A 144,179-nucleotide genomic window follows, 5' to 3' on the forward strand; every position below is an offset into this window, starting at 1 on the left:
CGGTGTATTCCTCTCACGATGGAACACGCGGCCACGGGTTACTTCGAGCACTGATCTTCCCGTTGTGCTGTGTTCTTTCCCGGTGTTACACCAATGCTCGCTCCATCAACAGAGTCAACAGAGAATTCCGAACTCTCCAGTTCTCTGTCTGTCGGGTAAATCAACATGTGGTCACTTCAAAATAAAACTCGTTTTATCATCAAACTATGTTACGTCGTCAAATACTACGCTGAGGTTATTTTTACTGGCATGCAGAGTACAACAGAGAAATGCAACTGAAACGTTGAAGAAATATGAAATATCTGAGGGTATGCAAATAACCAATGTGCAATAGATGACAAACTGAGCAATGAAGACATAAATAAATTAATGAATAAAGAATGAATGAATGGATAAATGCGGAGAAGGCTGATGAATAAATAAATAAATTAGCACCGAGAGCGCGTTGCAGATTCTTTGAAAGTGAGACCCTAGCATGTGGAATCATTTCAGATTTGAGGTTAGTGAGGTGATCCAGGCTGGTACATGAGACCCGTGGTTGCAGTCTAACAACTGTTCGTGAAGCCGGTATGTGGGAAATACGGCTGCCTTCCCTCAGTCCCGATGGCAGCAGCGAGAAGAGCGCATGTCCTGGATGGTGGAGGTCCTTGATGATCGATGCTGCGTCCTTCAGTTTGAAGATGTGCTCAGTGGTGGGGAAGCTGCTCCTGAGGTGGACCGGGCCCGAGGAGTTTCTGTTCCTGTGCACTGGTTTATCGAAAACAGGGCGTGACGTAACCAGTCATGGACCTCTCCACAGTGCATGAAAGAGGTTTGTCAAAGTTTTACATGCCATTACGGTTTTTTGCAAACTTCTGATCATTCAGTTGTGGGCTGAGCTAACAAAATGGGTAACTAATCTTTTCTACTTGTATGACGTGCGTAACCTTCCATTTTCCTCATAGGCACATGTCTGTCTCATCTTCCCTTCAAGGCCACTAATCCTTGACCCCTACCACCACGCAAGGAAGTCAATCGCATGCACTCTCTGTTTAAAGGTCTTGCCCGTTAATGCTTATTTGAAATTACCACCTGCAAATACCCCGTCGCTTTGTGCAGGGTCCTAAATCAATGATTCTGGTGTTATCTGCAAGATTATTAGTCAGCTCATTTTCATACATCCGATTTTTGGTTGTTTATGTACTAAACACCGGAACAACTCACTATCGACTAGTGCCTATGAATTGTTCTTTATGCGTTGTGATTAAACTGCGATTCCTGGGTTACAACGTTGTAATCTCTGCATTACTGTCTGCCACCTGCTGGCGGCAGTATGACAAAACTGTCATTTCACTGGCCACCTTTCCCACACATCTGGACTTTCACGAATCTCCGTCAACAGGCACAACTCCATCACGTTGTGTGTCGTGTCCAAACACATTTATGAATAATCCCTATTTTCTTCCAAGTCAAACGTCAGATAATCTCCAGCACTTGTCAGGTGCAGTATCGCTGCCCTCCACCACTGCCTTCTGTCCTCTATGTTCAGAACATATTTGAATCCATGCTATCCTCTGCAGCTCGGTCTTATGGGTCCCCCTCCCGGAAAGGGTCCTTCTCAAGTGTCTTATTTCCAGTCTGTAACTATTGCTAACAGAATGCTTCCCGTTTCCAGTGGCCTTAACCATGGGTCAATTTTCAAACACTGATTAAGCTATCAGCATATAAGCATGAGTATTTGGACTGTATGAGGAAACCAGAACACCCCGAGGAAACCCACGCCGTAACAGACAACGGCGGGAAATCAGCAGAACGCCGGAAGATTAAACAGAGAAGGAGAAAAGGACAAACTCCGAGGGATCGGAAAAAAAATGTCGGTCAACGTTTCGGAGAGGTTACGTTCCAATCAGTATCTCAGGTGGAATACTCCAGTGCCAACCACTATTCCTGAACAACAGCGGGGGTGGGGGGAAACTCTGATGCATCCATACCGATCGAAGGTGTTTGTGCGAGAGCAATACTTCTGACAGTATTTCACATTTGGTGCTGAATCTCAATATATAAATAGACACCCGGTGACCTTTTCTCAGCAATCACGCTCCCCACATTCCCAATGCACTCAATCCGATTCGACAGATACGATCACCACGGCACAAAGTGTCCGAGCGTTCCTTTATTTCCCAGAAGGCACCGTGATGACAATTGTTACTTCGGAAGAATAAACGGCGATTGAATGAGTGCTTTTACGTGTGCGTGGTAGTGAATTATTTTCGAGCTGGCAGGCATATCTTCAAAGATTAAAGGTGCGAGCGGAGATCACGGTCAGTTTGGCAAGTTACCTGCCTGAAACAAGAAATCGCAGGGACTCTTTGAACCAATGGGCCCTCGTCGGAGGAAAGAGATGGAGCTATACTGGGAACATTAGGGCCTCATTAGGGCCGCATGGGAGCAGCAGGGAACAACGTCGTATTGCGATTGTGATCTCCAAGAATGGTAGAATCACCCACTTGGTGGAACTCAGAAAGACATTACAGGGATCTGGTGAAGAAAGTAAACTGGAAGTCGCTCTGTTGAAAGCAGATTGCGGACAGCTTCTCATTCATATTAGTGCCTCAAGGTGTGAAGGGCAAAAGATTTCCACGGCCGTTCAGAGTCCCTATGGAACAGGACATGCCAGTGAATAAATGGTATATTTTGGGGAGGTATTCGAGAAAGGTTACTGAGGATTAATATGGCCCTGACAAAGCCGAATGCACTTTGCCATGAGACAGAAGGGCGATTTCACCGTCTCCTTCAGCTGCACCCTGAACCTGTCCTGGACCACGGCGTAAAGGGCCGTGTTGGAGCAGCAGCTGAGGAGCTGCAGCATGTAGCCCAGTTCCCGCAGAGAATCCGGGGGAATTGAGTATAAATAAAGATAGAAGCTCTCCCATACGGAATACACCGTCAACAGCGCCCATAGCAGGATGAAATTCCCCGACATCACCAGCAGTAACTGGAGGGATTGCCTGCGGTTCTTCATCTCCGGGTCGACGGGCGTCTCGCCATCGCGCGAACCACGGAGTCTCCTCCGGGCTCGGCTGGCCACTAGGACGTGCCTGATGGTTAAACTGTTCAACAGGAGAATCAGGACAAAGGGGAGTATTGGGGTGAGGAGGGAATGAAACAGTAGAAATATTGCCAACTGCATTGGGGAAAATAAACGGTTAAAAGTCATACACAACACCGTCGTAATTTTTATCGAATAGAACCGATTGAGCATAAAGTACCAGAATATGTTCTTTACGCAGCTCAGCACAATTACTGTCCCCAGAACCAGAGCCGCCGATCTCCCGGTGCAGTATTTTCGTTTCAGCTTCTGAAAACAAATGGCGACAAATCGATCAAAGGTGAAAGTGACGGTGAACCAGACAGAACAGTCCGTGACGCCGTACAACACGACGGCGTGGATATTACACACGGGAACACGAGCTGACCAGTAGAAAACCTTCATTGGCATGTAAGTCATCGGAATCTTGTTCAATATCACATCCGAGAGAACGACGAGCTGATCCGCTGCTACCATGGCAACCAGGTAGCTTGTGACGCCTTTGGAGAGACCGCACTTTCCCCGAGACAGGATGACGATTGTCACCACGTTCACTGTGCGGAGGGAAATAAAGACCATTAACACACATTTGGATGGAAGCGTTCTCTGAAAACAATTATTTTAATCTACAGCACTTCCGAGAGCAGAGATGAACATGGAATTAATGTATCTGCTGAGGAGATTATTGGGAGCTGTTATTAAATCGGTAGTGATTATAATGTACCTGCTGAAGTTCAGGAGAATGAGGGGAACCTCAATGAAACCTATCGAACATTGAATGGCCCTGATATCGTGGACGTGGGGAGGGTTGCTTCTGTAGTGGGGGAGTCTACAACCTGAAGACGAGGCTTCACAATATAAAGACATCTATTTAGAACGGAGATGGGTAGTAACTTCTTCAGACCGAGACAGACGAGTGCGTGGAATCCATCGCCGCAGACGGCTGTGGGAAGCAGGTCATTTGAACCTTTGTTGAGGAGAGAGATAGGCTCTTGATTCATCGGGTCGTCGACGGCTACAGGATGGGCGCCAGAATGTGGTTGAGAGCGATAATGAATCAGTTACAGTCGAATGGCGGGGAAGGCTCGGTGCTCGAATGACCGAATTTAGGTCCCGAGCCTTGTGGGCGAAGCAGTCATAGCAACCGATGGCTGGAATGTATTCTGATCTTTGGCACCCCAAAAACGAGGTGCAAACGGGAATTGTTGAGAGAGTAATGAACTAATTAATGTACTAAATATCAAGGTGACAGAAATTCAACTTATTTCAACTGTATACACGAGAGAAAACGAGAACATAAGAAGATTAATAATTGGAGCAGGAACAGTCCAAGTTTTCGATCAGGCATGATCTGACAATGAAGAAGATCATGGCTGATCTGACCATGGACTCATCGCCGCATACCTACCTTTTCCTCATGACTATTAATTCAACTACTATGCAAAAATTATGCCAGCCAGTCTTAAATATATTTATTGAGGTAGCCTCCACTGCTTCACTGAGCAGAGAATTCCACAGATTCACCCCCCTCTGAGAGAAGAAGTTCCCTCCTAATCACAGTCCTAAATTTACTCCGCAGAATCCTCAGGCTATGTCCCGTAGTTCCAGTCTCACTTACCACTGGAAACAACTTTCCTGCCACTATCTTATCTATGCATTCCATAATTTTATATGTTTCTAGAATATTTCCTCTCATTCTTCTGAGTTCCATCTAGTACGATTCCAGTCGACTCGATTTCCATTCATAGTCCAACCACCTCATCTCTGGAATCAACTGGAGATCCGCCTGCACAGCCAGTTAATCCATCTTCAAGTCGGGAGACCGGAACAGCACAGTACTCCAAATATCCGCCTCACCAGTACCTTGTGCAGTTGTCACATAACCTCCATAAACATGGTATTTGTATTCTTGGTAGCCCGCTGGTCCTGCAAACTAACCTTCTGTGATTCAAGCACATGCACTCCAAAGTCCCTCCACAGAGCAGCATACCGCAATCGTTCACCACTTCATTAATATTCTGTTCTTACATCTGCCTTTCCCCAAGTGGATAACCTCACAGTTACCAAATTTTCACTCCACGGCCAGACGCTGGTACATTCGCTGAATATACTAATATCCTACTGCATGCCGTCAGTTTCCTCTGCATTCTTCGTGTCGGCGAGAGATCACGGCAGTGATGATCACGTGACTTTTTGCTTGTTTAACTGGTGAGACGTTGGAGCTACTTATTCATTCATTTAATTGCGTTCATACCATATACTTCCATCATATTTAATCTGCCAGAATGAATGGCCTCACACTTATCTGTGTTGAACTCCATCTGCCTCTTCTTACAGCAGTTTTCCATCCCATCAACACTATCCAAAACACCCCAATTTTGGGTGTTGAGCAAATTTACTGACCCATTGCTGCACTTCTTTCTCCAGGTCATTTATAAAAATGACGAAGAGTACGGGTTCCAGAATAAATCTCTGAGGCATATCCCTGGTCAACGCCCTCAATGCAGAATATGACTGTCTGCAACAACGCTTTGCCTTCTGTGGGCAAGCCATTTCTGTATATACATAGCAATATGCCCTTGGATCACATTCCTGATTACTTTCACCATAAGCCTTGCATGGTATATCTTATCAAATACACTCAGCCGATGTTTGCTGAAACTATACCAGTTGGAAAGACCTGCCTTTCAATTAGCGAGTCGTATAAGCTGACTTATATTTTTCAATGTTAATCATGAGGAAGAGACGAGACACTTACCAGGAAGAACTACAATGGCGAGTACAGGGTAGTAAACCAGTCTGAATGTTTGAAGCGCATAAAAGATACGTGAGTCCAACGTCAGCCATTCATAATTTTCAACAAGATATTGATACGCCCAGAGAATATTAATCGCAACTCCGGGAGCGTTCCGCGATATATTTCGCAGATTATGATCCATGGCTGGGGCAGTCAGATTCCTGTTCCCGATCCAGCCTCTGTCTTCTCTCTGTCTGCAGCGCTTGTCTCTGACAGCATAGACTGGCGGCTCTAACTGAAACTGTCCTTGTAAGGTATGCCGTACATATTAATAGACCAGGCAACCAGCAGCCACACCTCCGTGGTGACGTCGAAAATCCCCACGGACACACCCTTAATGAGGTTCTACGGAATGACAGGTGCAGTTAACCCTTTGTTTGCAGACAATAATTATTGCATAGATTGTTCTCAAATATTGTGGATGTTGTAGCAGAGTTTTGGTGGGGTGGGGGGGAGGGGCGCACTGAAGAATTACCTGACAGTGTTCAGTCACAGTGTCCAGGTCTCAGGCTCTTGATTTGCCTCTGTGCCTCAGAAGGGAAGTGGACGTTGTGCGGTGTTTCTCTGTGTGTGAGGTGGTGGGTGGGTGGTGCAGCAGGGTGAAAGTCACGGTGTTGTGATAGGATATTCGTCAGTGGTGCTGACAGCTGGTTCTGTCGGCGACAACGTAATGGATATCTCGGAATAGTCCTCAGGATTCTTAACTGGGAGTGTGAAAAGCTGGAATTGGCGGCCCATTGAGTTACCAATAACATGGGTACGATGAGCGATGAAGTTCTGCACTGCCAGTTAAGAGCTAATTTAGAAGTCATGATTTGCTGCCCATGCTACGTGCTTGTGAGGCGGAAACTAGGAAGATTATACAGATTAATAGGTTGCGAAAGATTCGCTTTTATATCCCAGACCTCTGGAAATGAATGCTAACATTGCATTTGGCTTCTTCGCATTTCTGCAAATTATCTTGCAGGGAATTTTCCCAAAAGGCTCTGCACCTCTGCTTGTTTCAATATTCCCCCCATTGTTAAAATAGTCCAGGCCAATACCGAGAGTGTACAGTTTATTGCATGGTGAAGGAGTTGCTTTTATATACCAATCCTCTGAAAATGAATTAGAACATGCATTTGTCTCCCTCGCTACTGACTCAATCTGCAGACTGTCTGGTAACTCAGCAACTCTGCTTTTTGCTTTCATAAGATCTTCCCATTTACGAAATATTTCACGCCTTTATTCCCTCTGCCAAAGAGTCAGTCTGGGCACTTCCGTACAAAATATTCCTTCATAATTCTTTGCCTCTTCTCCAGTCTGTCTAATTCTTACTGCAAGCACCGTTCTTCCTCAACGCTACCTGCCTTTCCATCAACCTCCACATGGGTCTGAAACCCTGTCACAAAGCCATCAAATCCTTCATCCAAATCATTGACGGACAACACGATAAGAAGCGGTCCCAACACCGATTGCTGCGGAACTCCACTGATTACCGCTGTCCGATCAGAAAATGACCTACGCCGTAATGTTTATGGACATCTCCAGAAGGCCACAATATTAAATACCACGAAGATAGTCTGAAAGTTCCCAGCAAATGAGAAATGAGCGTGCTTGGCTATGTCTGGCCATCAGGTTTCACCAGCTGCTGAGGAACTGAAAAGACACAACAACTTACTATAAATACAAGAGTCAGATGGCAACGAATTATACAACTACCGAGCAGTAATTATAGGTGGGCCAATCCATAATAACCGTCCGGATATAGTAACACAGGATAGACAAAGAACAACAGCTTATTCAATGTATAAAGCCATTGCATGCGCACTAAAGATACATAAATCAGTGCTTGAAAAACACAGCAATCTGCTGAATTCACCCTTACACACTGTTCATATTCTATACATTCACAGTATGATCCGAGACAAGATTGACCCGACCCAAGAATCCTCTCATAACAAGTTCCTGTACCAACTTTTGAACGACAGATTGTTTTACAATGTACAGATACACCATTGGACATGAATAACTGGGTGATTCATCCTTTATTAATGTTTTAGAGGGCAAACAGAGTGTAGTTTACAGAGAAAAAATGGTTTATGGGGAAAAAGCATCTACTATCACAACATCCTGTCCTATTTTACCTGAGACATGAAAGGATAATAGCCATTGTGATTTAAATATATTTGCTGAAACTGAAATGGAAAGAACATTCTGGAACTTTGGGGTTTACTATATAGCTATTTATAACCATTACTACCATCAAACACTGTCCTCACAGCTATATCATAAAATATCCTCATAACGGATATGTAATTATAATTATAATTGTATTATGTAATTATTAATTCAACAATATTAAGCACAACCAGTAGAGTCTGAAAATTCCCAGCAACTGAGAAATGTATGTGCTGGCCATGTCCGGACCAGCTGCTGAGAAACAGAAAAGACACAACAATTTACTATCAATACAAGTTAGATTCCTACAAATTACATGCCAATTGGTCAGTTACTACAGATGTGAAAATCCTTAATAACTGTCCGGATAAAATGACTTATATTTTTCAACGTAAATCATGAGGAAGAGACGAGACACTTACCAGGAAGAGCTACAGTGGCGAGTACAGGGTAGTAAACCAGTCTGAATGTCATAAGCGCATAAAAGATACGTGAGTCCAACGTTAGCCATTCATAATTTTCAACAAGATATTGATACGCCCAGGAAATATTCTGCTCAACTCCAGGAGCATTCCGCGATACATTTCGCAGATTATGATCCATTGCTGGGATAGTCAGTTCCTGTTCCCGATCCAGCCTCTGTCTTCTCTTGGTCTACAGCCGTTGGTCTCTGACAGCGTAGACTGGTGGCTGTCACTGAAACTGTCGTTGTGAGGTATACCGTACATATTAATAGACCAGGTAACCAGCAGCCACACCTCCGCGGTGACGTTGACAATCCCCACGGACACACTCTTAATTAGGTTCTACGGAATGACAGGTACGCTTAACCCTTTGTCTGCAGACCGTCAGAGAAGCGATACAACAGCAGATTGGAACTGTATCTAATAATCCCAGCAGTCGACTCTCCACGGATGCCTGCCGTGTTTGTAAAAGGACACACAATTGTGAAACGTACTGACGCACAGCCAGACACTGATATACAACCAGTCTGGAAAGGAAGGTGCACGCAAAAAAAAAAAAAAAAGCAATAATGATGATATAAAGAGATTAAAATAATTATTGCATAGATTGTTCTTTAATATTTTGGATGCCGTCGCGGAGTATTGGGATGGGGCGCGCACGGGAAGAATCAACTGACAGTGTTCAGTCACAGTGTTCGGGTCTCAGGCACTTGGATTGCCTCTGTGACTCAGAAAGGAAGTGGACGTTGAGCGGTGTCTAAGTGTGTGCGAGGTGGCGGGGGCGTGGGGGGGGGGGGGTCCGGTAGGGTGAAATTCACGGTGTTGTGAAAGGATATTTGTTAGTGGTGCTGACAGGTAGTTCTATCGGCGACAACGTCAGGGATATCTCGGAATCGAGTCGTCAGTATTCTTAACTGAGAGTGTGGAAAGCTGGAAATCGTGGCCCATTGAGTTACCAATAACAAGGGTACGATGAGTGACGAAGTTCTGCACTGCCAGTTCCAGGAGTTAAGAGCTAATTTAGAAGTCAGGACCTCCAGGATTTGCTGCCCGTGCTACGTGCTTGTGAGGTGGAAACTAGGAAGATTATGCACATTAATAGGTTGCGAAAGATTCGCTTTTATGTCCCAGTCCTCTGGAAATGGATGCTAGCACTGCATTTGGCTTCTTCGCATTTCTGCAAATTATCCTGCAGGGAATTTTCCCAAAATGCTCTGCACCTCTGCTTGTTTCAATATTCTCCCCATTGTTAAAATAGTCCAGGCCAATACAGAGAGTATACAGTTTATGGCATGGCGAAGGAGTTCTCTTTATATACCAATCCTCTGAAAATGAATTAGAACATGCATTTGTCTCCCTCGCTACTGACTCAATCTGCAGAATGTCTGGTAGCTCTGCAACTCTGCTTTTTGAATTCATGTGATCTTCCCATTTACGAAATATTTCACGCATTCATTCCCTCTGCCAAAGAGTAAGTCTGGGCACTTCCCCACAAAATATTCCTTCATAATTCTTTGCCTCTTCTCCAGTCTGTCTAATTCTTACTGCAAGCACCGTTCTTCCTCAACTCTACCTGCCTTTCCATTTACCTTCACATGGGTCTGAAACCCTGTCACAAAGCCATAAAATCCTTCATCCAAATCATTGACGGACAACACGATAAGAAGGGGTCCCAACACCGATTGCTGCGGAACTCCACTGATTACCGCTGTCCGATCAGAAAATGACCTACGCCGTAATGTTTATGGACATCTCTAGAAGGCCGCAATATTAAACACACCAAGATAGTCTGAAAGTTCCCGGCAAATGAGAAATGAGCGTGCTTGGCTATGTCCGGACATGAGGTTTCACCAGCTGCTGAGATGCTGAAAAGACAGAACAACTTACTATAAATACAAAAGTCAGATGGCAACGAACTATATAACTACCGAACAGTAATTATAGGTGGGCCAATCCACAGTAACCGTCCGGATATAGTAACACAGGATAGACAAAGAACAACAGCTTATTCAACAGATAAAGCCATTGCATGCGCACTAAAGATACATAAATCAGTGCTTGAAAAACACAGCAATCTGCTGAATTCACCCTTACACACTGTTCATATTCTATAACTTCACAGTATGGTCCGAGACAAGATTGACCCGGCCCAAGAATCCCCTCATAACAAGTTCCTGTACCAGCTTCTGAACCACAGATCGTTTTACAATGTACAGATACACCATTGGACATGAATAACTGGGTGATTCATCCTTTATTAATGTTTTAGAGGGCAAGCAGAGTGTAGTTTACAGAGAAAAAATCGTTTATGGGGAAAAAGCATCTACTATCACAACATCCTGTCCTGTTTTACCTCAGACATGAAAACATAATAGCCATTGTGATTTAAATATATTTGCTGAAACTGAAAATGGAAAGAACATTCTGGAACTTTGGGGTTTATTATATAGCTATTTATAACCATTACTACCATCAAACACTGACCTCACTGCTATATCATAAAATATCCTCATAACTGATATGTAATTATAATTATAATTGTAATATGTAATTATTAATTCAACAATATTAAGCACAACCAATATAGTCAGAAAGTTCCAGCAACTGAGAAATGTATGTGCTGGCCATGTCCGGACCAGCTGCTGAGAAACAGAAAAGACACAACAATTTACTATCAATACAAGAGTTAGATTCCTACAAATTACATGCCAATTGGTCAGTTACTACAGATGTGAAAATCCTTAATAACTGTCCGGATAAAATAACACAGGATAGACAAAGAACAACAACTTATTTAATAGATATAGTCATTCGGAACATATTAGGTGTTCTGCACGAGGACTCCCAATTTTCTTTGCAGCGCAGTCAGGTCTGCACGATTAGCAATTCGTCTGCACATTTAATTCTGCTACCAAAGTGCATGACCATGCATTATCCAACATTGTATTTCACATTACAATTTCGTCCCAATTCTACTAACCTGTGTAAAGTACTCTGCAAACGACGACTTTCCTCAACAGTACCTGCCCCTCCACCAATATTCGTACTGTCTTCAAAATTCGCAGAAAAAAAAAGCGGTTCCATCATCTATATCATTAACATAGAACACAAAAAAGTGTTCCCTGCACCGACACCTGCGGAACACCGTTTGTCACTGGCAAACAGCCAGCAACGGATCCTTTTTTTCCCACTCGCTGCCTCCGACCATTCACCCAATGCTCCTCGTATTTCTTGTAATACAATGGACTCTTAATTTGCTAAGCAGCCTCATGCGTGGCACCTTGTCAAAGGTCTTTTGAGAGTTCCAATAGACAACATCTGTGCACCCTCCTTATCTATCTACATGGATTCTCCTCAACCAAATCCAGCAGATCAGTCAGGATTTTATCACAATTTCTGAGATATGTATGTCCCTTCGGCCTGATGATATCTGCGTAGGATACCGAGCGAGACAGCAGAGGAACGTGCTGACTTTGTCCTCCTTTGTCCTCATGCTTAACAATTGAATCCAATATCTTCCCAACCACTAAGGTCAGGCTATCTGATACATATTTCCCTTTCTGCTACCTTCCTCCTTTCCTAAAGAATCTGGTGGCAGTTACATTCTTTCAGTCCTCTGACACTGTGCCAGAATCCAATGGTTTTCAGGAAGATCATTAAAAATGCCTCAGCATCTCCATCGCTCATTCTTTTCCAACCCAAAGGTGTAGTTCATCAGGCCCGGGTGACTTATGTACCCTTAGGTCTTTCAGGTGATTGAGCACCTTCTCTCTTGTAACAGAAAGCGAGCCCACCTCTCTTCCTTCACACACGACAACATCAGGCAAACTGCTGGAGTCTCTCACAGTGAAGACTGATGCTACATACTCATATAGCTCAACTGCCATCTCATTGTTCCCCGTTGTTTTTTCTCTTGCCTCATTTTCTAGCGGTCCTATATCCCCTTTCATTCCTCATTTAATTTTATGTACTTGAAAATGCTGTTACTATCCACTTAGAAATTTTTTTGTCATCTTGCTTCGAATTTCATCTTTTCCTTCTAATGGATCGTTCAGTTGCTCTCCGTATGTTTAATCTTCATCTTTGCGCTGTTCTATGCTCTCTCCTTAGTGTAAGGGGGTTTCGTCTTTTATGTTACTGCGGAGGCTACATTTACTTTGGCGTTCGGTTTGACTTCCCTTGTCAGCCACGATTGTACTATTTTGCTTTTTGCCTCTTTCCTTGTTTTTACAATAGACCTATTCTGCACGTTCCCCGGTTTTACCAGAACTCACTCCATTTCTGCACTGCAAACAACGCTGAAAGCATGTCCTTTAAATTCCTTCGGCCGAGACTTTCACATACCACTGTAATCTCGTTTACTGCACTGAAATACTACTGCGTCAGACTTTAAATAATCCTGTCGCATGTCAATTTGAAGTCAATCATAGTGTGATCACTGCCTTTGATTTCAACGCTGTGACTCAGAATGGAAGGGAGAGAGCAAGAGTTACAGGGGATTAAATAGTTGGAGGAGCAGACAGGAGGTTCAGTGGAGACACCTAGATGGAGGGGAAAAAAGGCCGTGATATGGGGGCAGCGGGATACTGATCCAATGCAGAGTTGGGTTCACTAAAATGTCTCAACACTTTTGACACAATATCATCATTCCCTGCAATAATATCGTTAGCCTCATGATCTTGTATATTGTATATCCGTTTCCGTGGTGAATGCCGGTTTGAGGTAATCATGAAGGATTTTCAGCACTTCCTGTCTCCAGATACCGTGCTTTCTTCATTAAAAGGCCCACCATTCTCCTCGCTCCCCATTTGCTATTGATTTTCCTTTTGGATATCCCTTGTTGCAACAATCGCGTTTTGTTTAATAACCTCCGCATTTCTGGCTCGAATTAAGACGGCGAAACATTAAACTTCATTTATTTTCTCCTGCTGATATTTGCAATGCTTCGCTTCATATATATTTCCGAGCCTCGCCTTGTCCTGCTTCATACTTAGCTTCACCCTCAGATAAAAAAGAAACATGCTGATACTGAGATCCAAACGATAAAATATCCACCTCTGAAATGTGGACTTAGCCCCGGCGGGGATTCATAATAAAAGTTTCCCAGTTCCAGCCCAATGCATTTATATTCGGAGCTCCCTCCGTGAAGACCAGTCTGATCATAACCTATAACGACCTTTACACATCTGCGATTATGGGCACTGTACCCAAAATGTTCCCCATCGAATAATTGGTAATGTGGTCGGTATAACTCCATATTCTCTTTTCTAATCCACTTGGGGCCACAAGGAATGGAACAGTTGAAAACTAATGTTCCTTATTTATGACCAGAGGCAGCAGTTGGGGCTAAGAAATTACCTATTAACTTAAAGGGTTCTTTGCTTCTGTGTTTGCTGTGGAAGGCGCGATCAGTGTGCCAGAGTCCCGAGAGTGCCAGGCATCGGGATTGAGTGACATTGTTATTACAAATGAAGACGTGCTCGGCAAACACAAAAGTCTTCAGGTGAAAATGTTAACTGGGCCAGGTGGACTACACCTAGAGTTCTGAGAGGGTTTGCAGAAGAGATAATGGATATAATGGTCATCTCCTTTCAAAAATGACTTGATTCTGGCATGTCCCGCAGGACTGGAAGATTACAAACGTCACACCGCTCTTTACAAAGGGAGGAAGGCAAAATCGTCCGGGATTTGGATTATGTGTAAGCTGTGTAAACCGCCCGTTAAGTCAGTGCGGAGATGGATCTGGAGATGATTCCAACTGGTGTGAGTCCGAGGAAGTACCGGTTAATCATGTGCAGGAGTTAAGTTGGGTGAATTTTCGCACTTCGGAATAAGTGCTAGTGCGAGTGGTCGGGTTCAAATCCCGAACGAGCCCCACAAATGTAACGCTGATTGCTAACCTCTCGTGTTTATCGAGGGGAAACCACGTCCGCCCACCAAACCTCACGATTGCGTAGTTGCTGTGTAATACACCCTGGTTTAAACTCACACATGAAATATCAGGCATCACGATTTGCAGATTACACATTATAGAACTTACTGGAACTATGGAATTAATAGAGATATAATATAAAAGAAAGTAAATGGCGCCAAACTTATCAGAGTTCAACCACTTCACGCACAACCGTTGGAGCTCAATTAACGGTGTCTTCTTTTCACCGCGCGATCTCCTCCGACCTTCTCCACCCGCCCCTGGGACCAAAGACAGTGGTCGACCACAGCGCGTACAGCACGTCCTTCCTCTTCGGTTCTCCTCCCGAAAAACCCGGGAACTCACCCAGGTTCCCACACATACAGATAGAATAGCATTGGCACTCATGGGTTCGTTCGTCTCCTTTTGAATAATATTAACCCAAACAAGCAGGGGATAGAGAACTCTTTATTTCGCAGTTATTATTACAGGAAGCCATTTTATATGACATACAAAGAAGACATTTTAGACACCTCAGCAGCCAGTGCAACCAAGACCCAGTTACAATTGCAAGAGGGAAGACGTAATATTACTAGGGCCTTAATGGACTTGCTCATGTCCACTCCAGCTGCAGGCGAAGTCCCGCAGGACTGGCCAGTGATAATGTTTTATCTCTTTTTAAAACTATGGGTAAATGAGACTCATTTCAGTTATATGGAGATAGGAGGTAAAAATTCGTATGTACAGGATTTACGAGATTAAAAAAACCCAGCCAGGTTAGGGAGAACTAGCATGGCTCTGTTCGGGGCAGGTCTGGTCTTACAACTTGAAAGAGTATTTAAACAAGGTGACGACAGGGATTGATGAGCGTAGAGCAGTGGATGCTGTCTACATGCTTTCAGTCAGGCGTTTGACATACTCGCTCAAGAGGAGAAACAAAGGGATGGGCGGCCAATTGCCTCCCTGGACTCAGAACATATTTGCGCATAGACGGCAGAGTAAGGTGACCGAAGCGACTTATCCGAGATGGAGATCTGCAATTAGTGATGCTCGGCAGTGATCTGTGCTGAGATGCCTGATGCTTGTGATTTATATAAATGACCTGGATGAACGACTAGATGGGTGGGCTGGTAGGTTTGCGGATGATGCCAAGGTTGATGGAGTTGTGGCCACTGTAGAAGTCTGGCAAAGAATACAATGAGACACAGATGAGTTGCAGATATTAACAGCGACAGGACAGATGGAAATTAATCCAGATAAGTCCGCGATGCAGCACGCTGATAACAAGTAAATTTAAAGAAACAGTACAGTGTTTGGGCAAGCTCCTGAAGAGAGTTGCTGAACAGAGCTACCCTGGGATCTAAGGTCCCAGCCTCTTGAAAGTGGCTACGCAGGTCAACAAGGTGATTAAGAGACTTTTAGAATGCCTAATATTATCAGTCAATGCAGGGATCTTAAATCAAGACATTATGTTGCAAATTATGAAAACTCTAGTCAGGGCACGTCGGAACACTGCTCGGATTAGACAACATGTCTTATGCGTCCGGTGCTCCCGATGTGGCCTTTTATATATTGGCGAGACCCGACGCAGACTGGGACACCGCTTTGCTGAACACCTGCACTCTGTCCGCCAGAGAAAGCAGGATATCCCAGTGGCGACACATTTTAATTCTACATCCTCAGGTTGGAGGAACAACACCTTATATTCCGTCTGGGTAGCCTCCAACCTGATGGCATGAAAATCGACTTCTCTAACTTCCGCTAATGTCCCACCTCCCCCTCGTACCTCATCTGTTACATTTTTTATACACACATTCTTTCTCTCACTCTCCTTTTTCTCCGTCTGTCCCTCTGAATATACCCCTTGCCCATCCTCTGGGTCCCCCCCCGCCCACCTCATCTTTCTTCCCGGACCTCCTGTCCCATGATCCTCTCGTATCCCTTTTGCCTATCACCTGTCCAGCTCTTGGCTCCATCCCTCCCCCTCCTGTCTTCTCCTATCATTTTGGATCTCCCCCCCTCACCTCCAACTTTCAAATCCCTTACTCACTCTTCCTTCAGTTAGTCCTGACGAAGGGTCTTGGCCTGAAACGTCGACTGCGCCTCTTCCTAGAGATGCTACCTGGCCTGCTGCGTTCACCAGCAACTGTTATGTGTGTTGCTTGTCTTATGACGAGAGGCTGGAGAAACGGGTCGTTTTCTCTGAAGCGCCTGAGTCTCAGGGGAGATTTGGCAGATGTTTATAAGCTTATTAGAGGCATAGATAGAGAAATAGGGAGTATTTGTACCCCAGTGTTCAAATATGTAAGAGCAGAGGCTATGCGTCGAAAATGAGAGGAAGTAGTTTCAAGCTGGATGTGAGGAATAGTTGTTTTTTTTTTTTTCCCCACTCTGAGACCGTGGATGCCTGGAATGCGCTGCCTGGTATTGACGTGGAGGCAAATACGTTAGAAGATTTTAAGAGACGCCTGGATAGTCATAAGAATGTAAGACGGTGGAGGATATTGAGATTGCCGAGGTAGGACTGATGAGTGCTTGGGTATTTTTCATTTAATTTATAGCTGGTTCCGAACTTCTATGTTCCAAGTAATTGACAAATGACTCCCTCAGCGGACATTTTTAAAACATCTATACACACGCGCCCACACACACACACACACACACACACACACACACGTATATGTATAAACAAGCAATGACTGTCGAGGCCATCCGATGAGGAGCCCTTGAAAATCAATCCATACGTCATGGTGCAGGGCAACGTCGGGATTAGAATTTTTCAGGTGTATTAATTGCTTTGATCGCGGTCCTGTGAGTGCTAACGCCCCTGTATCACCTTCCAGAGAATGAAGAGAGCATGGCCTGGGTGATGGAGATCACTGATGATCGATTTTGCTTTTCTGCAACTGCGTTCCTTGTAGAAGCAGTCAATAATGAGAAGGGTTTTACCCCTGATGGACTGGGCTGTATTCATATTACTTTAAAAGAATATTTTCTTTACAGCTGGTACAGGAACCCATACAATGGTTGCATAACCGTGACCTCAGTACGCGTTCCGCTGCCGCTTCAGCAGCTTAAAATGACTTCTCACTGATCTCCTCCTGCCGCTGAACCCTGCATGCGGGACCTGTGCTGCGCCGGCCCGCACAGCGTCTCCCGCACCCACGTTCAGGTGCCTCTCTGATGAGGTGACACACCATCTGTTTCGCCTGATGTACCCGGTTTCGCCTGCTGTACCCGGTGTTGCCAGTGCAGTGAGGCCTCCACCTCTTCGGTGAGATCCGAATGATTATAGGGGAACGTTTCTGCGAGTCCCTCGGCACCGTCGTGCGCAATAGTTAGAACTGCCTCTGGTCAGCAAATCTACTCCATCTTCCTATTCCCATACTGAGAGTTTATTCCTTAAATATTTATTATACTTACAAATCGAGCGCCGCCCCAACAAATATCAGAGAATGCGCTTTAACCGTAAATTAATCAAGGAACAATTTACAAAAAGTAATTAACCAGCCGGACAGCTCTTTTAAGTGTGGAAAGACAGATGGTGAATACGAGCGCATTGAACGAGTGGGACACACAGATTGTCCTTACCGAGAACACTGCAATTGATCTCAGAACTCCGACCCTAACCGTTAGGTTAAGAGCCTGACCACGGTCTTTGCTGCTGGAATGATATTTTTAGGGGAAACAGTTCGTATTCTGTCTGGGTAGTTTACTACCAACGGGTATGAACAGCGATTTCTCCAGCACCAACTCCTTTGTCCTCACTCACTACTCTCTCCTGTTCCATCAACGTTCCTGGTTCCTCTCTCGTTTCTTGTTCTCAGCTCACTTACCCATCTTCTCCCCCGGTGAACCCCCTTCCTCGCTTTCGTGTACTAGCCAGTGTCCTCAGGTTCCCACATCTATGTTCTCGTACAGTTTCCGCCGATCACCGCTCAGTTTCCTACATCACCCCGCCCGATCCTACACTGTCCATCACTTATTTTCACACCGCGCCGCCCCCCCGTCAGTTGTTAATCCACCTCATCGTACCCTGAGCCGGCCCCTTGACCTTTCCAATCCAGAAAAAGTCTCTCCAAAGTGTCAGCTGTTCATTCTCTTCATTGGAACATGACAGCACCAGAGCAGTCCCGTCGCCCCACAAAGTCGCACTGTACCAGTTAGATAAGTAACCTAATGACTAACCAATCTTATCTGCTTGAATTATCAGCATGTCCTTCCATTTTCCTCAGAGGCACATGTCTGTATCAGCAGCTCCTCAATGTCTCCCCTCCTTGTGTCCCCACCACCACACCAGGAAGTGCATCCCATGCACCCAATACTCTCTGTGTAAAGGTCTTGCTCTTTCGAGTTCATTTGAAATTACCGCCCGAAGATCCTCCGGCGCCTTGCGTAAGTTAAATTGTTTGTGTCGTCCGCAAGATTATTAGTCAACTCATTCACATGCATCCAAGTTATTTATATGTGTCACAAATCCCGGAACAACTCACTGTCGAACTTATTCTACAGACTGTTATTTCTCCTTTGTAATTAAAATGCGATTCCCGGGTGACAACATTGAAATCTCGGCATTGTCGACTGCCATCTTCTGCTGGCACACGAATCTACTTTTCTTTTATGTTTGCATAGTGTTATCAAAAACCAGAGGCGTCATAGTCATAGACTTACCTGCCTGGGAGATATTCCCCTATTTCTCAACCGTTTCGAAGCAACAGACACTGAACTACCGTATTACTTTGACACAGTTATGATTTCTGTGACCACAGTTTCAACCCATCTGCACTTTTACCAGCCTCCTTCAAAATCTCCAACTCCATCACGTCCCATTCGCCCTTCAATTTATAATAACCAGTGGTCCCAGTAGCCCTTCAATTTATAATAACCTACCAGATAAAATGATACATATTGGGCGGTATGGGAGAAGTGTCACCGAGGATTAATGCAATCCTGACAACGCCAAATGAACTTTGCCATGAGGCGTAAGGGCGATTTCACAGTCTCCTTCAGCTGCACCCTAAACCTGGCCTGGACCACAGCGTAAAGGGCCGTGTTGGTGCAGCAGCTGAGGAGCTGCAGCATGTAGCCCAGCTCCCGCAGAGAACTCGGGGGAATCGAATCAAAGCTCTCCCATATGGAATACACCGTCAGCAGCGCCCACAGCAGGATGAAATTCCCGGACATAACCAGCAGTAAGAGGAGGGCTTGCCTCCGGTTCTTCAACTCCGTATCGGCGGGCGTTTCGCCATTCTGCGAACCACGGAGTCTCCTCCGGGCTCGGCTGGCGAGGAAGACGTGTCTGATGGTTAAACAATTTAGCAGGAGTATCAGGACAAAGGGGAATATTGGGGTGAGGAGGGAATGAATCAGTCGAAATGTTGCCAGCTGAGATCGGGAAAATGAACGGCTACTAGTAAGGCAGAGCAAGGAACTATCTAATGCGGAATATGACTCATCGAGCATAAAGTACCAGAATATGTTCTTTACGCAGCTCAGCACAGTCACTGTCCCCAGAACCAGAGCCGCCGCTCTCCCGGTGCAGTATCTTCGTTTCAGCTCCTGAAAACAAATGGCGACAAATCGATCAAAGGTGAAAGTGACGGTGAACCAGACAGAACAGTCTGTGGCGGCGTAGAACACAATGGCGTGGATATTACACACGGGAGCACGATGTGACCAGTAGAGAAACTCCATTGGCACGTTAGTCATCGGAATCTTGTTCAATACCAGATCGAAGAGAACGACGAGCTGATCCGCTGCTACCATGGCAACCAGGTACCTTGTGACGCCTTTGGAGAGACCGCACTTTCCCCGAGACAGGATGACGATTGTCACCAGGTTCACTGTGCGGACGGAAATGTAGAAGATTAATACACTTTCGGATGGACACTTTCTCTGAAAGCAATTATTTTAATCGATAGCCCTCCCAAGAGCAGAGATGAACATGGAATTAATGTAACTATGAAGGAGATTATCAGGATCATTATTAAATTGGCAGTGAGTACAATGCACCTGCTGAAGTTCAGAAGGATGAGAGGAGTCTCATTGAAACTTATTGAACTTTGAAAGGCAGAGATATCGTGGACGCGGAGAGGGTTGCTTCTGTCGTGGGGGAGTCTACAACCTGAAGACGAGGCTTCACAATAAAAAGACATCCCTTTAGAACGGAGATGGGTCCTAATTTCTTCAGACCGAGACAGGTGAATGTGTGTAATTCAGCGGCACAGACGGTTCATTGGAACCATTGGCAGAGGAGAGTGTTGGGTGCTTTATTCATCAGGCTGCCGATGGCTACGGGGCTGGGCGCCAGAATGTGGTTGAGTGCGATAATGAATCAGCTACACGGAATGGCGGCGAAAGCACGTGCTCGGCTGGTCGAATTTAGCTTCTGAGCTTTATGGGCAAAGCAGTGATAGCAATCGATGCCTGAAACGTATTCTGATCTTTAGCACCAGGAGAACGAGTTGCAAACGGGAAGTGTTAGGAGAGTAATGAACGAATTAATGTACCAAGTACCACGGTGACAGAAATTCAACTCCCCTCAGCTGTAAACATGAGAGAAAGTGAGAATATAAGAACATTAATAGTAGGATCAGGAATAGTCCATCTGTTCGGACTGGCATGATCTGACAATGAAGAAGATCATGGCTGATCTGACCATGGACTGATCGCCGCATACCTACCTTTTCCTCATAGCCCTTAATTCGTCTACTATGCAAAATCAGTGGCAGCCGGTCTGAAATATATTTATTGAAGTTGCCTCCAGTGCTGCACTGAGCAGAGAATTCCACAATTCACCGGCCTCTGAGAGAAGAAATTCCTCCTCAACACGGTCCTAAGTTCAGTCCGCAGAATCTTCAGGCTATGTCCCGTAGTTCTAACCTCGCCTACCAGTGGAAACAACTTTCCGACGGCTATCTTATCTATCCATTCCATAATTTTAGATGTTTCTAGCGACTTCCTTTCATTCTTCTGAGTTCCAGCGAGTACGATGCCAATCGAAACAATTTCCCCACATAGCCGAACCACCTCAGCTCTGCAATCAACTGGTGAACCGCCTGCACAGCCAGCTTACCCATCCTCAAGTCGGGAGACCAGAACTGCACAGTACTCCAAATGCCTCCTCAATAGTTCCTTGTCCAGCTGCAGCACATCCTCCCTACTCTTAAACTCAATTCCTCTGACAACAAAGGCTAACATCCTATTTACTTTCTTGACAGTCTGCTGCACCTGCAAACCAAACTTTTGTGATTCAAGCACAAGTACTCCAAAGCCCCTCCGCACAGCAGCATACTGCAATCGTTTACCACGTAAATAATATTCTGTTCTTACAATTGTCCTTCCCATTCGATAACCTCGCATTTCCCAACTTTGCACTCCATCTGCCAGACGCTGCTACATTCGCTGAACATATTAATATCCCTCTGCATGTTGTCAGTTTCCTCTGCACTCTTTGTGGCGTCGATAGATCATGGCAGTGATGATGCCCACGTACCCTTATGCTTTTTAACTGGTGAGACGTTGGAGTATTACATAACTGGTGGGTATCTTGTGACAGTCTTGTGACCATGATGTCGTTCAGTACCTTGTAAGATTAGGAAGGTTTGTGCAATGTTCATTCGCCAGGACAAGGTCAGTTTATTTAAACCATTTGATTTCCTTCGCTGTGAATCTATTGGACAGAATCAGAAGTAACGTCACGTCTCGAAGACAGCCGTTTCCAGAGATGTCTCTCCGTATTGACTGTGTAAATCACTTGGGCTTTCGAAGTTACCATTTTAATACTGTGTTCGAATTTACCACTTTAAGAACTGTTCCAGGGTTGCCGCATAGCAGTTAACTTCTGGTTAAGTTAGTCGTTTGAATATTTTTCGCTATTACAGAGCAGAATGTAATAAACGTTTGTTTGTTTGTTTATAAAAACTGACACAATTATATATTTGTGTTGCGGGTCACATGACATAAGCTATTTGATGTTTATATATTTTCAAATTAATTCCGCTGATACTATATTCTGCCAACATATTTACCCTATCTAAAAGAACGACTCTCATTTACCTATGTTGAATTCCAACTGCCTCTTCTTAACGCAGTTTTGTATCCTCTCAAAGTCCAGCTGTAACCTCTGACAGCCCTCCACACTATCTACAACGCCCCCAAACTTCTTTCATCACCAAATTTACTAACCCATCGCTCCACATCCTCATCCAGGTGATTTATAAAAATCAGGAAGAGTAGGAGTGTCAGAACAGATTCCTGAACCACACCACTGGTCAACAACCTCAATGCGGAATATGACAGTCTACAACAACACTTTGCCTTCTGTGGGTAAGCCATTTCTGTATCGGCATAGCAATGTCCCCTTGGATGACGTGCCTCCTAAATTTCACAATAAGACTTGCATGGGGTACCTTATCAAATACACTCAGCCGATGTTTGCTGAAGCGATACCGGTTGGAAACACCTGTCTTGCAATTAGCAAGTCGTTAGAATACAGGATGAATGAGAAGCTAAATTCTATTTTTCAACATAATCATGAGGAAGAGACGAAACACTTACCAAGAGCAGCTACAATTGCGAGTGCAGGGTAGTAAAACTCTTGGACTCTCCGAAGCAGGCGACTGATTCGAGTGTCCAAAATCAGCCATTGGTAGTCATCAGCAAGATGTGGATACAGCAAGAAAACGTACTTCGCAATTCCCGTAGCATTGGGCGATGCAGTTCCAGGATTATAATCCATTGCTGGGATTCGTGTTCCCGATCCAGCCTCTGTCTTCTCTCTGCCTGCAGCCGCTGGTCTCTGATAGCGTAGACTGGTGGCTCTCTCTGAAACTGTGGTTGTGAGGGAGACATATTAATAGAAAAGGGAACCAGCAGCCACACCTCCGCCGTGACGACGACAATCCCTACGGACACTCCCTTCATTAAACTCTCCGGAATGACAGGTGCAATTAACCCTTTATTTGCTTCAGAGAAGCGATATCAAAGCAGATTGCAAGTGTATACAATAATCCCACCAGTTGGCTGTCCACAGATGCGTGCCCTGTCTGTTAATGGACACAAAACTGAGAAACTTTTTGACACACAGCTGGACACTGATATACAACCAGTCTGAAAAGGAAGGTACACGCAGCAAATAAAAAGAAAACTATAATGATATACACAGCTTAAAATAATTATTGCATAGATAGTTCTTAAAATTTATAGTTGTATACCGTGGCATGCAGTGGTTTGGGCACCCTAGTCAACATTTGTGTACCTGTAATAGCTAAGCGAGTAAAAGGTGACCTGATTTCCAAAAAAAGCATGAAGTTAAAGATGACAGATTTCTTCAATAACTGAAGCAGGATTACTTTATATTTTTCCCATCCTTTACTGTTACAAAATAACAAACATGGAATAGGTTCTGAAGCAAAAGTTTGCGCACCCTGCATGGTCAGTACTTGGTACTCCCCCTTTGGCAAGTATCAAAACTTGTGAACGCTTTTCGTAGCCGGACAAGTGTCTTTCAATGATGTTTGGGGATTTTCGTCTACTCTCCCTTGTAAAAGGCTTCTAGTTCTGTGCGATTCTTGCGCCGTCTTCTATGCACTGTTTTTTTGAGGTTTCTCTAAAGATTTTCGATGATATTGTGGTCGGCGTACTGAAAGGGGCATGGTAAAACCTTCAGCTTGCGCCTCTTGAGGTAGTCTATTGTGGAGTTTGAGGTGTGTTTCGGATCATTATCGTGTTGCAGAAGTCATCCTTTTTTGATATGCAGCTTTTGAATAGACGGTGTGATGTTTGCTTCCAGAATTTGCTGGTATTTAATTGAATTAATTCCTCCCTCTACCAGTGAAATGTTGCCCGTGCTATTGCTGCAACAAAATCCCAAATCATGATTGACTCACCCCCGTGCTTAACGGTTGCAGTGGTGTTATTTTCATGAAATTCCTCACTCTCTTTTTCTCCAAACATACCTTTGCTCATTGCGACCGGTAAGTTAAATTTTAACATCATCAGTCCAAATGACTTGTTTCCAAAATGCATCAGGATTGTTTAGATGTGCCTTTACAAACTTCTCACGCTGAGTTTCGTGGTGAGGACGCAGGAAAGTTTTTTTTTCTTCTGCTGACTCTTCCATGAAGGTCACATGTGTGGATGTGTTGCTGCACAGAAGAGCAGTGCACCCCCACTGCAGAGTCTGCGAAATCTTCCTGAAGGTCTTTTGCAGTCAACTGGGGAATTTAATTTGTTTTTTTTTCGCAATCCTACGAGCAGTCTCTGACATAGTTATCTTGTTCTTCCAGACCTCAACTTGACCTCCACCGTTTCTGTTAACTGCCATTTCTTAATTGCATTACGAACTGAGGAAACGGCTACATGAACATGCTTTGCTATCTTCTTTTAGCCTTCTCCTGCTTTGAGGGCATCATTTAATTTCATTTTCGGAGGGCTTGGCAGCTGCTTAGAGGAGCCCATGCCTGCTGATTGTTTGGACAATGTTTGAGGAGTCGGGTTATTTCAAAAACTTTGAAATTTGCATTCCCTGGCCTTTCCTAACGATGACCGTGAACAAACCAGAGCCCTAACAAGATAATTACGGTCTGAGACCTTGGTAAAAGTGTTCAAAGAGCTCAAATCTCTAGGTGTACCCAAACTTCTGCATGGTGCTCTTTTCCTTTATCTTCACTCGAAAATTGATCAAAGCAAAAAATACACGAACCTTGCTTCAAATGTTGAAAAGAATGATTCATCTGTAACTTTATAAATTCTGGAGATCAGTTCATCTTCGACTCACTGAAAGTTTCACTGCAGCAGAAATTTTTACCGGGGTCCTCAAATATTTGCATACCAGTGTAGGTAGATTGAAAATGATATCGAGTTTGATAATTTCAAAATAATGATTTTTTAGAAAAAAGAGTTTTTACCAGCGGCCAATCGGGTCTCCCTGTGATTTAGGAGGAGGGGACAGCACAGGTATAAAAGGCAACAGCGGGTCCTTAGATTGAGAAGCAGCTTTGACTTGCGACCAGGAGGCGTTTGTGGTTGACCTGCAAGAGGAAGGCAGGGTCATATGCAGTGGCCATCGTCTGAATGGGCCGTGAAGCAGGTGATCTTCAGGCTTCTGCTCGCCGAGGCGTCAGCTCAGGATGCAAAGCAGGCAAAGAAAAGAAAAGCACTTGGTTAGGTCTTTTGTTCCTTCCCTTCTATATATCTGATCAGATAGGATAACAGAGAAGCCAGGCAGGATAGTTAAATGCCCTTCTTGCGGAATCTGGGGAGCCATAGAGAACTCCAGTAACCCTGACAACGACAGCTTCGAGAGCTGCGTTCAGCTGCAGCTTCTGACAATCCGCGTTAACATAGAACATAGAACATAGAACGTAGTATAGTACAGTACAGTACAGGCCCTTCGGCACACAATGTTGTGCCGACCCTCAAACCCTGCCTCCCATATAACCCCCCACCTTAAATTCCTCCATATACCTGTCTGGACGTCTCTTAAACTTCACTAGTGCATCTGCCTCCACCACTGACTCAGGCAGTGCATTCTGCGCACCAAAATCTCTCTGAGCTAAACACCTTCCTATAATATCGCTCTTGAACTTCCCACCCCTTACCTAAAAGCCATGTCCTCTTGTATTGAGCAGTGGTGCCCTGGGGAAGAAGCGCTGGCTATCCACTCTATCTATTCCTCTTATTTCCTTGTACAGCTCTATCATGTCTCCCCTCACCCTCCTTCTCTCCAAGGAGTAAAGCCCTAGCTCCCTTAATCTCTGATCATAATGCGTACTTTCTAAACCAGCCAGCATCCTGGCAAATCTCCTCAGTACCCTTTCCAATGCTTCCACATCCTTCCTATAGTGAGACGACCAGAACTAAACACAGTACTCCAAGTGTGGACTAACCAGAGATTTATAGAGCTGCATCGTTACATCACGACTCTTAAACTCCATCCCCCGACTTATGAAAGATAACACCCCATAAGCTTTCTTAACTACCCTTTCTACCTGTGAGGCAGCTTTCAGGGATCTGCGTACATGTACCCCCAGATCGCTCTGCCCCTCTACACTACCATGTATCCTGCTATTTACTTTGTTCTGTGCCTTGGAGTTTCTCCTTCCAGAGTGAACCACCTCACACTTGCCGTATTGAACTCCATTTGCCATTCAGGAGGTGGAGCTAGAACTGGACGAGCCGCAGATCACTCGAGAGGCTGAAGTGGTGATGGAGAAGACAAATAGAGAGGCAGTTACATCCAGGGTGCAGGGCACAGGAGACTGTCTGACAGTCATGAAGGAAAAATGACTGAAGGGGACAGGGCAGAGTTTTCTTCTCGACAACTCGCTCAACATTTTGGATACCGTCGCGGAGTTTGTGGGGCGAGAGAATCAACTAACAGTGTTCAGTCACAGTGGTCGGTCGCAGGCGCTTAGTTTGCCTCTGTGACTCAGAAGGGAAGTGTGCGTTGAGCGGTGACTGTCTGTGTGTGTGGGGTTGCGGAGGGTGGAAGCGTAGAAGTCACGATGTGGTGATAGGATATTCGATAGTGGTGCGGACAGGTGGTTCTGTCGCGACAACATCAGGGATATCTCGGATCGAGCCCTCACCACTCTTAAGTGGGAGTGTGAACTGCTCGAAATCGTAGCCTATTTAGTTACCAATGACATGTATATGGTGAACGATGCTGTTCTGCACTGCCGGTACGGGAGTTCAGAGCGAATTTAAAAGGGAGAACCACCAGGATCTGCTGCCCGTTCCACGTGCTTGTGAGGCCGGAAGCAGGAAAGTTTTCCAGATTAATATGTTTCTAAAGAGTTGCTTTTACATCCTAGTCCTCTGGAAATGGATGCTAAACTTGCATTTGGCTTCCTCACCTTTCTGCAAATTTTCCTGTAGGGAATCCTTGCAAAAGGCTTTGCACCTCTGCTTGTTTCTCCATTGTTAAAATAGAACAGGCATAAACAGAGAATATACAGTTTATGGTATGGGGAAGGAGCTGTTTACAGACACCAGTCCTCTGAAAGTGGATTGGAACATGAGTTTGGCTCACTTACCACTGACTCAAACTGCAGATTTTCCTCTGGCTCTGCACTCTTATTTTCAATTCAAATATTCTTCCCAATTACGAAATAGTCCACGACTTTATTCCCTCTGCCAAAGAGTAAGACTGGGCCCTATCCTGCATCATATTCCTGCTGCCAATTCTTTGCCTGTGGTCCTGTTTGTTAATTCCTTTTGCAAGCACCATGCTTCCTAATCTCTACCTGCCCTTCCATCTACCTTTGCATGTGTCTCCAACCCTGCCACAAACCAATCAAATCCTTCATCCAAATCATTGACGTACAGCGCCAGTTATACGACGACTGATCGATGACTATACATGGGAAAATCCATAATAACCTTCCGGATATGGTAACACAGGATAGACAAAGTATAACAACATATTCCATGGATAAAGCCGTTGCGAACACAGATAACATACAGAAATCATAGTTGAAAAACACCACAATATGCTGAATCAAAAGAGGAAAGTGAAAGAGTATAGAACACGAGTAGGGAATATATTATCCCAGTAATAATATTTGCAACTAGTATCATCACTTTCGTTGCAAAACAGCATTACAATTAGCGCTGAGATCAAATATTTATATAAATTTCAAGAAGGCTGTAACACCAAGCACCTCTAAATATTCCGAAAGCTCCGAGCATTTGAGAAATGGGCGTGTTTGCTTCAGGATTTACCAGTGGGGCGGTGAGTGTTGTTATCCACTTTCGCTCAGGAACCTGATTTTTGCGAAGTCACGACTGCTCGTAAACCTGAATTAGGAATCCTGAAGCCTGACTCAGGTCCCTGCTTCAAGGGGGTTAAAAAAAAAAAAAAAAACACAGCCAAGTCTCGCTTCGCCGTTGTCAAGAAAACACCCTTACTTCTTCAGTTCCTGAAAGGAAAAGGAAATTCGCTCGGTTCCCTTTGACTCTCCCCAATATTTAAACCATCCTGTCCTTTCATAACCAGCGGGTAGTCTGGCCACCCAGCCAGAATAGTAATGATAATGAGGTCGCAGAAAATAAATCTAGATCGCATACTATGCTGTTACATAGAATATAAGCACCTGATGAAATCGATTGAAATCAGTCTGCATGTCCTCTTGTTTAAAGCGGAGCTTACGAGGCTGTTGATCACAAAGGGTTTCAAAAGTTACGGCGGGATTCAGGCAGAATATTGGGAAATGCCACCTGCACCCTCTCTGAAGCTTCTGTGTGTTGTGTATAATAAACCGACAGGAAATGAACACAATGCTCCAAGTATAGTCTACTGAGAGTGTTATAGCGTTGTAACATTACCCTCTGTTCCGAGCTGGAATGGTGTCACACTAACCGCTACACAACATACTGTTCCAACTTGTAACTCAACAATCCACCTTTACACTGTCTCTTTCAGGTCATTTACGAACATCAGAAAGAGCAGGATCCCGAGCAGATCTCTTGGATATGCTCCATCGCCTGCAGTTCCTTACTCTCTGAGCAAGATGATTCCAAATTCAGGAAGCAAAGTTTCTATCGATCTTATGCCTTCAAAGTTTCTGGGTGTGTCTAATAATGGTAATCATGACGAACGGTCCACTCAGTTCCATATACAGAGCATCCGCCACTCTACCGTCATGAATTTCTTCTGTCACCTCCTCAAAAAGTCATTCAGGGCGTATGACATGACCCGCCCCTCATATAGCTGTCCTTAATTCAATTTCTCCAAATAGTCATGCAACCCTGCATTTGATCTGCTATTGGGAAATGAATCAGATCAGCTTTCAGATTTCTCGGTGGGGGAGCATTTTAGAGATACTGACCACAACTCTATCTCCTTCACCAGAGCGCTGGAGAGGGATAGGAGCGGACAATTTTGGAAAGTATTTAATTGGGCTATGGGAAATATGATGCTATTAGGCAGGACTTTTGGAGCAGATGTTCTCAGAGAAATGCACAGCAGAACTGTGGCAAAAGTTCAGAGAACACTTGAATGGAGTTTTACATAGGCATGTTCCATTCAGGTAGGGAAAATGTTGGTACTATAGACAACCATGTAAAACCATGGTGTATAAGATCTGTAGAAAATCTAGTTAAGAAGAACGGAAAAGCTTACGAACAGATCAAGAAAATAAGTACAGTTAAAGCTCCAGAAAATTGCAAGGTTGCTAGGATGGAGCCTAATAATGGAATTAGGAGAGCCAGAAGGGGCCATGAGAGGAGCCCGGTGTGCAGGATAAAGGAAAACCCCGAGTCATGTGAAAAGCAAGAGGATGAGCCGCGAGAGAATAGGGCCAATCAAGTGTGTCAGCGGAAAAGTGTGTATGGAGTCGGAGGAGGTACTTAGTAAATAATTTGTTTCAGTATTCAACAGAAAAAATGATTTTTGCCATTTTTGGGACGACTTACAGTAGACTGAAACCTTTGACCATATAGACATTAAGAAAGAGGATGTGCTGGAGTTTTTGAAAAGCATTAAGTTAGAAAATTCACCGAGACCCGATGAGATATACCCCAGCCTGTTAGCCTCATGTCCCTCCTTACTCCAAGCAAACGTTACCCTAAATTGTCTATTCCTATCCATCTCCAATGGTTGTGGATAAGGAGATAGAATTGTGATCACTATCTCAAAAATACTCTCCCACTGAGAAACCTGACACCTGACTCGGTTCATTTCCCAATACCAGGTCAAGTACAGCCTCTACTCCTGTACGCTTATATGCATATTGTGTCAAGAAACCTTCCTGAGCACACCTAACCATCTCCATCCCATCTAAATCAGTTACTCAAGGAAGATGCAAAACAAATTAAAATTAAAATCTCCCACCACAACAACCCTGTTATTATTCCACCTTTGCCGAATCTGTTTCGCTATCGGCTCCCAGATTTCCCTGTTGCTATTGGCTTTTCTATAAAAACACCCACTAGAGTCATTGACCCCTTCCTATTCCTAAATCCTCTCACAGAGACTCCGTTGACAACTCCTCCATGTCTTGCTGCTTTCCTGCAGCCGTGACACTATCCTTGATCAACAGTACCATGTCTCCAGCTTATTTGCCTCCCTCCCTGTCCTTTCTGAATCAGCTAAAACCTGGCACTTGAAGTAACCATTCCTGCCCCTGAACCATCCAAGTCTCTGTAATGGCCAGAACATCATAGCTCCATTCACCAAGTCTGTGTCAGTTTAGCAAATGCTGGATGAGGACTCTCATGTCCCTTTGCAGTTCTGACTTCTGCCGTTTTTTTTTTTTTCCCCTGGTCTGTAACATAGTCCACATCTTTATCAGTTCTATCAAAATGCATGTCCGTTCAATTCCCGGAGCTCGACTGAACTGACTTTATTTCTCACATCGCCCACATACATGAGGACGAAAAATCTTAACGTCTCCGTCTAAATGTGATATGTGTAATCATAGTCATTTATAATAATGTTGAACTTAAAATAGACTCAAATCAGTGTGAGCATATCTGTCTGAGGGCCTGGGGGCAGAAGTTGTCCCGGAGCCGATTGGACTTGGGTTTTATGCTGCGGGATTGTTGCCCGGATGGCAGCAGCTGGAAGAGATTGTGGCTGAGGTCACTTGGGGTCCCACTGATGCAGCGGGCCCTTTTTACACAACTGTCTTCGTAAATGTCTTATATAATGCGAAGTTCACAACTACAAATGTGCTGGGCTGTCCGCACCACTTTCTGCAGAGTTTTCCATCTGTCAGTTACTTCCCCATTCTCCCAGTCTCTCTTCGTCCTTCTGTAGTCTCTCCACTTTCTGAAAACTACTTGACTCTTCACCTATCTCCGTATCGTCTGCAATCTTTGCAACAAGACCATTAATTCCGTCATCCAAATCAAAGACATATAACGTAAAAATAATCAGTGCCAACACAGAAACCTGTGGAATACTACTCGACACCAGCAGCCAACCAGGAAAGGCTCCTTTTATTTCTTTTCTTTGTCTCCTGGCAATCAGCCACTGCTTTATCCATTGTCTCCATTGCAGACCCTGATTGGATTCTTGTCTCTTCTCTCGTTTAGCGACATTTACTTTATTTCCCTTCATCTCCCAAAATTGGTTTCGCTTGCCAGCAATTGGTAACGAACTCCAATTATTGCAGTCATAGTCACGGAGCACGAGTTACAGCCCGTCGGATCAACCAAGTAATGCCGAGGTCATATCGCTGTGATTTCCATCCCTCCAAGTACCTCCCCACTTGTTTCTTGAATGATACAATCGTCTCTTTCTCAACCACTCTCACTGGTATAATTACACATCCTCTCAAATCCATTTATTTTAAAAATTTGCCCTTCCGGTCCCTACTGAAACTTTTTTCTCTTATCTCTTGATCGTATTGTACCTGATTTTGCCTCTTGCTGTTTCAGCTTGTTCCCATAACACGGTCTTCGCAAGAAATCTTCCAGTAATCTGTCCTCCCCCATCACCTGAACGCATGTCCACAAGATTTAGACTCCCCTATCCAGGGTCTCAAAAGACTCTTATCATCCACCTCGTCTACGTCTGTTGACATTTAAAATAAAGTTCTGCAACTCCGTCCCTCATTCTATTAAGTTCCAAGTATAAAAGACCCAACATGGCCTACCAGTCTCCATACCCCAAATCCTCTCGAGCTGGGTACATGCCCGTAAATCTTTCCTACCCTTATTCCTGACCAACGGCACTTTTGCATGATGACCAAATACAGTACTCAGTTTTACAACTGAGCCCTGATCAACGACTTACAGAACTGGAACATGATCTCAAAACCACTCTCCTGAAATCCCTGTGTGAGCAAGTTTTTCGGACTGTACGCTACTTTTCTATTGCTGGCATGTAATAGCTTTCTGAATAGTTATCGAGAACCTCTGCTTGGTGTCCGAGTCTAAGGACACTCAAAGCTGCTACGCAGGTTGACTCTGTGGTGAAGAAGGTAGAAATTTGAACTACCACCTGTCAGTTTTCTATCTAGCACCGAACCAATCATTTTTGTTTGTGGAATGAGAGTATCCTTCCATTTTCTTCACAGGCTCATGTCTGTCTCAGCTTCCACAGGCAGCTGTGCAGACTAAGCTGCTGGGTAGATTCAAGGCAGAGGTTGATAGTTTCTTGGTAGATCAGGGGAATAAGAGATACGGGGCAAGGCAGAAGATTTTGGCTGTGAGGAAAATTGGATCAGACATGATAAAATTGCAGAGCAGAACGATGGGCAAAAGTGGCCTCATTCCACTCCAACATCTGATGGTCTGATGGTCCGAATGCAGGATTATTCGCAGGGACAGAGATTTTGGTGGGGCCCACATCCAGGTTTTCGTGCGATTTGATCGTGGGTGGGAGGTTTTGAAATTCAAAGACGCGTTATCCTTCATTGAGGAGAGGTGGACACAACTGGACTATTTTCCCCAGAGCGGCGGACCGCAGAAGCAAAATTCGGCCGTTGCCTCATCACATCTACAAAAGAAAATCGCATAGATGCTGCTTGACCAGCTGCGTTTCCCCAAGATTTTGTGTGTGTTGATTTAGCTTTCCACCATCAGTAGAGCTGTTGTGTTCATGATTTGCTGCTGCATTACAAAGTGCCCTCGGAGCAGGCCTACCTTGAAGAAATCTAAAACCTCATTTCAACAGGAGTTCAGTGAGAGCCTCTCTGACTGCTCCCGATCTGTACTATCAGATTAATTCCTCTCCCACCCTTTTCCTTTCCCAATCATCTGGCTTCACCTTTCATCTTCTAACTATCTTTCTTATCACCCTTACTCCCACTTTTAATTCTGGTGTCTTTCCCCATTCTTCCCAGTCCTGTTGATAGGTCCTGGTGCACAACATTGACTGTTCATTCTTTTCCATATATGTTGAGTTCCTCCAGCAATTTGAAGGAAGAAATGCACTTTCTATTTTTATTCTTCAAACGAAAATGGAATCTACCGGCCATTCTGCTTGGCTGATTTACCATCCCTCCCAAACCCATTCCGCTACCTTCTACCGTAACCTTTGATGTTCGTAATAATTATAAACATTTCAAACTCCGCCTTAAAGATGCCCAACAACTCCACCTCTCGTCTCTTCTGTTCAGCTGACTTACCGTTATACTCCAGCTGGAGAACCTCCGTCTACCCTTTCGTCCATTGCCAACTCCTCACTTTCCCTCTTCTTTATTCCCTTCCCTCTTCCACCTATCTCTTCAGGGGGTTTTAATTCACCCCCATCGGCCCACTCCCGTCACCTTATTTGCCTTACCACGAGTCAGATTGTAATCCATCCTCTCATCCCGCTGAACCCACACGGCCCCTTACCATTCCCAATCCCTATGAAGGATCTCGCTCCGAATTGTCAATTGTTCATTCCCTGCTTTAGAATCCAAACGTGGGAGAATGCAGACACAGGAATAGACGCTTCGCCCAAAATTATCGTGCTGAAGGAGTTAAATTAGTAACCAAGTGGCTAACTGATCTTTTCAGCTTACATAATGTGCATATATTATCCATTTATTTTCCTCATGTTCACATGCCTATCTGAGCTTGTCTAAAAAGTCACTAATCATTGCACCTCTGCCACCACACCAGGAAGAGCATCCCAATCACCCACTATTCTCTGCGTGAATGTCTTGCCCATTGTAGGTCATTTGAATTTTCCACCTTCTTAACTTTAATTTCTCCGGCACTTTGTGTATGTCTCGAAATATATATATATTTTTTTGTGTTGTTGTTAAGATCATTAATCAGCCTCTCTGTATTCATTCGAGACTATTGTGTATGTACACAAACCCCGGAACAACTCCCTGTTAAACACTGCCTATGGTTTGCTCTTTGTACGATATTTATTTTTTTCTAATGCGATACACGGGTTACCACATTGAAATGCCTGAATTGTTCTTTGTCACCTTCGAAGCGGCATACCTATCGCCGTTCTTTCTGTTTTTTTTTTTTTGTCTATGAGTGTGTCAGACAGCGGAGTTACTGAATTACCTGTGCACGAATGGGTGTTTCCGTTCAAGCCGATCAAGCTGAAGTTTTTTCTTACACTTCAGCCGGTCCAGTCTTGGTGTTCTCTCCTGTGTCTCTATATTAATAAAAATACCTCCTTTTCCTGAATTCCCTATCTTATCGAAGCAACGTGGACACCGAACTGATGTGTTAGTTTGACAAAGTTGTTAGTTCTGGACCGAATTTTCCAACCCAACCAACCTTCCTCAACATCCGCAACTCCATCACGTTGTGGGTCCTCTGCTAGCGTATGTATGTGTTGTCTGCATTTTCATCCAAGTAAAACGCCAGAACTTCTCCAACACATGTCAAGTGTGTTTTACCTGTACCACTACCCTCTGTCCACAGTCTCTGGACCAAATTAGAATGGATGCTGTGCCATGAATCTTCGTGTTCTGGATCACCCTACCTGGTAAGTGTCCTTCTCAAAAGTCTGACTTACAGTCCCTTCCACCTGGTCGGGACTCAGGTGGCACAATGCCTCAGCGACATTACTCATGGGACAATTTACAATGATCAATTAACCGAACTCTGTGTTTGGTTTGTGTGAGGAAACAGGGGCACCCCGAGGAAACCCACGCGGCCACGCTTTACAGGCAGCGGCCGGAACTGAGCACAACAGTGAATAATCAAACGGAAAAAGGAACGGGCCAATGTCCGAGGGACTGAGTGAAGGAGCGCATCGCCGTTTCAGAGAGTTCCAGTCACTATCTCACGTGGAATATTGCAGTGCAGGACAGAATTCCTGAAGGCTCAGCGGGAAAAAGCTCTGATGTATCCATACCAATTGAAGGAGTTTCTGCTAGAGCCATACTTCTGGGAGCATCTCACATTTCGTGCTGAATCTCAATAAATAAATAGACATCCGGTGTCTTTTCCTCAGCAATCACCTTCCCCACATACCCAATATACTCAGCCCAATTCGACAGTTCGGACTACCACTGCACAAAGTGGCCAAGATTTTATTTTTATTTTCCAGAAGGGATTGCGGTAGCAATTGCTGCTTGAGACGTACGAAGGACGATTGGACGAGTGGTTTTACGAGTTCGAGTTACTCAATTAGCCTTGACGTGACAGACAGATTCCAAAGGACTCAGGATCAAGTGCAGATTTGCAAACTAGCTGCGGTAACTAGTCTTCCCGAAACAGATCAACGGTTGCGGATCTTGGAAGCAAAATCTCTCGCCATAGGAAAGATATGGAGCTGCATCGGGCGTACCTGATGGTGCTCGTGAATGGAAAGAGGGAGGGCGGGATCTAATCGGGACTGCCAACAGGCCCAATGGAACTGCACATGTCACTGAAGATACGGGATATGTTGTAGAGGTAGGGGTGAAGCGTCACCAAGGATTAACGCGGTCCTGACAACGCCGAGTGAACTTTGCCATGAGAATTAAGGGCGATTTCACCGTCTCCTTCAGCTGAACCCTGAACCTGGCCTGGATCACGGCGTAAAGAGCCGTGTTGGTGCAGCAGCTCAGCAGTTGCAGCATGTAGCCCAGTTCCCGCAGAGAATTCGGAGGTATCACGCATAAGTAATAAATCAAGCTATCCCATACGGAATACACCGTCAGCAGCACCCACAGCAGGATGAAATTCCCCGACATCACAAGCAGTAACAGGAGGGATTGCCTGCGGTTCTTCATTTCCAGGTCGGCGGGAGTCTCGCCATCAGCGAACCACGGAGTCTCCTCCGGGCTCTGCTCGCTACTAAGACGTGCCTGATGGTTAAGCTGTTGAGCAGGAGAATCAAGACAAAGGGCAATGTAGGGGTGAGGAGGAAATGAATCAGTTCAAATGTTTCCTCCTGAGATAGGGAAAAGAAACCATGTCCACTCAGACAGAGCAAGGACGTAATTGACATCGAATATGTCCCTTCGAGCATAAAGTACCAGAATATGTTCTTTACGCAGCTCAGCACAGTCACGGTCCAGAGAACCAGAGCAGCCGCCCTGCCGGTGCAGTATTTTCGTTTCAGCTTCTGAAAACAAATGGCGACAAACCGATCAAAGGTGTAAGTGACGGTGAACCAGACAGAACAGTCCGTGGCGGCGTAGAACAGGGCGGCGTGGATATTACACACCGGAAAGCGATTCGACCAAAAGAAAACCTCCAATGGCATGTAAGTCATCGGGATTTTGCTCAATACCAGATCGAAGAGAACGACGAGCTGATCCGCTGCTACCATGGCAACCAGGTACCTTGTGACGCCTTCGGAGAGACCGCACTTTCCCCGAGACAGGATGACTATTGTCATTAGGTTAACTGTGCGGAGGGCAATAAAGACCAGGAACACACATTTGGATGGAAACATTCTCTGAAAATAATATTTAAATCGATAGCACTTCCGAGAGCACAGATGGGTTGGAATTTATGAATCCACTAAGGAGAATATCGGGAGCTATTATTAAATTGGAAGACATCCCCTTGGAACAGAGATGGGGAGAAATTTCTCGACCCAGAAGCTGGTGAATGTGGGGAGTTCACCGCGACAGACGACTATGGGGGCCAGTTAATTAGAACCATTTGCAGAGGGGAGGATGGGTTATTGATTCATCGGGGCGCCGATGACGGCGGAACAGGGCGCCAGAATGTGGTTGCGAGAGATAATAAATCAGATATATTGGAATGGGGGAGAAGGCTCGGTGCTCGAATGACCGAATTCAGCTCCCAAGCCTTCTGGACTAATCAGTGATATCAACTGATGTCTGGAATGTATTCTGAATTTTGGCATCAGAAGAAGGAGTCAAAGATGGGAGGTGTTAAGAGAATAATGAACTGATTAATGTACCAGGGATCACGGTGACAGAAATTCAACTCCCCCCACTTGTTTACACGGGAGAAAATGAGAGCATAAGAACATTAGTAATAGGAGCAGGAATAGTCCATCTATTCGTACTGGCATGATCCGGCAGTGATGCTGATCATGGCTGATCTGACCATGGATTCATCGCCGCTGAACTAACTATTCCTCATAACGCTTAATTCGTCTCCTATGCAAAAGCTATGACAGCCAGTCTAAAGTATGTTTATTGATGTAGCCTCCCCTACTTCACTGAGCAGCGAATTCCACAGATTCACCGGTATCTGACAGAAGAAGTTCCTCCTCATCATGCTCCTAAATTTACTCCCCAGAATCCTCATGCTATGTCCCGTAGTTGTAGCCTCACCTTCCGGTGGAAACAACTTTCCCGCCACCATCATATCTATCCCTTCCAGAATTTTATATGTTTCTGGAAGATTTCCTCTCATCCTTCTGTGTTCCAGCCAGTATGATCCCTGTCGACTCTGTTTCCCCTCATAGTTGAATCAACTGATCTCCGCCTACACAGCCGGTTTTCCTTCCTCAAGTCGGGAGACCAGAGCTGCACAGTATCCCAGATGCCATCTCAGCAGTACCTTGTGTAGTTGCAGCATAACGGCCGTGCTCTTAAATTCAATCCCTCTGGCAACAAAGGCGAACATCCTATTTGCCTCCTTGATAGCCTGCTGCACCTGTAAGCCAACCTTTTGTGAATCCATCACAAGCACTCCAAAGTCCCTCTGCAATCAGTTACCACTTAAATAATATTCGGTTCTTCTATCTGCCCTCCCGAAGTGGATGACCTCGCATTTCCGAACTTTACACTGCATCTGCCAGGCGCTGGTCTGTGCACTAAACACATTAATATCTCTCTGCAGGCTGTCAGTTTCCTCTGCACTCTTTGAGTCATCGATAAATCAAGGCAGTGATGATTCCCACGTGACCCCGGGTTTTTTTTAACCCTTAAGTCATAGGAGCTACTTACTTATTACTTTAATTCCGTTAATCCTATATTCTGCCATCATATTTGACCTACTGAAATGAACGACCTTACCCTTATCTGTGTTGAACTCCATCTTCCTCGTCTAAGCGTAGTTTTGCATCCTATCAATATCCCGCTGTTACCTCTGACACCCCTTCACACGATCCAGAACACCCCGAACCTTTGTATCATCAGCAAATTTACTAACCCATCGCTCCACTTCCTCATCCAGGTCATTTATAAACATCACGAAGAGTAGGGGTGCCAGAACAGATCCCCGAGGCAAACCACTGGTCACCGACCGCAATGCAGAACATGACCGTCTGCAACAACACTTTGCCCTCAATGGGCAAGCCATTTCTGGATCCACACAGCAACGTCCCCTTGGATCACATGCCTCCTTGCTTTCACAATAAGCCTCGCATTATCAAATACACTCAGCCGATGTTTGCTGAAGCGACACCGGTTGGAAAGACCGGCCTTGCAATTAACGAGTCGTTAGAGGACAGGTATGAAAGAGGAGCTGACTTATATTTTTCAACGTTAATCATGAGGACGAGACCGGACACTTACGAAGAAGTGCTACAATTGCGAGTGCCGGGTCATAAACCACTTGGAATGTCACAAGCGCAAGTTCGATTCGAGAGTCCAACGTCAGCCGTTCGTAATTTTGAAGAAGATATTGATACGCCCAGAACATATTCTTCGCGATTCCCGTAGCACTGGGCATAGCATTTCGGAGATTATAATCCATTCCTACGATCGTCTAGATTCCTGTTCGCGACCCAGCCTCCGTCTTCTCTCGCTCAGCAGCCGCCTGTCTCTGATAGCGCAGACTGCTGTTCTCACTGACACTGTCGTTATGAGGGCGACATTTTAAGAGAACAGGCAACCAGCAGCCACATCTCCGCGGTGACGTCGACGACCCCCCCATAGGCACTCCCTTCATTAGGTTCTACGGAATGACAGGTGCAATTAAACCTTTACTTGCAGGCCGTCAAAGAAGCGATACAAAAGGATAGTGGAGTTGTAAATAATAATCCCAGCAGTCGGCTATCCACGGATGCGTGCCGTGTCTGTAAAAGGACACAAAATCGAGACATTTACTGACACAGAGCAAAACACTGATATACAACCAGTCTGGAAATAAAGGTACACGCTGCAAACAAAAATTAATACACAAACTCTAACAATAATAGAAACAGATTACAAATAATTATTGCATTGTTAGTTCTTAAAGTATAGTTGCACATGTAGATTGAAAATGATATCGAATTAGATAATTCCAAGATAATGATTTTTAGAAACAGAGTTTTTACCAGCGGCCAATCGGGTCTTCGGGTGATTTGGGAAGAGATGACTTCAGTCAGCACAGGTATAAAAGTCGACGAAAACACGAGGAATTCTGCAGATGCTGGGAATTCAAGCAACACGCATCGAAGTTGCTGGTGAACGCAGCAGGCCAGGCAGCATCTCTAGGAAGAGCAACAGTCGACGTTTCGGACCGATGCAGTCTGGCCTGCGGCGTTCACCAGCAACTTTGATGTGTGTTGTTTATAAAAGTCGACAGCGGGTCCTTACACTCAAAAGTTGCTTTGGCCAACAGGTAGGCGGCGTTTGCGGTTGATCTGCAGGAGAAAGGCAGGGGCAAATGTCGTAGCCGTCGTATGAATGGACCGTCAAGCTGCTGCTCGCCGAGGCGTCAGCTCAGGAAGGCTTCAGGAAAAGTAGGCAAAGAAGAGAAAATCACTTTGCTAAGAATTTTTTTCTTTCCTTTCCTTCTTTCCATCTCATCAGATGGGAAAATCAGCTGCCAAGCCGGATAGTTAAATGCTCCTCTTGCGGAATCTGGGATGGCATAGAGAATTCTAGTAACCGAGTGGACGGCGTGAGCTGCGAGAGCTGCGTTCAGCTGCACCTTCTGACAATCCGCTTTAAAGAGCTGGAGGTGGAACTGGACGAGCTCCAGAGCAATCGGGAGGCTGAAGTTGTGATGGGCAGGACACATAGAGAGGGAGTTATACTCTGGGCGAGGGCACAGGGCACAGGAGACTGTGGCCATCTCCTTCAACATTTCGGATATTGTCACGGAGTTTAGCGAGCGGGAGAATCGTCTGACAGTGTTCAGTCTCAGTGTTCGTCTATCCTGCACTTAGTTTGCCTCTGTGATTCAGAGGGGAAGTGGGCGTTGAGCGGTGTCTGTGTGTGGGGGGTCAGGGTGGGGGTTGGGTGGGGCGGCAGCGTAAAGGTCATGATGTGGTGCTAGGATACTCGATAGTGGTACGGACAGGTGCTCTGTCGGCGACAACATCAGCGATATATCGGATCCACTCCTCAGCGTTCTTAACTGGGTGTGTGAGCAGCTAGAAATCGTGACCAATTGAGTATTCAATGACATGGGTACGATGAGCGACGAAGTATTGTACGGCCAGTTCCGGGAGCTAAGAGCTAAGTAAAAAGGCAGGACCCGTCTGGATTTACTGCCCGTGCTCCGGTGCTCCGGGCTTGTGAGGCCGGAAGATGGTAGACTATACAGATTAATAAGTTATTGAAGATTTGCTTTTATATCGCATTTTTCTGGAAATGGATGATAACTGTGCATTTGACTTCCCCACCGTTGTGTAAATTTTCCTGCCAGAAATCTACCCAAACGGCTCTGCACCTCTGCTTGTTTCAATATTCTCTCCAGTGTTAAAACAGTCCAGGCCAATATAGAGTTTGTACAGTTTATTACATGGCGTAGGAGTTGTTTTTATATACCAGTTCTCTGAAAATGGATTGGTACATGCATTTGGCTCCGTCACTACTGACTCAATCTGCAGATTTTCCTGTGTCCCTGCAGCACTGATTTTTTCGATTCAAGTGTTCCTCCCATTTAAGAAATAGTCCAGGCCTTTATTACCTCTGCCAAAGTGTAAGACTGGGCACTTTCCTACATTATATTGCTTCATAGTTATTTGTCTCTTCTCCAGTCCGTCTAGTGCCTTCTGCCATGCTTCCTTAACCCTAGCTACCCTTCCATCTACCCTCGCATGGCTCACAAACCCTGCCACAAATCAATCAAATTCTTCATTCAAATCATTGACGAACAACGGGAAAAGAAGCGGTCCCAACACCGATTGCTGCGAAACTCCACCGCTAACCGCCGTCCAATCAGCAAAGGGCCGACGCAGTGATTGGCTGAGTCTGGACATGAGGTTTCACCAGCTGCTGAGAAACAGAAAAGACAGAACAATTTACAATAAATACAAGAGTCATATTGGAACAAATTATATGACTACTGAGCGGTATTTACAGATGGGTTAATCCGTAATAACAGTCCGGATTTAGTAACACAGGATAGATAAAGAACAGCAACTTATTCAATAGATAAAGCCATTGCAGGCATACAAAACCTACATAACTCAATGCTTGACAAACACTGAAATCTGCTGAATTAACCCGTGCATACTGTTCATATTGTATGCCTTCACAGTATTGTCTGGGTTAGGTTTGATCCGCCGCAAGAATCCCCTCATAGCAAGTGTCTATAACAAATTTTGAAGCAAAAAAATCTTCTTTGAATGCATAAATAGCCTATGTGCCATTAATAAATGGGTGATTCATTCTTAATGAATGTTTCGGAGAGCAGGGAAAGTGTATTTTTTTAGAGAAGAACGATTCGTTTATGGAGAATAAAACATCTACTAGCACACAATATCATGTCCTATTTTACCTAAGACATGAAAACATAAAAGCCATAATGATTTCAATATATTTATTGAAGTTGAAAACGGCAAGAGCATTCTGTAACTGTAGGGTTTATTTTATAAACATTTACAACAATTGCAACTATCAAACACTGTCCTCACTGCTATATCATATAATATCCTCATAACGACTGGGTAGTTATAACTATTAACTGTTAATGCAACATTAGCTAACCTTTAACCAACAAACATGGCATGTACAATTTCACCGTTTTAAGATTCCCTAAAACCGCAATTTCCCTTGATTTGACCCAGACCACTGGATCTAAAATCCATTACAATTGCTACGGTTAAAATTTGACCCGGATTAGACTCAATGTACAGAATTTTGTAGCACCGGTACAAAAGTATATATTTCTTTTCAATATTTTCATTTTGGCGCACTTTTGGTCACTATACATAAAGTCATCAAACTTCGGCTAAAAATTTAATGTGTTTTTACTACTGTCAAATATCAAACCGGGTTCAATTTGACCAGAACAGTAAGTATGGGTTAAAAGAGGAATGTAAAAGAGGATGGAACATGAATAGGATAAATATTGTTCTATTAATAATATTTATAACACGTATTATTTCAATCACGACAAAACTGCATTCAAATTAGCCCTGTAGATAAAATGCTTTGGTAATTTTCAAGAACGCTGCAACAGTAGTCACCTGTAAATGTTCCGAAAGCTCCGAGCAACCGAGAAATGGCCGTGTTTGGTTCAGGATTTATCAGAGGTGCGGTGAGTGCTGTTATCTGCTCTCGTTCAAGAACCTGATGTTTCCGATGTCACAACTGCTCCTAATCCTGAATTAGGAATCCTGTACCCTGATTCAAGTCCCTGGTTGTAGAGAGAAAAAAATCAGCAAAGTCCTGCTGCGCCCTTGTTAATAAGGCACACTTATTTCTTCACATAGAACATAGAACATAGAATAGTACAGCCCAGCCGAATATCAAACCATGCCTCAATATAACCCCCCACCGAATTGAAATTCCTCCATATACCTGTCTAGTAGTCTATTAAACTTCACTAATGTATCTGCCTCCACCACTGACTCAGGCTGTGCATTCCACGCACCAACCACTCTCTGAGTAAAAAACCTTCCTCTAATAACCCCCTTGAACTTCCCACCCCTTACCTTAAAGCCATGTCCGCTTGTACTGAGCAGTGGTGCCCTGGGGAAGAGGCGCTGGCTATCCACTCTATCTATTCCTCTTATTATCTTGTACACCTCTATCACGTCTCCTCTCATCCCCCTTCTCTCCAAAGAGTAAACCCCTAGCTCCCTTAATCTCTGATCATAATGCATACTCTCTAAACCAGGCAGCATCCTGGTAAATCTCCCCTGTACCTTTTCCAATGCTTCCACATCTTCCCAATAGTGAGGCGACCAGAACTGGACACAGTACTCCAAGTGTGGCCTAACCAGGGTTTTAGAGAGCTGCATCATTTACTTCCTGAGAAGGACACGTACATTCGCGAGGTGCCCATTGACTCTCCCCAATATTTATAACTTCTTGTCCTTCCATAACCAGCGGCTAATAATTGATTCGGCCGTTTATCATGTCGCAGACACTTTCTCTGGGTAATTGGCAATCGGTTCATTGGTGTGGAGGCAGAGTGTAACTGTATGCTGTTTTTTTTTTTTTTTTTCTCTCTCTCTGTTCTGCAGGCCAGAAGGCCAGGATTGTACGTTTTTTTAAAGATATTGAGTTCGCAGAAAATAAATCTAGATTGCATACTACACTGTTACATAGAAAATAACCAGGTGATGAAACAGATTGAAACCAGTCTGCTTGTCCTGATGTTTTAAGCGGAGGTTGCAAGGTTGTTGATGAGAAAGGGTTATAAACATTTCGGGTAGAAGGAAGAGAATGGGGTTCAGAAAGGATAATAGATCAGTCATGATGCCAGGAAAAACTTCCAGTGTCCGTTATTTCAATCTGGAAAGCGTCTTATTAACGAGAGAGCTCAGACAAGAGTTGTCTTCTTACTCTTAACGATTAAGCGCCAATGTGTGCACGGTGTTTCATCAATTCTGTCATAGGTATTTTCCGATAAGAATTTATTGAGTATCCAAGCAAGAAAATGCATCCCGTGGCATATAGAAACGTATATGTAGTGATTCCACCCCATTTGGTTTTGCTGCTGTGTAATTCGCAACCCTGTTACAAATTAGTGCCATGAAATAACAGACAGAATACGACTCAAGGGATTATATTTATGAATCTTAACTGAACTAAGGGGTTAGTGAGGAGGAACAAAACGAAGAAAGCTCATTCTAATTAAAGAGTCAAATACGCACAAGTTGGAGTTAATCTTGAATTTCTATGCTAGTCGTTTGCTGGTCACTCGGTCAAGGTGAAGCACACACCACCTTCAGAACATCGCTCGCCATCCATCTCGAACAAACGAGTCTCCCACCCGATTAAATCCTCCGATCTGTTCTCACGGCGTCTTCTTTCCTAACCTCCCGCCGAACCAAAAGTAAAGCAAGACCAACCTTAGAGTCTCTCGCCAGAAAATCTCCCCCTAAATCTACCATTCCAATTCGATAGCACTCATTCGTTATCTTCAACTGTATCCCAAACAGTTTGCCAGCAGAACAGACTGCTCTTACCGAACTGCTAAATGAAATACATAGAACATGTATGAGGCAGGGAATTAGAGCACTTTGATCATCATTGTTCTTTGAAGTTTGAACTTAGAGCAGATTCCTACACAAAATGCCGCCGAAAGTCATCAGGTCAGACAGCATCTCTTGTCATGAATAAGCGCTCGACGTCGCGGGCCGACAGCATTCATTCGGACTTGACAGCAGCAATGTACGTTTACTCTCTACATAGTTTTGATCAGTTCCCTGCACGTCACCGATATTTGCAACTGATCAACGGGGCGCCGAGCCGAAGCAAAAACTGATTAAAAAAATAGTTCTGTAGCTCTCATCGACTTTACATCACAGAAACATAAGACTATGAAATATAGGAACAGAATTAGGCCATTTGGCCCAACGTGTCTGCTCAATCATGGCTGATATTTTGCTTCCCTTCCTCACCCCCAATCCCCGGCGTTCTTCCCGAAACGTTCATTGCTGCGTCCAATGAACAACCAATAAATCTCTGTCTTAAATAGACCCAAGGATACGGCCTCCACAGTTGAATGTGGGAACAAATTCACCATCATCTGGCGAAAGATAGCTCTCTGCTTCTCTGTTTTAAATTGACGCCTCTGTGTTCTGAGGCTGCACCCTCTTGTCTCAGACACCCCAGCCTTGGGAAACATCCTTTCCACACCCATCTGCCTTGGCTGTTGAATATCCGAAAGGTTGAAATGAGATCCCACCTCATTCTTCTGACGTTGCTGAGAGTACAGAGTTTTCTATAGGTCCCCTGGGAGCAGCAGAGATACCGAGGAGCAGATTGGGAGCAACACACAGAAAATTTGCTGGTGAACGCAGCAGGCCAGGCAGCATCTCTAGGAAGAGGTACAAACGTCGTTTCGGGTCGAGACCCTTCGTCAGAACTTCTTCGTCAGCAGATTGGGAGGCATTTTTTGGAAAGGTGGGAAAATAACTGGGTTGTTATCATGGGTGAATCACAAAATATGTACAGGGCGAACAGGCGGAATACGATACTAAATCTCGTAATAGGTAACGAACTGCGTCTGGTCACAGGTCTCTCACTGGGTGAGTTGCTGGTGGACTGTGAGCACCGCTCCCTGGCCTGTAATATTATCATGAAAAAGGATAGAATCAGACAGGACAGGAATAAATAGTTGGGGGAGGGGGAATGATGAGGATTTAAGGCCAGAACCTGCGGTGTGAATTGGAGTGATGTTTTTGCAGGGAAATATACTGTGGACATGTGGCCGATGTTTAGGGATCTCTTGCTGGATGTTCGGGATTAACTTTTCCCGAGGAGGAAGATAAAGAAAGGTAGGGTGAAGGAACCATGGGTGACAAGTGAGGTGGAAAATCTAGTCAGGTGGAAGAAGGCAGCTTCCCTGAGGTTTAGGAAGAAAGGATCAGATGGGTCTTTTGAGGAATGTAGGGCAGCAAGAAAGGAGCTTAGGAAGGGGCTGAGGACAGCAAGATGGGGGCATGAGAAGACCTTGGCGAGTAGGGTAAAGGAAAACACCAAGGCATTCTTCAATTAGGTGAATAACAAAATGATGGCAGGAGTGAAGATTGGATCATTTAGAGATACAGGTGTGAAGATTTGCCTGGAGGCTGTGGAAGTAAGCGAGGTCCTCAATGAATTCTTCTCTCCGGTATTCACCAATGAGAGGGAACCTGATGAAGCTGGGGACAATATGAGTGAGGATTATGTTCTGGAGCACGCCGGTATTAAGGGAGAAGAAGTGTTGGAGCTGTTAAAATACATTAGGACGGATAAATTCCCGGGCCATGACGGAATATTACCCAGGCTTCTCCAGGAGACGAGGGAAGAGATTGCTGAGCCTTTGGCTAGGATATTCATGTCCTTGTTGTCCAAGGGAATGGTACCGGAGGATTGGAGGGAGGCGAATGTTAACCCCTTGCTCAAAAAAGATATTAGGGATAGTCCGAGTAATGATAGACCAGTGAGCCTTACGTCTGTGGTTGGAAATCTGTTGGAAAAGATTCTTAGTGATAGGATCTATGGTCATTTAGCGAATCATGATCTGATCAGTGACGGTCAGCATTTCTTCGTGAAAGGAAGACCGTCTCTAACAAGCTTGATAGACTTTTTGAGGAGGTGATCAGGCATATAGATGAGGGTAGTGCAGTGTTTGTGACCTGCATGGAAGTAAGTAAGGCATTGGACAATGTTCCACAGGGTAGGTTTATTCAGAAAGTCAGAAGGCATGGGATCCAGTAAAGTTTGGCAAGGCGATCTCCGAATTAGCTCGCCTGAAGAAAGCAGAGGCTCGTGGTGTAGGGAGTACATTCGGGTTGGAGGGTTCTGTCTAGTTGTGTCCCACAAGGATCTGTTCTGGGACCTCTGCTTTTCGTGATTTTTATTAATGACCTGGATGTGGGGGTTGAAGGGTGGGTCGGCAAGTTTGCAGAAAACACAAAGGTTGGTGATGTAGAGGACAGTGCGGAGAAGCGTCGGAAAGACATTGATAGGATGCAGAAGCGGGCTGAGAAGTGACAGATCGAGCTCAATCCCGGGAAGTATGAGGTTGTATACTTTGGAAAGACAAACTCCATGGCAGAGTACAAAGTAAATGTGGGATACTTGGTAGTGTGGACGAGCAGAGGGATCTTGGGTACATGTCCATATATCCCTGAAAGTTGCCTGATAGGTAGGTAGGGTAGTTTTGAAATCTTATGGGGTGTCAGATTTCATTAGTCGAGGGACAGAGTTTAACAGTCGCGGGTAAATGATGCCGCTCCGCAAAGCTCTGGTTAGGCCACACTTGGAGTACTGTGTCCAGTTCTGGTCACCTCACTATGGGATGGATGTGGAAGCATTGGAAAGGGTACAGACGAGATTTACCAGCATGCTGCCTCGTTTAGAGAGTATGCCTTATGATCAGAGATTAAGGGAGCTAGGGATTTAGTCTTTGGAGAGAAGGAGGATGAGAGGAGATATGATAGAGTTATACAAGGTATTAAGAGGAATAGATAGAGTGGACAGCCAGCGCCTCTTCCCCACGGCACCACTGCTCAGTCCAAGAGGACATGGCCTGGATGAAAGTGGTGGGAATTTCAAGGGGGATATTAGAGGAAGGTATTTTATTGAGAGCGTGGCTGGTGCGTGGAATTCACTTTCTGAGTCACTGGTGGAGGTAGATACACTAGTGAAAATTAAGAGACTACTTGACTGGTATATGGAGGAATTTAATGTGGATGGTTATCTGGGAGGTAATGGTCACCACAACATTGAGGGCCGAAGGGCCTGTACTGTGCTATACTACTCGATGTTACATGTTGTATGTACAAGAAAAGATGCGGCGACATTTTATCTAACTCGCCAGGCTTGTCAGGTTGTGGGGAAACCTAATCAATTTACTCCAGTAGCTCCACTGCAACCGATTCCCTCATTTGTTGAACTGTTCTCCAAACTGATTGTAGATTGTGTCGGCCCATTGTAAAACACTAAAGCTTGCCTCCAGTATTTGCAGAATATCATGTGAAACGCATTTAGGTTTCCAGAGGCAATACCTCTTGGGAATATAACGGCGAAAACTGTAACAATTACGCGAATAAAATTCTTTACTTATCTTGGATTGCCTAAAGAGATCCAATATGATCAAGGTAGTAACTCTATGCGTGGATTGTTCCAGCAGATAGATTATACTCTGGGAGCCAAACAGATTACGTCGTCTGCGTTATCATCCCGATTCACAGGGGGCTTGGAAACGTTCCATTCTACCCTCAAATACCTGACTGGGACGGTCTGTGTTAAAAATGAGAAGGATTTGGATAAGGACGTTCATTTACTTCTGTTTGCAGTAGGGGAGTCAGTACAGGAATCCCTAAATTTTGACCTTTTGTCCTGCTGTTTGGGCACAGAGGTCAAGGACCTTTGGCATTCTGAAAGGAACAATGGGTTAACAAAGAATTACATACTAATTTGCCGGATTATGTTTCAAAATTTAAGGAAATATTACAAAAAGCTTGTGACTTAACAAGAGAAAAACTAAAATCTGCTCAGGAGAAAATGAAAACTTGGTCGGACAACGAAGCCAGAATGAGGTCACTTAAGCCTTGAAGTGAAGTGATGGTTCTTTTCACTGTGCAAACGGACCCATTAAAAGCTAAATTTCCTGGTCCTTATGAGATGATATCTAAGGTCAGTGATATAGGTTATGTGGTTAAAACACCAGATCGAATAGGCGAAAGCAGCTTTGTCATGTAAAGATAACAAAATCATATTAAAAGAAACAGTCCGCTAATATGCCTGTTGTGGTCAATAATAATGAGTCTTATCCCTCTAGGAATTTATCGGATCCATCTGAGTCTCATTTAAACCCAACATTATTTCTGCCAGCTTACTAAACTGGAAAATTGTGGAAAATATTGAAAAGAAATTGGCTCATTTTCAGCCAGAGCAGATGCGGTAGCTATGGCAGTTAAGTTTTCAAAATAGGGATTTATTTCCAGACGTTCCTCAAAGAACCACAGTAGCTTCACATGATTTAGATGTTGGAGATGCCAAACTCATAAAGCAACATCCATATCGGATGAACATGGAAAAATGCGTACTGGGTGAACAAGAAATTAAGTATATATTGGAACATAATATTATTAGACCTTCTACATCGAATTGGAGTTGGTCTTGTGTTATGGTATGTAACCAGGTGGTATATTCGGTTTTCTACTCAATACAGGAAGGTGAATGCTGTAAGAAAAACAGATGCGTATCTAATCCCTAGGGTAGATAATTGTGTGGAGAAAGTTGGAAAAACAAAGTTCCTTACAAAGATTGATTTGTTAAAAGGCTATTAGTTTGTTCCACTAACGGATAGAGGTAGAGAAATTTCTGCATTTGTAACACCATGTGGGATATAAGAATATAATGTTCTGGCGCTAGGAATGAAGAATGCACCAGGAACTTTTCAGAGAATGATTAATTCTGTGATTTATGGGTTAAAAGATACAGATGCCTATATTGATGATTTCGTAACAGGAAATGGTACTGGGAAGCACATATTACTGCAGTGGAGCCACTATCTGAAAGGCTTTCAATTGCTAACCTAACTATTATCTTAGCTAAAGGTGAATTTGGTCATGCTACTGTGATCTACCTTGGTTATGTTATGTGTCATGGTAGATTAGATCCTATTCAGGCAATTTTAGAGGTACCCACTCCAACTGTTAAAAAAGGCTCTCAGAAGAATCTTGGGAATGTTGGGATCTTACAGAATATTTTGTAAGAATTTTGCTGACATTGCCCTTCCATGTACTAAGCTCTTGAAGAAAGTTGAAAAGGTTGTGTAGACAGTGCTTTTTCAGGAGGCATTTAATAAATTGAAAACTATGCTATGTCATGACCCTGTGCTCAAGTCAACTGACTTTGAAAAACCATTTTCATTAGCTGTGAGCGCCAGTGATGAGGCTGCAGGAGCCGTGTTACTCCAAAGGCATGAGGGTGATGAGGTTGATCGTCCGGTAGCTTACTTTTCTAAGAAATTTCATGAGAATCAAAAAATTATTCAACCATACAAAAGGAAATACTATCTCTTGTTTTGGCTTTACAACACTTTCAAATGTATGTTGGTGCAACTCAGAACCTACTCAGAGCTCACATTCATAATCCACGAGTATTTTTGAGTAAGATGAGAAACAAAACATAGAAGCTTACTGAATTGGTGTTTGATGTTGCAGGAGTATAATATTTTTGATAACTCATGTTAAGGGCAAAGATAATGTGATTGCCGACTGTCTGTCCCAATGTTGAATTTACAATGGTGTTTTTGAGTGGAATTTTAAGATTTTTTAACTGTATATTAGTTTGTAAGGTGATGTATGATTATTGTATGCAGATTATGCATGTTGTAGATTGTATACATTTGTATACTTTTTTTGTAAATAGTTGTTAAAATTTTGCTCATGATATACCAACATTTTCCCTTTTTGGGGAGAGGTGTTACATGCCCACAGTATGACCATGGAACAGTGGGGTGATGTAATTGTCTCATGACCCTGGGGTGATGTTATGTCACGTGATGGCATCTTTCCTCCGGTACTTAAGGAAGGCGCCAAAGTTTGACGCAGTTTCTACGTTATATTTTATGGTGCAAACACGTTGTTGCCGGCAGTTTCGGCAATCGCTGCCAGTTTTTGTTTGCTGCACATTTGTATTACTTTTGCAGTATAGTATTGGAGAGTGAAGACATTACCGAAGAACCAGAACCCAAAGATTGGGTAAAGTTAATGACATTCGCTGTTTTGGAAGTGATCGACTGTTTGGAATCGGAATCGTCTGGGGAACTGTGGCATGAACGCTTCAGTTACACCCCTGCAAGTTCAGGACGGTTTGTGCGGTGTCCACCCTCCCGAGAGAAAAGGTCAATTACTTTATGACTTTATATTCGATGTGAGACCTTTGGACAAGGCATCGCTCGACTGTGATCGACAGATTTGTCATTTTCTTCGGAGGAACTGTTGCTGCATTAAGGTCTGTCCTTAAGGACTGTAAAAATCACTTGGACTTTTGAATTTACCACTTGAAACGGTGTCTCAATTTACCCCTTTTAGAAGTATTTTTTATTTCGACTGTTTTTTCGAGACATCCACGTAACGGTTAACTTCCGGTTAAGCCAGTGTTTACTTTTCTATGTTTTGGAGTAGAGGCTAATAAATGCCGTTGTTTGTTTGTAAAACCTGACTTAATTCTATATTTATTTTGTCATCGATGACATAACAATATTTGCAATGCTTCATACTTAGCTTCACCCTCAGAAAAGACATGCTGATACTGAGATACAAATGACAAAATATCCAACTCTGAGGTGTGGAGTAACCCCAGCGGCGATTCTTATTAAAAGTAACACATCTGCGATTATAGGCAATATTCCCAAAATGCTCCCCATCGAATTATTGACAATTTGGTCGGTCTACCTCCTTATATTTTTCCTATCCTACGTTTGGTCGGTCTTGGAGACGAATGATAAAATAAGTCAGTCAGCATGGTTGTCCATTGGAAATATGAAATATTTCGTTCCGAAAGTTGCTTACAGGGCGGAAAGAGGCGGCGCATTGGATTTTACTTGGATTTTCAGAAGCCATTTGAAGCCACACATGAGGCAGCTTAACAAAATTAAATCCTATGGTGTTACAGGAAGGATACTGGCATGGATGGAAGAATAGCTGAGAGGCAGGAGGCACTGAGCGAGAATAAAAGGGGTCTTTTCCGGTTGACGGCTAGTGACCAGTGGTGTTCTTCAAGGGTTAAAATTTGACAGGTGGCTTTTCATATTGTTTATCAATGATTTCGATAATGGAATTAATGCTTTGTCGCACATCTTGTGGATGATGCGAAAATGGACGGAAGGGTAGGTAGGGCTGAGGAAGCAATGCGATTGCAACACGACATGGACAAATTGGAGGAATGTTCCAGAATGGCAGACGGAAAGCAATGTTGGGATATTATGATACTGCATTTTCGTAAAAGAAACAATTACATAGACTGTTATCTGAACAGGAATGAGGTTCAAAGATCAATGGTACAGAGAGACTTTGCAGTCCTCGTGAAGAATCACATTAATTTACAGTTAAGTCTGTGGTGAAGAAGACAAACGGAATGCTGGCATTTATTTCAAGGGAGTAAAATACAAAAGCAAGCAGATAATGAAGAGCCTTCATAAGACACTAGTCAGGCCGCACTTTGAGTAGTTAAAACAAGCGGTTCATATCTCAGAAAGAGTGCGTTGTCATTGGAGAGGATCGAGAGGAGGATTCGGGAATGAAAGATTTAACGTGTGAGTGTCGTTTGGCGATTTTAGGCCTGATCTCACTGGAATTTAGACGAATGCTGGAGGATCTCATTGAAACCTACAGGGTGTTCAAAGGACTAGATAGGGTGGATATAAAGAGAATGTTTCCTATGGGTAGGGTATACAGCACTCGAGGATACAACATCACAAAAGAGGCGCGACCCTACAGAAAAGACTGCTGCGCACTTCAAATCCGTGCTGATAGTTAAGGCGGAAATCGATCGGTCTCTGATCGTTCAGGCCATCAAAAATATGGCGTGATGGTAGGATTATGTAGTTGAGTGGGTTCGATCACAGCCATTATAGGAAGCCGGAGCAAACTCGACAGCACAATGGCCCATTTCTGCTCCTATCTCTGATGTTGTTATGGACTATCTAAATATTTTATTAGCCTGTCCCATTTTTAGTGTTGTTATCATTCTCGCAAACTTCTGATCATTCAATTATGGGCTGATCCAGCACAATGGGAAACTAATCTTTCCCACTTTGTATAATGAGTGCAAACTTCCATTTTCCTCATAGGCACATGTCTGTCTCAGCTTCCCTTCAAGGTCACGAATCCTTTACCTCTACCACCATACTAGAAGTGAATCCCATGGACTCTCTGCTTAAAGGTCTAGCCCTTTAATGTTTATTTGAAATTGCCACCGAGAAGTTCCCCGTCACGTTATGCATGCTTCTAAATCAATGATTCTGGTGTAATCTGCAAGATTATTAGTCAGCACATTTTCATACATCCGATTTTTGGTTGTGTATATCTGAAACCCCGGAACAACTCACTGTCGATCAGTGTCTATGAACTCTTCTTTATGCATTGTGATTAACATGCGATTACTGGGTTACAACGTTGTAATTTCTGCATTAATGTCTGTCACCTGCTGGCGGCATTAAGAACAGACCTATCATTTCACTGGCTACCTTTCCAACCCATCTGCACTTTCACCAAGCTCCGTCAACAACCACAACTCCATCACGTTTTGTGCCGTCTGCAAGCACGTTTATGCATAATCCCTATTTTATTCCAGAACATCTCCAAATTGTCACGTGCAGAATCGCTGCGCTCCACCACTGCCTTCTGCCCTCTATGTTCAGAACATATTTGAATCCACGCTTTCCTCTGCAGCTCCGTCTTACGGATCCCCCTCCCGGAAAAGGTCCTTCTCAAATGTCTTACTTCCAGTCTGTTCCCATGGCTAACAGAATGCCTGACGTTTCCAGTGGCTTAATCAGCATATAAGTATTAGCATTAGGATTGTATGAGGCAACAAGAGCCCCCCGAGGAAACCAACGCCGTAACAGACAACGGCGGGAAAGGAGCAGATCACCGGATGGTCAAACAGGGAAGGAGAAAAGGACAGACTCCGAGGGATCGAAAAAGATGACGGTCGACGTTTCGGAGAGTATACGTTCCAATCAGTATCTCACGTGGAATACTCCAGTGCCAAACACTATTCCTGAAATGTTAGCGGGAAAAACAAAAAAAAAAACTCTGATGTATCCAAACCAATCGAAGGTGTTTGTGCGAGAGCAATACTTCTGACAGTATTTCACATTTCGTGCCGAATCTCAATATATAAATAGACACTCGGTACCCTTTCCTCAACAATCACGTTCCCCACATGCCCAATGTACTCAATCCGATCCGACTGATACGATCACCACGGCACAAAGTGATTGTGATGTGAAAGATTTGTGGAATCACCCACTTGGTGGAACTCAGAGAGACATTACAGGGAACTGGTGAAGAAGGTAAACTGGAAGGAGCTCTGTGGAAAGCAGATTGTTGACACTCCTCAATCATATTAGTGCCTCAAGGTGTGAAGGGCAAAAGATTTCCACGGCCGTTCAGAGTCCCTATGGAACAGGACATGCCAGTGAATAAATGGTATATTTTGGGGAGGTATTCGAGAAAGGTTACTGAGGATTAATATGGCCCTGACAAAGCCGAATGCACTTTGCCATGAGACAGAAGGGCGATTTCACCGTCTCCTTCAGCTGCACCCTGAACCTGGCCTGGACCACGGCGTAAAGGGCCGTGTTGGAGCAGCAGCTGAGGAGCTGCAGCATGTAGCCCAGTTCCCGCAGAGAATCCGGGGGAACCAAGTAAAAATAAAGATAGAAGCTCTCCCATACGGAATACACCGTCAACAGCGCCCATAGCAGGATGAAATTCCCCGACATCACCAGCAGTAACTGGAGGGATTGCCTGCGGTTCTTCATCTCCGGGTCGACGGGCGTCTCGCCATCGCGCGAACCACGGAGTCTCCTCCGGGCTCGGCTGGCCACTAGGACGTGCCTGATGGTTAAACTGTTCAACAGCAGAATCAGGACAAAGGGGAGTATTGGGGTGAGGAGGGAATGAAACAGTAGAAATATTGCCAACTGCATTGGGGAAAATAAACGGTTAAAAGTCATACACAACACCGTCGTAATTTTTATCGAATAGAACCGATTGAGCATAAAGTACCAGAATATGTTCTTTACGCAGCTCAGCACAATTACTGTCCCCAGAACCAGAGCCGCCGCTCGCCCGGTGCAGTATTTTCATTTCAGCTTCTGAAAACAAATGGCGACAAACCGATCAAAGGTGAAAGTGACGGTGAACCAGACAGAACAGTCCGTGACGCCGTACAACACGACGGCGTGGATATTACACACGGGAACACGAGCTGACCAGTAGAAAACCTTCATTGGCATGTAAGTCATCGGAATCTTGCTCAATACCAGATCGAAGAGAACGACGAGCTGATCCGCTGCTACCATGGCAACCAGGTACCTGGTGACGCCTTTGGAGAGACCGCACTTTCCCCGAGACAGGATGACGATTGTCACCACGTTCACTGTGCGGAGGGAAATAAAGACCATTAACACACATTTGGATGGAAGCGTTCTCTGAAAACAATTATTTTAATCTACAGCACTTCCGAGAGCAGAGATGAACATGGAATTAATGTATCTGCTGAGGAGATTATTGGGAGCTGTTATTAAATCGGTAGTGATTATAATGTACCTGCTGAAGTTCAGGAGAATGAGGGGAACCTCAATGAAACCTATCGAACATTGAATGGCCCTGACATCGTGGACGTGGGGAGGGTTGCTTCTGTAGTGGGGGAGTCTACAACCTGAAGGCGAGGCTTCACAATATAAAGACATCTATTTAGAACGGAGATGGGTAGTAACTTCTTCAGACCGAGACAGACGAGTGTGTGGAATCCATCGCCGCAGACGGCTGTGGGAAGCAGGTCATTTGAACCTTTGTTGAGAAGAGAGATAGGCTCTTGATTCATCGGGTCGTCGACGGCTACAGGATGGGCGCCAGAATGTGGTTGAGAGCGATAATGAATCAGTTACGGTCGAATGGCGGGGAAGGCTCGGTGCTCGAATGACCGAATTTAGGTCCCGAGCCTTGTGGGCGAAGCAGTCATAGCAACCGATGGCTGGAATGTATTCTGATCTTTGGCACCCCAAAAACGAGGTGCAAACGGGAATTGTTGAGAGAGTAATGAACTAATTAATGTACTAAATATCAAGGTGTCAGAAATTCAACTTATTTCAACTGTATACACGAGAGAAAACGAGAACATAAGAAGATTAATAATTGGAGCAGGAACAGTCCAAGTTTTCGATCAGGCATGATCTGACAATGAAGAAGATCATGGCTGATCTGACCATGGACTCATCGCCGCATACCTACCTTTTCCTCATGACTATTAATTCAACTACTATGCAAAAATTATGCCAGCCAGTCTTAAATATATTTATTGAGGTAGCCTCCACTGCTTCACTGAGCAGAGAATTCCACAGATTCACCCCCCTCTGAGAGAAGAAGTTCCCTCCTAATCACAGTCTTAAATTTACTCCGCAGAATCCTCAGGCTATGTCCCGTAGTTCCAGTCTCACTTACCACTGGAAACAACTTTCCTGCCACTATCTTATCTATGCATTCCATAATTTTATTTGTTTCTAGAATATTTCCTCTCATTCTTCTGAGTTCCATCTAGTACGATTCCAGTCGACTCGATTTCCATTCATAGTCCAACCACCTCATCTCTGGAATCAACTGGAGATCCGCCTGCACAGCCAGTTAATCCATCTTCAAGTCGGGAGACCGGAACAGCACAGTACTCCAAATATCCGCCTCACCAGTACCTTGTGCAGTTGTCACATAACCTCCATAAACATGGTATTTGTATTCTTGATAGCCCGCTGGTCCTGCAAACTAACCTTCTGTGATTCAAGCACATGCACTCCAAAGTTCCTCCACAGAGCAGCATACCGCAATCGTTCACCACTTCATTAATATTCTGTTCTTACATTTGCCTTTCCCCAAGTGGATAACCTCACAGTTACCAAATTTTCACTCCACGGCCAGACGCTGGTACATTCGCTGAATATACTAATATCCTACTGCATGCCGTCAGTTTCCTCTGCATACTTCGTGTCGGCGAGAGATCACGGCAGTGATGATCACGTGACTTTTTGCTTGTTTAACTGGTGAGACGTTGGAGCTACTTATTCATTCATTTAATTGCGTTCATACCATATACTTCCATCATATTTAATCTGCCAGAATGAATGGCCTCACACTTATCTGTGTTGAACTCCATCTGCCTCTTCTTACAGCAGTTTTCCATCCCATCAACACTATCCAAAACACCCCAATTTTGGGTGTTGAGCAAATTTACTGACCCATTGCTGCACTTCTTTCCCCAGGTCATTTATAAAAATGACGAAGAGTACGGGTTCCAGAATAAATCTCTGAGGCATATCCCTGGTCAACGCCCTCAATGCAGAATATGACTGTCTGCAACAACACGTGCCTTCTGTTGGCAAGCCATTTCTGTATATACATAGCAATATGCCCTTGGATCACATTCCTGATTACTTTCACCATAAGCCTTGCATGGTATATCTTATCAAATACACTCAGCCGATGTTTGCTGAAACTATACCAGTTGGAAAGACCTGCCTTTCAATTAGCGAGTCGTATAAGCTGACTTATATTTTTCAATGTTAATCATGAGGAAGAGACGAGACACTTACCAGGAAGAGCTACAATGGCGAGTACAGGGTAGTAAACCAGTCTGAATGTTTGAAGCGCATAAAAGATACGTGAGTCCAACGTCAGCCATTCATAATTTTCAACAAGATATTGATACGCCCAGAGAATATTAATCGCAACTCCAGGAGCGTTCCGCGATATATTTCGCAGATTATGATCCATGGCTGGGGCAGTCAGATTCCTGTTCCCGATCCAGCCTCTGTCTTCTCTCTGTCTGCAGCCGCTGGTCTCTGACAGCATAGACTGGCGGCTCTAACTGAAACTGTCCTTGTAAGGTATGCAGTACATATTAATAGACCAGGCAACCAGCAGCCACACCTCCGTGGTGACGTCGAAAATCCCCACGGACACACCCTTAATGAGGTTCTACGGAATGACAGGTGCAGTTAACCCTTTGTTTGCAGACAATAATTATTGCATAGATTGTTCTCAAATATTGTGGATGTTGTAGCAGAGTTTTGGTGGGGTGGGGGGGAGGGGCGCACTGAAGAATCACCTGACAGTGTTCAGTCACAGTGTCCAGGTCTCAGGCTCTTGATTTGCCTCTGTGCCTCAGAAGGGAAGTGGACGTTGTGCGGTGTTTCTCTGTGTGTGAGGTGGTGGGTGGGTGGTGCGGCAGGGTGAAAGTCACGGTGTTGTGATAGGATATTCGTCAGTGGTGCTGACAGCTGGTTCTGTCGGCGACAACGTAATGGATATCTCGGAATAGTCCTCAGGATTCTTAACTGGGAGTGTGAACAGCTGGAATTGGCGGCCCATTGAGTTACCAATAACATGGGTACGATGAGCGATGAAGTTCTGCACTGCCAGTTAAGAGCTAATTTAGAAGTCATGATTTGCTGCCCATGCTACGTGCTTGTGAGGCGGAAACTAGGAAGATTATACAGATTAATAGGTTGCGAAAGATTCGCTTTTATATCCCAGACCTCTGGAAATGAATGCTAACATTGCATTTGGCTTCTTCGCATTTCTGCAAATTATCTTGCAGGGAATTTTCCCAAAAGGGTCTGCACCTCTGCTTGTTTCAATATTCCCCCCATTGTTAAAATAGTCCAGGCCAATACCGAGAGTGTACAGTTTATTGCATGGTGAAGGAGTTGCTTTTATATACCAATCCTCTGAAAATGAATTAGAACATGCATTTGTCTCCCTCGCTACTGACTCAATCTGCAGACTGTCTGGTAGCTCAGCAACTCTGCTTTTTGCTTTCATAAGATCTTCCCATTTACGAAATATTTCACGCCTTTATTCCCTCTGCCAAAGAGTCAGTCTGGGCACTTCCGTACAAAATATTCCTTCATAATTCTTTGCCTCTTCTCCAGTCTGTCTAATTCTTACTGCAAGCACCGTTCTTCCTCAACGCTACCTGCCTTTCCATCAACCTCCACATGGGTCTGAAACCCTGTCACAAAGCCATCAAATCCTTCATCCAAATCATTGACGGACAACACGATAAGAAGGGGTCCCAACACCGATTGCTGCGGAACTCCACTGATTACCGCTGTCCGATCAGAAAATGACCTACGCCGTAATGTTTATGGACATCTCCAGGAGGCCACAATATTACACACCACCAAGATAGTCTGAAAGTTCCCAGCAAATGAGAAATGAGCGTGCTTGGCTATGTCTGGCCATCAGGTTTCACCAGCTGCTGAGGAACTGAAAAGACACAACAACTTACTATAAATACAAGAGTCAGATAGCAACGAATTATACAACTACCGAGCAGTAATTATAGGTGGGCCAATCCATAATAACCGTCCGGATATAGTAACACAGGATAGACAAAGAACAACAGCTTATTCAATGTATAAAGCCATTGCATGCGCACTAAAGATACATAAATCAGTGCTTGAAAAACACAGCAATCTGCTGAATTCACCCTTACACACTGTTCATATTCTATACATTCACAGTATGATCCGAGACAAGATTGACCCGACCCAAGAATCCTCTCATAACAAGTTCCTGTACCAACTTTTGAACGACAGATTGTTTTACAATGTACAGATACACCATTGGACATGAATAACTGGGTGATTCATCCTTTATTAATGTTTTAGAGGGCAAACAGAGTGTAGTTTACAGAGAAAAAATGGTTTATGGGGAAAAAGCATCTACTATCACAACATCCTGTCCTATTTTACCTGAGACATGAAAGGATAATAGCCATTGTGATTTAAATATATTTGCTGAAACTGAAAATGGAAAGAACATTCTGGAACTTTGGGGTTTACTATATAGCTATTTATAACCATTACTACCATCAAACACTGTCCTCACAGCTATATCATAAAATATCCTCATAACGGATATGTAATTATAATTATAATTGTATTATGTAATTATTAATTCAACAATATTAAGCACAACCAGTAGAGTCTGAAAATTCCCAGCAACTGAGAAATGTATGTGCTGGCCATGTCCGGACCAGCTGCTGAGAAACAGAAAAGACACAACAATTTACTATCAATACAAGTTAGATTCCTACAAATTACATGCCAATTGGTCAGTTACTACAGATGTGAAAATCCTTAATAACTGTCCGGATAAAATGACTTATATTTTTCAACGTAAATCATGAGGAAGAGACGAGACACTTACCAGGAAGAGCTACAGTGGCGAGTACAGGGTAGTAAACCAGTCTGAATGTCATAAGCGCATAAAAGATACGTGAGTCCAACGTTAGCCATTCATAATTTTCAACAAGATATTGATACGCCCAGGAAATATTCTGCTCAACTCCAGGAGCATTCCGCGATACATTTCGCAGATTATGATCCATTGCTGGGATAGTCAGTTCCTGTTCCCGATCCAGCCTCTGTCTTCTCTTGGTCTACAGCCGCTGGTCTCTGACAGCGTAGACTGGTGGCTGTCACTGAAACTGTCGTTGTGAGGTATACCGTACATATTAATAGACCAGGTAACCAGCAGCCACACCTCCGCGGTGACGTTGACAATCCCCACGGACACACTCTTAATTAGGTTCTACGGAATGACAGGTACGCTTAACCCTTTGTCTGCAGACCGTCAGAGAAGCGATACAACAGCAGATTGGAACTGTATCTAATAATCCCAGCAGTCGACTCTCCACGGATGCCTGCCGTGTTTGTAAAAGGACACACAATTGTGAAACGTACTGACGCACAGCCAGACACTGATATACAACCAGTCTGGAAAGGAAGGTGCACGCAAAAAAAAAAAAAGCAATAATGATGATATAAAGAGATTAAAATAATTATTGCATAGATTGTTCTTTAATATTTTGGATGCCGTCGCGGAGTATTGGGATGGGGCGCGCACGGGAAGAATCAACTGACAGTGTTCAGTCACAGTGTTCGGGTCTCAGGCACTTGGATTGCCTCTGTGACTCAGAAAGGAAGTGGACGTTGAGCGGTGTCTAAGTGTGTGCGAGGTGGCGGGGGCGTGGGGGGGGGGGGGGTCCGGTAGGGTGAAATTCACGGTGTTGTGAAAGGATATTTGTTAGTGGTGCTGACAGGTAGTTCTATCGGCGACAACGTCAGGGATATCTCGGAATCGAGTCGTCAGTATTCTTAACTGAGAGTGTGGAAAGCTGGAAATCGTGGCCCATTGAGTTACCAATAACAAGGGTACGATGAGTGACGAAGTTCTGCACTGCCAGTTCCAGGAGTTAAGAGCTAATTTAGAAGTCAGGACCTCCAGGATTTGCTGCCCGTGCTACGTGCTTGTGAGGTGGAAACTAGGAAGATTATGCACATTAATAGGTTGCGAAAGATTCGCTTTTATGTCCCAGTCCTCTGGAAATGGATGCTAACACTGCATTTGGCTTCTTCGCATTTCTGCAAATTATCCTGCAGGGAATTTTCCCAAAATGCTCTGCACCTCTGCTTGTTTCAATATTCTCCCCATTGTTAAAATAGTCCAGGCCAATACAGTTTATGGCATGGCGAAGGAGTTCTCTTTATATACCAATCCTCTGAAAATGAATTAGAACATGCATTTGTCTCCCTCGCTACTGACTCAATCTGCAGAATGTCTGGTAGCTCTGCAACTCTGCTTTTTGAATTCATGTGATCTTCCCATTTACGAAATATTTCACGCATTCATTCCCTCTGCCAAAGAGTAAGTCTGGGCACTTCCCTACAAAATATTCCTTCATAATTCTTTGCCTCTTCTCCAGTCTGTCTAATTCTTACTGCAAGCACCGTTCTTCCTCAACTCTACCTGCCTTTCCATTTACCTTCAAATGGGTCTGAAACCCTGTCACAAAGCCATAAAATCCTTCATCCAAATCATTGACGGACAACACGATAAGAAGGGGTCCCAACACCGATTGCTGCGGAACTCCACTGATTACCGCTGTCCGATCAGAAAATGACCTACGCCGTAATGTTTATGGACATCTCTAGAAGGCCGCAATATTAAACACACCAAGATAGTCTGAAAGTTCCCGGCAAATGAGAAATGAGCGTGCTTGGCTATGTCCGGACATGAGGTTTCACCAGCTGCTGAGATGCTGAAAAGACAGAACAACTTACTATAAATACAAAAGTCAGATGGCAACGAACTATATAACTACCGAACAGTAATTATAGGTGGGCCAATCCACAGTAACCGTCCGGATATAGTAACACAGGATAGACAAAGAACAACAGCTTATTCAACAGATAAAGCCATTGCATGCGCACTAAAGATACATAAATCAGTGCTTGAAAAACACAGCAATCTGCTGAATTCACCCTTACACACTGTTCATATTCTATAACTTCACAGTATGGTCCGAGACAAGATTGACCCGGCCCAAGAATCCCCTCATAACAAGTTCCTGTACCAGCTTCTGAACCACAGATCGTTTTACAATGTACAGATACACCATTGGACATGAATAACTGGGTGATTCATCCTTTATTAATGTTTTAGAGGGCAAGCAGAGTGTAGTTTACAGAGAAAAAATCGTTTATGGGGAAAAAGCATCTACTATCACAACATCCTGTCCTATTTTACCTCAGACATGAAAACATAATAGCCATTGTGATTTAAATATATTTGCTGAAACTGAAAATGGAAAGAACATTCTGGAACTTTGGGGTTTATTATATAGCTATTTATAACCATTACTACCATCAAACACTGACCTCACTGCTATATCATAAAATATCCTCATAACTGATATGTAATTATAATTATAATTGTAATATGTAATTATTAATTCAACAATATTAAGCACAACCAATATAGTCAGAAAGCTCCAGCAACTGAGAAATGTATGTGCTGGCCATGTCCGGACCAGCTGCTGAGAAACAGAAAAGACACAACAATTTACTATCAATACAAGAGTTAGATTCCTACAAATTACATGCCAATTGGTCAGTTACTACAGATGTGAAAATCCTTAATAACTGTCCGGATAAAATAACACAGGATAGACAAAGAACAACAACTTATTTAATAGATACAGTCATTCGGAACATATTAGGTGTTCTGCACGAGGACTCCCAATTTTCTTTGCAGCGCAGTCAGGTCTGCACGATTAGCAATTCGTCTGCACATTTAATTCTGCTACCAAAGTGCATGACCATGCATTATCCAACATTGTATTTCACATTACAATTTCGTCCCAATTCTACTAACCTGTGTAAGGTACTCTGCAAACGACGACTTTCCTCAACAGTACCTGCCCCTACACCAATATTCGTACTGTCTTCAAAATTCGCAGAAAAAAAAAGCGGTTCCATCATCTATATCATTAACATAGAACACAGAAAAGTGTTCCCTGCACCGACACCTGCGGAACACCGTTTGTCACTGGCAAACAGCCAGCAACGGATCCTTTTTTTTCCCACTCGCTGCCTCCGACCATTCACCCAATGCTCCTCGTATTTCTTGTAATACAATGGACTCTTAATTTGCTAAGCAGCCTCATGCGTGACACCTTGTCAAAGGTCTTTTGAGAGTCCCAATAGACAACATCTGTGCACCCTCCTTATCTATCTACATGGATTCTCCTCAACCAAATCCAGCAGATCAGTCAGGGTTTTATCACAATTTCTGAAATATGTATGTCCCTTCGGCCTGATGATATCTGCGTAGGATACCGAGCGAGACAGCAGAGGAACGTGCTGACTTTGTCCTCCTTTGTCCTCATGCTTAACAATTGAATCCAATATCTTCCCAACCACTAAGGTCAGGCTATCTGATACATATTTCCCTTTCTGCTACCTTCCTCCTTTCCTAAAAAATCTGGTGGCAGTTACAATCTTTCAGTCCTCTGACACTGTGCCAGAATCCAATGGTTTTCAGAAAGATCATTAAACATGCCTCAGCATCTCCATCGCTCATTCTTTTCCAACCCAAAGGTGTAGTTCATCAGGCCCGGGTGACTTATGTACCCTTAGGTCTTTCAGGTGATTGAGCACCTTCTCTCTTGTAACAGAAAGCGAGCCCACCTCTCTTCCTTCACACACGACAACATCAGGCAAACTGCTGGAGTCTCTCACAGTGAAGACTGATGCTACATACTCATATAGCTCAACTGCCATCTCATTGTTCCCCGTTGTTTTTTCTCTTGCCTCATTTTCTAGCGGTCCCATATCCCCTTTCATTCCTCATTGAATTTTACGTACTTGAAAATGCTGTTACTATCCACTTAGAAATTTTTTTGTCATCTTGCTTCGAATTTCATCTTTTCCTTCTAATGAATCGTTCAGTTGCTCTCCGTATGTTTAATCTTCATCTTTGCGCTGTTCTATGCTCTCTCCTTAGTGTAAGGGGGATTCGTCTTTTATGTTACGCGGAGGCTACATTTACTTTGGCGTTCGGTTTGACTTCCCTTGTCAGCCACGATAGTACTTTTTGCTTTTTGCCTCTTTCTTTGTTTTTACAATAGATCTATTCTGCACGTTCCCCGGTTTTACCAGAAACTCACGTCATTTCTGCACTGCAAACAACGCTGAAAGCATCTCCTTTAAATTCCTTCGGCCGAGACTTTCACATACCACTGTAATCGCGTTTACTGCACTGAAATACTACTGCGTCAGACTTTAAATTCTTCTTGTCGCATGTAAAGTTGAAGTCAATCATAGTGTGATCACTGCCTTTGAGTTCAACGCTGTGACTCAGAATGGAAGGGAGAGAGCAGGAGTTACAGGGGATTGAATAGTTGGAGGAGCAGACAGGAGGTTCAGTGGAGACACCTAGATGGAGGAGAAAACAGGCCATGATATGGGGGCAGCGGGATACTGATCCAATGCAGAGTTGGGTTCACTAAAATGTCTCAACACTTTTGACACAATATCATCGTACCCTGCAATAATATCGTTAGCCTCCTGATCTTGTATATTGTATATCCCTTTCCGTGGTGAATGCCGGTTTGAGGTAATCATGAAGGATTTTCAGAACGTCCTGTCTCCAGATACGCTGCTTTCTTTATTAAAAGTCCCACCATTCTCCTCGCTCCCCATTTGCTCCTCATTTTCCTTTTAGATATCCCTTGTTTCAACATTCGCGTTTTGTTTAATAACCTCTGCATTTCTGGTTCGAATTAAGACGGCTAAATATTAAACTTCATTTATTTTCTCCTGCTGATATTTACAATGCTTCGCTTCATATATATTTCCGAGCCTCGCCTTGTCCTGCTTCATACTTAGCTTCACCCTCAGGAAAAAAAAGAAACATGCTGATACTGAGATCCAAACGATAAAATATCCAGCTCTGAAGTGTGGACTTAGCCCCGGCGGCGATTGTTAATAAAAGTTTCCCAGTTCCAGCCCAATGCATTTATATTCGGAGCTCCCCCCGTGAAGACCAGTCTGATCATAACCTACAACGACCTTTACACATCTGCGATTATAGGCACTGTATCCAAAATGCTCCCCATCGTATAATTGATAATGTGGTCGGTATAACTCCATATTCTCTTTTCTGATCCACTTGGGGCTACAAGGAATGGGACAGTTGAAAACTAATGCTCCTTATTTATGACCGGGGTAGCAATGGGGGCTAAGAAATTACCTATTAACTTAAAGGGTTCTTTGCTTCTGTGTTTGCTGTGGAAGGCGCGATCAGTGTGCCAGAGTCCCGAGAGTGCCAGGGATCGGGATTGAGTGACATTGTTATTACAAATGAAGAAGTGCTGGGCAAACACAAAAGTCTTCAGGTGAAAATGTTAACTGGGCCAGGTGGACTACACCTAGAGTTCTGAGAGGGTTTGCAGAAGAGATAATGGACATAATGGTCATCTCCTTTCAAGAAACACTTGATTCTGGCATGTCCCACAGCACTGAAAGATTACAAACGTCAGACCGCTCTTTACAAAGGGAGGAAGGGAAAATCGTCCGGGATTTGGATTATGTGGAAGCTGTGTAAACTGCCCGTTAAGTCAGTGCAGAGATTGATCTGGATAAGATTGCAACTGGTGTGAGTCCGAGGAAGTACCGGTATATCATGTGTAGGCGTTAAGTTGGGTGAATTTTCGCACTTCGGAATAAGTGCTAGTGCGACAAGTCCCGGGTTCAAATGTAACGCTGAGTACTACCGGCTCGTAGGACTCATTTCAGTTATATAGACATAGGAGGTAAAAATTCGTATGTACAGGATTTACGAGATTAAAACACCCAGCCAGGTTAGGGAGAACTAGCATGACTCTGTTCGGGGCAGGTCTGGTCTTACAACTTGAAAGAGTATTTTAAGAAGGTGACGACAGGGATTGATGAGTGTAGGGCAGTGGATGCTCTCTACATGCTTTCAGTCAGGCGTTTGACATACTCGCTCAAGGGGAGAAACAAAGGGATCGGCGGCCAATTGCCTCCCTGGACTCAGAACATATTTGCGCATAGACGGCAGAGTTAGGTGACCAAAGCGACTTATCCGAGATGGAGATCTGCAATTAGTGATGCTCGGCAGTGATCTGTGCTGAGATCCCTGATGCTTGTGATGTATATAAATGACCTGCATGAACGACTAGATGGGTGGGCTGGTAGGTTTGCGGATGATGCCAAGGTTGATAGAGTTGTGGCCACTGTAGAAGTCTGGCAAAGAATACGATGAGGCACAGATGAGTTGCAGATATTAACAGCGACAGGACAGATGGAAATTAACCCAGATAAGTCTGAGATGCAGCACGCTGATAACAAGTAAATTCAAAGAAACAGTACAGTGTTTGGGCAAGCTCCTGAAGAGTGTTGCTGAGCAGAGCTACCTTGGGATCTAAAGTCACAGCCTCTTGAAAGTGGCTACGCAGGTCAACAAGGTGATTAAGAGACTTTTAGAATGCCTAATTTTATCAGTCAATGCAGGGATCTTAAATCAAGACATTATGTTGCAAATTATGAAAACTCTAGTCAGGGCACGTCGGAACACTGCTCGGATTAGACAACATGTCTTATGCGTCCGGTGCTCCCGATGTGGCCTTTTATATATTGGCGAGTCCCGACGCAGACTGGGACACCGCTTTGCTGAACACCTACGCTCTGTCCGCCAGAGAAAGCAGGATCTCCCAGTGGCCACACATTTTAATTCCACATCCTCAGGTTGGAGGAACAACACCTTATATTCCGTCTGGGGAGCCTGCAACCTGATGGCATGAACATCGACTTCTCTAACTTCCGCTAATGTCCCACCTCCCCCTCGTACCCCATCTGTTACTTTTTTTTCTACACACTTTCTTTCTCTCACTCTCCTTTTTTCTCCCTCTGTCCCTCTGAATATACCTCTTGCCCATTCTCTGCCCCCCCCCCCCACCTCGTCTTTCTTCCCGGACCTCCTGTCGCATGATCTTCTCGTATCCCTTTTGCCTATCACCTGTCCAGCTCTTGGCTCCATCCCTCCCCCTCCTGTCTTCTCCTATCATTTTGGATCTCCCCCGCACCTCCAACTTTCAAATCCCTTACTCACTCTTCCTTCAGTTAGTCCTGACGAAGGGTCTTGGCCTGAAACGTCGACTGCGCCTCTTCCTAGAGATGCTGCCTGGCCTGCTGCCTTCACCAGCAACTGTTATGTGTGTTGCTTGTCTTATGACGAGAGGCTGGACAAACGGGTCGTTTTCTCTGAAGCGCCTGAGTCTCAGGGGAGATTTGGCAGATATTTATAAGCTTATGAGAGGCATAGATAGAGAAATAGGGAGTATCTGTACCCCAGTGTTCAAATATGTAAGAGCAGAGGCTATGCATCGAAAATGAGAGGAAGTAGTTTCAAGCTGGATGTGAGGAATAGTTGTTTTTTTTTCACTCTGAGACCGTGGATGCCTGGAATGCGCTGCCTGGTATTGACGTGGAGGCAAATACGTTAGAAGATTTTAAGAGACGCCTGGATAGTCATAAGAATGTAAGACGGTGGAGGATATTGAGATTGCCGAGGTAGGACTGATGAGTGCTTGGGTATTTTTCATTTAATTTATAGCTGGTTCCGAACTTCTATGTTGCAAGTAATTGACAAATGACTCCCTCAGCGGACATTTTTAAAACATCTATACACACGCGCGCGCACACACACACACACACACACACACACACACACACACACACACACACGTATATGTATAAACAAGCAATGACTGTCGAGGCCATCCGATGAGGAGCCCTTGAAAATCAATCCATACGTCATGGTGCAGGGCAACGTCGGGATTAGAATTTTTCAGGTGTATTAATTGCTTTGATGGCGGTCCTGTCAGTGCTAACGCCCCTGTATCACCTTCCAGAGAATGAAGAGAGCATGGCCTGGGTGATGGAGATCACTGATGATGGATTTTGCTTTTCTGCTACTGTGTTCCTTGTAGATGCAGTCAATAATGAGAAGGGTTTTACCCCTGATGGACTGGGCTGTATTCACATTACTTAAAAAGAATATTTTCTTTACAGCTGGTACAGGAACCCATACAATGGTTGCATAACCGTGACCTCAGTACGGGTTCCGCTGCAGCTTCAGCAGCTTAAAATGACTCCGCACTGATCTCCTCCTGCCGCTGAACCCTGCATGCGGGACCTGTGCTGCGCCGGCCCGCACAGTGTCTCCCGCACCCACGTTCAGCTGCCTCTCTGATGAGGTGACACACCATCTGTTTCGCCTGATGTACCCGGTTTCGCCTGATGTACCCGGTGTTGCCAGTGCAGTGAGGCTCCACCTCTTCGGTGAGATCCGAATGATTATAGGGGAAAGTTTCTGCGAGTCCCTCGGCCGTCGTGCGCAATAGTTAGAACTGCCTCTGGTCAGCAAATCTACTCCATCTTCCTATTCCCATACTGAGAGTTTATTCCTTAAATATTTATTATACTTACAAATCGAGCGCCGCCCCAACAATTATCAGAGAATGCACTTTAACCGTAAATTAATCAAGGAACAATTTACAAAAAGTAATTAACCAACCGGACAGCTCTTTTAAGTGTGGAAAGACAGATGGTGAATACGAGCGCATTGAACGAGTGGGACACACAGATTGTCCTTACCGAGAACACTGCAATTGATCTCAGAACTCCGACCCTAACCGTTAGGTTAAGAGCCTGACCACGGTCTTTGCTGCTGGAATGATATTTTTAGGGGAAACAGTTCGTATTCTGTCTGGGTAGTTTACTACCAACGGGTATGAACAGCGATTTCTCCAGCACCAACTCCTTTGTCCTCACTCACTACTCTCTCCTGTTCCATCAACGTTCCTGGTTCCTCTCTCGTTTCTTGTTCTCAGCTCACTTACCCATCTTCTCCCCCGGTGAACCCCCTTCCTCGCTTTCGTGTACTAGCCAGTGTCCTCAGGTTCCCACATCTATGTTCTCGTACAGTTTCCGCCGATCACCGCTCAGTTTCCTACATCACCCCGCCCGATCCTACACTGTCCATCACTTATTTTCACACCGCGCCGCCCCCCCGTCAGTTGTTAATCCACCTCATCGTACCCTGAGCCGGCCCCTTGACCTTTCCAATCCAGAAAAAGTCTCTCCAAAGTGTCAGCTGTTCATTCTCTTCATTGGAACATGACAGCACCAGAGCAGTCCCGTCGCCCCACAAAGTCGCACTGTACCAGTTAGATAAGTAACCTAATGACTAACCAATCTTATCTGCTTGAATTATCAGCATGTCCTTCCATTTTCCTCAGAGGCACATGTCTGTATCAGCAGCTCCTCAATGTCTCCCCTCCTTGTGTCCCCACCACCACACCAGGAAGTGCATCCCATGCACCCACTACTCTCTGTGTAAAGGTCTTGCTCTTTCGAGTTCATTTGAAATTACCGCCCGAAGATCCTCCGGCGCCTTGCGTAAGTTAAATTGTTTGTGTCGTCCGCAAGATTATTAGTCAACTCATTCACATGCATCCAAGTTATTTATATGTCTCACAAATCCCGGAACAACTCACTGTCGAACTTATTCTACAGACTGTTATTTCTCCTTTGTAATTAAAATGCGATTCCCGGGTGACAACATTGAAATCTCGGCATTGTCGACTGCCATCTTCTGCTGGCACACGAATCTACTTTTCTTTTATGTTTGCATAGTGTTATCAAAAACCAGAGGCGTCATAGTCATAGACTTACCTGCCTGGGAGATATTCCCCTATTTCTCAGCCGTTTCGAAGCAACAGACACTGAACTACCGTATTACTTTGACACAGTTATGATTTCTGTGACCACAGTTTCAACCCATCTGCACTTTTACCAGCCTCCTTCAAAGTCTCCAACTCCATCACGTCCCATTCGCCCTTCAATTTTTAATAACCAGTGGTCCCAGTAGCCCTTCAATTTATAATAACCAGTGGTCCCATTCGCCCTTCAATTTATAATAACCTACCAGATAAAATGGGACATATTGGGCGGTATGGGAGAAGTGTCACCGAGGATTAATGCAATCCTGACAACGCCGAATGAACTTTGCCATGAGGCGTAAGGGCGATTTCACAGTCTCCTTCAGCTGCACCCTAAACCTGGCCTGGACCACGGCGTAAAGGGCCGTGTTGGTGCAGCAGCTGAGGAGCTGCAGCATGTAGCCCAGTTCCCGCAGAGAACTCGGGGGAATCGAATCAAAGCTGTCCCATATGGAATACACCGTCAGCAGCGCCCACAGCAGGATGAAATTCCCCGACATAACCAGCAGTAAGAGGAGAGCTTGCCTCCGGTTCTTCAACTCCGGGTCGGCGGGCATTTCGCCATCCCGCGAACCACGGAGTCTCCTCCGGGCTCGGCTGGCGAGGAAGACGTGTCTGATGGTTAAACTATTGAGCAGGAGTATCAGGACAAAGGGGAATATTGGGGTGAGTAGGGAATGAATCAGTCGAAATGTTGCCAGCTGAGAAATGGAAAATGAACGGTTAGTAGTAAGGCAGAGCAAGGACATATCTAATGCGGAATATGACTCATCCAGCATAAAGTACCAGAATATGTTCTTTACGCAGCTCAGCACAGTCACTGTCCCCAGAACCAGAGCCGCCGCTCTCCCGGTGCAGTATCTTCGTTTCAGCTCCTGAAAACAAATGGCGACAAACCGATCAAAGGTGAAAGTGACGGTGAACCAGACAGAACAGTCCGTGGCGGCGTAGAACAGAACGGCGTGGATATTACACACGGGAGCACGATGTGACCAGTAGAGAAACTCCATTCGCACGTTAGTCACCGGAATCTTGTTCAATACCAGATCGAAGAGAACGACGAGCTGATCCGCTGCTACCATGGCAACCAGGTACCTTGTGACGCCTTTGGAGAGACCGCACTTTCCCCGAGACAGGATGACGATTGTCACCACGTTCACTGTGCGGACCGAAATATAGAAGATTAATACACTTTCGGATGGACACTTTCTCTGAAAGCAGTTATTTTAATCGATACCCCTCCCATGTAACTATGAAGGAATTATCAGGATCATTATTAAATTGGTAGTAATTACAATTCACCTGCTGAAGTTCAGAAGGATGAGAGGAGTCTCATTGAAACTTATTGAAAATTGAAAGGCCGAGATATCGTGGACGCGGAGAGGGTTGCTTCTGTCGTGAGGGAGTCTACAACCTGAAGACGAGGCTTCACAATGAAAAGACATCCCTTTAGAACGGAGATGGGTCCTAATTTCTTCAGACCGAGACAGGTGAATGTGTGGAATTCATCGGCACAGACGGTTCTGGGGTCAGTTCATTGAAACCATTGGCAGAGGAGAGTGCTGGGTGCTTTATTCATCAGGTCGCCGATGGCTACAGGGCTGGGCGCCAGAATGTGGTTGAGTGCGATAATGAATCAGCCACACAGAATGGCGGCGAAAGCTCAGTGCTCGGCTGGTCGAATTCACCTTCTTCGTAGAATGCGTCTACGATCCCAATCGACACAATTTCCCCTCATAGTCGAACCACCTCAGCTCTGCAGTCAACTGCTGAACCGCCTGCACAGCCAGTTTATCCATCCTCAAGTCGGAAGCCCTGAACTGCCCAATACTGCAAATGCCTCCTCAACAGTACATTGTACAGATGCAGCATAACCACCCTGCTGTTAAACTCAATCCCTCTGGCGACAAAGGCGAACATCCCGTTTGCTTTCTTGACAGTCTGCTGCACCTGCAAACCAAACTTTTGTGACTTAAAGCACAAGCAATCCGAAGCCCCTCCGCACGGCAGCATACTGCAACCGTTTACCACGTAAATAATATTCTGTTCTTACAATTGTCCTTCCCATTCGATAACCTCGCATTTACCAACTTTGCACTCCATCTGCCAGACGCTGCTACATTCGCTGAACATATTAATATCCCTCTGCATGTTGTCAGTTTCCTCTGCACTCTTTGTGTCGGCGACATATCATGGAAGTGATGATGCCCACGTACCCTTATGCTTTTTAACTGGTGAGACGTTGGACTGTGATATAACTCGTGGGTATCTTGTGACTGTCTTGTGACCATGATGTAATTGAGTATCTTGTTTGAGTCGGAAGGGTTGTGAAGTGTTCATTCGCCAGGACTAGGTCAGTTCATTTAAACCATTTTATTTCCTTCGCCGTGAATCCATTGGACAGAATCAGCAGTAACGGCACATCTCGAAGACATCCGTTTCCAGAGATGTCTCTCCGTATTGACTGTGTAAATCACTTGGGCTTTCGAAGTTACCATTTTAATACTGTGTTCGAATTTACCACTTTAAGAACTGTTCCAGGGTTGCCGCATAGCAGGTAACTTCTGGTTAAGTTAGTCGTTTGAATATTTTTCGCTATTACAGAGCAGAATGTAATAAACGTTTGTTTGTTTGTTTATAAAAACTGACACAATTATATATTTGTGTTGCGGGTCACATGACACAAGCTATTTGATGTTTATATATTTTCAAATTAATTCCGCTGCTACTATATTCTGCCAACATATTTACCCTACCTAAAAGAACGACTTTCATTTACCTATGTTGAATTCCAACTGTCTCTTCTTAACGCAGTTTTGCATCCTCTCAAAGTCCAGCTGTAACCTCTGACAGCCCTCCACACTATCTACAACGCCCCCAAACTTCTTTCATCACCAAATTTACTAACCCATCGCTCCACATCCTCATCCAGGTGATTTATAAAAATCAGGAAGAGTAGGATTGTCAGAACAAATTCCTGAACCACACCACTGGTCAACGACCTCAATGCGGAATATGGCAGTCTACAACAACAGTTTGCCTTCTGTGGGTAAGCCATTTCTGTATCGGCATAGCAATGTCCCCTTGGATGACATGCCTCCTAAATTTCACAATAAGACTTGCATGGGGTACCTTATCAAATACACTCAGCCGATGTTTGCTGAAGCGATACCGGTTGGAAAGACCTGTCTTGCAATTAGCGAGTCGTTAGAATACAGGATGAATGAGAAGCTAACTTCTATTTTTCAACATAATCATGAGGAAGAGCCGAGACACTTACCAAGAGGAGCTACAATTGCGAGTGCAGGGTAGTAAAACTCTTGGACTCTCCGAAGCAGGCGACTGATTCGAGTGTACAAAATCAGCCATTGGTAATCATCAACAAGATGTGGATACAGCAAGAAAACGTACTTCGCAATTTCCGTAGTATTGGGCGATGCAGTTCCAGGATTATAATCCATTGCTGGGATTCGTGTTCCCGATCCAGCCTCTGTCTTCTCTCTGCCTGCAGCCTCTGGTCTCTGATAGCGTAGACCGGCGGCTCTCTCTGAAACTGTGGTTGTGAGGGAGACATATTAATAGAAAAGGTAACCAGCAGCCACACCTCCGCGGTGACGACGACAATCTCTACGGACACTTCCTTCATTAAACTCTCCGGAATGACAGGTGCAATTAACCCTTTATGCAGGCCGTCAGAGAAGCGATACCAAAGAAGATTGCAAGTGTATACAATAATCCCACCAGTCGGCTGTCCACAGAAGCGTGCCCTGTCTGAAAAGGAAGGTACACGCAGCAAATAAAAAGAAAACTATAATGATATACACAGTTTAAAATAATTATTGCATAGATAGTTCTTAAAAAATTATAGTTGTATACAGTGGCATGCAATGGTTTGGGCACCCTGGTCAAAATTTGTGTACCTGTAATAGCTCAGCGAGTAAAAGGTGACCTGATTTCCAAAAAAGCATAAAGTTAAAGATGACAGATTTCTTTAATAACTGAAGCAGGATTACTTTATATTTTTCCCATCCTTCACTGTTACAAAATAACAAACATGGAAAAGGTTCTGAAGCAAAAGTTTGCGCACCCTGCATGGTCAGTACTTGGTACTCCCCCTTTGGCAAGTATCAAAACTTGTGAACGCTTTTCGTAGCCGGACAAGTGTCTTTCAAGGATGTTTGGGGATTTTCGTCTACTCTTCCTTGTAAAAGGATTCTAGTTCTGTGAGATTCTTGCGCCGTCTTGTATGCACTGTTTTTTCGAGGTTTATCTAAAGATTTTCGATGATATTGTGGTCGGCGGACTGCAAGGGGCATGGTAAAACCTTCAGCTTGCGCCTCTTGAGGTAGTCTATTGTGGAGTTTGAGGTGTGTTTCGGATCATTATCGTGTTGCAGAAGTCATCCTTTTTTGATCTGCAGCTTTTGAATAGACGGTGTGATGTTAGTTTCGAGAATTTGCTGGTATTTAATTGAATTCATTCCTCCCTCTACCAGTGAAATGTTGGCCGTGCTATTGCTGCATCAAAATCCCAAATCATGATTGACTCACCCCCGTGCTTAACGGTTGCAGTGGTGTTATTTTCATGAAATTCCTCACTCTCTTTTTCTCCAAACATACCTTTGCTCATTGCGACCGGTAAGTTAAATTTTAACATCATCAGTCCAAAGTACTTGTTTCCAAAATGCATCAGGCTTGTTAAGATGTGCCTTTGCAAACTTCTCACGCTGAGTTTCGTGGTGAGGACGCAGGAAAGTTTTTTTTGTTTTTTTTTCTGCTGACTCTTCCATGAAGGTCACATGTGGTCGTGTGTTGCTGCACAGAAGAACAGTGCACCCCCACTGCAGAGTCTGCGAAATCTTCCTGAAGGTCTTTTGCAGTCAACTGGGGAATTTAATTTGTTTTTTTTTTCGCAATCCTACGAGCAGTCTCTGACATAGTTATCTTGTTCTTCCAGACCTCAACTTGACCTCCACCGTTTCTGTTAACTGTCTTTTCTTAATTGCATTACGAACTGAGGAAACGGCTACATGAACTTGCTTTACTATCTTCTTTTAGCCTTCTCCTGCTTTGAGGGCATCATTTATTTTAATTTTCGGAAGGCTTGGAAGCTGCTTAGAGGTGACAATGGCTGCTGATTGTTTGGACAATGTTTGAGGAATCGGGTTATTTCAAAAACTTTGAAATTTGCATTCCCTGGCCTTTCCTAACGATGACCGTGAACAAACCAGAGCCCTAACAAGATAATTACGGTGTGAGACCTTGGTAAAAGTGTTCAAAGAGCTCAAATCTCTAGATGTACCCAAACTTCTGCATGGTGCTCTTTTCCTTTATCTTCACTCGAAAATTGATCAAAGCAAAAAATACACGAACCTTGCTTCAAATGTTGAAAAGAATGATTCTTCTTTAACTTTATGAATTCTGCAGATCAGTTCATCTTCGACTCACTGAACGTTTCACTGTAGCAGAAATTTTGACCGGGGTCCTCAAATATTTGCATACCAGTGTAGGTAGATTGATATCGAGTTTGATAATTTCAAAACAATGATTTTTTCGAAAAAAGAGTTTTTACCAGCGGCCAATCGCGTCTCCCTGTGATTTAGGAGGAGAGGACAGCACAGGTATAAAAGGCAATAGCGGGTCCTTAGATTGAGAAGCAGGTTTGACTAGCGACCAGGAGGCGTTTGTGGTTGACCTGCTGGAGGAAGGCAGGGTCAGATGCAGTGGTCATCGTCTGAATGGGCCGCGAAGCAGGTGATCTTCAGGCTTCTGCTCGCCGAGGCGTCAGCTCAGGATACAAAGCAGGCAAAGAAAAGGAAAGCACTAGGCTAAGTCTTTTGTTCCTTCCCTTCTATATATCTGATCAGATAAGATAACAGAGAAGCCAGGCAGGATAGTTAAATGCTCCTCTTGCGGCATCTGGGGAGGCATAGAGAACTCCAGTAACCCTGACGACGACAGCTGCGAGAGCTGCGTTCAGCTGCAGCTTCTGACAATCCGCGTTAACATAGAACATAGAACATAGAACGTAGTATAGTACAGTACAGTGCAGGCCCTTCGGCACACAATGTTGTGCCGACCCTCAAACCCTGCCTCCCATATAACCCCCCACCTTAAATTCCTCCATATACCTGTCTAGTAGTCTCTTAAACTTCACTGGTGTATCTGCCTCCTCCACTGACTCAGGCAGTGCATTCTACGCACCAAAAACTCTCTGAGTGAAAAAACTTCCTATAATATCGCTCTTGAACTTCCCACCCCTTACCTAAAAGTCATGTTCTCTTGTATTGAGCAGTGGTGCCCTGGGGAAGAAGCGCTGGCTATCCACACTATCTATTCCTCGTATTTCCTTGTACAGCTCTATCATGTCTCCTCTCACCCTCCTTCTCTCCAAAGAGTAAAGCCCTAGCTCCCTTAATCTCTGATCATAATGCATACTTTCTAAACCAGCCAGCATCCTGGCAAATCTCCTCGGTACCCTTTACAATGCTTCCACATCCTTCCTATAGTGAGGCGACCAGAACTGGACACAGTACTCCAAGTGTGGACTAACCAGAGATTTACAGAGCTGCATCGTTACATCACGACTCTTAAACTCCATCCCCCGACTTATGAAAGATAACACCCCATAAGCTTTCTTAACTACCCTTTCTACCTGTGAGGCAGCTTTCAGGGATCTGCGTACATATACCCCCAGATCCCTCTGCCCCTCTACACTACCATGTATCATGCTATTTACTTTGCACTGTGCCTTGGAGTTTGTCCTTCCAAAGTGAACCATCTCACACTTGCCGGTTTGAACTCCATCTGCCATTCAGGAGGTGGAGCTAGAACTGGACGAGCTGCAGATCATTCGAGAGGCTGAAGTGGTGATGGACAAAACATATAGAGAGGCAGTTACACCCAGAGTGCAGGGCACAGGAGACTGTCTGACAGTCATGAAGGAAAAACGGCTGAAGGGGGCAGGGCAGAGTTCTCTTCTCGACATCTCGCTCAACATTTTGGATACTCTCGCGGAGTTTGTGGGGCAGGAGAATCAACTAACACTGTTCAATCACAGTGGTCGGTCGCAGGCGCTTAATTTGCCTCTGTGACTCACAACGGAAGTGTGCGTTGAGCGGTGACCGTCTGTGTGTGTGGGGTTGCGGGAGGCGGAAGCGTAGAAGTCACGATGTGGTGATAGGATATTCGATAGTGGTGCGGACAGGTGGTTCTGTCGCGACAACATCAGGGATATCTCGGATCGAGTCCTCACCACTCTTAAGTGGGAGTGTGATCTGCTCGAAATCGTAGCCCATTTAGTTACCAATGACATGTATGTGGTGAACGTTGCTGTTCTGCACTGCCAGTCCGGGAGTTCAGAGCGAATTTAAAAGGGAGAACCACCAGGATCTGCTGCCCGTTCCACGTGCCTGTGAGGCCGAAAACAGGAAAGGCTTCCAGATTAATAGGTTTCTAAAGAGTTCCTTTTACATCCTAGTCCTCTGGAAATGGATGCTAAAATTGCATTTGTCTTCCTCACCTTTCCGCAAATTTTTCTGTAGGGAATCCTCCCAAAAGGCTCTGCACCTCTGCTTATTTCTCCATTGTTAAAATAGAACAGGCATAAACAAATTATATACAGTTTATGGTATGGGGAAGGAGTTGTTTTCAAACACCAGTCCTCTGAAAGTGGATTGGAACATGAATTCGGCTCCCTTAGCACTGACTCAAACTGCAGATTTTCCTGTGGCTCTGCACTCTTATTTTCAATTCAAATATTCTTCCCAATTACGAAATAGTCCACGACTTTATTCCCTCTGCCAAAGAGTAAGACTGGGCACTTCCCTGCATCAAGTTCTTGCTGCCAGTCCTTTGCCTGTGGTCCTGTTTGTTAATTCCTTTTGCAAGCACCATGCTTCCTAATCTCTACCTGCCCTTCCATTTACCTGCGCATGTGTCTGAAACCCTGCCACAAAGCAATCAAACCCTTCATCCAAATCAATGAGGTACAACGCCAATTATACGACGACTGATCAATGACTATACATGGGAAAATCCATAATAAGCGTCCGGATATAGTAACACAGGATAGACAAAGTATAACAACATATTCCATGGATAAAGCCGTTGCGAACACAGATAACATACAGAAATCATAGTTGAAAAACACCACAATATGCTGAATCAAAAGAGGACAGTGAAAGAGGATAGAACATGAATAGGGTATATATTATCCCAATAAGAATATTTACAAATAGTATGATCGCATTCATTGCAAAACAGCATTAAAATTAGCGCTACCGATGAAATATGTATAGAAATTTCAAGAAGGCTGTAACACCAAGCACGTCTAAATATTCCGAAAGCTCCGAGCATTTGATAAATGGGCGTGTTTGTTTCAGGTTTTATCAGTCGGGCGGTGAGTGTTGTTACCCACTTTCGCTCAGGAACCTGATGTTTGTGAAGTCACAACTGCTCGTAAACCTGAATTAGGAATCCTGAAGCCTGACTCAAGTCCCTGGTTCAAGGGGGTAAAAAAAAAAAAAAAAACAGGAAACATTCAGCCAAGTCTCGCTGCGCCGTTGTCAAGAAAACACCCTTACTTCTTTAGTTCCTGAAAGTAAAAGGGAATTCGCTGGGTTCCCTTTGACTCTCCCCAATATTTAAACCATCCTGTCCTTTCATAAACAGCGGGGGCTCTGGCCACCCAGCCAGAATAGTAATGATAATGAGGTCGCAGAAAATAAATCTAGGTGGCATACTATGCTGTTACATAAAATATAAGCACCTGATGAAATCGATTGAAATCAGTCTGCATGTCCTCTTGTTTAAAGCGGAGATTACGAGGCTGTTGATCACAAAGGGTTTCAAAAGTTACGGGAGGATTCAGGCAGAATATTGGGAAATGCCACCTGCACCCTCTCTGAAGCTTCCATGTGTTGTGTATAATGAACCGACCGGAACTGAACACAATGCTCCAAGTATGGTCTACTTAGAGTGTTATAGCGTTGTAACATTACCCTCTGCTCCGAGCTGGAATAGTGTCACACTAACCGCTACAAAACATACTGTTCCAACTTGTAACTCATTCAATCCACCTTTACACTGTCTCTTTCAGGTCATTTACAAAGATCAGAAAGAGCAGGATCCCGAGCAGATCTCTTGGATATGCTCCATCGCCTGCAGTTCCTTACTCTCTGAGCAAGATGATTCCAAATTCAGGAAGCAAAGTTTCTATCGATCTTATGCCTTCAAAGTTTCTGGGTGTGTCTAATAAGGGTAATCATGACGAACGGTCCACTCAGTTCCATATACAGAGCACTCTACCGTCATGAATTTATTTTGTCACCTCCTCAAAAAATCATTCAAGGCGTATGACATGATCCGCCCCTCATATAGCTGTCCTTAATTCTATTTCTCCAAATAGTCATGCAGCTCTGCATTTGATCTGCTATTGGGAAATGAAGCAGATGAGCTTTCAGATCTCTCGGTGGGAGAGCATTTTAGAGATACTGACCACAACTCTATCTCCTTCACCAGAGCGCTGGAGAGGGATAGGAGCAGACAATTTTGGAAAGTATTTAATTGGGCTATGTGAAATATGATGCTATTAGGCAGGACTATTGGAGCAGATGTTCTCAGGGAAATGCAGAGCAGAACTGTGGCAAAAGTTCAGAGAACATTTGGATGGAGTTCTACATAGGTAGGTTCCATCGAGGTAGGGAAAATGTTGGTACTATATACAACCATGTAAAACCATGGTGTATAAGATCTGTAGAAAATCTAGTTAAGAAGAACGGAAAAGCTTACGAAAGGTTCAAGAAAATAAGTACTGTTAAAGCTCCAGAAAATTGCAAGGTTGCTAGGATGGAGCCTAATAATGGAATTAGGAGAGCCAGAAGGGGCCATGAGAGGAGCCCGGTGTGCAGGATAAAGGAAAACCCCGAGTCATGTGAAGAGCAAGAGGATGAGCCGCGACAGAATAGGACCAATCAAGTGTGTCAGCGGAAAAGTGTGTATGGAGTCAGGGGAGGTACTTAGTAAATGATTTGTTTCAGTATTCAACAGGAAAAATGATCTTGGCCATTTTTGGGACGACTTACAGTAGACTGAAACCTTTGACCAAAAAGACATTAAGAAAGAGGATGTGCTGGAGATTTTGAAAAGCATTAAGTTAGAAAATTCACCGGGAGCCGATGAGATATACCCCAGCCTGATAGCCTCATTTCCCCCCTTACTCCAAGCAAACGTTCCCCTAAATTGTCTATTCCTATCCATCTCCAATGGTTGTGGTTAAGGAGATAGAATTGTGATCACTATCTCAAAAATACTCTCCCACTGAGAAGCCTGACACCTGACTCGGTTCATTTCCCAATACCAGATCAAGTACAGCCTCTGCTCCTGTACGCTTATATGCATGTTGTTTCAAGAAACCTTCCTGAGCACACCTAACCATCTCCATCCCATCTAAATCAGTTACTCAAGGAAGATGCAAAACAAATTAAAATTAAAATCTCCCACCACAACAACCCTGTTATTATTCCACCTTTGCCGAATCTGTTTCGCTATCGGCTCCCAGATTTCCCTGTTGCTATTGGCTTTTCTATAAAAAACAACCACTAGAGTCATTGACCCCTTCCTATTCCTAAATCCTCTCACAGTGACTCCGTTGACAACTCCTCCATGTCTTGCTCCTTTCCTACAGCCGTGACACTATCCTTGATCAACAGTACCATGTCTCCACCTTACTTGCCTACCTCCCTGCCATTTCTGAATCAGCTAAAGCCTGCACATGAAGTAACCATTCCTGCCCCTGAACCATTCAAGTCTCTGCAATGGCCAGAACATCATAGCTCCATTCACCAAGTCTGTGTCAGTTTAGCAAATGCTGGATGAGGACTCTCATGTCCCTTTGCAGTTCTGACTTCTGCCGTTTTATTTTTTTTTCCTGGTTTGTAACATAGTCTACATCTTTATCAGTTCTATCAAAATGCATGTCCATTCAGTTCCCGGAGCTCGACTGAACTGACTTTATTTCTCACATCGTCCACATACATGAGGACGAAAAATCTTAACGTCTCCGTCTAAATGTGAAATGTGTAATCATAGTCATTTATAATAATGTTGACCTTAGAATAGACTCCAATCAGTGTGAGCTTATCTGTCTGAGGGCCTGGGGGCAGAAGTTGTCCCGGAGCCGATTGGACTTTGCTTTTATGCTGCGGGATTGTTGCCCGGATGGCAGCAGCTGGAAGAGATGGTGTCTGGGGTCACTTGGGGTCCCACTGATGCTGCGGGCCCTTCTTACACAACTGTCTTCGTAAATGTCTTATATAATGGGAAGTTCACAACTACAAATGTGCTGGGCTGTCTGCACCACTTTCTGCAGAGTATTCCATCTGTCAGTTATTTCCCCATTCTCCCAGTCTCTCTTCGTCCTTCTGTAGTCTCTCCACTTTCTGAAAACTACTTGACTCTTCACCTATCTCCGTATCGTCTGCAATCTTTGCAACAAGACCATTAATTCCGTCATCCAAATCAAAGACATATAACGTAAAAACAATCAGTGCCAACTCAGAAACCTGTAGAATACTACTCGTCACCAGCAGCCAACCAGGAAAGGCTCCTTTTATTTCTTCTCTTTGTCTCCTGACAATCAGCTACTGCTTTATCCATTGTCTCCGTTGCAGACCCTGATTGGATTCTTGTCTCTTCTCTCGCTTGGGGACATTTACTTTATTTCCCTTCACCTCCCAAAATTGTTTTCGCTTGCCAGCAATTGCTAACGAACTCCAATTATTGCAGTCATAGTCACGGAGCACCAGTTACAGCCCGTCGAATCAACCAATCAATGCCGAGGTCATATCGCTGTGATTCCCATCCCTCCAAGTACCTCCCCACTTGTTTCTGGAATGATACAATCGTCTCTTTCTCAACCACTCTCACTGGTATAGTTACACTTCCTCTCAAATCCATCTATTTTAAAAATTTGCCCTTCCGGTCCCTACTGAAACTTTTTCTCCTATCTCTCGATCGTATTGTACCTGATTTTGCCTCTTGCCGTTTCAGCTCGTTCCCATGACACGGTCTTCGCAAGAAATCTTCCAGTAATCTGTTCTTCACCATCACCTGAACGCATGTCCACAAGATTTAGACTCCCCTATCTAGGATCTCAAAAGACGCTTATCATCCACCTCGTCTACGCCCATTGATATTTAAAATAAAGTTCTGCAACTCCGTCCCTCATTCTATTAAGTTCCAAGTACAAAAGACCCAACATTGCCAACCAGTCTCCATACCCCAAATCCTCTCGAGCTGGGTACATGCCCGAAAATCTTTCCTACCCTTATTCCTGACCAACGGCACTTTTGCATGGTGACCAAATACAGTACTCAGTTTTACAACTGAGCCCTGATCAACGACTTACAGAACTGGAACATGATCTCAAAACGACTCTCCTGAAATCCCTGTGTGAGCAAGTTTTTCGGACTGTACGCTACTTTTCTATTGCTGACATGTAATAGCTTTCTGAATAATTATCGAAAACCTCTGCTTGGTGTCCGAGTCTAAGGACACTCAAAGCTGCTGCGCAGGTTGACTCTGTGGTGAAGAAGGCATACATTTGAACTACCACCTGTCAGTTTTCTATCTAGCACCGAACCAATCATTCTTGTTTGTGGAATGAGAGTATCCTTCCATTTTCTTCACAGGCACATGTCTGTCTCAGCTTCCGCAGGCAGCTGTGCAGACTAAGCTGCTGGGTAGATTCAAGGCAGAGGTTGAAAATTGGATCAGACATGATAAAATTGCAGAGCAGCACGATGGGCAAAAGTGGCCTCATTCTACTCCAACATCTCATGGTCTGATGGTCCGAATGTCAGGATTCTTCGCAGGGACAGAGATTTTGGTGGGGCCCACATCCAAATTCTGGCGCGATTTGATCCTGGGTGGGTGGTTTTGAAATTCAAAGACGCGTTATCCTTCATTGAGGAGAGGTGGACACAGCTGGACTATTTTCCCCAGAGCGGCGGACCGCAGAAGCAAAATTCGGCCGCTGCTCCATCGCATCTACAAAAGAAAATCGCATAGATGCTGCTTGACCAGCTGCGTTTCTCCAAGATTTTGTGTGTGTTGATTTAGCTTTCCACCATCAGTAGAGCAGTTGTGTTCATGATTTGCTGCTGCATTACAAAGTGCCCTCGGGGCAAGCCTACCTTGAAGAAATCTAAAACCTCATTTCAACAGGAGTTCAGTGAGAGCCTCTCTGACTGCACCCGATCTGTACCATCAGATTCCTTCCTCTCCCACCCTTTTCCTTTCCCAATCATCTGACTTCACCTTTCATCTTCTAACTATCTTTCTTATCACCCTTACTCCCACTTTTAATTCTGGTGTCTTTCCCCATTCTTCCCAGTCCTGTTGATAGGTCCTGGTGCACAACATTGACTGCTCATTCTTTTCCATAGATGTTGAGTTCCTCCAGCAATTTGAAGGAAGAAATGCACTTTCTATTTTTATTCTTCAAACGAAAATGGAATCTACCGGCCATTCTGCTTGGCTGATTTACGATCCCTCCCAACCCCATTCCCCTACCTTCTACCGTAACCTTTGATGGTGGTAATAATTATACACATTTCAAACTCCGCCTTAAAGACGCCCAACAACTGCACCTCTCGTCTCTTCTGTTCAGTTGACTTACCATTATGCTCCAGCTGGAGAACCTCCGTCTACCCTTTCGTCCATTGCCAACTCCTCACTTTCCCTCTGCTTTATTCCCTTCCCTCTTCCACCTATCTCCTCAGAGGATTTTAATTCACCCCCATCGGCCCACTCCCGTCACCTTATTTGCCTTACCACGAGTCAGATTGTAATCCATCCTCTCATCCCGCTGAACCCACACGGCCCCTTGCCGTTCCCAATCCCTATGAAGGATCTCACTCCGAATTGTCAATTGTTCATTCCCTGCTTTAGAATCCAAACGTGGGAGATTGCAGACACAGGAATAGACGCTTCGCCCAAAATTATCGTGCTGAAGGAGTTAAATTAGTAACCAAGTGGCTAACTGATCTTTTCAGCTTACATAATGAGCATATATTATCCATTTATTTTCCTCATGTTCACATGCCTAGCTGAGCTTGTCTAAAAAGTCACTAATCATTGCACCTCTGCCACCACACCAGGAAGAGCATCCCAATCACCCACTATTCTCTGCGTGAAGGTCTTTGCCTTTACAGGTCGTCAGAAATAACCTCCCTCTTAACTTAATTTTCTCCTGCACTTTGTGTAAGTCTCGAAATATATTCTTCTTATTTTCTTGTGTTGTCTGCAAGAACACTAATCGGCCTATCTGCATTCATTCGGAACAGTTATGTTTGTAAAATTCCTGGCCTTCTCGTGTGGTATAGCTGTAAGCCTGGTGGAACTGTTTCTTCTGACAGGAGAAGGGGCGAAGGCGGGTCCTGGCGCCTTAAAACCAGTGCTTCGGGTAGATGGAGCTCGTCAGACTGGGAACGCTGTCCATCTAAGCCAGGGAAACTCTGATTTCAAACCTCCGTTACCCTGCGGCCATACCCACTCTTGGGAAAGGCTTTCGCAGTACACTCCAAGGACAAACCCGGAGCTGCAGTCCCTAAGGTAGTCCGATGTTGTCTTTAACCTCTTTCGGGCAAGTCCTGCGGCGACACTGGAGCCAAACTCTATTGGGCCTTGCCCTTCTCTTGGACAACATCGTTGACGTGGAGAGGGGAGACTTGCAGTTTAGGCAACTCCCGGTCTTCCATGCAATCTTGCCCGAGCCTGCGCCCTGGAGAGGACACTGCAGTGTCGCCTCAGCGGCAAGACTTTCCAGGCGCAAATCCATGTTCTCGCGAGATTAATGGATGCCACCACATGTATGTACACAGACCCCGGAACAACTCTCTGTTAAACACTGCCTATTGTCTGTTCTTTGTGCGATGTGTTTAAAATGCGATCCTTGGATTAACACATTGAAATAGCTGAATTGCTGTTTGCCACCTTTTAACGACATACGAGTCGCAGTTTTTTTTTAAATTTTATTTTGCATATCAGTGTATCAAACAGTAGAGTTACTGAATTACCTGCCCACGAATGAGTGCTTAGGTCCAATGTCATTAATCTGAAGATTTTTCTGATACCTCAGCATGACTAATCTTGGTGCTCTCTCCTTTTTCTCAAGATTTCTGTAAATATATCCTTTTCCCGAAATCCCTACCGTTTCAAAGAACCGTAGAGACCGAACTGTCGCATTGGTTGGAAAATGTTATCAGGTCTGGAGCTAATTTTTCAACCCATCAGCACTGTTACCAAGCTTCCTTAACATCCACAACATCCTCTGCAAACTTATTTATGAGTTATCTGCATTTGCATCCAAGTCAAAGGCCAGAGCATCTCAAACACATGTCAAATGTAGAATGGTTGCCCTCTACGACTACCCTCTGTCAAAATCTCTGGACCAAATTTGAATGGATGCTGTGCCCAGAAGCTTAGTATTCTTGATCACCTTACCCGGTATGGGTCCTTCTCAAAAGTCTGACTTACAGTCCATTCCCAACGGTCTGGCAATGCTTCACGGTCCCAGCGACCATACTCATGGGACACTTTACAATGACCAATTAACCTAACTCAGTGTTTGCACTGTTGGAGGAAACAGGAGGACCCCGAGGACACCCACGCGGTCATGCTTTTCAGCCAGCGGCGGGAACTGAGCACAGCGATGAATATTCAAACGGAGAAGGGAAAGCGCCAAATTACGAGGGACTTAGTAAAGACGCGCATCGGCGTTTCGGAGACCACCAATCAGTATCTCACGTGGAATACTCCAGTGCAAGACGCTGTTCCTGAAGGGGCCAGCGGGAAAAAGTTCTGATGGATCCATACCAATTGAAGGTGTATCTGCTAGAGCAATACTTCTGGCAGCATCTCACATTTCGTACCGAACTTCAATAAATAAATAGACATCCGGTGCCTTTTCCTCAGCAATCACCTTCCCCACATACCCAAAGACCTCAATCCAATTCGACAGATTGGACTTCCACTGCACCAAGTGTCCAAGAATTTTTTTTTTACTTCCTGGAAGGCATTGCGATAGCAATTGCAGCTTGAGACGTACGAACAACGATTAGTCGGGTGTTTTTACAAGTGCGAGTTACTGAATTATTCTCGAGGTGACAGACAGATTCCAAAGAACTCCGGATCAAGTGGAGATTTGAAGACTGCCCACAGTAGCTAGTCTTCCCCAACCGTTCCGTGGCTGGGGTTTTGGCGCCAAAATCCCTCGACAGAGAAGAGAGATGGAGCTACATCGGGCGCACCTGAGCGAAAATTCGGTCCGCTCGGAATACAGGGCAAAACGGTCGTATTGCGATGGTGATGTCAAAGCTTCACAAGCAAATAACGGCAGAATCACCCACTCGGTGGAACTGAGGAGACATTACAGGGAACTCGTGTAGAAAGTAAACTGGAAGGGGCACAGTGGAGGCAGATTGGGTTCGTGCATGGAGGGGATGGGCGGGTGGAGGGCGGGAGCTAATCAGGGCTGTCAACAGGCCCAATGGACATGCACATGCCACTGACGATACGGGATGTTTCGCTGTGGTAGGGGAGAAGAGTCACCGAGGATTAAAGCGGTCCTGACAACGCCGAGTGAACTTTGCCATGAGACCAAAGGGCGATTTCACCGTCTCCCTCAGCTGCACCCTAAACCTCGCCTGGACCACGGCGTAAAGGGCCGTGTTGGTGCAGCAGCTCAGGAGCTTCAGCATGTAGCCCAGCTCCCGCAGAAAATCCGGGGGCATTGAGTAAATGTAAAAATACAGGCTCTCCCATACGGAATTAACCGTCAGCAGCGCCCACAGCAGGATGAAATTCCCCGACATCACCAGCAGTAACAGGAGCGATTGCCTGCGGTTCTTCATCTCCGGGTCGGCAGTAGTATCGCCGTCCCGAGAACCACGGAGTGTCCTCCGGGCTCGGCTGACCACTAAGACGTGTCTGATGGTTAAACTGTTTAACAGGATAATCAAGACAAAGGGTAATACTGGGGTGAGGAGGAAATGAATCAGCATGCATATTGCCTGGTGAGATAGATAAAAACGAAAAGAACGCATACAGAGCACGAACGAAAGTACCGCCGAGTATGATCCATCGAGCAAAAAGTACCAGATTATGTTCTTTCCACAGCTCAGCACAGTCACTGTCCCCAGAACCAGAGCCGCCGCTCTCCCGGTGCAGTATAAACTTTTCAGCTTCTGAAAGCAAATGGCGACAAATCGATCAAAGGTGAAAGTGACGGTGAACCAGACAGAACAGTCCGTGGCGGCGTAGAACAGAACGGCGTGGATATTACACACGGGAGCCCGATGCGACCAGTGGAAAACCCCTTCTGAATTGTAAGTCCTTGGAATCTTGCTCAATACCAGATCGAAGAGAACGACGAGCTGATCCGCTGCTACCATGGCAACCAGGTACCTTCTGACGCCTTCGGAGAGACCGCACTTTCCCCGAGACAGGATGACGACTGTCACCACGTTCACTGTGCGGAGAGAAATAAAAAAAAACATTAACACACATTTGGATGGAAACATTTTCCAAAAACAATTATTTTAATCGACAGCAGTTTAGAGAGCAGAGATGAAAATGAAATTAATGCATCTGCAAAGGAGTTTATCGGGAGCCATTACTAAATTGGCAGTGCGTATAATGCACCTGCTGAAGTTCAGGAGAATGAGAGGAATGTCATTGAAACATATTGAATATTGAAAGGCCTCGGTATCGTGGACGTGGACTGGGGGAGTCTGCAGATTCGTCGGGGTGTCAATGGATACGGGGAGTGGGCGCCAGAATGTGGCTGGGAGGGATAATAAATCATCTATGATGAAATGGTGGCGAACGCTCGTTGCTCCAGTGGCTGAATTTAGCTGCCGTGCCCTATGGCTAAGCAGTTATATCAATGGTTGGCTGGAATGACTTCTGTTCTTTGGCGTCAGAAGAAGGAGTTGAGACCGGGGAGTGTTAAAGGAATAATAAACCGGTTAATATTCCATGCATCACGGTGACAGAAATTCAACTCCCCTCAACTGTAAACACAAGAGAAATTGACAATAAAATAAAATTAGCAATAGAAGCAGGAATAGTCCATCGGTTCAGAGTGGCATGGTCAGGCAATGACGATGATCATGGCTGATCTAGAAACAGAAACATAGAAACTTAGAACACCTACAGTACAATACAGACCCCTCGGCTGACAGAATTGTGCCGAACATGTCCCAACCTTAGAACTGACTTGGCTAACATATCGCCGTCTATTTTCCTTAGCTAAAGCTACCTATCCAAAAGTCTTTTCAAAGAACCTGTTGTATCCACTTCCAGCAAACGTTGCTGGCAGCCCATTACACGCACTTACCGCTCTCTGCTTAAAAAAAACAACTTATCCCTGACATCTCCTCTGTAACTACTTCCTAGCACTTTAAATCTCTGTTCTCCTGTAACAATCATTTCAGCCCTTGGAAAAGACCTCTGACTATTCACACGATCAATTTCTCTCATCAGCTTATACACATCTGTCACGTCACATTTCATTTTCCGTCACTCCAAGGAGGGAATGCCGAGTTCACTCAAACTGTTTGCATAGGAATTTTCCCAATCCGAGTAACTTCCTTGTAAATCTCTTCTGCACCCTTTTTTTATGGTTACAGATCTTACTGTCGTGAGGCTCCCAGGTCTGAGAACAGTACTCCAAGTGGAGTCTGACCAAGGTCCTATATACCTGCAACATTCCCTCTCGGCTCCTAAATTCAATTCCACTATTAATAAAGACTAATACATCGTATGGTTTCTTCCCCGCAACGTCAGCCTGCGGAGCTGCTTTGAGCGTTCTATGTACTCGGACCCCAAGATCCCTCTGAACCTCCACACTGCCAAGAGTCTTAGCATTAATACAATATTCTACCGTTACACTTGAACTACCGCAATGAACCACTTCACAGGTATCTGGGCTGAACTCCATCTAGCTCTTCGCAGCACAGTCTTGCATCTTATTAATGTCTCGCTGTACTCTCTGACAGCTCTCAACACTAGCCAAAACACCTCCAACCTTTGTGTCATCAGCAAACTTAATAACCCAAACATCCAGTTCCTCTTGCAGATCATTTATAAAACTCACGAAGGGTAACGGTCCCAGATCAAATCCCTGAGGCACACCACTGGTCACCGACAATCATGCCGATTATGACCCGTCTACAACCAGACTTTGCCTTCTGTGGGCAAGCCATTTCTGTATGCACATAGCAATACCCCCTTAAATCCCATGCCTCCTTACTTTCTCTATAAGCCTTGCATGGAGGATCTTATCAAATGCCTTGCTGAAATCCATATACACTACACCTACTGCTGTTCCTTCAACAATGTGTTTAGTCACATCCTCAAAAAAATCAATCAGGCTCGTAAGGCACCGATTTCCCTCACAAAGCCATGCTGTCTACTCAGCATCATATTAAACCTCTCCAAATGTCCATAAATTCTACCTCTCCGGATTTTCTCCATCAACTTACCAATCACTGAAGAAAGACTGAGCATGGACTCATGCCTACGTTTATCCTCATAGCCCTTAATTCTTATACTCTGCAAAAAACTATGCTAGCCAGACTTACATATCGTTATTGAGGTAGCTTCATTGAGCAGAGAATTCCACAGATTCAACATCCTCTTAGAGAAGAAGATTCTCCTCAACACGGTCCTCAATTTATTCCCCAGAATCCTCAGGCAATGTCCAGTAGATTTAATCTCACTTACCAGTGGAAACAACAGACTTGCCACTATCTTATCTATCCATTCCAAATTTTTTATGTTTCTAGAATATTTCCTCTCATCCTTCTTAGTTCCAGCGAGTACGATCCCATTCGACTCAATTTCCCCTCACAGTCCAACTACTTCATCTCTGAAATCTACAGCCTGCACAGACAGTTTATCCATCCTCAAGTCGGAAGACCAGAACTGCACATTACCCCCGATGCCGCCTCACCAGTACCTTGTGCAGTTGCAGCGTAATTCCGTGCTCCTAAGTTCAATCCCTCCAATAGCCCACTGCACCTGCAAACCAAACTTCGGTGATTCACGCACAAGCAACCTAATGTCCCTCCGCAGAGCAACATACTGCAATCGTTTACCACTTAAAGAATATTCTGTTCTTCTATTTACCCTTCCCAAGTGGATAACCTCGCTGTTAACAGCTTTTCACTCCTTCTGCCAGAGGCTGGTAGATTCGCTGAGCTGATTAATATCCCTCTGGATACTACTGATTTCCTCTGCACTCAGTTTGTCGGCGACCGATCATGGCAATGATGATGCCCACGTGACCTCATGCTTTATAACTGTTCAGACGTTTTAGCTACTTATTTATTTACTTAATTCATTCAACACAATATTCTGCCATCATATTTGTCCCACTAAAATGAACGACATCACACTTCTCTGTGTTAAACTCCATCTGCCTCTTCATAGCGCAGTTTTGCATCCTATCAATGTCCCGCTGTCACCTCTGACTGTTCTCCACACTATCCACAACACTTCCAACCTTTTCTCATCACCAGATTTACTAACCCCTCGCTCCACTCCCTCATCCAGGTCATTTATAAAAATCAGGACGAGTAGGAGTGTCAGAACAGATGCCTGAGACACAGCACTGGTTAATGACCTCAATGCGGAATATGACAGTCTGCAACAACACTTTGCCTTCTGTGGGCAAGCCATTTCTGTATCCAAATAGCAATGTCCCTTTGTATCAGATGCCTCCTGACTTCCACAATAAGACTGGCGTGGGGTATCATATCTCATATATTCCGCTGACGTTTGCTGACGCGATACCGGTTGGAAAGACCTGCCTTGCAATTACCGAGTCGTTAGAGGACATACAATTTTCAACGTTAGTCACGAGGTCGCGACGAGACACTTACCAGGAAGAACTACAATGGCGAGTACAGGATAGTAAACCGGTTGCAATGTCATGAGCACAACATTGATTCGAGAGTGCAAAGGTAGCCATTCATAAATTTCAAAAAGAAATGGAATATGCCAGAAAATGGTCTTCGCAATTCCCGTAGCATTGTACAATGCATTTCGCAGATTATAATCCATTGCTGGGATAGTCCAGATTCCTGTTCCCGATACAGCCTCTGTCTTCTCTCTGTCTGCAGCCGCTAGTCTCTGATAGCGTAGCCTGGCGGCTCTCACTGAAACTGTCGTTGTGACGGATACCGTACATATCAGTAGACCAGACAACCAGCAGCCACACCTCCGCGCTGACGTCGAAAATCCCCACGGACTCTCCCTTAATTAGTTTCTACGGAATGACAGGTGGATTTAACACTTTATTTGAAGACCGTCAGAGAAGCGATACAAAAGCAGATTGGAAGTGTATCTAATACTCCCAGCAGCCGGCTATCCACCGACCCGTGAAGTGTCTGTGAACGGACACAAAAATTGAGAAGCTTATTTACACACAGTCAGACACTGGCTTACAACTAGTCCGGAAAGGAAGGTACACGTCGCCAACAAAAAAAAAAATAAAATAAGCAAAAAAGAATATATAAAAAAGTTCGAAATAATTATTGAATTGGCAGTTCTTAAACATTATAGTTGCATAGGTAGATTGAGAAGAATGTCGAGTTAGATAATTTCGCATTAATAATTTTGAGAAAAAAGATTTTTGACCAGCAGCCAATCGGGACGTCGGGCGATTTGGGCGGAGAGGACTTCTGTCAGCACGGGTATTGAAGGCGACAGCGGGTCCTAACAGTGAAAAGGAACTATGACCAGCGACCAGGCGGCGTTTGCGGTTGATCAGTAACAGGAAGGCAGGGTCAAATGCAGTAGCCATCGTCTGAATGGACCGGCAAGCAGGAGATCTTCAGGTTTCTGCTCGCCGAGGCGTCAGCTCAGGGAGGCTTCCGTCAAAGTGGGCAATGAAAAGAAAACCACTTGGTTAAGACTTTTCTTTTTCCTTCCCTTCTTTATATCTGATCAGATAGGATAACAGAGCTGCCAAGCAGGATGTAACCTCTTGCGGAATCTAGGGAAGCATAGAGAACTCCAGTAACCCTGACGACGACAGCTGCGAGAGCTGCAGCTTCAAACAATCCGCTTTAATGAGCTGGAGGTGGAACTGGACGAGCTCCAGATCATTCGGGAGGCTGAAGTGGTGATGGACAGGACATATAGAGTCATAGTCATAGTCATAGTCATGCTTTATTGATCCCAGGGGGAAATTGGTTTTCGTTACAGTTGCACCATAAATAATAAATAGAAATAGAAGCATAAATAGTTAATGTAATATGTAAATTATGCCAGTAAATTATGAAATAAGTCCAGGACCAGCCTATCGGCACACGGTGTCTCACCCTCCAAGGGAGGAGTTGTAAAGTTTGATGGCCACAGGCAGGAATAATTTCCTATGACGCTCTGTATTGCATCTCGGTGGTACGAGTCTCTGGCTGAATGTACTCCTGCGCCCAACCAGTACATTATGCAGTGGATGGGAGAGATTGTCCAAGATGGCATGCAACTTGGACAGCATCCTCCATTCAGACACCACCGTCAGCGAGTCCAGTTCCATCCCCACAACATCACTGGCCTTACGGATGAGTTTGTTGATTCTGTTGGTGTCTGCTACCCTCAGCCTGCTGCCCCAGCACACAACAGCAAACATGATTACACTGGCCACCACGGACTCGTAGGGCATCCTCAGCATCGCCCGGCAGATGTTAAAGGACCTCAGTCTCCTCAGGAAATAGAGACGGCTCTGACCCTTCTTGTAGACAGCCTCAGAGTTCTTTGACCAGTCCAGTTTATTGTCAATACCTATCCCCAGGTATTTGTAATCCTCCACAATGTCCACACAGACTCCCTGGATGAAAACAGGGGTCACCGGTACCTTAGCTCTCCTCAGGTTTAGAGACGGAGTTTTCCCCAGGGCGCAGGGCACAGGGGACTGTGTGACAGCCATGAACGAGACAGTGCTGAAGGGGCCCGGGTACAGATCCCCTCTGACCATCTCCTTGGACATTTGGGATATCGTCGCGGAGTTTGTGGGGGCGGGGTGGGGGCTGGAGAATCATCTAAGAGTGGTCAGTCACGGTATTCGGTTCTCATGGATTGGCTGCCTGTGAGGCCGGAAGCAGGAAGACGTTAAAGGTTAATAGGTTGTTGAAGAGTTGCTTTCATATCCCATTTCTCTGGAAATGGATGATAACGTTGCACTTGGCTTCCCCACCGTTGTGCAAATGTTCCTGGAGGATATCTACCCAAAAGGCTCTGCACCTCTGCTTGTTTCAATATTCTCCCCAGTGTTACAATAGCCCAGGCCTATACAGAGCGTATACAGTTTATGACATGGCGAAGGTGTTGTTTTCATATACCAGTCCTCCGAAAATGGATTGGAACATGCATTTGTCTCCGCCCCCACTAACTCAATCTGCACATTTTCCTGTGGCTCTGCAACTCTGATTTTTCAATTCAAATGTTCTTCCCAATTACGAAACATTCCAAGCCTTTATTACCTCTGCCAAAGTGTAAGACTGGGCACTTTCCTACATTATATTACTTCATAATTCGTTGCCTCTTCTCCAGTCTGTCTAGTGCCTTCTGCAAGCACCGTGCTTCCCCAACTCCACCTGCCCTTCCATCTACCCTCGCATGGCTCTCAAACCTGCCACAAATCAATCAAATTCTTCATTCAGATTATTGACGTACAACAGGAAAAGAAGCGGTCCCAACACCGATTGCTGTGGAACTCCACTGATTACCGCCGTCCAATCAGTAAAGGGCCGACGCAGTGATTGGCTGAGTCTGGACATGAGGTTTCACCAGCTGCTGAGAAACAGGAAAGACAGAACAACTTACAATAAATACAAGAGCCAGATTGCAACAAACTATATGACTACTGAGCAGTATTTACAGATGGGTTGATCCCTAATTCCCGTCCGGATTTAGTAACACAGGATAGACAAAGAACAGCAACTTATTCAATAGATAAAGCCATTGCAGGCATACAATACCTACATAAATCAATGCTTGACAAACACTGCAATCTGCTGAATTAACCCGTACATACTGTTCATATTGTATGCCTTCACAATATTGTCTGGGTTAATTTTGATCCGCCGCAAGAATCCCCTCATAGCAAGTGTCTACAACAAATTTTGAAGCAAAAAAAAATCTTCTTAGATTGTATAAATCGCCTATGTGCCATTAATAAATGGGTGATTCATCCTTAATGAATGTTTCGGAGAGCAAGGAGAGTGTATTGTTCAGAGAAGAACGATTCGGTTATGGAGAATAAAACATCTACTATCACACAATATCATGTCCTATTTTACCAAAGACATGAAAACGTAAAAGCCATAATGATTTCAATATATTTGTTGAAGCTGAAAACGGCATGAGCATTCTGTAACTGTAGGGTTTGTTTTATAAAGATTTACAACAATCAACCACTGTCCTCACTGCTATATCATATAATATCCTCATAACGACTATGTAGTTATAACCATTAACTGTTAACCCAACATTAACTAACATTTAACCAACAAACATGGCATGTACAATTTCACCGTTTTAAGATTCCCTGAAAGCACAATTACCCTTGATTTGACCCAGACTACTGGATCTAAAATCCATTTCAATAGCTACGGTTAAAATTTGACCCGGATTAGACTCAATGTACAGAATTTTGTAGCACCGGTACAAAAGTATATAGTTCTTTTCAATATTTTCATTTTTGAGCACTTTTGGTCACTTTACAAAAATTCATCAAACTTCGGCTAAAAAATTAGTGTGTGTTTACTACTGTCAAATATCAAACCGGGTTCAATTTGACCCGAACAGTAAGTATGGGATAAAAGAGAATGTAAAAGAGGATGAAACATGAATATGATAAATATTGTTCTATTAATAATATTTATAACACGTATTATTTCAATCACGACAAAACTGCATTCAGATTAGCCCTACAGATAAAATACTTAGGTAATTTTCAAGAACGCTGCAACAGTAGTCACCTGTAAATGTTCCGAAAGCTCCGAGCAACCGAGAAATGGTCGTGTTTGGTTCAGGATTTATCAGAGGTGCGGTGAGGGCTGTTATCTACTCTCGTTCAAGAACCTGATGTTTCCGATGTCACAACTGCTCCTAATCCTGAATTAGGAATCCTGTACCCTGATTCAAGTCCCTGATTGTAGAGGGAAGAAAATAGCAAAGTCCTGCTGCGCCGTTGTCAATAAGACACACTTATTTCTTCACATAGAACATAGAACATAGAATAGTGCAGCACAGCCAAATATCAAACCATGCCTCAATATAACCCCCAACCCAACTGAAATTCCTCTATATACCTATCTAGTAGTCTATTAAACTTCACTAATGTATCTGTCTCCACCACTGACTTAGGCAGTGCGTTCCACGCACCAACCACTCTCTGAATAAAAAACCTTCCTCTAATATCCCCCTTGAACTTCCCATCCCTCACCTTAAAGCCATGTCCGCTTGTATTGAGTAGCGGTGCACTGGGGAAGAGGCGCTGGCTATCCACTCTATCTATTCCTCTTATTATCTTGTACACCTCTATCACGTCTCCTCTCATCCCCCTTCTCTCCAAAGAGTAAACCCCTAGCTCCCTTAATCTCTGATCATAATGCATACTCTCTAAACCAGGCAGCATCCTGGTAAATCTCCCCTGTACCTTTTCCAAAGCTTCCACATCCTCCCAAGTGTGGCCTGACCAGGGTTTTAGAGAGCTGCATCATTTAGTTCCTGAGAAGGACACGTACATTCGCGAGGTGTCCATTGACTCTCCCCAATATTTATAACTTCTTGTCCATCCATAACCAGCGGCTAATAATTGATTCGGCCGTTTGTCATGTCGCAAACAGTTTCTCTGGGTAATTGGCAATCGGTTCATTGGTGTGGAGACACGGTGTAACTGTATGCAGTTTCTCTCTCTCTCTCTCTCTCTCTCTCTCTCTCTCTCTCTCTCTCTCTCTCTCTGTTCTGCAGGCCAGAAGGCCAGAATTGTCTTTTTTTTAAAGATATTGAGTTCGCAGAAAAAAAAAAATCTAGATTGCATTCTACACAGTTACATAGAAAATAACCAGGTGATGAAACAGATTGAAACCTGTCTGCTTGTCCTGATGTTTTAAGCGGAGCTTGCAACGTTCCTGATGGGAAAGGGTTATACAAATTACGAGTAGAAGGAAGAGAATAGGGTTCAGAAAGGATAATAGATCAGTCATGATGCCAGGAAAAACTTCCAGTGACCGTTATTTCAATCTGGAAAGCGTCTTATTAACGAGAGAGCTCAGACGAGAGTGGTCTTCTTACTCCGACCGATTAAGCGCCTATGTGTGCACGGTCTTTCATTAATTCTGTCATAGTTATTTTCCAAAAAGAATTTATTGAGTATCCAAGCAAGAAAATGCATCTCGTGGCATATAGAAACGTATTTGTAGTGATTCCACCCCATTTGGTTTTGCTGCTGTGAAATTTGCAGCCCTGTTGCAAATTAGTGCCATGAAATAACAGACAGAATACGACTCAAGGGATTATATTTATGAATCTTAACGAACTAAGGGGTTAGTAAGGAGGAACAAACAGAAGAAAGCCCATTCCAAAGAAACAGTCAAATACGCACAAGTTGGAGTTAATCTTGAACTTCTTTGGTAATCGTTTGCTGGTCACTCGGTCAAGGTGAAGCACCGACCACCTTCAGAACGTCGCTCGCCGTCCATCTCGAACAAACGGGTCTCCCAGCCGATTAAATCCTCCCATCTGTTCTCACGGCGTCCTCTTTCCTAATCTCCCGCCGAACCAAAAACAAAGCAAGACCCACCTTACTGTCTCTCGCCAGAAAATCTCCCCCTAAATCTACCATTCCAATTCGATAGCACGCATTCGTTATCTTCAACAGTATCCCAAACAGGTTGCCAGCAGAACAGACTGCTCTTACTGAACTGCTAAATGAAATACATAAAACATGCCACGAGATGTATGAGGCAGGGAGTTATAGCACTTTGATCATCATTGTTCTTTGAAGTTTGAACTTAGAGCAGATTCCTACACAAAATGCTGCCGAAACTCATCTGGTCAGACAACATCTCTTGTCATGAATAAGCGTTCGACGTCGCGGGCCGAGAGCATTCATTCGGACTTGACAGCAGCAATGCACGTTTACTGTATAAATAGTTTTGAGCAGTTCCCTGCACGTCACCGATATTTGCAAATGATCATCGTGGCACCGAGCCGAAGCAAAATCTGATAAAAAAAATAGTTCTGTAGCTGTCATCAACTTTACACCACAGAAACATAAGACTATGAAATATAGGAACAGAATTAGGCCATTTGGCCCAACGTGTCTGCTCAAACATGGCTGATATTTTGCTTCCTTTACTCAACCCCAATCCCCGGCCTTCTTCCCGAAACGTTCATTGCTGCGTCCAATCAACAACTAATAAATCTCTGGCTTAAATAAACCCAAGGACACGGCCTCCACAGCTGAATGTGGAAACAAATTCACCATCCTCTGGCGAAAGACAGTTCTCTGCTTCTCTGTTTTAAATTGACGCCTCTGTGTTCTGAGGCTGCACCCTCTTGTCTCAGACACTCCAGCCTTGGGAAACATCCTTTGCACATCCATCTGCCTTGGCTGTTGAATATCCGAAAGGTTGAAATGAGATCCCACCTCATCCTTCTGACGTTGCTGAGAGTACAGAGTTTTCTATAGATCCCCTGGTAGCAGCAGAGATACCGAGGAGCAGATTGGGAGCAACACACAGAAAATTTGCTGGTGAACGCAGCAGGCCAGGCAGCATCTCTAGGAAGAGGTACAGACGTCGTTTCCGGTTGAGACCCTTCGTCAGAACTTCTTCGTCAGCAGATTGGGAGGCATTTTTTGGAAAGGTGGGAAAATAACAGGGTTGTTATCATGGGTGAATTAACCTCCTTAATATTGATTGGCACCTGATTAGCTCCAATGATTTAGACGGGACAGAGTTTGTTAAGTGTGTCCAGGACGGATTCCTGTCACAAAATATGTACAGGACGAACAGGCGGAATGCGATACTAAATCTCGTATTAGGTAACGAACTGCGTCTGGTCACAGGTCTCTCAGTGGGTGAGTTGCTGGTGGACTGTGAGCACCGCTCCCTGGCCTGTAATATTATCATGAAAAAGGATACAATCAGAGAGGACAGGAATAAATAATTGGGGGAGAGGAAATGATGAGGTTTTAAGGCCAGAACCTGCGGTGTGAATTGGAGTGATGTTTTTGCAGGGAAATATACTGTGGACATGTGGCCGATGTTTAGGGATCTCTTGCTGGATGTTCGGGATTAACTTTTCCCGAGGAGGAAGATAAAGAAAGGTCGGGTGAAGGAACCATGGGTGACAAGTGAGGTGGAAAATCTAGTCAGGTGGAAGAAGGCAGCTTCCCTGAGGTTTAGGAAGAAAGGATCAGATGGGTCTTTTGAGGAATGTAGGGCAGCAAGAAAGGAGCTCAGGAAGGGGCTGAGAACAGCAAGATGGGGGCATGAGAAGACCTTGGCGAGTAGGGTAAGGGAAAACACCAAGGCATTCTTCAATTAGGTGAATAACAAAATGATGGCAGGAGTGAAGATAGGATCATTTAGAGATACAGGTGTGAAGATTTGCCTGGAGGCTGTGGAAGTAAGCGAGGTCCTCAATGAATACTTCTCTCCGGTATTCACCAATGAGAGGGAACCTGATGAAGCTGGGGACAATATGAGTGAGGATTATGTTCTGGAGCACGTCGGTATTAAGGGAGAAGAAGTGTTGGAGCTGTTAAAATACATTAGGACGGATAAATTCCCGGGCCATGACGGAATATTACCCAGGCGAATGTTGACCCCTTGCTCAAAAAAGATATTAGGGATAGTCCGAGTAATTATAGACCAGTGAGCCTTACGTCTGTGGTTGGAAATCTGTTGGAAAAGATTCTTAGTGATAGGATCTATGGTCATTTAGCGAATCATGATCTGATCAGTGACGGTCAGCATTTCTTCGTGAAAGGAAGACCGTCTCTAACAAGCTTGATAGACTTTTTGAGGAGGTGATCAGGCATATAGATGAGGGTAGTGCAGTGTTTGTGACCTGCATGGAAGTAAGTAAGGCATTGGACAATGTTCCACAGGGCAGGTTTATTCAGAAAGTCAGAAGGCATGGGATCCAGTAAAGTGTGGCAAGGCGATCTCCGAATTAGCTCGCCTGAAGAAAGCAGAGGCTCGTGGTGGAGGGAGTACATTTGGGTTGGAGGGTTCTGTCTAGTTGTGTCCCACAAGGATCTGTTCTGGGACCTCTGCTTTTCGTGATTTTTATTAATGACCTGGATGTGGGGGTTGAAGGGTGGGTTGGCAAGTTTGCAGAAGACACAAAGGTCGGTGATGTAGAAGACAGTGCGGAGAAGCGTCGGAAAGACATTGATAGGATGTAGAAGCGGGCTGAGAAGTGACAGATCGAGCTCAATCCCGGGAAGTATGAGGTTGTATACTTTTGAAAGACAAACTCCATGGCAGAGTACAAAGTAAATGTGGGATACTTGGTAGTGTGGACGAGCAGAGGGATCTGGGGGTACATGTCCATATATCCCTGAAAGTTGCCTGATAGGTAGGTAGGGTAGTTTTGAAATCTTATGGGGTGTCAGCTCTCATTAGTCGAGGGACAGAGTTTAACAGTCGCGGGTAAATGATGCCGCTCCGCAAAGCTCTGGTTAGGCCACACTTGGAGTACTGTGTCCAGTTCTGGTCACCTCACTATGGGATGGATGTGGAAGCATTGTAAAGGGTACAGACGAGATTTACCAGCATGCTGCCTCGTTTAGAGAGTATGCCTTATGATCAGAGATTAAGGGAGCTAGGGATTTAGTCTTTGGAGAGAAGGAGGATGAGAGGAGACATGATAGAGTTATACAAGGTATTAAGAGGAATAGATAGAGTGGACAGCCAGCGCCTCTTCCCCACGGCACCACTGCTCAGTCCAAGAGGACATGGCCTGTATGAAAGTGGTGGGAATTTCAAGGGGGATATTAGAGGAAGTTATTTTATTGAGAGCGTGGCTGGTGCGTGGATTCACTTTCTGAGTCACTGGTGGAGGTAGATACACTAGTGAAAATTAAGAGACTACTAGACTGGTATATGGAGGAATTTAATGTGGATGGTTATCTCGGAGGTAATGGTCACCACAACATTGAGGGCCGAAGGGCCTGTACTGTGCTATACTACTCGATGTTACATGTTGTATGTATAAGAAAAGATGTGGCGACATTTTATCTCACTCGCCAGGCTTGTCAGGTTGTGGGGAAACCTAATCAATTTCCTCCAGTAGCTCCACTGCAACCGATTCCCTCATTTGTTGAACTGTTCTCCAAACTGATTGTAGATTCTGTCGGCCCATTGTAAAACACTAAAGCTTGCCTCCAGTATTTGCAGAATATCATGTGGAACGCATTTAGGTTTCCAGAGGCAACACCTCTTGGGAATATAACGGCGAAAACTGTAACAATTACTCGAATAAAATTCTTTACTTATCTTGGATTGCCTAAGGAGATCCAATATGATCAAGGTAGTAACTCTATGCGTGGATTGTTCCAGCAGATAGATTATACTCTGGGAGCCAAACAGATTACGTCGTCTGCGTTATCATCCCGATTCACAGGGGGCTTGTAAACGTTCCATTCTACCCTCAAATCCCTGACTGGGACGGTCTGTATTAAAAATGAGAAGGATTTGGATAAGGGCGTTCATTTACTTTTGTTTGCAGTAGGGGAGTCAGTACAGGAATCCCTAAATTTTGACCTTTTGTCCTGCTGTTTGGGCACAGAGGTCAAGGACCTTTGGCATTCTGAAAGGAACAATGGATTAACAAAGAATTACATACTAATTTGCCGGATTATGTTTCAAAATTTAAGGAAATATTACAAAAAGCTTCTGACTTAACAATAGAAAAACTAAAATCTGCTCAGGAGAAAATGAAAACTTGGTCGGACAACGAAGCCAGAATGAGGTCACTTAAGCCTTGAAGTGAAGTGATGGTTCTTTTCACTGTGCAAACGGACCCATTGAAAGCTAAATTTCCTGGTCCTTATGAGATGATATCTAAGGTCAGTGATATAGGTTATGTGGTTAAAACACCAGATCGAATAGGCGAACGCAGCTTTGTCATGTAAATATGACAAAATCATATTAAAAGAAACAGTCCGCTAATATGCCTGTTGTGGTCAATAATAATGAGTCTTATCCCTCTAGGAACTTATTGGATCCATCTGAGTCTCATTTAAACCCAACATTATTTCTGCCAGCTTACTAAACTGGAAAATTCTGGAAAATATTGGAAAGAAATTGGCTCATTTTCAGCCAGAGCAGATGCGGTAGCTATGGCAGTGAAGTTTTCAAAATAGGGATTTATTTCCAGACGTTCCTCAAAGAACCACAGTAGCTTCACATGATTCAGATGTTGGAGATGCCAAACTCATAAAGCAACATCCATATCGGATGAACATGGAAAAATGCGTACTGGGTGAACGAGACATTAAGTATATATTAGAACATAATATTATTAGACCTTCTACATCGAATTGGAGTTGGTCTTGTGTTATGGTACGTAACCAGGTGGTATATTCGGTTTTCTACTCAATACAGGAAGGTGAATGCTGTAACAAAAACAGATGCGTATCTAATCCCTAGGGTAGATAATTGTGTGGAGAAAGTTGGAAAAACAAAGTTCCTTACAAAGATTGATTTGTTAAAAGGCTATTGGTTTGTTCCACTAACGGATAGAGGTAGAGAAATTTCTGCATTTGTAACACCATGTGGGATATAAGAATATAATGTTCTGGCGCTAGGAATGAAGAATGCACCAGGAACTTTTCAGAGAATGATTAATTCTGTGATTTATGGGTTAAAAGATACAGATGCCTATATTGATGATTTCGTAACAGGAAATGGTACTGGGAAGCACATATTACTGCAGTGGAGCAACTATCTGAAAGGCTTTCAATTGCTAACCTAACTATTAACTTAGCTAAAGGTGAATTTGGTCATGCTACTGTGATCTACCTTGGTTATGTTGTGTGTCATGGTAGATTAGATCCTATTCAGGCAATTTTAGAGGTACCCACTCCAACTGTTAAAAAAGGCTCTCAGAAGAATCTTGGGAATGCTGGGATCTTACTGAATATTTTGTAAGGATTTTGCTGACATTGCCCTTCCATGTACTAACCTCTTGAAGAAAGTTGAAAAGGTTGTGTAGACAGTGCTTTTTCAGGAGGCATTTAATATATTGAAAACTATGCTATGTCATGACCCTGTGCTCAAGTCAACTGACTTTGAAAAAACATTTTCATTAGCTGTGAGTGCCAGTGATGAGGCTGCAGGAGTCGTGTTACTCCAAAGGGATGAGGGTGATGAGGTTGATCGTCCGGTAGCTTACTTTTCTAAGAAATTTCATGAGAATCAAAAAATTATTCAACCATAGAAAAGGAAATACTATCTCTTGTTTTGGCTTTGCAACACTTTCAAATGATGTTGGTGCAACACATAAACTACTCAGAGCTCACATTCATAATCCATGAGTATTTTTGAGTAAGATGAGAAACAAAACATAGAAGCTTACTGAATTGGTGTTTGATGTTGCAGGAGTATAATATTTTTGATAACTCATGTTAAGGGCAAAGATAATGTGATTGCCGACTGTCTGTCCCGATGTTGAATTTACAATGGTGTTTTTGAGTGGAATTTTAAGATTTTTTAACTGTATATTAGTTTGTAAGGTGTTGTATGATAATTGTATGCATATTATGCATGTTGTAGATTGTATACATTTGTATACTTTTTTTGTAAATAGTTGTTAAAATTTTGCTCATGATATACCAACATTTTCCCTTTTTGGGGAGAGGTGTTACATGACCACAGTATGACCGTGGAACAGTGGGGTGATGTAATTGTCTCATGACTTTGGGGTGATGTTGTGTCACGTGATGGCATCTTCCCTCCGGTACTTAAGGAAGGCGCCAAAGTTTGACGCAGTTTCTACGTTATATTTTAAGGTGCATACACGTTGTTGCCGGCTGTTTCGGCAATCGCTGCCAGTTTTTGTTTGCTGCACATTTGTTTTACTTTTGCAGTCTAGTATTGGAGAGTGAAGACCTTACCGAAGAACCAGAACCCAAAGATTGGGTAAAGGTAATGACGTTCGCGGTTTTGAAAGTGATCGACTGTTTGGAATCGGAATCGTCTGGGACACTGTGGCATGAACGTTTCAGTTACACCCCTGCAAGTTCAGGACGGTTTGTGCGGTGTCCACCCTCCCGAGAGAAAAGATCAGTTACTTTATGACTTTATATTCAGTGTGAGGCCTTTGGACAAGGCATCGCTCGACTGTGATCGACAGGTTTGTCATTTTCTTCAGAGGAACGGTTGCTGCATTAAGGTCTGTCCTTAAGGACTGTAAAAATCAATTGGACTTTTGAATTTACCACTTTAAACGGTGTCTCAATTTACCCCTTTTAGAAGTATTTTTTATGTCGACTGTTTTTTCGAGACATCCACATAACGGCTAACTTCTGGTTAAGCTAGTGGTTCCTTCTCTGTTTTTGAGGAGAGGCTAATAAATGCTGTTGTTTGTTTGTAAAACCTGACTTAATTCTATATTTATTTTGCCAGCGGCCATTCTTATTAAAAGTAACACATCTGCGATTATAGGCAATATTCCCAAAATGCTCCCCATCGAATTATTGACAATTTGGTCGGTTTACCGCCATATATTTTTCCTATTCTACGTTTGGTCGGTCTTGGAGACGAATGATAAAATAAGTCATTCAGCATGGTTGTCCATTGGAAATATAAAATATTTCGTTCCGAAAGTTGCTTACAGGGCGGAAAGAGGCGACGCACTGGATTTTACTTGGATTTTCAGAAGCCATTTGAAGCCACACATGAGGCAGATTAACAAAATTAAATCCTATGTTGTTACAGGAAGGATACTGGCATGGATGGAAGAATGGCTGAGAGGCACGAGGCACCGAGTGGGAATAAAAGGGGTCTTTTCCGGTTGACGGCTGGTGACCAGTGGTGTTCTTCAAGGGTTAAAATTTGACGGGTGGCTTTTCATATTGTTTATCAATGATTTCGATAATGGAATTAATGCTTTGTCGCACATTTTGCGGATGATGCGAAAATGGACGGAAGGGTAGGTAGGGCTGAGGAAGCAATGCAATTGCAAAACGACATGGACAAATTGGAGGAATGTTCCAGAATGGCAGACGGAAAACAATGTTGGGATATTATGATACTGCATTTTCGTAAAAGAAACAATTACATGGACTGTTATCTGAACAGGAAGCAGGTTCAAAGATCAATGGTACAGAGAGACTTTGCGGTCCTCGTGGAAGAATCACATTAATTTACGGTTCAGTCTGTGGGGAAGAAGGCAAACGGAATGTTGGCATTTGTTTCAAGGAGTAAAATACAAAAGCAAGCAGATAATGAAGAGCCTTCATAAGACCCGAGTCAGGCCGCACATTGAGTAGTTAAAAAAAGTGGTTCATATCTCAGAAAGAGTGCGTTGTCATTGGAGAGTATCGAGAGGAGGATTCGGGAATGAAAGATTTAACGTGTGAGGGTCGTTTGGCGATTTTAGGCCTGATCTCACTGGAATTTGGAAGAATGCAGGAGGATCTCATTGAAACCTGCAGGGTGTTCAAAGGACTAGATAGGGTGGATGTAAAGGGAATGTTCCTATGGGTAGGGTATACAGCACTCGAGGATACAACATCAAAAAAGAGGCGCGACCCTTCAGAAAAGACTGCTGCGCACTCCAAATCCGCGCTGATAGTTAAGGCGGAAATCGATCGCTCTCTGATCATTCAGGCCATCAAAGAATATGGCGTGATGGTAGGATTATGTGGTTGAGTGGGTTCGATCCCAGCTATGATAGAAAGGCGGAGCAGACTCGACAGCCCAATGGCCCATTACTGCTCCTATCTCTGATGTTGTTATGGACTATCTAAATATTTTATTCGCCTGTCCCATTTTTAGTGTCGTTATACTTTTTTCCTGTCTCCTTTACCTTTAGACCTTACTGAAACCCTTCTACAAATTACCTGTTGGCGGGACGATTGACGAGAACAGTCTACTACACGCTAGTTTCCTGCCGCCGAGCCAGTGTATTCCTCTCACGATGGAACACGCGGCCACGATTTACTTCGAGCACTGATCTTCCCATTGTGATGTGTTCTTTCCCGGTGTTACATCAATGCTCGCTCCATCAACAGGGTCAACAGAGAATTCCGAACTCTCCAGCTCTCTGTCGGTCGGTAAGTCAACATCTGGTCACTTCAAAGTAAAAGTAATTTTATTATCAAACTATGCTACGTCATCAAATGCAACGTTGAAGTTAATTTTTGCTGGCAGGCAGAGTACAACTGAGAAATGCAACTGAAACACTGAAGTGATCTGCAAAATCTGAGACTGCAAATAACCAATGTGCAATGGATGACAAACTGAGCAATGAAGACATAAATAAACTAATGGGTAATGAAAGAGTGGATGGGTAGATACGGAGACAGGTTGGTGGATAAGTAAATAAATTAGCGCTGAGAACGTGCTGCAGAGTCCTTGAAAGTGAGTCCACATCTTGTGAAATCATTTCAGATTTCAGTCAGTGAGGTGATCCAGGCTGGTTCACCAGCCCCGTGGTTGTAGGGTAACAACTGTTCGTGAAGCCGGTATGTGGGAAATACGGCTGCCTTCCCTCAGTCCCGATGGCAGCAGCGAAGAGCGCATGTCCTGGATGGTGGAGGTCCTTGATGATCGATGCTGCGTCCTTCAGTTTGAAGATGTGCTCAGTGGTGGGGAAGCTGCTCCTGAGGTGGACCTGGCACGAGGTGTTTCTGTTCCTGTGCACTGGTTTATCGACAACAGGGCGTGACGTAACCAGTCATGGTCCTCTCCACAGTGCATGGAAAGAGGTTTGTCAAAGTTTTACAGGCCATTATGAATCTCGCAAACTTCTGATCATTCAATTATGAGATGATACAGCACAATGGGAAACTAATCTTTCCCACTTTGTTTCATGAGTGTAAACTTCCATTTTCCTCATAGGCACATGTCTGTCTCAGCTTCCCTGCAAGGTCACTAATCCTTTACCTCTACCACCACACTAGAAGTGAATCGCATGGACTCTCTGCTTGAAGGTCTAGTCCTTTAATGTTTATTTGAAATTGCCACCTGAGAGTTCCCCGTCACGTTATGCATGTTTCTAAATCAATGATTCTGGTGTAATCTGCAAGATTATTAGTCAGCACATTTTCATACATCCGATTTTTGGTTGTGTATATCTCAAATCCCGGAACAACTCACTGTCGATCAGTGCCTTGAACTGTTCTTTATGCGTTGTGATTAACATGCGATTACTGGGTTACAACGTTGTAATTTCTGCATTAATGTCTGTCACCTGCTGGCGGCATTAAGAACAAACCTATCATTTCACTGGCTACCTTTCCAACCCATCTGCACTTTCACCAAGCTGCGTCAACAACCACAACTCCATCACGTTTTGTGCCGTCTGCAAGCACGTTTATGCATAATGCCTATTTTATTCCAGAACATCTCCAAATTGTCACGTGCAGAATCGCTGCGCTCCACCACTGCCTTCTGTCCTCTATGTTCAGAACATATTTGAATCCACGCTATCCTCTGCAGCTCCGTCTTACGGATCCCCCTCCTGGAAAGGGTCCTTCTGAAATGTCTTACTTCCAGTCTGTTCCCATGGCTAACAGAATGCCTGACGTTTCCAGTGGCTTAATCAGCATATAAGTATTAGCATTAGGATTGTATGAGGCAACAAGAGCCCCCCGAGTAAACCCACCCCGTAACAGACAACGGCGGGAAAGGAGCAGATCACCGGATGGTCAAACAGGGAAAGAGAAAAGGACAGACTCCGAGGGATCGAAAAAGATGACGGTCGACGTTTCGAAGAGTTTACGTTCCAATCAGTATCTCACGTGGAATACTCCAGTGCCAAACACTATTCCTGAAATGTCAGCGGGGAAAAAAAAAAAACTCTGATGTATCCAAACCAATCGAAGGTGTTTGTGCGAGAGCAATACTTCTGACAGCATTTCACATTTCGTGCCGAATCTCAATATATAAATAGACACCCGGTGCGCTTTCCTCAACAATCACGTTCCCCACATGCCCAATGTACTCAATCCTATCCGACTGATACGATCACCACGGCACAAAGTGACTGTGATGTCCAAGTATGGCAGAATCACCCACTTGGTGGAACTCAGAGAGACATTACAGGGAACTGGTGAAGATGGTAAACTGGAAGGAGCTCTGTGGAAAGCAGATTGTTGACACTCCTCAATCATATTGGTGCCTCAAGGTGTGAAGGGCAAAAGATTACCACAGCCGTTCAGAGTCCCTATGGAACAGGACATGCCAGTGAATAAATGGTATATTTTGTGGAGGTATTCGAGAAAGGTTACTGAGGATTAATATGGCCCTGACAAAGCCGAATGCACTTTGCCATGAGACAGAAGGGCGATTTCACCGTCTCCTTCAGCTGCACCCTGAACCTGGCCTGGACCACGGCGTAAAGGGCCGTGTTGGAGCAGCAGCTGAGGAGCTGCAGCATGTAGCCCAGTTCCCGCAGAGAATCCGGGGGAATTGAGTATAAATAAAGATAGAAGCTCTCCCATACGGAATACACCGTCAACAGCGCCCATAGCAGGATGAAATTTCCCGACATCACCAGCAGTAACTGGAGGGATTGCCTGCGGTTCTTCATCTCCGGGTCGGCGGGCGTCTCGCCGTCGCGCGAACCACGGAGTCTCCTCCGGGCTCGGCTGGCCACTAGGACGTGCCTGATGGTTAAACTGTTCAACAGGAGAATCAGAACAAAGGGGAGTATTGGGGTGAGGAGGAAATGAAACAGTAGAAATATTGCCAGCTGCATTGGGGAAAATAAACGGTTAAAAGTCATACACAACACGGTCGTAATTTTTATCGAATAGAACCGATTGAGCATAAAGTACCAGAATATGTTCTTTACGCAGCTCAGCACAATTACTGTCCCCAGAACCAGAGCCGCCGATCTCCCGGTGCAGTATTTACGTTTCAGCTTCTGAAAACAAATGGCGACAAATCGATCAAAGGTGAAAGTGACGGTGAACCAGACAGAACAGTCCGTGACGCCGTACAACACGACGGCGTGGATATTACACACGGGAACACGAGCTGACCAGTAGAAAACCTTCATTGGCATGTAAGTCATCGGAATCTTGTTCAATATCACATCCGAGAGAACGACGAGCTGATCCGCTGCTACCATGGCAACCAGGTACCTTGTGACGCCTTTGGAGAGACCGCACTTTCCCCGAGACAGGATGACGATTGTCACAAAGTTCACTGTGCGGAGGAAAATAAAGACCATTGACACATATTTGGGTGGAAGCATTCTCTAAAAACAATTATTTTAATCTGCAGCACTTCCGAGAGCAGAGAGGAACATGGAATTAATGTATCTGCTGAGGAGATTATTGGGAACAGTTATTAAATCGGTAGTGATTATAATGTACCTGCTGAATTTCAGCGGAATGAGGGGAACCTCACTGAAACCTATCGAACATTGAATGGCCCTGATATCGTGGACGTGGAGACGGTTGCTTCTGTCGTGGGGGAGTCGACAACCTGAAGACGATGCTTCACAATAGAAATACATCTATTTAGAACGGAGATGGGTAGTAACTTCTTCAGACCGAGACAGACGAGTGTGTGGAATCCATCGCCGCAGACGGCTGTGGGAGGCAGGTCATTTGAACCTTTGTTGAGGAGAGAGATAGGCTCTTGATTCATCGGGTCGTTGATGGTTACAGGATGGGCGCCAGAATGTGGTTGAGAGCGATAATGAATCAGTTACGGTCGAATGGCGGGGAAGGCTCGGTGCTCGAATGACCGAATTTAGCTGCCGAGCCTTGTGGGCAAAGCAGTCATAGCAACCGATGGCTGGAATGTATTCTGATCTTTGGCACCAGAGAGAACGAGATGCAAACGGGAATTGTTGAGAGATAAATGAACTAATTAATGTACTAAATATCAAGGTGACAGAAATTCAACTTCACTCAACTGTATACACGAGAGAAAACGAGAACATAAGAAGATTAATAATTGGAGCAGGAACAGTCCATGTTTTCAATCAGGCATGATCTAACAGTGAAGATGATCTTGGCTGATCTGACCATGGACTCATCGCCGCATACCTACCTTTTCCTCATAACTATTAATTCCACTGCTATGCAAAAATTATCCCAGCCAGTCTTAAATATATTTATTGAGGTTGCCTCCACTGCTTCATTGAACAGAGAATTCCACAGATTCAGCCCCCTCTAAGAGAAGAAGTTCCTTCCTAAATTTACTCCGCAGAATCCTCAGGCTATGTCCCGTAGCTCCAGTCTCACTTACCACTGGAAACAACTTTCCTGCCACTATCTTATCTATCCATTCCATAATTTTATATGTTTCCAACATATTTCCTCTCATTCTTCTGAGTTCCTGCTAGTACGATTCCAGTCGACTCGATTTCCATTCATAGTCCAACCACCTCATCTCTGGAATCAACTGGAGATCCGCCTGCACAGCCAGTTTATCCATCTTCAAGTCGGGAGACCGGAACAGCACAGTACTCCAAATGCCGCCTCACCAGTACCTTGGACAGTTGGCACATAACCTCCATAAACATCGTATTTGTATTCTTGATATCCCGCTGCACCTGCAAACTAACCTTCTGTGATTCAAGCACATGCACTCCAAAGTCCCTTCGCAGAGCAGCATACCGCAATCGTTCACCACTTCATTAATATACTGTTCTTACATTTGCCTTTCCAAGTGGATAACCCCACAGTTACCAAATTTTCACTCCACGGCCAGACGCTGGTACATTCGCTGAATATACTAATATCCTACTGCATGCCGTCAGTTTCCTCTGCATTCTTCGTGTCGGCGAGAGATCACGGCAGTGATGATGCCCACGTGACCTTTTGCTTGTTTAACTGGTGAGACGTTGGAGCTACTTATTCATTCATTTAATTCCGTTCATACCATATACTTCCATCATATTTAATCTACCAGAATGAATGGCCTCACACTTATCTGTGTTGAACTCCATCTGCCTCTTCTTACAGCAGTTTTCCATCCCATCAACACTCTCCAAAACACCCCAATTTTGGGTGATGAGCAAATTTACTGACCCATCGCTGCACTTCTTTCCCCAGGTCATTTATAAAAATGACGAAGAGTTCGCGTTCCAGAATAAATCCTTGAGGTATACCCCTGGTCAGCGCCCTCAGTGCAGAGTCACCGCCCTCAGTGCAGAATATAACTGTCTGCAACAACACGTTGCCTTCTGTGGTAATTTCTGCATATACAACATGTTGCCTTCTGTGGCAATTTCTGTATATATAACACGTTGCCTTCTGTGGCAATTTCTGTATAAGAAGCCATTTCTGTATATACATAGCAATAGCCCCTTGGATCACATTCCTGATTACTTTCACCATAAGCCTTGCATGGTATATCTTACCAAATACACTCAGCCGATGTTTGCTGAAACGATACCAGTTGGAGCAACCTGCCTTTCAATTGGCGAGTCGTAAGAAGACAGGTATGAAAGAGAAGCTGACTTATATTTTTCAATGTAAATCATGAGGAAGAGACGAGACACTTACCAGGAAGAGCTACAATGGCGAGTACAGGGTAGTAAACCAGTCTGAATGTTTGAAGCGCATGATAGATACGTGATTCCAACGTCAGCCATTCATAATTTTCAACAAGATATTGATACGCCCAGAAAATATTCTGCTCAACTCCAGGAGCACTCCGCGATATATTTCGCAGGTTATGATCCATTGCTGGGATAGTCAGATTCCGGATTCCCGATCCAGCCTCTGTCTTCTCTCTGTCTGCAGCCGCTGGTCTCTGACAGCGTAGACTGGCGGCTCTCACTGAAACTGTCGTTGTGAGGTTATTACCGTACATATTAATAGACCAGGCAAACAGCAGCCACACCTCCGCGGTGACATCGACAAACCCCACGGGAACTCCCTTAATTAGGTTCTACGGAATGACAGGTGCAGTTAACCCTTTGTTTGCAGACAATAATTATTGTATAGATTGTTTTCAAATATTTTGGATGCCGTCGCAGAGTTCTGGCGGGGGGTGGAGAGGGCAGGCGGGTGGTGGGGGCGCACTGAAGAATCACCTGACAGTGTTCAGTCACAGCGTTCGGGTCTCAAGCACTTGGTTTATTTCTGTGACTCAGAAGGGAAGTGGACGTGACAGGTGGTTCTGTCGGCAACAACGTCAGGGATACCTCGGATCGATTTCTCAGCATTCTTAACTGAGAGTGTGGAAAGCTGGAATTGGTGGCCCTTTGAGTTACCAATAACATGGGTACGATGAGTGACGAAGTTCTGCACTGGCAGTTCCAGGAGTTAAAAGCTAAGTTAAAAGTCAGAACCTCCAGGATTTGCTGCCCGTCTAACGTGCTTGTGAGGCGGAAACTAGGAAGATTATACAGATTAATATGTTGCGAAAGATTCGCTTTTATATCCCAGTCCCTTGGAAATGGATGCTAACATTGGATTTGGCTTCTTCACCTTTCTGCAAGTTTCCCTGCTGGGAATCTTCCCGAAAGGCTCTGCACCTCTGCTTGTTTCAATATTCTCCCCATTGTTAAAATAGTGCAGGCCTGTACAGAGAGTATAAATTTATTACACGGTGAAGGAGTTGTTTTTATATACCAGTTCTCTGAAAATGGATTTTAAAATGCCTTTGTCTCCCTTACCACAAACTCAATCTTCAGATTGTCTCGTGGCTCTGTACGCTGATTTTTCAATGCATATGATCTTCCCATTTACCAAATAGTTCACACCTTTATTCCCTCTGCCAAAGAGTAAGTCTGGGCATTTCCCTACATTATATTCCTTCATAATTCTTTGCCACTTCTCCAGTCTGTCTAAACTTACTGCAAGCACCGTGCTTCCTCAACTCCATCTGCCTTTCCATCTACCTTCACATGGGTCTGAAACCCTGTCACAAAGCGCTCAAATTCTTCATCCAAATCATTGACGTTCAACGCGATAAGAAGGGGTCCCAACACCGATTGCTGCGAAACTCCACTGTTTACCGCTGTCCAATCAGAAAATGACCTCCGCCGTAATGTTTCTGGACATCTCCAGAAGGCCACAGTATTAAACACTACCAGGACAGTCTGAATGTTCTGAGCAGATAAGAAATGTGCTTTATCGGCTATGTCCGGACATGAGGTTTCTCCAGCTGCTGAGAAACAGAAAAGACACAACTTACTATAAATATAAGAGTCAGATTGTAACAAATTATATGACTACCGAGCAGTAATTACAGATGGAGCAATCCATAATAACCGTCCGGATATAGGTACAGAGGATAGACAAAGAATAGCAACTTATTCAATAGTGAAAGCTATTGCAAACACACATAACATACATAAATCAATGCTTGAAAAACACTGCAATCTGCGGGATTAACCCTTACATACTGTTCATATTGTATACCTTAACAGTATGGTCCGCGTCAAGTTTGACCAGTCCCAGGAATCCTCTCATAACAAGTGTCTACACCAAAATTTGACCACAGATCTTGTTATAATGTATAAATAGCCTATCTTATAATAATAGGTGATTAATCCTTGATTAATGTTTCAGAGAGCAGGCAGACTGTGCATTTTAGAGAAAAAAAAATCGTTTATGGAGATAAAGCAACTACAATCACACAATGTCATGTGTTATTTTACCTAATACATGAAAACATAACAGCAATAATTATTTAAATAAATTTGTTGAAACTGAAAATGGAAAGGACATTCTGGAACCGTGGGGTTTATTATATAAACGTTTATGGCTATTACAACCATCAAAAACTGTCCTCACAGCTATATCATAAAATATACTCATAACTACTATCTAATTGTAACTACTAACAATTATTTCACCATAACTGACTTTTAACCAACAAACAATACAAAAAATAAAAATGGTATTTGCAAACTGGTTTTCGCATTCAACGCAGTGGTCGGAAACACTGCGCGTGTGGCCCCTGCATTTGTTTTTCCCACATTTACAGCAAATTGTCCCTGTTTAGCAGTCCTTCTTTTGCAGAGCAGAAGTTGCAATACTTTCTCTTCTGTCCACTTGTTTTGGCAGTTGTGGGACTTGTTGTTGATCAGGGACAGGTTCAGAACGCGGAACTGACCTAATCAGTGCTGCTGAGGCTACTGTTCGGGGAAGGTGCTGTCACCTTTGCATCAATGGAGTTACAAGGGCCTTTCCAAGCTCCCCCAAAATTAACCTCCTACCTTTCTTCGTGGGTTTTCCAGGTCGGGTTCAGCTCACTTCATATGACAAAGGTATTGCAGGTCGATATGTCAATGATGTTATGGAATATGGCGAGAGGCCAGCGGGCTGATCTCCTCTTGCAGCTGTATGTTCCTGTTACTTTGTGAAGGTTGTCCACTCCTCCGTTTTTGGCATTGTGGTCAAGGATGGTGGCTGATATTCTCCCCTGCTGAGCGCTGACCTCTGCAACCTTATGTACTGTGCTCATAAGGATGACATACTTGTCCTTCTTTTGCATATACTAGGCAACTGTGGTGTCATGGGTGAAAGCAAACTTAGAAGACAAGACATCTCGCCCCCTTGATGCAATCACAGCAGGTGGCAGCTCAGGCTTGTTCCACCTCACCGTGCCCACCATTGTGATTTTCTTCTTGAGGACCGCCTGAACAAGCTGTTGAGACGTGAGGAAATTGGCACAGGTCACCTTGTGTCCTCTTATCCTTCTGTCATCTCTTACACGACGCGCAGGCCCTGTTTTCTCTCCGGGGTCCTCCAGCTGGCTTCCCATTGCGTATTTGCATATTCTATGCATAACTGGAAGGTGCATCACAGGCTGCCCATCACTTCATGCCATATTTTCCTGGGTTGCTAGCCATGCACTGGCGGAAACGACAGCGAGCTGCAAATACACAAAAAAGCATATTTCAAAGACCAAGAGGTGCCTGTCTCGGTGGGAACCTGGGCAAATGTGCTGGGAAAGTGGCCGTCTTCGTGTCAGTGTCAAGGTCCCCATTGAACGCTGTCACTACTGTCCCATTAAAGAAAATGTACACAGATATGGCACGTACAGTTTCACAGTTTTAAGATTTCCGAAAACCACCATTTTCCTTGATGTGACCCACACAGGTGGATCTAAAATCCATTTCAATAGATACAGGTCAAATTTGTCCCGGATTTAACTCAATCGACAAAAAAAAATTGTAGCACCTGTCCAAAAGTATAATTTTTTAAAACATTTTCATTTTCGTGCATTTTGGCTCAGTTTTGGAAAAAGAAATCATCAAATATCGGTTACAAAGGGAATTTATTGTGTTTTATTGCTGTCAAATGTCAAAGCAGGTTAAATTTGACCCGAACAGTATGTATGAGTTAGAAGAGGAATGTGAAAGAGGATAGAAAATGAGTCGGGTAAATATTGTCCCAATAATAATATTACAACTAGTATAACGCATTCATTGCAAAACAGCTTTAAATTAGCGCTATAGCTACTATATGTATATTATGCAATATTATGCACCTCTAAATATTCGGAAAGCCCCAAGCCATTGAGAAATCGGCGAGTTCGGTTCAGGTTTTATCAGAGGTGCTGTGGGTGTTGTTATCTCCTCTCGTTCAAGAGCCTGATGTTTGCAATGTCACAATTGCTCCTAAGTCCTGGTTGAAGGGAATATATATATAAAAAACACGAAAAAAACCAGAAAAGTCCAGCTGCACCGTTTTGAAGAAGGCATCCTTATTTCTTTAGTTAATGAACGGACAAGGAAATTGGCCAGGTGCCCATTAACGCTCCCAAATTTTTATAACTTCCTGTCCTTTCAGAAACAACGGTAAATCATTGACTCCGCCGTGTATCATGTTGCAGATACTTTCTCTGGTTAATTGGCAATCGGTTCATCGGTGTGGAGACACAGTGAACCAGTGTGAAGATTCTCCCTCTCTCTCTCTCTCGCTCTCTCTCTCTCTCACTCTCTGTACGTCTATCTCTCTCTCTCTCTCTCTCACTCTCTGTACGTCTCTCTCTCTCTCTTTCTCTCTCTCTCTATCTCTCTCATAGAAGCATAGAAACATAGAAAATAGGTGCAGGAGTAGGCCATTCGGTCCTTCGAGCCTGCACTGCAATTCAGTATGATCATGGCTGAACATCCAACTCAGAACCCGTAACCTGTTTTCTCTCCATACCCCATGTTCCCTTCAGTCAGAAGGACCACATCTAACCCCCTCTTAAATATAGACAATGCACTGGCCTCAACTGTTTCCTGTGGCAGAGAATTCCACAGATTCGCCACTATCTGTGTGAAGAAGTGTTTCCTCATCTTGGTCCTAAAAGGCTTCCCCTTTATACCTAAGCTGTGACCCCTCGTTCTGGACTTCCCCAACATCGGGAACAAGCTTCCTGCATCTAGCTGTCCAATTTCTTTAGAATTTCATACGCTTCAATAAGATCTCCCCTCAATCTTCTAAATTCCTGCGAGTATAAGCCTAGTCGATCCAGTCTTTCTTCGTCTGGAAGTCCTGCCATCTCAGGAATCAGTCTAGCAAACCTTCCTTTTACTCCCTCTATGCCACGAATGTCTTTGCTCAGATTAGGGGACCAGAACTGCACACATTATTCCAGCCGTGGTCTCACAAAGGCCTTGTACAACTGCAGTAGGACCCCCCTGCTCCTATACTTGAATCCTCTTGCTATGAATGCCGGCATACCATTCGTCTTTTTCACGCCTGCTGTACCTGCATGCCCACTTTCAATGTCTGGTGTACAATTACACCCAGGTCTCGTTGCACCTCCCCTTTTCCTAATCGGCCACCATTCACACAATAATCTGTTTTCCTGTTCTTACCACCAAAGTGGATAACCTCACATTATCCACATTAAGTTGTATCTGCCATGAATTTGCCCACTCACCTAACCTATCCAAGTCACCCTGCATCCTCTTAGCATCCTCCTCACAGCCAGCACTGCCGCCCAGCTTCCTGTCATCCGCAAACTTAGAGATGCTGCATATAATTCCCTCGTCTAAATCATTAATATATATCGTGAACAACTGGGGTCTCAACACTGAGCCTTGAGGTACCCCACTAGTCAATGCCTGCCATTCTGAAAAGGTTCCGTTTATTCCCACTCTTTGCTTCCTGTCAGCCGACCAATTCTCTATCCACATCAATACCATACCGCAATACCGTGTGATTTAAGCTTGTACACTAATCTCCTGTGTGGGATCTTGTCAAAAGCCTTTTGAAAATGCAAATATACCACATCTAGTCTACGAGTTGCATCCTCAAATATTCTATAAGATTGTCAGACGTGATTTTCCTGTCACAAAACCATGCTAACTTTGTCTGATGATTTCACCGCTTTCCAAATGTGTTGTTATCACATCTTTGACAACAGACTCTAGCATTTTCCCACCACCGATGTCTGGCTATCCGCGGTCTCTCTCTCTCTCCCTCTCTGTCTCTCTGTCTCTCTCTCTCTCTCTCTCTCTCTCTCTCTCTCTCTCTCCCCCTCTCTCTGTATCTCTCTCTCTCTCTCTGTATCTCTCTCTCTCTCTCTCTCTCTGTATCTCTCTCTCTCTCTCTCTCTGTCTCTCTGTATCTCTTTCTCTCTCTCTCTCTGTATCTCTCTCTCTCTCTCTCTCTCTCTCTCTCTATTTTGCAGGCAGAATGCCAAAATAGTTCATTTTTTTTAAGATATTGAGTTCGCAGAAAATAAATCCAGATTGCATTCTACGCTGTTACATAGAATATAACCAGGCGTCGAAACAGATTGAAACCTGCCCGCTTGTCCTTATGTTTTAAGCGGAGGTTGCAAGGTTGTTGATGAGAATGGGTTACAGAAGTTTCGGGTAGAAGGAAGAGAATGGTGTTAAGAAAGGATAATAAATCAGTCATGATGCCAGGAAAAAAATAAACTTCTCATGGGCTCCATTTCAATCTTCAAAGAGTCTTGTTAACGACAGAGGTCAGACGAGAGTGGTCTTCTTCCTCTTACCGATTGAGCGCCTCTGTTTGTGCGGTCTTTCATCGATTCTGTCGTGGTTATTATTCTATTAAGTATTCATTGCGTATCCTAGCAACAAAATGCATCGCGTGGTATAGTGGTGGACAGAAACATGTTTGCAGTGATTCCACCCCGTTTGGTTTTGCTGGGGTGTAATTTGCAACCCTGTTACACATTAGTACCATGAAGTAACAGACAGCATACGACTAAAGCGATAATATTTATGAATCGTAACTGAACTATGGTGTTAGTAACGAGGAACAGAAAGAAGAATGCCCATTCCAATTAAACACTCAAATATGCATAAGTTGGAGCAAATCTTGAACTTCCTTGGCACTCGCGAGCTGTCCCTCGGTCAAAGTGACGCACACACCACCTTCCGAACCTCGCTTGCAATCCAGCCCGAACTGAAGGGTCTCCCACCCGATTAAATCCTCCGATCAGTTCTCCCAGCGTATTCTGTCCTCATCTCTCGCCGACCCAAGGAAAGGCAAGACCAAACTTCCTGCCCTCGCCAAGAAAATTTCCCCGTAAATCTACCATACCAATTTGATAGCACGTATTCGTTATCTGCAATAGTAACCCAAACAGTTTGACAGCAGGACAGATTTCTCTTACAGATCTGCAAAATGAAATACATAAAACATGCCGGTAAATGTATGAGGCAGGGCATTACAGTACTTTGATAATCACTGTGCTTTGAATTTTGAACTTAGAACAGAATCACACACAAACTGTTGGCGAAAGTCGTCAGGTCAGACAGCATCTCTTGAAATGAATCAGCGTCTCGACGTCGCGCCCGAGACCATTCATTAAGACTTGAAGCAGCAATATACGTTTTCTCTCTACATAGTTTCGATCAATTCCCTGCACTTCACCGGCGTTTGGAACTTATCAACGTGGTACTGAGCCTAAGCAAAAACTAATAAAAAAATCTCCGTAACTCTCACCGATTTAAGACCAGAGGAAAATAAGACCATAATGTATAGGAACAGAATTAGGCCATTTGGCCCATCGTGTCTGCTCAATCATGGCTGATCTTTTACTTCCCTTCCTCACCCCCTTTCCCCGATCTTCTCCCCGTAACGTTCAATGCTGCGTCCAATCAACAACCAATAAATCTCTGGTTTAAATAAACCGAAGGACATGTCCTCCGCGGCTGAATGTAGTAACAAATTCCCCAAATTCACCACCCTCTGGCGAAGGAACATATTCTGCTTCACCGTTTTAAATAGACGCCTCTCTATTCTTCGGCTGCAACCTCTTATCTCAGACAACGGAACTTTGGGAAACATCCTTTCCACATCCATCTGCCTTGGGATTTCAGCATTGGAAAGGTTGAAATGAGATCTCACCTCATCCTTCTGAAGTTCCGGCGTGTCCAGACCCCGAGCACACTAACAGTACTAACATGATAACCCTTTAATCTCTGGAATCATGATTGTGATTCCTCTGGGCCATCTCCAATGCCAGCACGTCTTTGTTAGACGAGAATCCGAAAACTGTTCTCAATTCTCCGGCTGAGGCTTCAGCACTGCCTTGTAAAGCCCCAGCACCGCATCACTGTTCCTGTGTACTAGACCGCTTGAAATGACTGTTAGCATTTCAGTCTCCTGCCTTACCTCCGATTCTACCTGCATGTTAACCCTTTAGTTGCTCTGCACAAGGACTCCGAATTCCCTTTGCACCACAATTTAGTAGATTTTCTCCACGATTAGTACATAATCTGCAAATTTATTTCCACTACCAAACAGCATGACCATGCACTTACCAACAGTGTATTTCTCACTCGCCACTTTCTTGCCAATTCTCCTAATCTGTCTAAAGTACTCTGCAGCTACGTCTTTCCTCAGCAGGTCCCGCCTCGACACCAATATTCGGATCATCTGCAAACTCGGCAAAAAAAAAAAAAAAACATCTATTCCATCAGCTTTATCATTGACATAGAGAACATAATTCCTACTCGCTTGCTCCTAACGTCTCCTTTTAATCCCCACTCCTCCCTCACCTGAACGCATATCCACAAGATTTAGACTCCCCTATCCAAAATCTCAAACGACTCTTGTCATCTATCTCGTCTACGTCCGTTGAAATTGAAAAGAAAGTTCTGCAGTTTCGTCCCTCTTTCTAGTAAGTTCCAAGTAACAAAGACCCAACATGGCCTACCAGTCTCCATACCTCAAGCCCTCTAGGGCTGGGTACATGCCCGTATATCTTTTCTACCCTTGTTCCTGCCCAACCGGATCTTTGCGTCGTGACCAAGTTCTCTACTCAGTTTTACGAGCGCGCCCACATCAACGTCTCACAGAACTGCAACATGATCTGAAAGCGTCTCCACTGAAATTCCTGTCTGAGCAAGTCTGGCGAACTGAACACTACTTTTCCATTGCTGGCATGTGTCACCTGATGTGGTGTACCTGGACTTTCAGAAAGCCTTTGATAAGGTCCCACATAGTAGTTCAGTGTGTAAAATTAGAGCAAATGGTATTGTGTGTAGGGTACTGACATCGATAGAAAATTGGTTGGCAAACGGCAACAAAGAATAGGGATTCATGGGTCCTTTACAGAACGGCAGGCAGTGACTATAGTTGTCCCGCAAGGCTCGGTGCTGGGACCGCAGCTATTTACAATATACATTAATGATTTAGATGAACGCATTAAAAGTAACATTAGCACATTTGCAGATGACACAAAGCTGGGCGGCAGTGTGAAATGTGAGGAGGATGTTACGAGAATGCAGGGTGATTTGGACAGGTTGGGTGAGTGGGCAGATGCATGGCAGCTGCAGTTTACTGTGGATAAATGTGAGGTTATCACTTTGGTGGCAAGAACCGGAAGGCAGATTGCTCTCTGAATGGTGTCAAGTTAGGAAAAGGGGAAGTACAGCAACATCTAGGTGTCCTTGTTCATTAGTCACTGAAGGTAAGCATGCAGGTATAGCAGGTAGTGAAGAAAGCTAATGGCATGCTGGCCTTCATAACAAGAGGAATTGAGTACGGGAGCAAAGAGGTCCTTCTGCAACTGCACAGGGCTCTGGAATATTGCGTACAGTTTTGGTCTCCAACTTTGAGGAAGAACACTCTAACTATTGTGGGAGTGCAGCGTACGTTCACGAGGTTAATTCCCAGGATGGCGGGACTGTCATATGTTGAAAGATCGGAGCAACTGGGGTTGTATACACTGGAATTTAGAAGGACGAGAGGGTATCTGATTGAAACATATGAGATTATGCGGGCATTGGACAAGCTAGAGGCAGATAACCTATTCCCAATGTTGGGGGAGTCCAGAACACAGAGACCACACAGTTTGAGAATAAGGGGTAGACAATTTAGAACGGAGTTAAGGAAACACTTTCTCACACAGAGGCTTGTGGTTCTGTGGAATGCTCTGCCTCAGAAGGCAGTGGAGGCCAATTCTCTGGATTCTTTCAAAAAAGATTTAGACAGAGCACTTAAATATAGTGGAGTGAAAGGATATGGGGAGAAAGCAGGAAAAGGGTACTAATTGTGGATGATCAGGCATGATCACAGTGAATGGTGGTGCTGGCTTGAAGGGCTGAATGGTCTACTCCTGCACCTATTGTCTGTTCTCTATTGTCTATTGTCACGTACCTCGGGACAGGTTAAACAACCAGTAGAGATGGAGAACACTTTGGGGTCCGGAATTGCTATTAGCTAATAATATTTATTAGGAACTAGGCAATACAGAAATATCAATGAAGAAAAATCAAACACGTTAGAATTGAATATATATATATATATATATATCTATATATTTAAAGTAGACACAGTGATGCCACAGGCAATCTGCAGAACTCAGGGTCATTTCCAAATTAGACGTCATTTAAGATCATAAGACCATAAGAAGTAGCAGCAGAATTCGGCCATTCGGCCCATCGAGTCTGCTCCGCCATTTTATCATGAGCTGATCCATTCTCCCATTTCGTCAACCTCCCCCGCATTCCCACCATAAACTTTGATGCCCTGGCTACTCAGATACCTATCAATCTCTGCCTTAAATACGCGCAATGACTTGACCTCCACTGCCGCCCGTAGCAACAAATTTCATAGATTCACCACCCTCCAGCTAAAAAAAAAAAATCTTTGCATCTCTGTTCTGAATGGGCGCCCTTCAATCCTTAATCGATGCCCTCTCGTACTAGACTCCCCCATGGGAAACAACTTCACTACATGCCCTCTGTCCATGCCTTTCAATATTCGAAATGTTTCTATGATCTCCCCGCTCATTCTTCTAAGCTCCAAGGAATACAGTCCACGAGCGGGCAAACGTTCCGCATATGTTAACCCTCTCATTTCCGGAATCATTCTAGAGAATCTGCTCTGTACCCTCTCCAACGGCAGCACATCTTCTCTTCAATAGGGAGACCAAAACTGCCCACAGTATTCCAAGTGAGGTCTTACCAGCGCCTTATAGAGCCTCAACCTTACATCACTGCTCCTATACTCTATTCCTCTTGAAATGAATGCCAACATTGCATTCGCCTTCTTCACCGCCGACTCAACCTGAAGGTGAACCTTAGGGGTATCCTGCACAAGGACTCCCAAGTCCCGTTGCATCTCAGAACTTTGAATTCTCTCCCCTTTTAAATCATAGTCTGCCCGTTTATTTCTTCTGCCAAAGTGCATAACCATACACTTTGCCACATTATATATCATTTGCCACTTCTTTGCCCATTCTTCCAATCTATCCAAGTCTCTATGCAGACACCCTGTTTCCTCAGCACTACCCGCCCCTCCACCTATCTTCGTATCATCAGCAAACTTCGCCACAGAGCGATCTATTCCATAATCCAAATCGTTGATGTACAACGTATAAAGAAGCGGCCCCATCACGGACCCCTGTGGAACACCACAGGTAACCGGCAGCAAACCAGAATAGGATCCTTTTATTCCCACTCTCTGCTTCCTACCAATCAGTCAACGCTCTATCTACGTATGTAACTTGCCCGTTATCCTTTCCCTCCTAATGACCTTCATAGTTTCCTTTTGTAAATTTTTAACAACTTTCCAGTCCTCTGTCTGCCCACTGATTTTTTCTTCCTTGTATGCCCTCTCCTTTGCTTTTTCCTTTGGCTTTGACATCTCTTGTCAGCCATGGTTGCATCCTTTTTCCATTCGAAAATTTCTTCTTTTTTGGGATATACCTGTCTTGCACCTTCCTTGCTTCTCGCATAAACTCCAGCCATTGTATGCATATATGTATGCATTTGAGTGTGTGTGTGTGTGTGTGTGTGTGTGTGTGTGTGTGTGTGTGTGTGTGTGTAAATAAATGAAATCAAGCTTCTTCAAGACGAGAGATAAATAGTTGGTTTTACGATAATGAGTAAAGTTCAGTTCATTTCAGTTAGTGGTATTACGTTGAGTGTTGATGGAGAGAGAAAGGGATAGCTTTGAATCTTCAGATGAGTTGACGCTCTCGATATTCACGTTGTCCTCCGAAATCCATAGAAGTCACCGACTGTGCCCACAACAAAAGGGGCAGTTCTTCTGTGGTTGAATCATAAACCCAGGCAAGAGTTGGAAAATGGACAACTCCCCACCAGTCAATCCCTTTTCAAACTGCAAAAGCCACTGATCAATCCGCTTAATCGATCCTCCAAAAACATGCTTTTTCTGTGTGCGCAACAAAGATTATTCAGTGTCCAAAATCCTGTGTTGCAGGTCTCTCATCTGACCTTCTATTTATCTCACTGTACTGAGTACCAACTGTCTCTCAAATAACTCCTCCCTCCTTTTCTCTTTGTAAGAATGCACTAGCAGGCCACGTTCTTGTAGAAATGTAAACACGCTGCAGAGAAACCATAACATCGATTGTACATGAAATAACACCGCCCTCGGTCGCCATAGCGATCCACGGGCTCTCGGTGCCCTCTCTCTCCGAACTCAGCATAAATCCGAAAGTTAGTGTCAGTTCTTTCTCGTGCATTAAAGTCACAGTCCAAAAGAAATATGCATCTTAGGGTTTCATAACACTATCTCAAAGCAATTTTCGTCTCTCCTTGTCTTTTTCTTTCTCCCTTAAAAACAAGATTTCGCAGTTAAATAACTCTCTCTCTCTCTCTCTCTCTCTCTCTCTCTCTGTCTCTCTCTCCCTGTCTCTCTCTCTCTCTCTTTCTCTTCAAAAGCACAGCTCATAGGGGTATTCGGAACCCCGTCACACATGTAGTAGCTTTCTGTATAATTACCGAGAACCTCTGCTTGGGGCCCGAGTCCACAGTACACCTAACGCTGCTGCGCAGGTTGACTCTGTGGCTAAGAGGGCATAAGTTTGACAGACAACCAGTCATCCCCTCATCCCGCTGAACCTACCCGGCCCCTTGCCGATGAAGGATCTGGCTTGATACAGATTTGGGGAGAGGAAAATTGGATCAGTCGTGATAAAATGGCAGAGCAGATATGATGGGCCAAATTGGCTTAATTCTGCTCCAATATCTCTTGTGCTGATGTTTTGAATGTCAAGATTCTTCGCAGGGACAGAGATTTTGCTGGGACCGACATCCAAGTTTTCGTGCGATTTGATCGGGGGAGAGGGGGTCTTTGTGAAAGTGAAAGTGGCGAAAACCTTCATTGAGGAGAATTAGATACAGCTGGACTATTTTCTCCAGAGCGGCGGACGGCAGGATCAAATTTCGGCCGTTGGCCCATCGCATCTACGTATGTGTTGATCTAGCGTTCCAAAATCAGAAGAGTTCTTGTGTTTATGATTTGCTGCTGAATTTCAAAGTCTCCTCGGGACATGCCTACCTTGGAGACATTTAAATTCTCATTACAACAGGAGTTCAGTGAAGCCCTCTCTCACTGCTCCGGCTCAGGCCTATCAGATTCCTTCGTCTCCCACCCTTTTCCTTTCCCAACCAACGGGCGTCACCTATCACCTTCTAATTATCTTTCTTCTCCTCCTTCCCAATACCCACTTTCAGTTCTGGTGTCTTCCCCCATCCTTCCCAGTCCTGAAGAAAGGACTCAGCGCGCAACCTTGACTGTTTCTGCATTTCCACAGATGTTGAGTTCCTTCAGCACTTTTAAAGGAGATAGTGCTCTTTCCATTTTTGTTCTCCAACCAAAATGGAATCTACTCAGTCATTCCGTCATGGCTGATTTACGATCCCTCCCAACCCCATTCCCCTACCTTCTACTGTGACCTTTAACGGCCTCAATCATCAAAAGCCTTTCAAACTCTGCTTTAAAGATGCCCAACAACTCGCCCTCTCGTCTCTTTTCTTCAGCTGACTTACCATTATTCTCCAGTTGGAGAATCTCTGTCTTCCCTTTCATCCATTGCCAACTCTCCTCAACTTGACTCTTCTTCGTTCCCTTACCTCTTCCACCTGTCTCCTCACAGGATGTTATTTCACCCCCATCGGCCCACTCCCGTTATCTTATTTTCCCTTCCACCACTCAGTTTGTAATCCATCCCCTCATCCCCTCATCTCGCTGAACCTTCCTGGCCCCTTGCCGTTTCCAATCCCGATGCAGGATGTCGCTCCGAATTGTCATTTGTTAATTCCCTAATTTATAATCCATAACGTGGAACAGTACAGACACAAGAACAGACCCTTCGCCCCACAGTGTCGTGCTGAACCAGCTAAATTAGTATCCCAGAGGCTAACTGATTTGTCAGCTCAAAAAATTTCGTATATTTCCATCAAATTTCCTCATGTGCACATGCCTATCCAAGCTTCTCTAAAAGTTACTAATCATTGTGCTTTCACCACCACACCAGGAAGAGCACCCCATGAACCCACTACTCTCTGTGTGAAGGCTATTAGAAATGACCACAGGTTAGTTGAAATGACCACCCTCGTAACTTTAATTTCTCCGGCACTTTGTGAATGTCTTGAAATGTATATTTTTTGTGTTGTCTGTAAGATCATTAATCACCCACTCTGCATTTATTCTAGACAGTTATGTATGTAAACAGACGCGGAACAACTCCCTGTTAAATATATCAATTGTCTGTCCTTTGTGTAAGGGGTTTATTCTGTTATGTTCCTGCGTAGGCTAATTAAAATGTGTTCTCTGTTATGTTAACTGTTGAGAAAGTTCTCTCGATAGCAGCCTGTTTCGATTATTTTGAGTTGTTAACCAATTGGATTAGAGATTATTCTTTCTGATATGTCTGTAAGCTATGCTGCGCGGGTTTTTGGGCCGAAGACACTATGCGGAGAGACAGAGTGGACGCGATGCTGTGAGCTGGCTGACGGGGCGGTCCCCGAGCCGGAGTCCGAGGTCCACGGAGAGGAGACGAAGCCAGACCCGTGTAGAGCGTCTGGTCGACCACCGTGGTTGGTCCCTGGTGCGGGTCGAGTTTGTCAGAGGGGATCGAGTGGTGAAAATAGGACCTTTACTGCAGCTCCAACTGTTTGCGCACGAAGAGGTTGAACGTTGAAAATTCTGGCGCCTTTTCCTTTTATATTTTATCGCTATTATACATTAATTATATTTTTCTAGTAATATCAATAAATTGCAATTATTTAATGGTATATGGTGTATTGTCTGTTATTTGGCGGGGTGAGGTACAATCACACAGTATCCACACAAATTTAATTACCCAGTTTGGCGGGGTCGAAGGCTGCTTCCCCAAGACGAAAGCGGGTTGAAAGAGCCTGAGGCTTACCAGGGGACTCCATTTGTGCGATGTGTTTAAAATGTAATCCCATGCTTACCACATTAAAATATCTGAATTGCTGTATTCCACCTTTTAAGCGGCATACGAATTGCCGTTTTTCTTTCTTTCTTTCTTTCTTTCTTATTTATGTATTTTTGCAGGGGGATTGGAAACAAAGTGCCAGAGCTGACAGTGGGGCTGGGGTGAAAATAAATTATGTTAAAAGTTCAAGCAGAGCAGCATTAGAAAGGTTCTGAGTGCTGGTAAATATCATCTGCGGTAGATATATTTCAATGCTAGGAGTATTGCGGGGAGGGCAGACGAGTTGAGGGCGTGGATTGACACGTAGATTTATGACGTGGTAGTAATTAAAGAAACATGGCTACAGGAGTGGCAGGACTGGCAGCTTAATATTCCCGGGTTCCGATGTTTCAGATGCGATCGAGGCAGATGAATGAAAGGTCGGGCGGGGTGTAGCATTGCAGGTCAGGGAAAATGTTACAGCAGTGCTCAGGCAGGACAGATTAGAGGGCTTGTTTACTGAGTTCTTATGGTTGGAGCTGAGATACAGGAAAGGTATGGCCACATTAGTGGGGTTGTATTGTAGACCACCTGATAGTCAGTGAGAATAGGAGGAGGAAATCTGCAGAGAGATAGCAGAGAACTGCAAGAAACATAAAGTTCTGGTGGTAGGGGATTTTAATGTTCCATATATTTATTGGGACTCCCACACTTTTAGGGGTCTAGATGGGTTAGAGTCTGTAAAATGTGTTCAGGAAAGTTTTCTAAATCAATATATAAAGGTACCAACAAGAGAGGATGCAATATTCGATATCCTATTAGGAAACGAGTTGGGGCAAGTGACGGAAGTGTGTGTAGGGGAACACTTTGGTTCCAGTGATCATAACACCATTAGTTTCAACTTGATCATGGATAAAGATAGATCTGGTTCTAGGGTTGAGTTGCTAACCTGGAAGAAGACCAATTTTGAAGAAATGAGGAAGGAACTAAAAACCGTGCATTGGGACAGGTTGTTCACACAAAATAATCTGCAGATTCTGGGATCAAAGCAACACTCACAGAACGCTGGAGCAACTCGGCAGGTCGAGCAGCATCAGTGGAAACGATGAGTTGACGTTACGGGCCGGAACCCTTCGTCAGGACTGAACAAAGAGGGAGGGGGAAGGATTTGAAGAATGCTTGTATGTTCAGTTGAAAGATCAGTAATTTGAAAGACAAAGGGGTGGGGGGAGGGGAAGCAGGGACGTCACAGGCAGGTGAACAATGGGTAGTAGAAGAAGGAGGCGGAACCACGAAGTTCAGGGAATTAAGGGAAACAAGTAGTGAGATCATGAAAACTGTACAGATTGAAAAGGAGGAGGTGCTTGCTATCTTGAGGCAAATTAAAGTGGATAAATCCCCAGGACCTGACAGGGTATTCCCTCGGACCTTGAAGGACACTACTGTTGAAATTACAGGGCCCTAGCAGCTAAATTTAAAATGTCGGTGTCTCCGGGTGAGGTGTCGGAGGATTAGAGAATGTCTCATGTTGTTCCGTTGTTTAAAAAAACGATCGAAATGTAATCTGGGAAATTATAGGCCGGTAAATTTGACGTCGGTAGTGGGTAAGGTATTGGAGGGTGTACTAAGAGACAGAATGCAAAAGCATTTCGATAGACAGCGACATATTAGGGAGAGTCAACATGGCTTTTTTGCGTGAAAGGTCAATTTTGACCAGTTTTCGAGGAGGTTACCAGGAAAGTGGATGAAGGGAAGGCAGTAAATGTTGTCTACATGGACTTCAGTAAGGCCTTTGACAAGGTCCCTCAAGGGAGGCTAGTTAGGAAAATTCAGTCGCTAGGTATAAATAGAGAAGTGGTAAATTGGATTAGACATCGGCTAAATGGAAGAAGCCAAAGAGTGGTAGTCGAGGATTGCTTCTCCGAGTGGAGGCCTGTGACTAGTGGTGTGCCACAGGGATCAGTGCTGTGTCCATTGTTATTTGTCATCTATATCAATGATCTGGATGATAATCTGGTAAATTGGATCAGCAGATTTGGTAATTATACAAGGATTGGAGGTGTAGTGGACAGTGAGGAAGGTTTTCAAATCTTGCAGAGGGATTTGGACCAGATGGAAAAATGGGCTGAACATGACAGATGGAGTTTAATACAGACACTTTGGAAGTACAAACCAAGGTAGAATATGCAGGGTAAATGGTAAGACACTGAGGAGTACAGTAGAACAGAGGGATCTGGGAATACAGATACAAAATTCCCTAAAAGTGGCGTCACAAGTAGATAGGGTCGTAAAGCAGCTTTTGGTACATTGGCTTTATTGATCAAAGTGTTGAGTATAAGAGCAGGAATGATATGGTGAGTGGTGGGAATTTCAAGGGGGATATTGGAGGAAGGTATTTTACTTAGAGTGTGGCTGGTGCGTGGAATTCACTTTCTGAGTCACTGGTGGAGGTAGATACACTATTGAAAATTAAGAGACTACTAGACTGGTATATGGAGAAATTTAATGTGGATGGTTATCTGGGAGGTAATGGTCACCACAACATTGAGGGCCGAAGGGCCTGTACTGTGCTATACTACTCGATGTTACATGTTCTATGTTTAAGAAAAGATGTGGCGACATTTTATCTAACTCGCCAGGCTTGTCAGGTTGTGAGTAAACCTAATCAAGTTACTCCAGTAGCTCCACTGCAACCGATTGCGTCATTTGTTGAACTATTCTCCAAACTGATTGTAGATTGTGTCGGCCTATTGTAAAACACTAAAGCTTGCCTCCAGTATTTGCAGACTAACATGTGAACCGCATTTAGTTTTCCAGAGGCAATACCTCTTGGGAATATAACGGCGAAAACCGTAACAATTACTCGAATAAAATTCTTTACTTATCTTGGAGTGCCTAATGAGCTCCAATATGATCAAGGTAGTAACTCTATGCCTGGATTGTTCCAGCAGATAGATTATAATCTGGAAGCCAAACAGATTACGTCGTCTCCGTTATCATCCCGTTCACAGGGGGCTTGGAGAAATTCCATTCTACCCTCAAACCCATGACTCGGACGGTCTGTGTTAAAAATGAGAAGGATTTGGATAAGGGCGTTCATTTACTTTTGTTTGCAGTAGAGGAGTCAGTGCAGGAATCTCTAGCACTCAGTCCTTTTGAACCGGTGTTTGGGCACGGAGGTCAAGGACTTTTGGCATTCTGAAAGGAACAATGGGTTAACAAAGAATTACATACTAATTTGCCGGATTATGTTTCAAAATTTAAAGAAATATTACAAAAAGCTTGTGACTTAGCAAGAGAAAAACTAAAATCTGCTCAGGAGAAAGTGAAAACTTGGTCGGACAACGAAGCCAGAATGAGGTCACTTAAGCCTTGAAGTGAGGTGTTGGTTCTTTTCACGGTGGAAACGAACCCATTAGAAGCTAAATTTCCTGGTCCTTATGCGATGATATCTAAGGTCAATGACGTAGATTATGTGGTCAAAACACCAGATCGAATAGGCTAACGCAGCTTTGTCATCTAAATATGACAAAACCATAGTAAACGAAACAGTCCGCTAATATGCCTGTTGTGATCAATAATAATGAGTCTGATCCCTCTGGGAACTTATTGGATCCATCTGAGTCTCATTTAAACCCAACATTATTTCTGCCAGCTTACCAAACTGGAAAATTCTGGAAAATATTGGAAAGAAATTGGCTCATTTACAGCCAGAGCAGATGCGGTAACTATGGCAGTTAAGTTTTCAATATAGGGATTTATTTCCAGACGTTCCTCAAAGGACCACAGTAGCTTCACATGATTTAGATGTTGGAGATGCCAATCTCATAAAGCAACATCCATATCGGATGAACATGGAAGAATGCGTACTGTGTGAACAAGACATTAAGTATATATTAGAACATAATATTATTAGACCTTCTACATCGAATTGGAGTTCGTCTTGTGTTATGGTACGTAACCAGATGGTAGTATTCGGTTTTCTAGTCAATACAGGAAGATGAATGCTGTAACAAGAACAGATGCGTATCTAATCCCTGGGGTAGATAATTGTGTGGAGAAACTTGGAAAAACAAAGCTCCTTACAAAGATTGATTTGTTTAAAGGGGAAAGTGTGTTCCACTGACGGATAGAGGTAGAGAAATTTCTGTATTTCTAACACCATGTGGGTTATAAGAATATAATATTCTAGCTTTTCAAAATGAAGAATGCACCACGAACTTTTCAGAGAATGACTAATTCTGTGATTTATGGGTTAAAAGATACAGATGCCTATATTGATGATTTCGTTACAGGAAATGGTACTGGGAAGCACATATTACTGCAGTGGAGCAACTATTTGAAAGGCTTTCAATTGCTAATCTAACTATTAACTTAGCTAAAGGTGAATTTGATCATGTCACTGTGACCTACCTTGGTTATGCTGTGTGTCATTGTAGATTAGATCCTATTCAAGCAGTTTTAGAGGTACCCCCTCCAACTGATAAAAATCTGTCAGAAGAATCTTGGGAATAGTGGGATATTACGGAGAATTTTGTAAAAAAAATGCTGACATTAGCCTTCCATTACCTAACCCCTTGAAGAAAGTTGAAAAGTTTGTGTAGACAGTGCTTTTTCAGGAGGCATTTAATAAATTCAAAACTATGCTATGTCATGAACCTGTGCTCAGGTCAACTGACTTTGAAAAAAACATTTTCATTAGCTGTGAGCGCCAGTGATGAGGCTGCAGGAGCCGTGTTACTCCAAAGGGATGAGGGTGATGAGGTTGATCGTCCGGTAGCTTACTTTTCTAAGAAATTTCATTAGCATCCAAAATTATTCAACCATAGAAAAGGAAATACTATCTCTTGTTTTGGCTTTACAACACTTTCAAATGTATGTTGGTGCAACTCAGAAACTACTCCGAGCTCACATTCATAATCCATGAGTATTTTTGAGTAAGATGAGAAACAAAACATAGAAGCTTACTGAATTGGTGTTTGATGTTGCAGGAGTATAATATTTTGATAACTCACACTAAGGCAAAGTTAATGTGATTGCCGATTGTCTGTCCCGATGTTGAATTTACAATGGTGTTTTTGAGTGGAAATTTAAGATTTGTAGCTGTATATTAGTTTCTAAGGTGTTGTATGATAATTGTATGCATCTTATGTATGTTGTAGATTGTATACATTTGTATATATTTTTTCTAAATAGTTGTTAAAATTTTGCTCATGATATACCAAAGTTTTCCCTTTTTGGGGACAGGTGTTACATGCCCACAGTTTGATCATGGTACAGCGGGATGATGTAATTGTCTCATGACCGCGGAATGATGTTATGTCACGTAATGTCATGTTCCCAACTGTACTTAAGGAAGCCGCCAAAGTTTGACGCAGTTTCTACTTTCCATTTTAAGGTGCAAACACGTTATTGTCGGCAGTTTTAGAAATCCCTAACAGTTTTTGTTTGTTGCACATTTGTACTATGTTTGCAGTCTAATATTGGAGAGTGATTACCTTACCAAAGGACGAGAACCCAAATGATTGATTAAAGTTAATGACTTCCGTTGTTTTGGAAGTGATCGACTGCTTTGAATCGGAATCGTCTGGAAAACTGTGGCATGAACGTTTGTGTTCCTCCCCAGCAAGATCAGGACGTTTTGTGTGGTGTCCACCCTCCCGAGAGAAAAGGTCAATTACTTTATGACTTTATAATCGGTATGAGGCCTTTGGACAAGGCATCACTCGACTGTGAACGACAGGTTTGTCATTTTCTACGGAGGAACTTTTGCTGCATTAAAGTCTGTCCTTAAGGACTGTAAAAATCACTTAGACTTTTGAATTTACCACTTTAAACGGTGTTTCAATTTACCCCTTTTAGAAGTATCTTTAAGTTCGACTGTTTTTTCGAGACAGCCACATAACGGGTAACTTCCGGTTAAGCTGGTTGTTTACTTTTCTATATTCTTCAGTAGAAGCTAATAAATATCGTTGTTTGTTTGTTAAACATGACTTTATTCTATATTTTTTGTCACCCATGACATAACAATATTTGCAATGCTTCGCGTTATTTATCTTTTCGAGTCTCGCCTTGTCCAGCTTGATACTCAGCTTCACCCTCAGGAAAGACATGCTGATACTGAAATTGACATTATAAACTATCCACCACTGAGGTGTGGATTTAGCCCCAGCAGCGATAATTAATAAAAGTAACGCATCTGCGATTATAGGCACTGTTCCTAAAATGCTCCCCATCGAATTATTTATAATTTGGTCCGTCTAAATCCACATGTTTTTTCTTTTCCAGCCTCGGAGCCAAAGGGAAAGGAAGAAATGGAAACTATTGTTCCTTATTTACGACTAGAGGTAACAACGGGGGTTGAGAAATTTGAGAAATGACTTAACGGGCTCTTTGCGGATGTGTTTGCTGTGGAAGGCACTGTCAGTGTCCCAGAGTCCAGGCAGGGTATGCGACGAGCAGTGAGTGACATTGTTATTGCAAATGAAAAAGTGCTCGGGAACACTAAGGTCTTACGGTGAAAATGTTAACTAGCCCAGATGGACTACACCCAGAGGATGAGAGAGGTTGCAGAAGATACACTGGTCATGTTCTTTCAAGAATCACTTGATTCTGCCATGTTCCGCAAGACTGAAATTTATTAGCGTTACTACACTCTCTACGAAGTGACGAAGGCAAAAGAATGGAAATTGTAGGACAGTTAGTTGGAGTCTATCATTCAGAATGAGATTGCGAAGAATGACTGAGAGGCAGGAGGCAGCGAGTGGGGAAAAAAGGGGCCTTTTCCGGTTGACGGCTACTGACGAGTGGTGTTCTTCAAGGGTATGAATTCGACTGGTGGCTTTTCACATTGTTAATCGATGACTTCGATGATGGAGTTTATACTTTGCCGCATAGTTTGCAGATGATGCGAAAATGAATGGAATGGTAGGTAGTGCTGATGAAGCAATGCGATTGCAACAGGACGTGGGCAGATTGGAAGAAAGGTCAAGAATGGCAGCCAGAAAACAATGTTGGGAAATGAACATACCGCACTTTCTTAAAATCTATAATTGTGTGGACATTTATCTGAACAGGAAGCAGGTTCAAAGATCAGTGGTACAGGGAGATTTTGCAGTCCTCGTGCAAGAATCACATTAATTTATGATTAAGTCTGTGCTGAAGAAGGCAAATGGAATGTTGACATTTATTTCCTCCTAAGACGGCGGCAGCTAAATACATCACACTTCCAGGAATGGCAGGTGTGCAATAGTCATACCCCCCGCCCCCCCCCCCCCATCCATATATTATTAATTTTGGACGCATTCCTGAGGTTTTAGAGTTTATTTTATGGATATATTCTTTGTCATGCTGCAAAACGTTGAGCTGCTAAAGTGTGTTTCATTGCTCCACAACATTGACAATAAAAATATTCTTCTTCTTCTTCTTCTTCTTCTTCTTCTTCTTCTTCTTCTCCTTCTTCGTCTTCTTCTTCTTCTTCTTCTTTTTCAAGGGAGTAATATACAAAAGCAAGCAGATAATGAAGAGCCTTTGTAAGTCAATAGTCAGGCCGTACTTTGAATATTTTAAAATAATCTTGGTCCATATCTAAGAAAGGATGTGCTGTCATTGGAGAGAGTCCAGAGGAGGATTCGGGAATGAGAGGTTTAGCGTGTGAGGGTCGTTTGGTGATTTTAGGGCTGAAAGCACTGAAATTTATTCGAATACAGGAGGATCTCATTGAAGCCTACAGGATGTTTGAAGGACTGGATAGGGTGAATGTGGAGAGAATGTTTCCTATGGTGGGGGTATACAGCACTAGAGGATAAAACCTCACTAATGAGGCGCGACCCTTCAGAAAATACTGCTGCGCAGTCCAAAACCCTGCCGATAGTTAGGGCGGATACCGATCGCTCCCTGATCGTTCAGGCTATCAAAGAATATGGCGTGAAGGAAGGATTATGTGGTTGAGTGGGTTCCATCTCAGACATGATAGAATGGCGGAGCAGACTCGACAGCCCAATGGCCTATTTCTGCTCTTATGTGTCATGTTTTTATGGACTATCTAAATATTTTATAGGCCTGTCCCTTTTCTACTGTTGTCTTACTTTTTCCTGACTCCTTTACATTTAGGACTTACTGAAACCCTTCCGCAAATTACTTGCTGGCAGGACTATTGACGAGAACAGTCTACTAGACTCTAGTTTCCTGCCGCCGAGCCAGTGTATTCCTCTCACGATGGAACACACGGCCACGGGTTACTTCGAGCACTGATCTTCCCGTTGTGCTGTGTTCTTTCCCGGTGTTACATCACTGCCCGCTCCATCAACAGGGTCAAAGGAGAATCCTAAACTCTTCAGCTCTCTGTCAGTCGGGTAAATCAACATATGGTCATTTCAAAGTAAAAGTCATTTTATTATCAAACTATGTTACGTCATCTAATACTACGTTGAGGTTAATTTTTGCTGGCATGCAGAGTACAACTGAGAAATCCAACTAAAACACTGAAGAAATATGAAATATCTGAGGGTATGCAAATAACCAATGTGCAATAGATGACAAACTGAGCAATGAAGACATAACGAAATTAATGAATAAAGAATGAATGAATGGATAAAGACGGAGAAGGTTGATGAATAAATAAATAAATTAGCACCGAGAACGTGTTGCAGATTCCTTGAAAGCGAGTCCTTAGCATGTGGAATCATTTCAGATTTGAGGTCAGTGAGGTGATCCAGGCTGGTACATGAGCCCCATGGTTGCAGTCTAACAAATGTTCGTGAGCCGGTATGTGGGAAATACGGCTGCCTTCCCTCATTCCCGATGGCAGCAGCGAGAAGAGCGCATGTCCTGGATGGTGGAGGTCCTTGATGATCGATGCTGCGTCCTTCAGTTTGAAGATGTGCTCAGTGGTGGGGAAGCTGCTCCTGAGGTGGACCGGGCCCGAGGTGTTTCTGTTCCTGTGCACTGGTTTATCGACAACAGGGTGTGACGTAACCAGTCATGGTCCTTTCTACAGCGCATGGAAAGAGGTTTGTCAAAGTTTCACAGGCCATTACGGTTTTTCGCAAAATTTTGATCATTCAGTTATGGGCTGATCCAACATAATGGGTAACTAATCTTTTCTACTTGTATAACGTGCGTAACCTTCTATTTTCCTCATATGCACATGTCTGTCTCATCTTCCCTTCAAGGCCACTAATCCTTGACCTCTACCACCACACAAGGAAGTGAATCGCATGCACTCTCTGTTTAAAGGTCTTGCCCGTTAATGCTTATTTGAAATTACCACCTGCAAATACCCCGTCACTTTGTGCAGGTTCCTAAATCAATGAATCTGGTGCCATCTGCAATATTATTAGTCAGCCCATTTTTATACATCCGATTTTTGGTTGTTTATATACTAAACACCGGAACAACTCACTATCGACTAGTGCCTATGAATTGTTCTTTATGCGTTGTGATTAAACTGCGATTCCTCTGTTACAACGTTGTAATATCTGCATTTCTGTCTTCCACCTGCTGGCGGCAGTATGACAAAACTGTCATTTCACTGGCCACCTTTCCCATACATCTGGACTTTCACGAATCTCCGTCAACAGGCACAACTCCATCACGTTGTGTGTCGTGTCCAAGCACATTTATGAATAATCCCTATTTTCTTCCAAGTCAAACGTCAGATAATCTCCAGTACTTGTCACGTGCAGTATCTCTGCCCTCCACCACTGCCTTCTGTCCTCTATGTTCAGAACATATTTGAATCCATGCTATCCTCTGCAGCTCGGTCTTACGGGTTCCCCTCCCGGAAAGGGTCTTTCTCAAGTGTCTTATTTCCAGTCTGTAACTATTGCTAACAGAATGCTTCCCGTTTCCAGTGGCCTTAACCATGGGTCAATTTCAAACACTGATTAAGCTATCAACATATAAGCATGAGTATTTGGACTGTATGAGGAAACCAGAACACCCCGAGGAAACCCACGCCGTAACAGACAACGGCGGGAAATCAGCAGAACGCCGGAAGATTAAACAGAGAAGGAGAAAAGGACAAACTCCGAGGGATAGGAAAAAAAATGTCGGTCAACGTTTCGGAGAGGTTACGTTCCAATCAGTATCTCAGGTGGAATACTCCAGTGCCAGCCACTATTCCTGAACAGTCAGCGGGGGTGGTGGTGGGGGGGGGGGGGGGGGAAACTCTGATGCATCCATACCGATCGAAGGTGTTTGTGCGAGAGCAATACTTCTGACAGTATTTCACATTTGGTGCTGAATCTCAATATATAAATAGACACCCGGTGCAATTTTCTCAGCAATCACGCTCCCCACATTCCCAATGTACTCAATCCGATTCGACAGATACGATCACCACGGCACAAAGTGTCCGAGCATTCCTTTATTTCCCAGAAGGCACCGTGATGACAATTGTTACTTCGGAAGAATAAACGGCGATTGATTGAGTGCTTTTACGTGTGCGTGGTAGTGAATTATTTTCGAACTGGCAGGCATATCTTCAAAGATTAAAGGTGCGAGCGGAGATCTCGGTCAGTTTTTGGCAAGTTACCTGCCTGAAAAAAGAAATCGCAGGGACTCTTTGAACCAATGGGCCCTCGTCGGATGAAAGAGATGGAGCGATACTGGGGACATTAGGGCCTCATTAGGGCCGATGGAACCAGCAGGGAACAACGTCGTATTGCGATTGTGATCTCCAAGAATGGTAGAATCACCCGCTTGCTGAATCTAAGAAAGACATTACAGGGATCTGGTGAAGAAAATAAACTGGAAGTGGCTCTGTTGAAAGCAGATTGCGGACACCTCGTCGATATTTTTAGTCCATCAAGGTGTGAAGGGTAAAAGAAAACCACGGCCGTTCAGACTCCCTGTGGAACAGGACATGCCAGTAAAGAAATGATATATATTGAGGAGGTATTCGAGAAAGTTCACTGAGGATTAATGTGGCCCTGACAACGCCGAATGCACTTTGCCATGAGACAGAAGGGCGATTTCACCGTCTCCTTCAGCTGCACCCTGAACCTGGCCTGCACCACGGCGTAAAGGGCCGTGTTGGTGCAGCAGCTCAGGAGCTGCAGCATGTAGCCCAGCTCCCGCAGAGAATCCGGGGGAATCGAGTATAAATAAAGATAGAAGCTCTCCAATACGGAAAACACCGTCAACAGCGCCCACAGCAGGATGAAATTCCCCGACATCACCAGCAGTAACTGGAGGGATTGCCTGCGGTTCTTCATCTCCGGGTCGACGGGCGTCTCGCCATCGCGCGAACCACGGAGTCTCCTCCGGGCTCGGCTCGCCACTAGGACGTGCCTGATGGTTAAACTGTTCAACAGGAGAATCAGGACAAAGGGGAGGATTGGGGTGAGGAGGAAATGAAACAGCAGAAATATTGCCAGCTGGAGTTCGGAAAATAAACGGTTAAAAGTCATACACAACACGGTCGTAATTTTTATCGAATAGAACCGATTGAGCATAAAGTACCAGAATATGTTCTTTACGCAGCTCAGCACAAGCACTGTCCCCAGAACCAGAGCCGCCGCTCTCCCGGTGCAGTATTTTCGTTTCAGCTTCTGAAAACAAATGGCGACAAACCGATCAAAGGTGAAAGAGACGGTGAACCAGACAGAACAGTCCGTGACGCCGTACAACACGACGGCGTGGATATTACACACGGGAACGCGAGCTGACCAGTAGAAAACCTTTATTGGCATGTAAGTCATCGGAATCTTGTTCAATATCACATCGAAGAGAACGACGAGCTGATCCGCTGCTACCATGGCAACCAGGTACCTTGTGACGCCTTCGGAGAGACCGCACTTTCCCCGAGACAGGATGACGATTGTCACAACGTTCACTGTGCGGAGGGAAATAAAGACCATTAACACACATTTGGATGGAAGCATTCTCTGAAAACAATTATTTTAATCTACAGCACTTCCGAAGGCAGAGATGAACAGGGAATTAATGTATCTGCTGAGGAGATTATAAGGAGCCGTTATTAAATCGGTAGTGATTATACTGTACCTGCTGAAGTTCAGGAGAATGAGGGGAACCTCATTGAAACCTATCGAACATTGAATGGCTTAGATATCTTGGACGTGGAGAGGGCTGCTTCTGTCGTGGGGGAGTCGACAACCTGAAGACGAGACTTCACAATAGAAAGACATCCCTTTAAAACGGAGATGAGTAGTAACTCCTTCAGACCGAGACAGGTGAGTGTGTGCAATTCATCGCCGCAGACGGCTGTGGGACGCATGTCATTGGAACCATTGGTCGAGGAGAGAGATGGGCTCTTGATTCATCGGGTCGTCGATGGCTACAGAACTGGGCGCCAGAATGTGGTTGAGTGCGATAATGAATCAGCCAGGATGGAATGGCGGGGAAGGCTCGGTGCTCGAATGACCGAATTTAACTCCTGAGCCTTATGGGCAAAGCAGTCATAGCAACCGATGGCTGGAATGTATTCTGACCTTTGGCAGCAGAAGAACGATTTGCAAACAGGAATTGTTGAGAGAATAATGAACTAATTAATGTACTAAATATCACCGTGACAGAAATTCAACTCCTCTCAACTGTATACATAAGAACATTAACAATTGGAGCAGGAACATTCCATCTTTTCGATCAAGCATGATCTGACAGTGAAGATGATCTTGGCTGATCTGACCATGGACTCATCGCCGCACACCTACCTTTTCCTCATAACTATTAATTCGACATAATGGAAAAATTATGGCAGCCAGTCTTAAATATATTCATTGAGGTTGCCTCCACTGCTTCACTGATCAGAGAATTCCACAGATTCACCAGCCTCTGGGAGAAGAAGTTCCTCCTCATCACGGTCCTAAATTTACTCCGCAGAATCCTCAGGCTATGTCCCGTAGTCCTAGTCGCACCAACCACTGGAAACAACTTTACTGTCACTATCTTATATATCGATTCCATAATTTTATATGTTTCTAGATTATTTCCTCTCATTCCTCTGAGTTCCAGCTAGTAGGATCCCAGTCGACTCGATTTCCATTCATAGTCGAAACACCTCATCTCTGGAATCAACTGGTGAACCGTCAACACAGTCAGTTTATCCATCGTCAAGTCGGATGACCAGAACTGCACAGCACTCCAAATGCTCCCTCACCAGCACCTTGTGCATTTGCAGCATAACCTCCCGGCTCGTAAACTCAATCCCTCTGGCAACAAAGTCGCACATCGTATTTGTATTCTTGATAGCCTGCTGCACCTGCAAACTAACCTTCTGTGATTCAAGCACAAACACTCCAATGTCCCTCCGCACAGCAGCACACTGCAATCGTTTACCACCTAAATGATATTCCGTTCTTACATTTGCCTTTCCCAAGTAGATAACCTCGCAGCTACCAACTGTTTACTCCACTGCCAGACGCTGGTACATTCGCTGACCATACTAATATCCCACTGCCTGCTGTCAGTTTCCTCTGCATTCTTTATGTCGGCGACAGATCATGGCAGTGATGATCACGTGACCTTAGGCTTTTTTTAACTGGTAAGGCGTTGGAGCTACTAATTTATTCATTTAATTCCGTTCATACTATTTTCTCCCATCATATTTAGCCTGCCAAAATGAATGACCTCACACTTATCTGTGTTGAACTGCATCTGCCTCTTCTTAACGCTGTTTCGCATCCCATCAAAGTCCCACTTTTACCTCTGTCAGCCATGAACATTGTCCACAACATCCCTAATTTTGGTTCATGAGCAAATTCACTGACACATCGCTGCACTTTTTTTCCCCAGGTCATTTATAAAAATGACGAAGAGTACGGGTTACAGAACAAATCCCTGAGGCACACCCCTGGTCAACGCCCTCAATGCAGAATATGACCGTCTGCAACAACACTTTGCCTTTTGTGGGCCAGCCATTTCTGGATATACATAGCAACAGCCCCTTGGATCACACTCCTGATTACTTTCACCATAAGCGTTGCATGGGTTACCTTATCAAATACACTCAACTGATGTTTGCTGAAACGGTACTGGTTGGAACGACCTGCCTTTCAATTGGCGAGTCGTAAGAAGACAGATATGAAAGAGAAGCTGACTTATATTTTTCGACGTTCATCATGAGGAAGAAACGAGAGACTTACCAGGAAGAGCTACAGTGGCGAGTACAGGGTAGTAAACCAGTCTGAATGTCATAAGCGCATAAAAGATACGTGAGTCCAATGTTAGCCTTTCATAATTTTCAACAAGATATTGATAAGCCCAGAAAATATTCTGCTGAACTCCAGGAGCATTCCGCGATATATTTCGCAGATTATGATCCATTGCTGGGATAGTCAGATTCCTGTTCCCGATCCAGCCTCTGTCTTCTCTCGGTCTGCAGCCGCTGGTCTCTGACAGCGTAGACTGGCGGCTCTCACTGAAACTGTCGTTGTGAGGGATACCGCAGATATTAATAGACCAGGTAACCAGCAGCCACACCTCCGCGGTGACGTCTAAAATCCCCACGGACACACCCTGAATTAGGTTCTACGGAATGACAGGTGCAGTTAACCCTTTATTTGCAGACCGTCAGAGAAGCGATACAATAGCAGATTGGAAGTGTATCTAATAATCCCAGCAGTCGGCTATCCATGGATGCGTGCCGTGTCTGTAGAAGGACACACAATTGAGAAACTTATTGACACACAGCCAGACACTGATATACAACCAGTCTGGACAGGAAGGTGCGCGCAAGAAATAGAATAAGCAATAATGATGATATAAAGAGATTTAAATAATTATTGCATAGATTGTTCTCAAATATTTTGGATCTTGTCGCAGAGTTTTGGCGGGGTGGGGGAGGGGCGCACTGAAGAATCACATGACAGTGTTCAGTCACAGTGTTCCGGTCTCAAGCACTTGGTTTGACTCTGTGACTCAGAAGGGAAGTGGTCGTTGAGCGGTGTCTCTGTGTGTGTGAAGTGGAGGGGGCAGTGGGGAGTGGTGACCGGCCGGGTGAAAGTCACGGTGTTGTGATAGGATATTCGTCAGTGGTGCTGACAGGTGGTTCTGTCGGCGACAACGTCAGGGATACCTCGGATCGAGTCCTCAGTATTCTTAACTGGGAGTGTGAAAAGCTGGAAATGGTGGCCCATTGAGTTACCAATAACATGGGTACGATGAGTGACGAAGTTCTGCACTGGCTGTTCCAGGAGTTAAGAGCTAAATTAAGAGTCAGGACCTCCAGGATTTGCTGCCCGTCTAACGTGCTTTTGAGGCGGAAACTAGGAAGGTTATACAGATTAATATGTTGTGAAAGATTCGCTTTTATATCCCAGTCCTCTGGAAATGGATGCTAACATTGGATTTGGCCTCTTCACCTTTCCGCAAATTTCCCTGCAGGGAATCTTCCCGAAAGACTCTGCGCCTCTGCTTGTTTCAATATTTTACCCATTGTTAAAATAGTCCAGGCCTGTACAGAGAGTATACAGTTTACTACATGGTGAAGGAGTTGTTTTTATATACCAGTTCTCTGAAAATGGATTGGAAAATGCCTTTGTCTCCCTTACCACAAACTCAATCATCAGATTGTCTTGTGGCTCTGTACACTGATTTCTTAATTCATATGATATTCCCGTTTACGAAATAGTTCACACCTTTATTCCCTCTGCCAAAGAATAAGTCTGGGCACTTCCCTACATTATATTCCTTCATAATTCTTTGCCACTTCTCCAGTCTGTCTATTCTTCCTGCAAGCACCGTGCTTCCTCAACTCCACCTGCCCTTCCATCTATCCTCGCCTGGGTCTCAAAACCTGTCACAAGGCGCTCAAATCCTTCATCCAAATCATTGACGGTCAACGCGATAAGAAGCGGTTCCAACACCGATTGCTGCGGAACTCCACTGATTACCGCTGTCCGATCAGAAAATGACCTACACAGTAATGTTTATGGACATCTCCAGAAGGCCACAGTATTAAACACCACCAGGACAGTCTGAATGTTCTGAGCAAGTAAGAAATGTACGTTATTGGCTATTTCCGGATATGAGGTTTCACCAGCTGCTGAGAAACAGAAAAGACACAACAACTTACTATAAATATAAGAGTCAGATTGTAACAAATTATATGACTACCGAGCAGTAATGACAGATGGAGCAATCCATAATAACCGTCCGGATATAGGTACAGATGATAGGCAAAGAATAGCAACTTATTCAATAGTGAAAGCTATTGCAAACACACAAAACATACATAAATCAATGCTTGAAAAACACTGCAATCTGCGGAATTAACCCTTACATACTGTTCATATTGTGTACCTCAACAGTAAGGTCCGCGTCAAGTTTGACCGGTCCCAGGAATCCTCTCATAACAAGTCTCCACACCGGATTTTGACCACAGATCTTGTTATAATGTATAAATAGCCTATCTGACATGAATAGATAGGTGATTAATCCTTGATTGATTTTTCAGAGAGCAGGCAGACCGTACATTTTAGAGGAAAAAAAAATCGTTTATGGAGATAAAGCAACTACAATCACACAATATCATCTGCTATTTTACCTAATACATGAAAACATAATAGCAATAATTATTTAAATAAATTTGTTGAAGCTGAAAATGGAAAGGACATTCTGGAGAAGTGGGGTTTATTATATAAACGTTTATAGCTATTACAACCATCAAAAACTGTCCTCACTGCTATATCATAAAATATACTCATAACTACTATGTTATTGTAACTATTAACTGTTAGGCCACCCCAACTGGCTTTTAGCCAACAAACAAAACCAAAATAAAAATGTTATTTGCAAACTAGTTTTCGTATTCAACGCAGTGGTCGGAAACACTGCGCGTGTGGCCCCTGCATTTCTTTTTCCCACATTTGCAGAAAAGTGTCCCTGATTTGCAGTACTTTTTTTTGCAGAGCAGAAGTTGCGTTACTTTCTCTTCTGTCCACTTGTTTTGTCTCCTTGTGGGACTTGTTGTTGATCAGGGCCAGGTTCAGAACGCGTAACTGCCCTAATCAGTGCTGCTGAGGCTACTGTTCGGGGAAGGTGGTGTCGCCTTTGCATCAAAGGATTTACAAGGGCCTTTCCAAGCTCATTCAAAAATAGCCTCTTACCTTTCCTCGTGGGTTTTCCAGGTCGGGTTCAGCTCACTGCATATGACAAAGGCATTGTAGGCCGATATGTCAATGATGTTATGGAATATGGCGAGAGGCCAACGGGCTGATCTCCTCTTGCAGCTGTATGTTCCTGTTACTTTGTGAAGGTTGTCCACTCCTCCGTTGTTGGCATTGTGGTCAAGGATGGTGGCTGATATTCTCCCCTGCTGAGCGCTGATCTCTGCAACCTTATGTACTGTGCTCATAAGGATGACATTTTTGTTCTTCTTTTGCATATACTAGGCAATTGTGGTATCATGGGTGAAAGCAAACTTAGAAGACAAGACATCTCGCCCCCTTGATGCAATCACAGCAGGTGGCAGCTCAGGCTTGTTCCACCTCACCGTGCCCACCATTGTGATTTTCTTCTTGAGGAGCGCCTGAACAAGCTGTTGAGACGTGAGGAAATTGGCACAGGTCACCTTGTGTCCTCTTATCCTTCTGTCATCTCTTACACGACGCGCAGGCCCTGTTTTCCATCCGGGGCTCCTCCAGCTGGCTTCCCATTGCGTATTTGCATATTCTATGCATAACTGGATCGTGCATCACAGGCTGCCCATCACTTCATGTCATATTTTCCTGGGTTGCTAGCCATGCACTGGCGGAAACGACAGCGAGCTGCAAATACACAAAAAAAACATATTTCAAAGACCAATAGGTGCCTGTCTCGGTGGGAACCTGGGCAAATGTGCTGGGAAAGTGGCCGTCTTCGTGTCAGTGTCAAGGTCCCCATTGAACGCTGTCACTACTGTCCCATTAAAACAAAATGTACACAGATATGGCATGTACAGTTTCACAGTTTTAAGATTCCCGAAAACCACCATTTTCCTTGATGTGACCCACACAGGTGGATCTAAAATCCATTTCAATAGATACAGGTCAAATTTGTCCCGGATTTAACTCAATCGACAAAAAAAAATGTAGCATCTGTCCAAAAGTATAATTTTTTAAAACATTTTCATTTTCGTGAATTTTGGCTCAGTTTTGGCAAAAAGAAATCATCAAATATCGGTTACAAAGGAAATTTAGTGTGTTTTATTGCTGTCAAATGTCAAAGCAGGTTAAATTTGACCCGAACAGTATGTATGAGTTAGAAGAGGAATGTGAAAGAGGATAGAAAATGAGTCGGGTAAATATTGTCCCAATAATAATATTACAACTAGTATAACGCATTCATTGCAAAACAGCTTTAAATTAGCGCTATAGCTACTATATGTATATTATGCAATATTATGCACCTCCAAATATTCGGAAAGCCCCAAGCCAT

Source organism: Mobula birostris, chromosome 13, assembly GCF_030028105.1.
Source record: "Mobula birostris isolate sMobBir1 chromosome 13, sMobBir1.hap1, whole genome shotgun sequence".
Lineage (NCBI taxonomy): Eukaryota > Metazoa > Chordata > Chondrichthyes > Myliobatiformes > Myliobatidae > Mobula > Mobula birostris.